The sequence below is a fragment of the Spermophilus citellus genome (genome assembly GCF_964194105.1).
Source record: "Spermophilus citellus genome assembly, chromosome: 4".
In the NCBI taxonomy this organism is placed as follows: domain Eukaryota; kingdom Metazoa; phylum Chordata; class Mammalia; order Rodentia; family Sciuridae; genus Spermophilus; species Spermophilus citellus.
In genome coordinates, this window is record NC_138185.1 from 49930491 (window position 1) to 50074669 (window position 144179).

The following is a 144179-nucleotide window of genomic DNA, read 5'->3' on the forward strand; positions in this document are numbered from 1 at the left end:
CAACCGATAATTGATAAAGGTTCTATAAGGGTTACCCTTGAGGCAGGGTACAAATAGAAATTAGTGCAAATTACAAAGAAAACATGAAGCATTAATTTATCCACAGTATTATATTAAGCCAGTGCATTTGTTGGTATTGAAAGATGATGTTGAGCAAGCCACAGATAGGGTCCCTCCCTAATAGAAATTAAACTAATAGGACAGATGACTTTAATCAGGTTATTCAAGTAAGTACAAAATTTTAAACATAGTAATTGTTTTAAAGGAGATGACTTTGATCTTGTGAAAGTATTTGACAGGTGAAGAGATTAAAAAATGAATAGAATTTGGAGGGAAAAACAGGGTGAGGGATTTTCAAACAGTGGGAACCAAGTCTTGTTAACAAGTGCACTAGGAACCCGTCTCTGGGAAAACATGTTCAAAATTAGGCGTAGAGTAACAAACATGAAACAAACATGACGTTTTCCTTTTCAGCACTAGGTGACACTAGAATTCCATGTGAATGTTCAGTATTCATTCAGAGTTAGAGCCAGCTTGTGGGAAGTGAAGAGTTCTTAACACAAATTCCATTTGGTAGAGATCCCAGACATTGGCAGCATTTTACTTCATTCCATGTCATCAAAAGCAGCCAGTAGAGTTAATATGTCAGGGATGGTGTTTTAACAAAGTGCTATATGATCTGATCCCTTCCTCCTGTTTAGATTATCCTTCCTGCCCTGCATTCCCTGGTGCACACACTCAGAATTCCCTGCCACTCTTCACTTACTATTTATTCTTCCTTGTCATACATATTTTTTCACCTCTCCAGGCTACCATTCTTATCATTCAGAGCCCACTTCACATATCATTGTTGAAGATGATCCTTACCTCAGTTTCCCAAGTAAACATCCTTTTTGTTTCCAAAGTACTTTGAACATGCCCTGACTATAGCCATAAGCCTACTGCATTGAAGTTATTTGTATTCCACACACAGTGGAATCAGTCCACTGACCATAAACAACCAGGAACACATCCACCAAAAAAATATGAATAATAAGTTGGGTTTATTGAAAATGCAGTGGCAAAAAAATGCATCAGAGGACTGGGGGGATTCTCAAAAGTGAGGTACTCATGGGGCTTCAGGGCTTGACTTAGTCATAGTCTTGTCAGCATTCATAAAGTAGGAGAGTGAATGGAGGAGCCAAAGGTCTTATCTCTGGAACACATGAGTCCATGTAGAGTTACTGGGAAATGAACTCATGGTCTTATCTCAGAGCACATGGCTCCTAATGACTTGGTTTTAAAATAATCTGAGATCATTTTTATGTTGAACAGCACACCTTAGTAGTTTCTCTGTTTTCAAGTCATACCAAAGTCCACTTTGCTTGTTGTATCTTGTTTCAGTTTTCAGTCCTCCTACCCTACCCTCCAGCCTAGTTGCCAACCAGATCAACTTTGCTTTCTCATCTTGCTAGTTATTGGCAGAGGGAAAGGACCATGATGAATGGTCACATCAAGTTTCTCAACTTAAGCACTATTAGCATTTTGAACTAGATAATCCTTTATTGGGGAGGTGGAAGGAGACCTGTCCTGTCTATTGTGGGATATTAACAGCATCCGTGGCCTCCACCCACTAGCATCCCACCTCATTGTGTGCTATTGTTTAGATCTAGAACCCCATAGATCTATATTTTAAAGGCTTGGTCCCCAGCTTGTATCAATATTGGGAGGCAGTGGAACGTTTAAAAGTTGGTTCCTAGTGAGAGGCCTTTAGATCACTGGGAGCAAGTCCTTGAAGGGGATAGCCCCAGCCTCTACTTCTTTCTCTTTTTGTATCCCTACCATGAGGCAAGTGGTTTGCTGATTTTCTCAAGCATTTGTTAGGATGACAGAAAGCTAGCTCAATAATCAAAAATGTCAGGGTTGGGTTTGTGGCTCAGTGGTAGAGTGCTCATCTAGCATGCAAGAGGCTAGCACGATCCTCAGTATCACATAAAAATAAAATAAAGATATTGTGTCCACTAAAACTAATAATTTTTTTAAAAAATTTAAATGCCAAATGTCCCCTAAGGGACAAAATAGCTTTTGGTTGAGAACCACTAGCTATTGGTTGAGCTGGGTGGTGTCAAGGGTGGTGGCACATGCTTGTAATTACAGCTCCTCTGGAGGCTGAGGATTACAAGTTCAAGGCCAACCTGGACTGAGCAACTTAGATCTTGTCTCAAAAAAATTAAAAAATAAAAAAGACTGGGATGTAGCTCAGTAGTAGAGCACCCCTGGATTTAATCCCTATTATCCCCCCAAAAGAGAAAATCAATAGGTTAGGCCATTCCACACCTGGACTCAACATGAGGCTCACTTCCATTGAAACGCTGGCCCACAGGACAGCATTTGTCTTAACAAAATAAGAACTTTGCCAGCAAGGAAGAAGGAGCACATGACACTGGGCAGGCAGCCAACAGTGTGCCTTGGAGCTAAAACTATAAATAAGCCTGACTTCTAGTCCAGCGCTTTTCCCCAATCCCATGCTGTTTCAATTCTTTGCACAGATATCTCCGGAAAGCCTGCCAAGTGCCAAGTGCTGTGACAAAGGGAACTAAGGTGACCCAACCTGCGTGGCCATTTTAATCTTGGAGGGTAGATAAAAAGCATAATAGCCCTTATAAAGCACTGCTACAGAACTACAGTGGGCCTCGAGGGAGAACAAGTGCCATTAGGTGGGAATGATTATAGAAAGCCTCTCGGAGGAAGTGACCTCTGCATCAAGTCTTGAATAAGTAATATTATAGTGAGCAGGTGTCAGGGGTTTAGGGAAGGACAAGAGACAGGCTAAGAAGGAAGAGTGGGAGTCTCAGAGTTGATAAACAAGGAGGTGATGATCAGGGGTAGACTTCAAGATTACTGAGATCAAGGAAGAATAGTCTTAAAGGGGCAAAGAAGGCAAGAAGTGGGCTGAGCCCTTCTCTCTACCCACAAGTTCAGGAAAGCAGGAAGAGGAACAGCTACCTTGAGAAAAGTTTTCAAGGCAAGTTGTGTCATCATAGGAAACTGGCTTCAAACTGGTTTTCAAGGTGGGAGACTAAAGACTGTGAAGTTAGAGAGCATAGAAGAGCTAATATACAGCAGAGAAAGCATCTTTGACATCATGTGGTTGCCAGATTCAGACACACACAAGAGCCAACTTACAACATGGTGGTGATCATCTATAGTCCTAGTCATTCAGAGGCTGAGGCAGGAGGATCACTTGAGCCCAGGAGTTTGAGACCACCTTGGGCAACATGGTGAGACCCTGTCTCAAAATAAAAAGGGTTGGAGTTATAGCTCAGTAATAGAACACCCCTGTATTAAATTCCCATATGCATTCAGATATATATATAGAGAGAGAGAGAGAATTTCTTGAAAGGATCTGGGATACCTCATAGAACAAGGAACAAAGTTACTCTCCTCACCACCACCTCCTGCCTCCAGTTGTCTTGCCTCTGCACCCTCTCCATGCTTCCTTGGCAAACCCTTCTGTTCGATTGACTCCCCTCCACTGTATAACTGGAAAAGACAGGTTGTCACTTTGCCATTTGATGAAGTAAGGTAGCCACAGGCAGGGTTCTGGCCATGCAATGAAAACAGCAATCTGCAAGTTCTTTTGACTTTTTCTGATACAAAAATCAAATGGAACGGACTCTTCCCCCTCCTTTGGGGCAGAAACACAGAGGAGAAAAGCCCAAGTCAGTGGGTGCTATAGACTCACTTCCAGCAACCACCTACCTATAGGCTACTTGTTCACTGAGGAAAACAGTCCCTGTACATCTCAAACCACTTTCAGTGGAGCAATTTGTGCTGCCCCTGAGTACATCCTGTCTGAATATTGGCATCCTCTGCTTGGAGATGTTAATGGCAAAGGAGTATGAACTCAAACTTAACTCTTCATTACTTCTCCTTTCCAGAATTCCACCCCTAATAACTACAGTCTCTTTGTCCAAATCCAGAGTCTAGGGAAGATCTGATACTCCCAGTAAGGTGCCCAAGCCTGGGCTGATGTTTTGTGTTAGAGAACAGGATCCTGTGGCCCAGCAGAAACCAACAGAGCTGACAATGATTTGCAGGCGTGGGCAGGGCAGAACTGGCACACTGAATATATGTATGTCTGCCCCCATGAGAAGCAGGTGGGTTAGAGGTAAGGATTAAAAAATAAGCTGACTGGGAAAATTACCTTAATTGCCCTATTAGGGAGGATTCAAAAGTCAACCCAGACTCAGTAGGAAGAGGTACTGAATAGGAAAGACATTTTAGCAGCCGGCGTCTACCAGGGTGTGGTATCCATATTTGTTATGTTTTGTAAAGTAAATTCACCATCCTCATTGTTCCCTCAATGCTGACTTCAAGATAGGCATAAGTCACTCATTAATCATGTCCTAGAAACAATTGCTTGAAAGCAACATACCATTTCCATTTTGATGATTACCGTTCTTTTTTTGTTTGGCTAAACAAACTTACACACACTTGTAAAAGTTCAATGTTTCTTGGACTCTCAATAATAAAGAGACATGTGATTCGGGTGATATAATGTCTTTTAGGATAGGAATTGACCCAAGCAGTGTTGGTTCATCCAGAAGGCTATGTGGAAGAAGTTTGTATCTACCGAAACAGATTAGGAAACCCAAGATTTCCCAATTGGTGACCATTATTAATAGGAAATTTCACCCTTTTGCAAGGGTGAAGTTGGTAATGATCATTATTTCAACAGGTTTTCTAAAATCCTTAAGTCCTTACTGATTTATTAATAGTGTGCTAAGACAGCCAACACCCAGCTCTCTTCCCTTCTCTACTTCTGGGCTGATTTAGAGTAGGATTCTTGCTTGGAGATGTCCATGGCAAACGAGCATGAACTCAAACTTAACTCTTCACTACTTCCCCTTTCTAGAATTCCACCCTCACTAACTACAGTCTCTTTGTCCAAGTCCAGAGTCCTAGGGAAGATCTGATACTCCCAGTAAGGTGCCCAAGCCTGGGCTTGTCACCTTTTTTATGTAAGTTGGCACCCTAAGATCAGGGTTCCAGGGGCACAAACCAATGCCTTCTCTAATCTGTGGAATAAAAACTGCTGTAGGTGGGAGATGCAACTCCTTGTTCAGCAGAAACCAAATGCAAACTTAGAGACTCACTCATGGCCATAGTGGAGGATGACCACATGCCTCTAATTGGGAAGTAAGGGAAGAAGTTTGGAGTATCCCTAAATTCTCTCCATATTCTTAAAAAGGGAGAACAGGAAGTAGTAAGACAGTTGAGCAAAATGGTTAACCTTCACACCCCACATGTAGAAATCAGGGATGTTTCTGTTTCCTCACCCATTGCCCTCCAGAAAGCAGCAATGGTAAAGACAAAATAATTCCCCCTTTGATATGTTCAAACCAAGGCAGCAGGCATGAGGGCTTTTATGCCAAGACTTAAGGGCTGTTAACCCATGTGAGACCTGAGGAAGGACTGTGAATGAAATGTCATTTGTTGGAGTCATTTGCAGTGTTTATCAGTGTGTGACTGCAAGCACAAGGCAAGCTCTGAACACTCTCACTTTCATTCTAACAGTGTTGCTGAGCTCCCAAATCCTTATAGGCTGCAAGTCTGGAGCACAAGGGACTCATAAAAGGAAGCCCTCCTAAACTCATTGACTGATTTTTAAGTTGTTGCATTTACCCAAGGACATAGTTTCTTGACCTACTCTTTATTTAACATTCAGACCCAGGAGAGACAGCACTAAATCAAAGAGCACTTTCTCCTTCCATTCCCCATGCCCCAGTTCTGCTTTTCTAGTTGGCTTCCTCTGGTGTCCCCTGTGCCAGGAGGGCCATCATTGTGTTTAGCCTATAAAAAGAGGGCTGACTGCAGCCTTCTCAGTGTCAGCTACTGGACTCCAAGGCACTACAGGAAAGGGAAAAGGAAATGAGTATGCCAGGTAGCAGTGGCCAATATTCTAGCTAGCAATTGTGAGCTGTGGCTGTGGTTGACTGTTTGACCCCAGAGTGCTGAACTTTAAGAGAATTGTGCTCGGGGCTGGGGATGTGGCTCAAGCGGTAGCGCGTTCGCCTGGCATGCGTGCGGCCCGGGTTCAATCCTCAGCACCACATACCAACAAAGATGTTGTGTCCGCCGAGAACTAAAAAATAAATATTAAAAATTCTCTCTCTCTCTCACTCTCTCTCCTCTCTCCTCTCTCACTCTCTCTTAAAAAAAAAAAAAGAGAGAGAGAATTGTGCTCAACTTTGGCTGTACTTTGGAATCATCTGAAAAGCCTGCAACCCACACAGTGTGGCTTGGCCACTGGGAGTTTTAAAAGTTCCCCCAGACACTTTTAAAGCCAAAGTGAGCATCACTGCTTAAAAGGAAAGTAAATAGTATATAGAGAAATATATGCACCATCCCACTGTAAGGGACCTGAGTCAAGTGTCCCTAAGATCAGAGACTCTGGAGAATAACCACCATCACTCTGCATTGGGGATCTAAGAGACTGCCTGACTACAGGAGACACCTGAGAAATTATTCAGGGCTAGCTGAACAGTTTATTAGCCCTCAGCTGATTTAGAACCAGTTGTGAGAGAAAATAGAATTCATTTTTACTAGTGTCTTAATTCTTGAAGTCAAGAAAGCAAAACTCTCTACCAGAAGTTTGGAAAATGTTCCAGAAAGAAAAAAAATGACTAGAAAAGTTATGATTTGAAAATTATTCTATTAGATTTTATTATTGGCTAATATCTATCTTTACAGGTGATAACAGATTTATAATACATTCTATTAGTAATTCTCTTATTAAGCTTCAAGGCCAAGATAATCTTGTACTAGGCTTTATTTTATTGCATTGCATTGTAATGGTCTTTGCTACATTTCTCACCTATACTGCCTAAGATTCTAGGTACTGTCTGTATTCTTAAGTTATTTCCACACATGTATTTGTAGCTTAACAGTCAAGTATATATTTTTATCCCATGGTGCAAAGTTATGCATGAATGTACATTTCAATAATTTTTTAAAGTGTAAACAAATTTGAATCAGTTTAAATGTCCATTGATGATGGTTAAATAAATGCTCAGATATATGATTGCCATATGCAGTCACTAAAAAGAATCGGAAGGGTCTAAGTATACTGGTAGAGATATCCATGTTATATTGGAGAAGAATAAATACTGTATGACATTTCCAAGTCCTCAATAACTTATGTGAAACACTTGTGTTTAAATGTACGTTGAAATACAGAATCTTGCACTCTAGGAACATTATCCAATGTTTTCTCTTTTTTGATTAGATAATTCACACTCCCAATGTTGACAGTGATGAGCAACATATTTAAAACATTTGCTTAAGGACATTTTGTAGCCCAAAAATGGTGAGGAATTACTGGACCAGGATCCAGGAACATGAACCCATTGTTTGGAGTCACTTTTTTTTTCCTGGGTACATTTGCAGATTCCAGAAGGAAAAGTTGACAGAGCAAGCCACATTTCCAATATCTAGTTCTGAGTTGAGTTAATTTGGGGGACATATTTGATAAAATCTTTCATGAGTCATGCAAGATTGAGCCATGGTGACTGGCTCAATACCCTGCCTGTATTGGTTTTTCCTCCTTCCCTTTTCCGTACCTCTCTCACCACCACAACCAACACCCATGCCTCCCACCCCAGTTTCCTCACACTTGTTCCTGGAATCACATTCTTAGGTAAATAACCTGCCTTCAAGCCTTTATGTTATGTTCTGCTTTCAGGACAATCCAGGCCAAGGCAGTGAGATAGAGAAAACACCATATGAGAAGTTCCAGTTTATGGGAATTTAGGGGCCTCAAAAAAGAAGAAAGAATAGACAAAAATAATATTCAAAGAGATAATGGTTAAGATATTTTCAAAACTGAATTAAATAGATGTCAAGCTACAGGCCCAAGAAGTCCAGATACCAAGCAGGATAAATAAAAACAAGTCAACAACAACAAAAAAATAAAACTGAGAAAAAGACAAAGAGAAATATGAAGATCAGACAAAAGTGGCATATTACCTTTAAATGATAATCATTTTATTAGCTGGCTTCTTAACAAATAAGGGAGAATAGATACCAATGAAATGACAGAAAATAATTTCCAGGCCAGAGTTATACCCAGATAGACATAAACTAAATGATTTTTTTTTTTTTACCAACAGAGATGCATTAAAGGAAACTATAAAGGGTGCTTTCAGGAAGAAACAGATGGAAACTTAGATATATGGAAAGGAGAGAAATGGACCAAAATGATAAATATATGGATGAATCTAAATATATAGTCTGTAGAAAAACAATGATGTATAAAACAGTTATGCCTTATATAATTAAATCTAGGGGAAATTAAAATATATGGTTTATAAATTCAGAGAGAGTTATGTTCTTAGATATCTGCATTGACTGTAAAGAGGGTAAAGCTACTAATTAATATGAGTTTTAATATGTCAAGGATGCAACATATAAGCTAGGGTATTGATTAAAAGAATAGTCAGAATTTATAATTTCAAGCTAATCAAGAGAGGGCAGGAAATAATGATAATAAATATCACTCCAAAGGAAGGAAAAATATAAAACTGAAGGGGCTGGGGATGTGGCTCAAGCGGTAGCGCGTTCGCCTGGCATGCATGCGGCCCGGGTTCGATCCTCAGCACCACATACCAACAAAGATGTTGTGTCCGCCGAGAACTAAAAAATAAATATTAAAAATTCTCTCTCTCTCTCTCTCTCCTCTCTCACTCTCTCTTAAAAAAATATATAAAACTGAATAGGCAAAACAGAAAGCACTGAGTTAGATGGTATATTTGAACCCAAATATATATTATATTAAATATAAATGAACTAAATATATCACTTAAATAACAAAGATTGTCACATCAGTTATAATACCCAAAGTGCATGCTGGGGGTGTTGATCAATACTTATTATTTGCATGAATTCAATTATTATTAGCCCTGAATTCAATCCCTAGCACCATTAAAAAACAAAAGTGCAACTATATACTACTTAAAAGAGACATATCAAAAATATAAGAATATAGAAATATCAAAATCAAATAGATGGAAAGTAATCCATGCAAACACCAACAAAAAGAAAGCAGATGTGGCTATACTAATATCAAACAAGATATATATTGTACTTTGGATGTAAACTGTTCCCCAAAGGCTCATATGTTAAAGGCTTTGTTCCCAACTAGTGGCACTATTGGGAGGTAGTAGAAACTTCAGGAGGTAGGGCTAGTTGGAGGAAGAAAGTCACAGGGGGTATGACCTTGAATCATTCATTGAAACCCCAGCCTCTTCTCTCTCCTTCTCTCACTACATTTCTCTCTCTCCTTCCTTGTTGCCATAAGGTGAATACTTTGTTCCACCATGTCCTTCTCAACATAGGCCCAGAATCAGTGGAGCCAAGTGACCATGGGTTGAAAATTCTGAAACTCTGAACCAAAATAAATATTCATCCTCAAAGTTGATTTTCTTAGGTATCTGGTCATGGTGACAGAAAGCTGACTAACAGAAAATTGGTACCAAGAAGTTTAGATATGCAGGCTAGAGAAGCCTCAGAATGAGAAGCAGAGCTTAATGGGCAATTCTGGTGGGGGTTCAAAAGAGCAGAATGCTGATAGGAAAATAGACAATAAAAACTCTGCTGCTGTGGTTTCATATGGAAACTAGGACTCTCTTAGGAGTTTAAATAACAAAAATTGTCACATTAGTTATAACACCCAAAGTGCTGCTGTGGGTGTTGATCCATACTTATTTTCATATGGAAACTAGGACTGGATTAGAGACAATTTGCCTTACATTCTGACAAAGAACCTGTTTACATTTTTTCCATGCCCTGAGGTTTGTGTGAGGCAGCTTAAAGGTGATGGACTAATTAATCTTACAGGAAGTTTCAAAGCAACACAGTATTCAGGCAGTAGCATGGGTATTGCTGACTGCATTTAACCAGATTTACATTGAGATCAGGAGCAAAAACAGAGTAAACTTGAAAATTTGACCAGAAAAGGAGTGCTATTAAAAATGGGGCCAAGGAGAATGTGGTTGCTGAAGAGATTAGCACCATTAAGAAGCCAAATACTTTATACAAAGAAAATAGGAAAGATGCCTTTCCCAGGCTGAGGGGTGTAAAAGTGTGAACCCTGCCCATCCTAGGCTAAGGGGTGTAAAAGTGTGAACTTGTTTGAAAGTCTTTGAGAAGAAAGTCCCTAGGTGCCTTGCTCCTATAGGCTCCAGCCTAGTAAGTTGTTACCCCAGGATCCAGAAAATTGGACACATGATGCTCAACTGTAGTCCTAGCTGCTCAGGATGCTAAGGCAAGAGGATCACTTAAGCCCAGAAATTAGGGGAAAACCTGGGCAACATAGTGAGACCCCCATCTCACTGAAACGTAAATAAATTGGTGGTAGGCTGAGCATGAAGCAAACCTCAACCAATTTCAGAAGGGCTAAAATCATAGCAGTATGTTCTCTGATCATCATGTCATCATGTGAATGAGCTAAGCACCAGTGGGAAAAAAAATACCCACATGATTGTATGTTTTCTCTCATATGTGGACACTAGATATTAAAAAAAGGAAAAGAAACATGGAGGAATCTCAAAAAAATTGAAAGGAGATATGTAGAGTAGAGGAAAGAGAGATGGAGAGGGAAAGGGAAAATACTGGGGAATGATATTGGCCAAATTATATTGTTATATTGTGTGCTTGTATGAATATGTACCAACAGATCCTACCATTGTGTACAACTATAATGTACCAGTAAAAAAAAAAAAAGTAAGTAAAAAAAAAAAGCAAAGGAAAAAACACCCAGGTGTTTTGTAATTTTAATGATATCTTTCTATTCAGTCCCTAGGAAATAAGATCATAATACCAAATCCAGAACTTTACTCCTTCCTGCAAGGTCAGGATACCTTTTGACCAAACCCTGCCACAGGATAGCTGGGGGAGACTGGATGCCCATCATCTGCTTTGCAGCAATTTCTTTGGATTAGCAAAGAGTATTACATAAATAACAGGTAAAGACAGAAAAGGAATCTTGGAAGCTGGAGAAAGAGGGAACCTTGCCCAGAAACCCCAGAGCAACTCTGTTTGTTAATTGTTTCTGTGGTTACCAAGGGAGCATTTTCACAAGCCCCAGAAGATAACTGTCAGCAATTGGGCAAGTAGCCTCATCATTTTTCAGTGTCTTCATCTGTAGTTTGAGGGGGGCAGCTTATCTCCAGAACTCTGTCAGTAGTATATCTGGCAGGATAGTCTAGAACCCACCCTCCACTCCCATTTTTTTCCCCAGGACACTGTGAAGTAGGAAAGATGTCTCACTTTGGGCAGCTATAACAAAATACCATAGTCTGGGTAACTTAAAAAAAGATTTATTTGTCAGTTCTAGAGCTGGAAGTTTAAAACCAGGCACTGGCAGATTTGACATCTGGTAAGAACCTATTTCCTGGCTTACAACTGGCTGTTGTCTCATATTCTCACATGGCAGAAAACAGAGGAAGCAGGCTTTTTGGTGTCTCTATTAGGGTACTAATCCCATGCAAAGGCTCAACTCCTAATACCATCACTTGGGAGGTTAGAGTTTCAACAAACGAAGTTCAGGGGGCAGAGAAAACAAACATTTGGAGCATAGAAAAACTCATTTCTTCCTCACTTTGATAGGATGGTTACGAGTGGTGACTGGGCGTGGTGGCATTTGCCTGTAATCCTAGAAATTCCAGAGACTCGGGCAGGAGGATTGCAAGTTCAAGGCCAGCCTCAGCAACTTAGCCAGACCCTGTCTGAAAAGGGCCTAGGGATGTAACTCAGTTTTAGAGCACCCCTGGGTTGAATCCCCAGTGCCAAAAAAAATAATAATAATAAATAAATAAACCAACCGGTGGGGTCTGAGCTGTAGCTCAGAAGTAGAGCACATGCTTATCATGCATGAGGCCCTGTGTTCAATCTCATTCACCAAAAACAAAAAAAGCAAAAGACAACAACAACAAAACCCAACTGGTATTTACAGCTCAGAAATTATATGTTTGTTTGGTTTAATCCTGTTATACAGCAGAATTCCCAAATAAAATGAAGTGAAAAAATTCTATAAGAGTAGAGATTATTAAATCTCAATTTGGCACACCTTCTACCAAATAAAAAACAAATCATCTTCAGGCAAGTACTCTCTTGATCTATATTTAAACTTCTTCTTTCCCCATCCAAGATAAGCATTTCAGTCTGGCATGATGGCAAATGCCTGTAATCACAGCAACTCTGGAGGTTGATGCAGGAGGATTATGAATTCTAGTCTAGCCTCAAACTTGGTGAGTCCCTGTCTCAAAAAGACAAACAAACAAAAAGAGTTGGGAATATAGCTCAGTGGTATAGTGCCCCTGAGTTCAATTTCCAGTGCTGAAAAAAAAAAAAAAGAAGAAGAAGAAAAGATAACCAATTCATAGAGTTCAACAGTTAAGATGCCTTAAAAAAATACAGAGATGTCAGTATCTTTCAAAAGCCCCCCAACCCCCAGGAAGGGGCCATACATGTTGAAAACAGGTATCAAGGGCACAGGCTGTGGGGCCAGATGTGCTATGTTGTGGTTTGGATCTGGAATGTCCCCCAAACACTTATATGTTGAAAGCATGGTCCCCAATGCAGCAAGCAAGTTTCAGAGGTGAGATCGTAGGCAATGATTGATTGGATCGTGGAGGCTCTGACCTCACCAGTGGATTAAACCATTTGATCAGTGGATTGATCCACTAGATGACTCCCCGAAACAGTGGAGCACTTCTCTCTGCCACGTCCTCCACCATGTAGTTTCTGCCTTGGAGCCAGTCAACAATGGACTGAATCCTCCGAAACCATGAACCAAAATAAATCTTTCCTCCTCTAAGTTGTGCTTGTAGGGTATTTTAGTCACAGCAGTGCAAAGCTGAATAACACATACTATATCCAAATCCAGCTCTTGCCAGGAAGTGGGGAGAAGAATGTCCACCTGAGGTAGAGGCAACATAAGGGTGAGACAGGGTCATGGGATCCACAACCTATCACAGGGCCTCCCTTGCACACTGTGCTCAATAAATTTAAAAGTTTCTGTCACTTTCCTGATGTGGGGTATTATGAGGGCGGGTGACGCAGCACAAGCAGATCAGCTCTCAGAGAACTCCCACACCTCAGGCTAACCTCTACTTGTCCCACAGCCAAATCTCCCCCTTCCAACAGGGGAAATTCATGGAACCTTTTCTTTACCATAAAATCAGATGTTGTGCATGAAACTGGGATGAATGCACAACTAACGTCATCTCATAATTTATCTTTAGATAAAATGTGGCAGTCAAATCATGAAATGTTGAACTGTTAGCCATGATTGTTTGTTATATTTTATTTAAAATTTAATAGGGACATACTTCCTTTAGGAACTAGTCATGCCAAAAAGCTGAATTTCCCTTTAAGCACAGCAACTTTTGCTTTAGCTAGTTCAAGTGGAAATTATCTTAGAAGGCACACACTGCTCCTTCCTAAATTTGTGATTTGCCTCCCTGGCTTGTGGTCATTACAAAAGTAATCTAGCATGCTGGCCTGAGGGGCACTTATTGTTCAGACTGACAGTCTTTGAAACCCAGTCTGATGTTCCTTTCTGTTTCTCCACTTCTTAGGTGCCCCATCTCTGCCATCACTGTAGCTGCCTAATCTCTCTGCATCTCAGTGTCACAAATTTTGGTGCTTGTCAGGACATTTCAGTGATGACAGAAAACCAAAAACAAGAAGGGAAGTCTGAGGGCAGGGTGAGTCCCAGCATTTTGATGGGGCCTGAGCTTATCCCTCAGGCTCCATTCCCCATGTGGCCTTTTTCTCCAATAGGCCCTATCTTTGGTGTCCACATCCTGCCTTATCCATCAGGGAGTGGGCAGTAGTCCCTTTACCCATGGTGTCCTTATGTTCCTCAGTGACCCCGACAGTATCACATGGCCAGGCCTGAACCTGTCACTTAGGCCAGGGACTGTGATACTAAAAATTATCCTCACAAACCCATCCTCGCAGTCAGAGTGGGGTCACTGAGAGCCGAGTGAGGATGGCTCCCCACAGAAAAATCAGGGACACTCTATCAGAATAGCCACATGAGGCCCTGCCTGGGGAAGGGTGTGTGGCTACACAACTCAAGAGCAAATCCTACTATTAGTTCCCACAGGATCCAAAGGTGCAAAAAACATGTCTTTTCCCAGTGAGTTGCTCTTCCATGCATTCACAGTCTGCCTCAGATGGGCACATAGGTGTCCTCCCAGCATCCGGGCACCCCATCTCTGTGCTCATCCAAACTCAGTGGCTCAAGAAAACATCCCTTGGGAATAGTCACTCCAGCTCTGACTTATGAGGCAGCAGGTGTCCAGGCTTTGCAGGAGATAGCTCAGTTGTGTTCTGATAAAAATCCTGCTCCTGCATTTGGGGCAGGATACAGAAATCCTCCCCTGCCACACCTAGAGTGGGGCTACCCTAGATGTGGGCTATCCTGCTCATGTTCGCCTTCTGGCTACCCAGGATCTTGCTTCCTTCCTCACTTCTGTTACCCTCCACACCAGCACCACACACTATACCTTTGTGTGGTGATGGGAATGTTTGTCTCCCTGTTGTCCCAGTGGACATGTTGCAGCTACTAAACATTTGAAATGAGGGTACAATAACTGAGGGACTAGATTTTTATTAGATTTCACTTAATTTATAACTAATTAGCCACAAACCGCTAGTGTGTTGGAAAGCACAGTAATTCAAAGCCAAGTAAATCTGTCAAATAACAAAGAGAGGTAAGCTGTTAGTGTATATTTACTCCCTATGAGAAAACAGACTGTTCATTTGTTTTTACACTCCTGGGGATCAAACTCAGAGCTTTACATATGCTAGGCAAGCATTCTACCACTGAGCTATACCCCAGCCTAGATATATTTTTAAGTGTTATCTTTTGAGTGAATAGGGCCCTAGGGGTACATTCAGCAACAAAGACTAGCCTTAACCAAAAACATCACCATAATGAGAGAATGGACAAAATAAAGCTTTATTTGAACACCTCTGCAGATCATCCTGAGAGTTTATATCAGCAACGTAGAAACATAAGCCATTTCATAAACAGTGTCATAACTATGGCTCACCAAGTCCAGTGCGTGGCTCTGTGTTGCTAATGGTAAAAGAAGCACCATTATTCAAAGTGTGCGTGCTATGGCCACTGCCACATCCTGGGATCATAGTATACTCGCCTGATCACTAAGAGGCCAGCACAGTAAGGGTCCATAGAAGGTGTTCAGTACCCCAGCACTCCCTGAACACCTACACAGCTACAAGGCACTGTAGGGCAGATAGGACAGCCTTTCCCTGCCCTTGAGGGCCCTGCTCCCTGATGACCTGCACCTGTGAGCAGACCCACACATGTTTTGTACACTGTCCATGAAATAAGCACTCAGTGGCCTCATGATTTACATCATTTTGCTAATGTTCGGAGGACTTAAGGCACATTGAAAAAGAGAGAGACTTGATTAGAAGCTCCAAGTCTCATCATTGGACCACAGTAGTTATTGCTGCAACCACAGAAAGAAGGGCAGAAAGAGTCAGGCAGCACTAGTGCTATAACAAGTCACCTGAGTTTTCACTGGCTTCTCTGAATGGCTGTACATATTTGGAGCATGTTCACCTCCTCCCAAGAGGCATCTGGGGGGAAGGAAACCTTTCCAGATCATATCTTGGAGAAAAATGCCCACAGGAGTAGCTTCAGAAATAAAGGTGAGCATGTTCACCCTGTTGCTTAGGAGTTAATTCTATTTATAACACAAACCAAGTACTGGAGAAATAGACACCAGGAAATGGACATCGAATTACAAGCTGGCAAGTTCTTAGGATAGCTATGCAAATATGTGAATCAGATTTCCAAAGACACTAAAAAACAAAAAGAGCATCCTCTGATTATCCCCATGTTTCTCACCAGTGGAGGCAAAAAGGGAGATCTTCATAACTGTTACAATGAGTGTATATAAGGAAATCGTCACAGTACTCTTGAGTGCTTGCACATTATTCTCCCCAAATATAAAAGTATAAAAAAATAAAATCTCTGCCTTTTGTATCTAAGAACATCAGCAGAAAACAATGATTGCTTCCAGCTCTTAAGTCCGGGGAGCTGGCTCCTCTACTGGGCTTCTCGCCTCCCTGTACTGTCTCAAATGGACACAGATGTGGATGACAATGATTTTAATTCTTGGAAACCAAAGCCAGGATAAGTGTAACAAGTGCTTCCCCCATCTGACAGTACCTCTTCACAGGTTATATAACTCTGGGGTTCCCCCAGAAGAAAGAAAGAGTCTTCAGCCCCACTTCACACTCTGGGCGATACATGTGGGCTATGTACTAGGACCGGAGTTAGCCTTAGGGTGACATTTGAGGAGAACGTGTAGAGCCTAGGTGCCGATCATAGTCCGAGTGTCCAGGTAGAAGTGTGCCTTCTCACTTGGCAGCAGCCTGCTTGTCTTTGTATTTCTGGAAGGTGCTCAGAATTTCAGTGATGACAGTAGGGTCCTCCAGAGTGGTGGTGTCCCCCAAGTCCTGGGCTCCACCAGTGATGATCTTCCTCAGGAGCCGCCGCATGACTTTCCCAGATCGAGTTTTAGGAAGACGCTTTACCACCTGGTAAGGACAGCAGAAGCATCAGAATTGGGTATATCTGGCTATACTGAGATAAGGACTCTGCTTGGGGGAATGATACTCCTCACTGGGGACTCGAAGTGGCTCACTGATATATGGGCCCACATCAAAGAAGGATGGGGTTCATAGTCTCTGGCTTTCTCTTCCTACAACCTGGATCTAATGCTGGAATTGACCCAAAGGACAGCATCAACCATGGGGGGCTTCGCTGAAGGCCACACCAGTCCAGGTCAGCTGAGGAATCACCTCTGTCCTAACAGCTATACCATGTGAGGCTCCCCAGGTAGCAGCAGATCCAAGCACAGGTACCTTATCTCCATCCCCAGACAGAGACTTAGTTGGTCTGTTTTACACAAGAGGTGAGAACCATTTAACAGAAAAATTTTGTCTTGAAGTCTGAAAATTTTAACATTTAGCATTTTCAAACAGCTATGTCCATCAATGCAAATGCCAATACATTAAGAGCAGTGTTTGGGATCTCCCCCACCTCCCTTTGGTGCTGGGGAGTGAACCCAGGGCTTCATAAATGTGACATCTTTTAACACCTTTAGCAACTCTGCCTTTGGAAACATTTCACTTCACCTAAAAACTCTAGTCATTAGGCCAGTATTGTGAATAATACCAAATGAAGCTAGGCCCCTTCTGCTCCAGAGGACAATCAGCAACTCAGGAATCGTAGTAGGGAAAAAGTTAATGAAGAAAGGAATGAGAAAAGCTAAAGGGATGAAAAGGTGGCCTGGTTCTGCCCCCTAGATCTTTCAGATGAGTGATCTCCCTCACTGGCACCTGGAGATGTGTTCAGAAAAACTACACAGGGCTGGAAAATTCTGGTATTTTCCACATGTCTCTTTATCTAATATCCCTTATTTGGCTGGGGTGTGGCTCAGTGGTAGAACACTTGCCTAGTTTGCACAAGGCCCTAAATTCAATATTGTTTTGATCTGCATCATAAACATCCCCTGAAGGCCATGTGTTGAAGACTTAGCCCCAAGCCTGTGGTGCTATTGGGAGAGGGTAGAACCTTTAAGAGGTGGGACCCAGTAGAAGGAACTCAGGTCACTGGTAGTGTGACCTAGAAGGAGATTTCAGAACCCTGGCCCCTCTCTCTCTCTCTGCTTCCCAGTTGCCATGACATGAGCAGCTTGGCCCCACCATGTGCTCCCTGCCCATGATGTACTATGCCACTACAGGCCCAACCAACCATGGGTGGAAATCTCTGAAACTGTGAACCAAAATAAACCTTTCATCCTTCTAAGTTGATTATCTCAGGTATTTTGTCACAGAAAAGGAAAGCTAACACAGATACCCAGATACTAGAAATATTATTTTATTTTTTGCAGAAAATAAAATAATATTTCTAGTATTCTTTACTACCTAGTACTGCAACTGTAACCAGCCTCTAAATGCCAAAGTACAAGAACATCTAATCTTGCCCAGAACTCTCCTAAACAGATAAGTGCCATAAGCTTTGGATGCTACAGATCCTCCCTGTCTCTTTTCGTTCTCATCTATCATCCAGGGAAAATACTACTAATGTCAGTTTTAACTGTAAAGAAGAAATACACTCACAAAAGCATCACTATTTGATCATTTGGGGAAGTAGGCTTAAAATGAGCAGTGCCATCCACTCACCAGAATCTGATCAGGCACGGCGTATTTGGCAATCTTGGTGGCCACCATAGACTTGAGTTCACTCACCACCATGTCCGCGTCACCCACATCATCTTTCAACACAATGAAAGCAAATGCAGCTGGAAGGAAAGCAAAGGTTTGAGGGTGTTGGACACTACAAGATACCTCACGAAGCAGAATGTTTTGTATAACCTACCATAAATCCAAAAGATCTTTAAACCCTACGTTGGTGACACTATGGCAGCTGGTTTCCTTGCAGCCCTAAAGATGTATGACCGTTGCATGGCAAAGTGGCAGTGATTACTTGATCACAAGCACCCTGGAAGGGCATTCATGTGGTTGACAGTTTGGCACGACATATACTGTCGTGTGAATTAGCTACTGTTGGCTCAGCTGTGCGAGAACCCGTGATGTGGGCTGATGGACACAGACAAGGTTGGTGGGCACCAGCCTCATGAGTATGTAGCCAATATAATATAGCAGCCTTGCCACAGTGGCTGTTTATTTTACATTAAATTAAATTACAAACGCATTCCTCAAATGCATGAACCACATTTTGAGTGCTAATAGATACCACATGTGACAGGGGCTGCTCTGCTGCACAGAGCAGATATAGATATGGAACAGTTTCATCATGACAAAAAACTCTGCTGGGCAGCCCTGGCCAACCCATATCTTAGTGCAAATGCTAGGTTTTGCTTCTCAATATCCTAGCAAGTTACAGAAAGGATGTACAGTGGATTCCACTATCACACAAGGATCTAATCCTATTGTTCTCCACATGAATAGTCACTTCTCCAACACCATTTGTGATACCCTGTCCCTTCCCACTGACTTGTAACATCCTTTCTCTCATACATTAAGTTTCTATATACATGTGTGTAGCTCTTTTTACGGTTCATTTGCCTGTTAATTCCTGCACTAATTCCCCTCATCTTAATTCATTCTTCTGCCAGCACATATCTCACCTAATACACTATGTAGTTTCCTCATTGACCATGTTTATTTTTTTCTCTCCCCTCTGCTGATGGTTCCCTAAATGTTAACACTCTATTTTATCCCTGCTGTGTCCCCAGCTCTGATACCATGCACTGAACACAACAGATGCTTAATAAATGCTTGTTAAATCCATCAGTAAATGATTATTTCCCAAACAAACTATAATCTGCAGGCAAGTATAGCTTTTGCCTATGCAAATCACCTGGCAAACTCCTATTCATCCCTCAAGACCCAGTTCAGCCCCTTTGTACTCTGTGATACTTTTCCTGACTCTGCCCGTAAAACTAGTTATGGTACTTGCTGTGTAAAGTTTGTTGTCAGTCCTACTACCCCCATCCATGAGGTTGTGAGATCTTTACTGGAAAGAACCCCATTTCTGTCATCCTATTAGTTGATATGGGATTGGAAGTGGGCCTGGACTATTGAGTTCTTATTTCCTCAATAGAGGAAACCACATGGAAGGAAGAAACAGTTAAGAGTTAGAAGGAAATGGATAAGGCCCAGGATATCAGAGGTCAGAGGCATGAGACCCTGGTCAGAGGCTCAAAGGGTCTGAGTCTTAATTAAACTAGTCTTAATTAAACTAAACTTAATTAAACTGGGGCTCCCCTCACTCAGACCAAGTGCAAAATAGAGGGTGTGTTGATGGATACATAACAGCATTGACAATCAGCTCTGGGGGCTAACCAAGAACTTAATGGGTTACTCATAGATTACAGATAAAGAGATGTTTAAATTTGTTAGAAACCAAGAAAATACGTATCATTACACCCATGAAATGTACATTTTATCCCAACAGCCTGGCAGGTATTGAAAGGCCAGGTAATAAAGACTTGCTTAGGATGAGCAAAAATGCTTAGAGCTGCTGATGGGTATGGAAAGAGCCCAAGAGCCCTGAAAGCACTGAGTCAGGTGCCCTGCAGCCAAGACTCTCTCCTCTGAAAGAGCCTCAGAGACACCTGCATCCTGGGCTATGCCACCCCAGGAGAGGACAACCCCAACATGATCTGCCAGACCTTAAGCTGCCCTGTGAAAGGTAGTGACTATCACATACCCCTACATTTTGTTCCAAGTTTGCTTTCCAATGTACCTTCCCTGACTTTGCACTTATTTTCTGGGGTTTTTCCAGGGGCTGATGAACCCCCAGGACAGGGCAGAAGGTACCTGGGATCACCAGCCCCTTTCAGCAATACCTTTGTCCTCTCAGGGCCCCAGACCCTGAGCAGGAAGCACTGCTCAGCCATGGGACTCAGACACACTCAGCTCCCACAGTTTCCAGACTCCAGAAATGTACCAGTTCTGAGGATCTCCAGAGGTGGGGTCTAGACTCCTGCCAGTGTGAGGTCCCTTTAGAAGTTACCCAAGTCATATGTGAAGAACTTTCCTATCTTCACTCTCTTCCCACCCTAATTATGTCCAGCCCACACCTCTGCTGGGCACTGCCACTCACAGCTCTCCCATTAACAATTCCAATCTCCTATTAACAATGCCACAGCAGCCTCATCAGCACATCAAGGCAACTGAAAATGCTGTTTTTAAAGCATTTAAATAAATTTTAAATTCTACAATGGGTCAATTTGAGGAAAGTACTTGAAGGATTGAGTTGTAGCTCAGTGGTAGAGCATATGCTTAGCATACATGAGGCCCTGGGTTCAGAGCCCGACACCAAAGCAAATAAAAATAAAATAAAGTAGTTGGAGTAAATAGTGGAACAGTGGAACACAAATGTGGCAGGGAGGCATGTGATATTTGGGACAAGTTGTGACACAGGATGTCCCCAAAAGAAGGAAGGTAAACACTCAATCCCAGGCTACTGGGTAGGGCAGAAGAGGTCTGCCTATCCAGCAGTGTCCTGGAATAGGATCAGCATATGTCTGGGTCACACTATACCAGGTCAGTGTGGCCACTGTTGACCTGGCTTTACAATACTCCAGCACTCCTGCCCTTCCCCAGACACAGCCACTTCGGAATCAGCAGGCTTTGGAACAAAGTGTGTCCTCAGTAGAGAATACCATTCCGATCACTCATTTTACCTCCCCCTGCATGTCAACATGCAATGGGAATCATGGGTCAGGTTTCTCCAGAGTCCCAGCACACTGCTCCTGTACTGTGACATACAGACATGGCAAAAGCAGAGCTGACACGAACATTGTGACCAAGCAGGTGAACAGGGGAGGACTAATATGGCCGGACATTTTCTTATGAACTCTCTGTAACAGGGCTTGAACAGTGCAGGAGGAAATTTCTCAAGACCAGCCAAGGGCCAAACAGGTCACAGCTTCTTGTGAAAGAGTGTCCTTAAAGGTCAGTGAAGCCTGGGTATTTCAGAATTCACTCTAGCCTAACACGCACAATGTCCAGATTCCTCAGCCAAAATCTCCACTTGAGAAGAAAAACAACAGCTTCACCCATAAAAAAAAAAAAAAAAAAAAAAAAACTTGTCCTGCCCTCCATGTCTACTCCTTTTTTTAAATTATTTTTTTATTTATATATGACAGCGGAATGCATTACAATTCTTATTACACATATAGAGCGCAATTTTTCATATCTCTGGTTGTATACAAAGTCTATTCACACCATTTGTGCCTTCATCCATGTACTCTGGATAATAATGTCCATCACACTCCACCATCATTTCTAACCCCATAGTGGGGTCGGGAGAGGGAACATGGGAGGAATAGATAAACTCTAGATAGGGCAGAGGGGTGGGAGGGGAAGGGAGCAGGTCTACTCCTTTTATTATGGTTCCTGTGATGGGCATGAGATCAGGAATCAAAGAAGAGTGTATCCTGCAGCCACTTACCTTCCCCTTTGATGTCATGGGGGTAGCCAATGACAGCAGTTTCCGGCACTGCAGGGTGGTCAGCCTGTGCATGACAGAGAAGAAAAGTACAAAACATGGTGACCCCAGGGTGCCGAAGGTAACTCAGGTTGCACATTCCCATCCCAACTCAGAGGTCAAGAGAGGCATCACAGAGGTGCAGGGGCAAAGGAGAAGGTCCAGGCCAAGCTCACCATCGCATCCTCGATCTCCGCGGTCCCCAAGCGGTGGCCACTGATGTTGATGACGTCATCCATGCGCCCTGTGATCTGGTAATAGCCACCCTCAGTTCTGTGAGCCCCATCTCCTGTGAAGTAATAGCCTGCACCACAGCAGGGGGAACAGCACCAAGAACTTGAAACCAGAACCCACAGAACTTCCAGCTTCCATGAGAAACAGAGGGACCCATGTTCCAACCTCACTCTACAGACCCAAACTGAAGTCCAGTGCATGGCTGAATTCCTGACCTCCTGGCCTTCCTGTCAACTCCTAATGCAGACATCTCTAAATAGTACCACTTGGCTGTGTTCTAGTGAAGGGGCAGGTGGCACTGAACAACAGAACATTGATCCTGTGAAGACTGCATAAGTCCAGGAAGCAGAACATAGACAAGTATTGCCTTCAAGAAGCTTCTCCCAAATGATGAGTCTCAGCTCCCTAAGCTTAAGATTTATTGAGAAAATTACTGGTTTCAAAAAGATAGGGAAGATGGTGTTCATATACACTTCTGATCCAATAACACAAAAGCAAACCAAGAAAAAAATAAAAGTAAACTGCACCTTAAATAGAGCATTAATCTACAGGATATATAAAGAATTCAAAAAACTTAACCTCCCAAAACAAGTAACCCAATCAATAAGTGGGCTAAGGAAATGAAAAGATACTTTACAGAAGAAGAAATTTGGTTGGTCAACAAATATATTAAAAAAATTTTCAACATCTATAGCAATTAGAGAAATGCAAATCAAAACTACTCAAAGATTTCATCTCACTCCAGTCAGAATGGCAGCTATTATGAAGACAAACAACGATAAGTGTTGGCAAGGATGTGGGGGAAAAGGTACACTCATAAATTGCTGGTGGGACTGCAAATTGGTGTAACCATTATGGAAAGCAGTATGGAGATTCCTCAGAAAACTTGGAATAGAACCACTATTTGACCCAGCTATCCCATTCCTTGGTTTATACCCAAAGGATCTTAAATCAGCATACTATAGTGAGGCAGCCACATCAATGCTTATAGCAGTTCAACTCACAATAGCTAAACTATGGAACCAACCTAGGTGTCCTTCAACAGATGAATGGATAGAGAAAATGTGGTATACATACACAATGAAATATTACTCAGACTTAAAGAATAATGAAATGATGACATTTGCAGGTAAATGAATGGAGCTGGAGACTATCATACTAAGCGAAATAAGGCCAATCCCCCAAATCCAAAGGCTGAATGTTTTCTCTGATATGTAGATGCTAATCCACAGTGTGCAGGAGAGGGGGGGGGTGTTGGGAAGAATAGAGTCACTTTGGATTAGGCAGAGGGGAGTGAAGGGAGGGGAGGGGGATAGAGAGTAGAAAGGATAATAGGATGAGTCTGACATTAATACCCTATGTGCATGTATGACTACATGACCGGTGTAATTCTACATCATGTACAACCAGAAGAATGAGAACTTATACTCCATTTATGTATGATGTGTCAAAGTGCATTCTACTATCATGTACAACTAATTAGAATAATATTTTTTTAAAAAAAGTAAACTGCAAGAAAACTCCCAGCCTTTATGACAGTTTTCCAAAATGGTTTCTTCATTCATCTTTCCTAATAGCTAACAGGATGCCCACTATGGGCCAGGTGCTGTGCTTACGGGATTCACACCCATGTCCACCAAGCCCCACACAGGCCCCTGAGGTGGGACTGACTTGCATGGTAGAGATAAGAAATGTCAGGGAGGTAAAGGGAAAGAAGGCTGGATTTAAATTCATGCCCCCAGAGGGCCTATTCTTAACCACTGCATTGCAATGCACTCAACTGCTATTAACTTAAAACATTTCAGTAATCCATGGAAATACGATTCCATGAATCTATGGGATAGGCATGAGAGTCCCTTCTTCAGCACACTCACCTGGATATGCCTTGAAGTAGGAATCTATGAATCTCTGGTGGTCGCCATAGATAGTCCGAGCCATTCCTGGCCAGGCCTGGGAGATGCACAGGGCCCCAGAGACATCACTGCCCTCTATGGCATTTCCCTACAGACCCAGGGAGACATGTGTGAGAGACTGGGTAGACTGATAATCAAGGAACTGAAAATCAGCTTGGCTTGAAGCAGAAAAATGACAAGCCAGGGTCCAAGTAGAACTGCCTCAAACTTTCCTCCAGAGGCACCTAAGGAAAGCCCTGGGCTCGCTCTATGCTGTGATGCCATCAAATGTCTCTCTGAGAGGGGACAGCATAAGGGCTGCATGGAGACTCTGGTCTGTGCTTTAGAGGCCAGACCCTGGGTGCACACAATGAGGGAAAGGAGAGTAGAACAGACAGGGGCAGCAGGAGGATGCCTGGTGATTGCAGTTAGGTGTGTGTGCAGAGGAACAACCTCTACAGGGCCCTCACACACCTTCTCATCCAGGAGAGCAGGGATGATGCCAAAAAAGGGCCTCATCGCCATGCCAGGGAGGATTTCTGCCCCTTCTTCTGAAGGCCGAGGTGCAATGCAGATGCCTCCTGTTTCTGCAAGGATAATGAGAAGAAAGGCCAGATTAGCTTGGGAGTCAGTGACAAGTTTGTCCAGACTATATTCCTCAAAGGACATGTGACACCTCCTCTGTGCTCTGCCAAAGTGGGAGGTGGATGGGACCATGCTTTCTGGAGCACAAAAACTTTTTTTTTTTTTTGTACCAGGGATTGAACTCAGGGCACTCAACCCCTGAGCCACATCCCCAGCCCTTTTTTGTATTTTATTTAGAGACAGGGTCTCACTGAGTTGCTTAGTGCCCTACTGTTGCTGAGACTGGCTTTGAACTCATGATCCTCCTGCCTCAGCCTCCCTAGCCGCTAGAATTACAGGTATGTACCACCGCGCCTGGCTGGGGCAAACTAGGCTTGGGTTTGGGTCCCTCCACAGGGACACAAGCAGAACCCTAATGCAGGGCTCAGTCCTGGAAACTCCACATTCTGCAGCTGGGGCAGAGGCCACCTTCCGCTCAGGGTCCCTTCTGTGTCAGACCCTGTGTGAAATAGGAGAGGGCAGAGTCCACTCACTTACATAGTAATATGAAGGAAAAAAACTGCTCTGGGTCAGTGCCCATTTGACCCAACAAATAAGAGAGGCCCATAAAGCCTGTCCTCGTGTCATCTCTCCCACTCGTCTCTATCTGCATGGAAATGCATCCCGAGACTGAGCTGTAAAAGAATCTCCATCTGTGACTTTCTGAATGAATAAGAAATGTGCTATTCAGAACATCTCACTTGCTGGCTACTTGAAGATCGAGACCTTGGAGAGTTGCATTATTTTATCAGCAGTGACCTCTTGCCCAAACATCCCAGTACGTCAGACATCCCAGAGAGGTGGGGACAGATCAAAACAAAATACCCACAGAAACACTTCCTTCTCCCACTGGAATTTAAACTTATGGTCTCTTGTAACACAGTGCCCTGTCCCCATCAGATGTACCAGTGTTCAGAAAAGGGCCCCTTGGGGCTGGGAATGTAGCTCAGTGATAGAGTGCTTGCCTAGCATGTGAGAGACCCTGGGTTGGATTTCTAGCAACAAGGAAGGAAGAAAGGGTGGAAGGGGAGGGAGGGAAGAAAGAGAAGGGGAGAAAGAGAGGAAGGAAGGAAAGGAGGGAAGGAAGGCTGGAAGGAGAGAGGGAAGGAAATAGGAAAGAAGAAGGGAGAAGGAGAAGGAAAGGAAAGTGAGGCGAGGCAAGGCAGGAAGGGGCCCCTAAAGAGAGAAGTGAATACTGAGCACTTACTACATGCCAGGCCTGGGCCACATACCTGAGTTGTGTCGTCTCACTTCATCCTCACCCAGAGCCTGTGAGGGAGTACTCACTTTACAAGTGAGGAAACTGAGGCTCAGAAGTCATTACACACAATCTTAACAGCTGTGAAACAGCAGCCATGTGTCGAAGAGACTCATGCACGTGGTACTCATCACACTTCCTTCTGACAGCTCAAACCTTGGTCTCAGCTTCACCAATAGACCCTCCAGAATCAAGGCTTATACTGAGACCAGCACCCCCAGACCATGTCTCCTTCTCCTCAGGGATATTCTCACCTGTCTGCCACCATGTGTCCACCAGCGTACATCTGCTGTCCCCCACCACCGTGTAGAGCCACTCCCAAGCCTCATGGTTGATAGGTTCTCCCACTAAATCCACACATGAAAGAAAAAAGAAATTAAAAGATCTCAAATAAACCTGAAACTAAAAGGAAGAGATTGTCAAGGGGGAAACAGCTCTGTAATTTTTCTAAAGGACATCTGGGGAGACCTGAAAAACAAGTTATCATGTTTGTGGTCATCAGAGAAATATAAAAGATACCAAGGTGTTTTCACTACTAGGAGGTCAAAAAGCAAAAAATCACCAAGAATGTGGGAGACACAAGTATCACATACACTATAGGAAAACAGTTTGGTACAGAATTTTTTTGAGGGGGAATTGAGACATATTTATTAATATTTAAGACTAACCATGCCTAATACAACTACTTTAGACAATCATTGAACCAAATATTTTAAAGCTAAATATAGAGCTGGGGATGTAGCTTTCTAGAATACATGAAGGCCTGGGATCCATGCTGAGTAACAAAAAATAAAAATAATAAATATACATTTACCCTATCACCCCAAAATTTGACTCTTGACACACTACACAAAAATGAGTGTAGAGCTGGGTTGGTGGCATATGATTGAGAGGCTGAGGCAGGAGGATCACAAGTTCAAAGACAGCTTCAGCAAAAGTGAGGTGCTAAGCAACTCAGTGAGACCCTGTCTCTAAATAAAATACAAAATAGGGTTGGGGTGTGGCTCAGTGGTCAAGTGCCCCTGAGTTCAACCACCAGTACCCCACCCAAAAAAAAAGAGTGTAAATACCCACCAAAAGTGGACACATACAATCATAGCATCTCTGTTCATAACAGAAACTATAAACTGCCCTCAAGAGTAGAATGGATAATAAATTATGGTATATCCATGCAATGGGATACCACAGAGCTGTGAAAATAAACAAACCTCTATGACTCACACAGCTCTTTGCCTATTTATACAAAATCCAAAACACACAAATTAACCAGGAACACTGACCCACACCTATAAACCCAGTGACTGGGGACACTAAGGTAGAAGGGTCGACAGTTCAAGGCCAGTCTCAGCAATTTGGTGAGCCCCAATCTCAAAATAAAAATAAAAAGGGCTAGGAATATAGCTCAGTGGTAAAGCTCCCCTGGGTTCAATCCCCAGTACAAAAGCCAAAAATCAAAACAAAACAAAAAAAATCCCACAAAAATTAACCCACTATAAGAGAGGCCAAATAGCAGTCATGGATAAGGGATACTATACAGAGCCTTCTGTATTCTATTCTATATTCTTCTATTTCTAGAGCTTGACTGGGGTGTTGGTCATCAATTTAAGTCTGTAAGTAAACATTCCTCAAGCTAAGCCCTTGACATTTGTACATTTTACCATGTCTTATACCTCAATGGGAAGGAAAAAAGAAGTGCCTCTGCCTTAAGATTCTAGTATCTGCCTTGATAAAATGCCTCCAAAGGGCTGGTATTCAGCCTATGCTTACCAGTTTAGACCCACTGTTGCTAAAATAGTGAAATACTCTCCTGTTGGCTGCCTCCTGCTCAGAAGCACCCCCTGCCCAGTCCAATGTCTCCTGGAAGAACAGCCCATGTTACCGCTAAGCCCATCCTGATTCTGACAGCCCACTCAGGCAGACCTTCTCCTGCCACAAGGTAAGCCACTCACCTGACCCCAGTGTCCGCAGGGAGGAGCGGTCATACTTCTTCACCCAAGTGTCGCCATATTTCAGCAATAGCCGGACAGCTGTTGGGGCGCCATAGAACTGATTGATCTTTAACCTCTGCACTGTCTCCCAATACCGACCTACAAAAGAGCCCAAACCCACAGTCAATAGGAGAATCTATCAAACACCATATATTTTAAACACATCTGGAGACAAGCCCAGTGTTACTGAGTGCTGGGTATAGGCAGACATCTATATGTAGTGTAGTCACAAAAAAAGAGACCCATACCTGTCTCTGACAGAAAGGGGTCCTAAAGGCAGCCTCCTCCCAGTACTCCCGAAATCCAAGGCAGCATGTTTGCACCTGGATTTGGATGATTACATCCACAATGTGTACCCCACATTAGCTAGACAGGAATTAGCTCAAAGGGATATCACTATGAATTTCAAAAATGACATCAAACTTTGACATAGTCACAAATTAAAGGGCCCCTAAAGGAGTTAGTGGTCTTACCCCTGGTAGCACAGTCTCTACTGTGTGTGCACAAAGCCATGTACCCAGTATGCCCAGCATGCACACACCTGACCCCTCCTCCCACCAAAACCAAACTCACACCATTCCCTAAAACAATGCAAGTAAGACCAAACCTGCCATAACTCTCCATCCCTAGCATTGCCCCTATACCCTCTTCCTTGGTTGTATCCAGCCCCATTTGGCAGCTAAGAGGATCCAGGGGAGGTAAGAAAGAAGTCCATGTACTGTAGAATGCTCGGGGCAAGAGTCCACAGGCAGAGTTGCTATGGTTCTATTACATTAAAACAAATTATTTGGGGACTGTATGTTATATGAGAGAAGATACCGCAGGCAGCAAGATGTGACCATGTTCTCAAAGTGATCTCAATTTAACAAAGGTGGCTCCAGGCCACACATGGCCTTAAAGGTCTAGCAGAAGGGCTAGGAAGGACAGGATAGGAGGGCAGCTGGCCTGGGCTTCAAGGAAAGGATGGATCTGGCCAGGTGAGGTGGCCCACAGAGGTAAGAGGGACAGTGCTGAGGTACTGGCCCAAGGCAAGCAGCTTAAGTTAGACAGACAGGAACACTGCAAGTGGGTGGTTTTGAGATGAAGTAGCTTCTGGCTCATAATCAGACTCCTTCATATTGAGCATCTAATCATCCTGAAGACACTCTGCTAGGTGCCAGTCCACTCAGCAGTGCTCAAGGCCAAGCTGCTCCAGTGTCCACTTTAGTGTCTTGTCAATCACAAGAACCACCCCTTTCCAGACCTCAGCCTATGCCTTAATGCAGGCCTTTTCCCTTCCCTACCAGTAGTGTCGGGAACCAAACAGGATCTTCAGTTCTTACCAGCATCAGGGTAAACAGGAGTGCTCTCAAAAAGGACACTGGTGGCTCCATTGCAGAGGGGTCCATACACCACGTAGCTGTGTCCTGTGATCCAGCCAATGTCCGCCACACAGCCAAAGACATCACCTGGCTGGTAGTCAAACACAAGCTGTGAAAGCAAAAGGGGGACCATTAGGAGCTTTTCCTTCCACCCCACCACATGCCCACACAATGTGTGCATTGGTCTGTAACTGAGATGCAGTCACCATGGCCACCAGTGGCAGGATGACAGAGTGCATTATGGAGGCTTCATATAGTGCACAGACAGGGAAATACAAAACTGCAGGTATAAGAAACAGTAGGTGTGAGCCTGTGGGAACTGTCTGGGAGAGCTGGCAATGTCCCTTTTCTTGAAATAGGTGTACACTCAGAGGCAAAACTTTACTACCTAGTTGTCTGTTTAAGATATGGGCACCTGGACTGAGGGCATAGCTCAGTGGTAGAGTCATACTGAGCATGAATAATCCCCAGCACATGCGCGCGCGCGCGCACACACACACACACACACACACACACACACACACAGGCACCTTCCTGTATTACTTTATGCTGCAATTTTTAAAATCCCTTAAAAGCTGCAAAACACAAAAGGCAAAAAGACCCAAAACTTAATTGAGTATCATTAGCTTCTAAGAGCTCAAGGAGAGATATTTGTATTTCCTTCATTCTGCCTGAGTGTCCAACCAGAGCCTAATCCTGTTTCAGGATCCAACTGCCCATCTGTAGGAAACACAGAGAACAGAGGGACACCAGGGACAAATGGCCAAGTGCTACAACAAAGTTTAAGAAAATGAAAGGGATAGAGGGGAACCCATCCCTTTCATTTAAAAAGACATCAAAAATATTGTGACAGGGGCCAGCCAAGCACAGTGGCACACACCTTTGATTACATTGACCTGGGAGGATGAGGCAGGAGGATCACAAGTTCAAGGCCCCCTCAGCAACTTAGTGAGAATCTGCCTCAAAATAGAAAATAAAAAGAATTGAAAATGTATCTCAGTAATAGAGCACCCCTGGGTTCAATCCCCAGTATCCAAAAAAATAATAATAATAATAACAGGCAAGAGTAGGCTCTAATGTCCAGGGAAGAACTTGTGGATAGGACAAAACTATAAAAAGAAAAACACAGAACAGTGGTTATTTGGAATATAGAAGAGGGGGCTACGGTCATAAAGGGGAGGTTGGTAACATTCCATTTCTTGACCAAAGTGGCATTTGCCTTATAACTCGTTAATTTGATTTGAATAGTTTTTTATCTATGTTCTAAAAAGATGTTTTTAAAACTCTGGTCAAGTTGGCCCCCAGGTCCTGCTCCTGAAGACTGCTGGTCAGTTTCTCCAGGGTTTGCAGATAGCTCAGTGGAGTTTACAAGTGGCCAGGTAAAGCTATTTTTCCAAACTAGGGAGCTATTTTTCCAGGCTCCACAAGAAAGAATGCATTTTCATTCTGTGGCCCTCATCACAAAATGTTCAAAAGTCAAAAGAATTATTAATACAACTTGAACCTAAATTGCCAAGTCTGTCATGAGACTGCAGAATTCTCCCCCTATAGTGCATGGAGGGAGATCAGTCTCTAAGGGCCTAGCAGCCAGGCAGAACCCCAACCCCACTATACACCCCAGACATCACTCGCACCTCCAACACCTCCAGAGTCAACCATTCTAAACCAGGCGAGCAGCACACCTGTAATCCCAGCAACTCAGGGAGCTGAGGCAGGAAGATACCAAGTTCAAGGCCAGTCTCAGCAATTTAGTGCCGTAAGCAACTTAGCAAGACCCTATCTCAAAATAAAAAACGAGTATGTAGATCAGTAGTAAAATACCCCCAGTTCATCTCCAATATCAAAAAAGAAAGGAAAAAAATCACAAAAACCAAAAACCCTTTTCCCTAAGAGCCTTAATTCTATAGTATAAGCATACATGCATGTGTATACACACAAACACATGTGCACATATACACAGGCAAGCATATGCACATATACATGTACCCACACACATCTATATGCATGCAAACATGCACTTACACACACACACTTGTGCAAGAGCCCACATACTAACATCCCAGTGATTATGATGAGGGCACCAACAACATATTGCGCCAATGGCTTGACACACCTAGTCACCTGAACACAGTTACCTGAACTGCAGGACATCCCCAGATGTGAGGACTCTTAATCCCACCTTACAGTAAAGGACACACAGACTTGGATTAACACGAGCTAATCCAGCCACTGCAGGGCATAGCTGGGACACATCTGGTTGGTAGTTCACAGTTACCTAAACAATCTTTTTCCTATGTGTTGCTACCACTGAGCAGAGAAAGTTGCATAGTTGCCTACTTTCTTGTGGATGCCTAGGTCTCCCTGCATCCGAAGTCCTGAGCACTGGCATGGGGCAGTCCCTAAATATCAAATGGATGAGAAGAAACACACTTCTCTTTCCATTATTTTTCATATTTAGTCTTATCTATAGAAGCCTTAAAAGTATTCCCTACACTTCAAAAAACCTCCACAAATTGAAAAGTCATTCAAAAGATGTCCCCCATGCCTATAACCCCACTTTTTTTGCTCATGCAAGCAGTGTCTGGGGAACCTTTGAAAACACAAATAGGCTGGGCATGGTGGCTATAATCCCAGTAAATAGGGAGGCTGAGACAAGAGGATCACAAGTTCAAGGCTAGGCTGGGCAATTTATCAAGAACCTCAATAACTATGCCAGATCCTAAGGCAAAATTTAAAAAATAAAAATAAAATAGTTGAAGATGTTGCTCAGTGATAGAGTGTCCTTGGTTTCAATTTCCAGTACAGAAAGTAAGAAAGAAAACACAAATAACAAAGAATCTCACCACATTTGCAGCTTCCCTAATGTATGTTTTATATAAATTGATAGAAACAGATCCACTTTGACTTTCCTGGCACTGGGTCTCAGTGATTATGTGTTCCAAAACATTTTTACTTACACAATCTGCCAAGCTTTGTAACATCCCTACTAGGAATTGAGGAGGAGTCGGGTTTCAGATGAGCAAACTGAGGTCAAGAAAGGTCCAGGGACTCATACAAAGTCAGCCAGCAGCTAGAGGTAAATATGTTAATATATATTCATGTTCAGCATGACATATGATCTGCTCAGCTGGTTCTGTACCACATCTGTCTTTCTGCCTCACTGTCAATGTGCGGGGCATAAGTTCTGTGCTCTAGCACTTCCTTCTCTTTCCCTCTGTAATTCCCTCTGGGAAACCTCCTCACCTCACTTTCATCTCCAGGAGGCACTTCCCCAAGAGACTCAGCCTGCCCAGTCAGAATTTTCCATCTTACCCTTACTGCTACCCATAGTGACCAAGTCAGAATTAACTCTGAACCCCAACCCAGCCAAGATATTTCTGAGACTGTTGAGGCTTTCTCTGGCTCCTGGGTCAGCCCGGCTGGGAAACTCACCTTCAATACAAGATTGCCAAGGCAGGGAAAGATGCCACCAGCCAAGTCAGCCTCCAAGCTCTGCTTATATGGGCCTAGACTTCCAGGTCATCTGAGCCAGTCAGTTCCCTTCACCACTGCCACCAGCAAGAGTTAAGTTGGCTTTTTACAACACAGTTTAGTCCACAGATGGTAGCTCAAAACTCAAGTCCACATGGGACATGTCAGCTACTCCCCAAGGTAACTACGAATACCCTACTAAATCACTATTCCCCACCCATCCACATTTAAACGAGTACTGTTTTGCAAATGCATTTATTGGAACAAAAAATATGCTCTATCATTGATTTATACTGCAAAAGTTGTGGCCCACTATAATGCAATTTCCACATAGTAATTTAAGTTTCCTTATAAATGTAATTTTTTTTTTAAATTTTACTTTTGAAATGAGCAGGAGATAGAACCCAGGGCCTGGCAGTACCCATCTTCAGCCCTCCTCCTCACACAGGCCTCTCTACCTTGTGAGTCAGGGCAGCATACAGCAGGTGTGGATGAGCCCCTTGGGGGTACCGGTGCTTCCCGAGGTTACAGCATATGCTAGGTAAGTGCTCTGCCACTGAGCTATACCCCTTGTCCTTTTTTAATATTTTGAGACAGGGTCTAAGTTGCTCAGGCCAGCCTTAAATTTATAATTTTTCTGCCTCAGCCTGGAATAGCTGGGATTGTTCAGTTCTGGGATGGAATCCAGGACCTCACACACACTAAGCATGTGCTCTACCACTAAGTCACACCCCCAGTCCTTGCAAATTTCTGTTGTTTAGACTCTTGTATTTCCCCAATAGAGTTGTAATATACAAGTTTTTACATTTCATATGGAGCAAGGGACTCATGAAGTCAGAAGTGCCTGGGCCCAGAGCATCAGAACACAGCCCTGCTGATGAGCAGCATCAGCCTAATGTCAGAGCCAGGGAGGCTCCATCCCACAGGCATCGAGCTGACTGAGGAGTGGGGGCAGGTTAGAGGACTGCAGGGCCACAGTCAGGCTTGGATGAAGGGCCCTGTCTTGTCTCACAAGCATACATCCCTGCTCCACTATCTCAATGGCATGACTCACAGTGGCCCTGCTTATGAGTACACCATAACAAAACACCATATCACATCAAGAGGCATCATCCCAACACAGGAGGAATTCCAGCCTTAACTGCATACCTCCCAACCCTGCCCAGAGCCTGCTGGTGGCATGGCAGTACCCATCCTCAGTCTACCCCCTCACACAGGCTCTACCTTGTGAGTCAGGGCAGCATACAGCAGGTAGCCTGCCTGGGTGTGGACGAGCCCCTTGGGGGAACCAGTGCTTCCTGAGGTGTATAGCATGAAGAGCATGTCCTCGCTGTCCATGCTCTCTGGGGTACACACAGGGGCCTCTTTGGCCATTTCCTAGAAGGGAGAAGAAACACACAGCAGATACAGGGCAGTTAGTCTCTCCCCTTCATTCAGCTTCCCTGAGAACACCATTTCCCCAGCTGCAGTGGGACTCGGCAGAACAGATTAAGAGCCCTTTCTCTGGTCTGCCCAGGTTCAATTCCAAATGCAGAGAAGACACAACATAAAAAGATGGTTCTGGACTGTACGTTTAGCTCAGAAATTGAGACATGCTTAGTATGCACAAGGATCTGGGTTCAATTCTCAGCATGAAAAAAAAGTGGCGGGGGGGGGGGGGTGGTGGTGGTGGTGAATACAACAAAGGAACCCTGATACCTGTAGGGAACCACGATTGAGAACTACAGCCCAACCCCAGACCCTGTTAACCAATTTCTTCTGGTAATTAACCCTGTTAATCTCAAACTACACAAAGTAAAGTAAACCCACCTGCTCGAGGGGAATGTCCAGATCCCCCATGTGGACCTTGTTGTCTGTCCTGTGAGCCACCAGGACATGCTGGACAGTTGGACAATTCTTCACAGCTTCATCCACTATTTTCTTCAGCTCCACCACACGCCCTCCCCGGAGTCCTTGGTTGAAAGTGATAACCACCTTGCATTTGGCTAACAGAGACAACATGGACATGTCTAATCAGTTTCCTCCCTGCTTCAACCCTCGTAGCCCAACTTGAAGCCACACATCCCAGGCCTAAGAGTGTCATAAAGTTTAATTTTGAGTAAAAGAATCAATCAAAAGAGTGGCTTTGCTATGCAGCAGCACCAGGTCTTTCCCAGCTCTGAAGGCGAACAAGAAGGAACTAGAAACAAATGACAATGAAGCTCAACTTCTCCTCCTTCATGTTGGCAGCATAAAGACAGTTTCCGAACAAACTTCCACCCTTCCTCTCATCTTCCCCAGGTGAGGGGTTGTCACACTACCCATGGCAATCATGGTGGCAGTGCAACACTGAGAGGTAAAGGCCAAGCCCACAATGTCCCAGTTCCAGGGGCATTTTTGAAAGCCAAGAACCTTCACTGTCCAGAGAATAGAGACCCCTCCACCCCTGGTGGCTTCCCAGGAGCTGTCCACTTACCCTCACCTTTAGATCAATGCTCCCCCTGGTTGCATTTGGTCTTCAATGACTGAACCTGGGTCAGCCAGGCCCAGGACTATACTGGGGAACCTGAGCTTCCTAAGACAATAAGGCAAGGCCCAGAGCAGGAAAAGAGAGACACACAAAGTTGGGCATGAGGATCATAGGCAAAGGAATTACCCTTTGCACTGTACTCTAATGTGGGATAACCCAGAGGGAACAAGACTGAGGTGGGTCATTATATAGTCATTCTAACGAAAAGTCTGGAAAAAATATCCATTGTAGCAATAGGCTGTACCGAGGGCCTATTGTAGAGCAAAGTGCAGAAGTTCTGAGGAATTACTCCCACCCCAGCTCTCCTCAATCAATGACTCTCAATAGAAGAATAAGTACTTCAACTCCCCTACCTGCATGAGGGGTCATCCTGATGCACATGAGCTATGCTATCACTCAGGCTTCCCTGAGGATGAAGTTCTGGCTGCCCAATGTAGACCCATCTTTCTGAACCCACTTCCCAATGCCTGAGGACCACCTCCCAGATAAACTGCCTACAGTGAGACTCTTGTCTCAGGATCTCTTCTATGAGAGCAATATGTCACCATATTCCTGAGCCATATTCCTGTCTGAAAATACTTTTGAGCTACATGCCCAGGATCTTTTTCCTCCTAAGAGCCCTAGAGATGTCATGAACTTGAGGGCTGTAAGAATTCTCCAGCACAGGACTTTGCAGCCACATGACCCCATAGGCCCATCTCTAGATTGGAGAGACTGGAGAGATACTCTAGACCTGCCCAGGAGTAGCCATACTTTCATGGGGCACTAGGACACCCACATGGGTCTGGCCACATATATTCTTTGCTCTTCAGACCTTAGCAATATGTCATCTAGAGAAACTGAGTCAGACATGAGGCCTATCAGAGACTCTACAACCCTATATCGCTGTAGGTGGGTGTGAGCTGAGTGAGTGCCCAATAGATGAAGAAGGAAGATGACCATCTCCCACCCATCTCCCATGAAGAAGTGGCAGCTCCTTCTCCAGCCTCCATGACTCATATGTCACTCCTGCATTCTCACTTGTCCAGGGCCCCACTGCCCAAGCTGTTCTCAAGGTCAGGACCCAGGGAGAGTACCTGGGAGGACAAGGTCATCTCACCCACTGGATCCCTCCACAGCAGACTAATGGGGACAGGGCTAGTGGGGCACAGACAGGAGCCATGTGACACTATCTGAGAGGCCTCAACTGTCCCTTCCTGGTTTGGAGCAGGTCTTGGAATCTGTGTTTGTTCTCAATCACTCCCATGGAAATGACCACAAACTTGGTGGCTGAGGACACCTTTTTTTAGTTCACTGTTTTACAGACAGGTAGGCTTGACAGGTGCTCTGGGCAGAGTCTTACAAGGCAAAAAGGAAGGTGTTGGCAGGCTGAGCTCCCATATGGAGGCTCTGGGGAAGAATCTGCTCCCTGGCCCAACTGGCTATTGGCAGAACTAAGTTCCATGAGACTTCAGGGCCAAGGTCTTCATTTTCTTGCTGACTGTCAGCCCTGAACCATTCTTAGCTTCTAGAACCACCCACATTCCCTGGCTCATAGTCCCCTTTATCTTCATACAGCAATAAGCAAGAGAGAAGATAAAAGAATAATGGTGACAGCCTGGAAGCCGGGGCAAGTGACTGGAACTCTAGAATCATGCATACCAATTAAGGTGGCTACCTGGCTCATGGCAAGACCCTGAGTGGTCACACTCAGAAAATACACCAACCCTCCTAGTGGTAGACTGAAGATAGCTACAGATTCTTTGACCTAGTCTTATGGAGAAAGATAATATAGGTCCTTTCCCCTTGTATCTGGACTGGCCAGTGAATGGTTTGACCAATGAAGTATAAAAAAAAAAAAAAAGGATGCTCTGTGTATTCTAGTCCTGACCATGAGGACAATCAGGCAGTTTCCACTTTCTTCCTCTAGGAACCATGTCATAAGTCTGACTGCCTGAGGTTCTCATGCTGTGAGGAAACCCAAGACAGCCACATGGAGAAGCCACACGAAAAGAAAGAGATGCCGGGTCAGCCCCCAACTATTCAAAGAGAAAGCAAAGAGAAGCCATTCCTACCAACTTATCTGATTCCTGCCCCAAAGTTTGTGAAATAAAACAAAATATATTATGTTCAGTTATTGTTTTAAGCACTGAGTTTTGGTGCAGTTTGTTATACAGGAAAAGAGAATCAAGAATGCCTCTTGTTGGCCCAAGAGGACCTAGACACTGTCTTAACAGAGTCTTGCCCCAAGAAACTTAATACCAGGAGAGCTGGACACAGAAACCAGAGGGTGTTGGGGCAAGTTTTTCTTAGTGGCAATGTTCTGAAAAAATGTTACAGGTCCCCTGATAAGGCCCTCAGAGATGGTGAGATCTCTGCTTTCCCAAGCTGGTAGTTGAAGAATCCTGAGATTCTGGGCACTATCCCAGCATCCAGATACTAAATCCCTAGTCTTCCAGAATTTTCCAGAGTCAACTGTTATTGCTTGTCTCAAAGCATCTTAACAAGCACACTTAATAACCATGGCCACACCAGCAAGAGAGGAAAGGAGCATCCCAGTGTAATGCTAAAAGAATAAACTCTGGTGGAAGAGCCTGACTCTGAATATGTCACTTAACGTCTCTGTGCCTCAGTTTCTTCAGCTTTAAAGAGAAAATAATAACCTCCCACCAAAGAAAAGACCAGGACCAGATAGTTTCACTGATAAATTAACCAATTTATAGAATAATTAACATCAATTCTTCCCAAGCTCTTCCAAAAACTGAAGAGGTGAGAATCCTCCAAAATCCATTTTACGAGGGCAGCATTACTTTATACCAAAGCCACTGTAAGAAAACTGTAGACCAATATCCCTTATGAAAAATGATGCAAAAACCCTCAACTCAATACTATTGACAGGATTATATCCCATGATCAGTGGGATTTACCCCAAGAAGAAAGGGTGGTCAACATGCACAAACCAATCAATGCAATATAACACACTGACAGAGGGAAGGAAAAGCCGAAATGTAGAAAAAGCATTTGAAAAAATTCAATACTCTTTCATGATTAAAAAAAAAAAAACACTTGTCAAACTAGGAGTCAGAAGGAACCTACTTAACCTGATAAAGAGCATCTATGAAAATCAATAGCTAACATCATACTCAACATCAGAGACCAAAGCATTCCCTCAGGATCAGAATGAGACTAGGATGCCTACTTTCCCCACTGTTATTCAACATTATAACAGAAGTCCTAACCAGAAATATAAATTAAAAACATCGAAAAAAGATGGCGGCGGGAAGTGAGTAAGCCGCTCCGTGCTCCGCACCGCCGCGTCTGAAAAGATGAGGTAAAGATCATTAAAGGAGATCTGTCGACAAAAACCCAACACCGTGTCAAGAAAGGGGCCTAGGTGGAGTGAATCCACCACGAATCCAGCCAAGGTGGAGGGAGTCCATCACGACTTCAGCGCGAGCAGTAAGGCTGCAGCCCCAGCTGCACGGCTCTATCGGCCCCATCTCCTTCTCCTCTCCGCCTCTCCGCCTTGCTTCTCCCCAGCTGTCTCTCCTACCAAGCTCAGTCTCTAAATCTAGATCTCAATTTCTTTCCCCCACCCCGCCTGCTCTCCCGCGTGTCCGGTACTCGGCCCGCACGGCCCCGAGGCGCCGCTTCCCCTCCCCCAACCCCCACCCCCTTCCCGGGGGTCCTGAAGGCCGCTACCACCGCCGCTGCCGCCGCCGCCTCCCGCGGAGCACCATAGAGCAGACTCTTCACCGCGCGAGTGAGCTGCCAAATTAAATGAAACAGCTGATAAGATGAGTGACAATTTAAAATCCAAGTGATCTGAGAACACGCACTGAGCCCTGATCGGCTGAATTCAAACTCCCGGTCACCTGCTTCCCGCAGACAAACAGCTATGACACAGCATTAATCCATCCGGTTGAAACAACTGGTCAGCCCTTCTCATCCTACGAAGGTAAATGCCTACCGAGCCTTCATAAGTAGTGGCCACAGGTTTGAAACGGGGCTTGGGAGAGAAGGACCCACCCGTTGCATTGGTCGCCCGGCAAAGGGAAACGACGTCATCAGACTGCTGCGGAGGAGATAACTTCATTGAAACCTGCAGCTACAGGTGTGTGATCCCCTAGCCTTCCCTCTCCACACATCGGGAAAACCTTAAGGGCCCCTCCCAGCTCTCCCATAAGGGCCCCTCCCAGCTCTCCCGTGAGTGCTACAGCCAGCCCAAGGGAATCAGAGGTTGTGCGGGACCCACGGCGCGGGACTACTGCTCCCACCAGGGCTGACTGCTGAGGTCTCTTGCACCAGCTATGGGGGAGTGGATACCGGAGGGCAAGTAAAATCCGCTGAGGATTCTCAGCCCCAAGCTCTACAAACTTAGGGTCTGAGGGAATGGCAAACTGGAAGAGTGTGCCCAGTCGTTCATGAAAACAGGGCTCCCGGGAGCAGCAGACCTGGCATGTAGCCAGTATTGTGGTGAGAGGGGCCTGGCTAGAGGAAAAGTGGGAAGTGACTAGACACAAGAGGAGGCCCTAGACACTCAGGATTGGAGACTCGCCCAGTCTGGGAGGAGCTGCTGCACAGTGATTGGTTCCCGCATATTGACAGGAGAAACTTGGCCTGGTGGGCACAGCGCCATCTACTGGAAGAGAAGTTAATCAAACTCTAAGACGGCATTTATTAGGTTTTATTTTTTTTTTCTTTTCTTTTTTCTTTTTCTTTTCTCTTTTTTTTTTTTGATTTGGGTTTTTCTGTCATTTTCATTTTTCTTTCTTGTTGTTTTATTAACTTTTTTTTTACAAAATATTTTTTTTAATTTTTTTCTACTAATTTTAATTTTAATTTTTTTAATTATTATTATTATTATTTTTTAATTTTTTTCTTTTTTTAGTTCCTATTTTTTTCTTCTTTAGTCTTTTCATTTTTCTTATCCCACTTTCCTTGAATTCTACCTGCCTACTCTCATTCTCATTAGTGACTTCTTCCCTTCCCTTCAAATACCTTTCCTCCCAAGCATCAAATTAATTTACAGGAGTAAACAGTAACTCAGCAGTCAAACAGAACAAGAAGTAACATGAACAGCTTCAAAAAGCAAGGAAGAAAAGGAGTACAAACAATGCAGGACAGCCTAAATATTCAGGAGGACCTAGAGTCATCAGAAAAACGGTCATATAAAGAACTCAAGGAACACCTTAGACAGATGGAATGGAACCTTAAAGAGGATACAAGACAGCAAATTCAAGCAGTGAAAGAACACATTGAGAATGAATTACATAAACAGATAAAAGAAGAAGTTAAGCATATTTATCAGGAGATAGAGATTATAAAAAATAATCAAACAATAATTCTAGAAATGAAGGAAACGATAAACCAAATTAAAAACTCAATTGAGAGTATCACTAACAGAGTGGAGCAAGTAGAAGCCAGAACATCAGATAATGAAGACAAAATATATCATCTTGAAAAGAGTCTAGCCATCTCAGAAAGGCTGGTAAAAATTCATGAGAAAAACATCCAAGAGTTATGGGATAACATAAAAAAACCAAACTTACGAGTCATCGGGATAGAAGAAGGTACAGAGATTTAAACCAAGGGAATGAGTAACCTGCTGAATGAAATAATTACAGAAAACTTTCCAGAAATAAAAAAGGAAACAGATATACAAATTGAAGATGCATACAGGACACGAAAACACACAAAATCACAGTAGACCAACGCCAAGACACTTTGTTATGAAGATATCCAATATACAGAACAAAGAGAAAATATTAAAAGCTACAAGAGAAAGGAGACAGATTACATTCAGGGGTAAACCAATAAGGTTAACAACAGATTTTTCATCACAGACACTGAAAGCAAGAAGGTCATGGAACAATGTATTTCAAACACTGAAAGACAATGGATGCCAACCAAGAATTCTGTATCCAGCAAAATTAAGCTTCAGGTATGACAACGAAATAAAAATCTTTCATGATAAACAAAAGTTAAAAGAATTTGCAGCCAGAAAACCAGCATTGCAAAGCATTTTGAGCAAAACACTACACGAGGAAGAAATGAAAAACAATAACCAAAACCATCAGTGGGAAGTGCCTCGGTGAAGACAGAGTGTGAGGGGAAAGACAATCATGGAGAAACAAACTAAAATTTTTTAAAAAAAGGATAAACAATCAAACATGGATGGAAGTTCAAACCATATATCAATAGTAACTCTGAATGTTAATGGCTTAAACTCTCCAATAAAGCGACATAGGCTGGTATCATGGATTAAAAAAACAAATCCAACAATATGCTGCCTCCAGGAGACACAGCTGATTGGAAAAGACATACACAGGCTGAAGGTGAAAGGTTGGGCAAAAAAAATACCACGCACACCGTCCTCGTAAGCAAGCAGGGGTGGCCATCCTCATATCGAATAAAATCGACTTCAAGACTAAGTTAATCAAAAGGGATAAAGAAGGTCATTATATACTGTTAAAAGGAACCATTCACCAACAAGACATAACAATTATCAATATTTATGCACCAAATAATGGTGCTGTGACATTCATAAAACAAATTCTCCTCAAGTTCAAGAATCAAATAGACCACAACACAATAATTATGGGAGACTTCAACACACCTCTCTCACCATTGGACAGATTCTCCAAACAAAAGTTGAATAAAGAAACTATAGAACTCAATACCATAATCAATAACCTAGACTTAACTGACTTATATAGAATATATCAACCATCATCAAATGGCTATACTTTTTTCTCAGCAGCACATGGATCCTTCTCAAAAATAGACCATATATTATGCCATAGGGCAACCCTCAGTAAATATAAAGGGGTGGAGATAATACCATGCATTTTATCTGATCATAATGGAATGAAACTGGAAATCAATGATAAAATAAGGAAGGAAAAATCGTACATCACATGGAAAATGAACAATATGTTACTGAATGATCAATGGGTTACAGAAGACATAAAGGAGGAAATCAAAAAATTCTTAGAGATAAACGAAAATACAGACACAACATATCAGAATCTATGGGACACAATGAAAGCAGTTTTAAGAGGAAAATTCATCGCCTGGTGGTCATTCCTCAAAAAAAGAAAAAACCAACAAATAAATGAGCTCACACTCCAACTCAAAGCCCTAGAAAAGGAAGAGCAAAACAACAGCAAATGTAGCAGAAGGCAAGAAATAATTAAAATCAGAGCGGAAATCAATGAAATTGAAACAAAAGAAACTATTGAAAAAATTAACAAAACTAAAAGTTGGTTCTTCGAAAAAATAAATAAGATCGACAGACCTTTAGCCATGCTAACGAAGAGAAGAAGAGAGAGAACTCAAATTACTAACATACGGGATGAAAAAGGCAATATCACAACAGATGCTACAGAAATACAGAAGACAATTAGAAATTATTTTGAAAACCTATATTCCAATAAAATAGAGGATAGTGAAGACATCGATAAATTTCTTAAGTCATATGATTTGCCCAGACTGAGTCAGGAGGATACACACAATTTGAACAGACCAATATCAATGGATGAAATTGAAGAAGCCATCAAAAGACTACCAACCAAGAAAAGCCCAGGACCGGATGGGTATACAGCGGAGTTTTACAAAACCTTTAAAGAAGAATTAATACCAATACTTTTCAAGTTATTTCAGGAAATAGAAAAAGAGGGAGCTCTTCCAAATTCATTCTATGAGGCCAACATCACCCTGATCCCAAAACCAGACAAAGACACCTCAAAGAAAGAAAACTACAGACCAATATCTCTAATGAACCTAGATGCAAAAATCCTCAATAAAATTCTGGCGAATCGAATACAAAAACACATCAAAAAAAATGTGCACCATGATCAAGTAGGATTCATCCCTGGAATGCAAGGATGGTTCAACATACGGAAATCAATAAATGTTATTCACCACATCAATAGACTTAAAGATAAGAACCATATGATCATCTCGATAGATGCAGAGAAAGCATTCGACAAAGTACAGCATCCCTTTATGTTCAAAACATTAGAAAAACTAGGGATAACAGGAACTTACCTCGACGTTGTAAAAGCTATCTATGCTAAGCCTCAGGCTAGCATCATTCTGAATGGACAAAAGTTGAAGGCATTCCCTCTATAATCCGGAACAAGACAGGGATGCCCTCTATCTCCACTTCTATTCAATATAGTTCTCGAAACACTGGCCAGAGCAATTAGACAGACGAAAGAAATTAAAGGCATAAAAATTGGAAAAGAAGAACTTAAATTATCACTATTTGCAGATGACCTGATTCTATACCTAGAAGACCCAAAAGGGTCTACAAAGAAACTACTAGAACTAATAAATGAATTCAGCAAAGTGGCAGGATATAAAATCAACACGCATAAATCAAAGGCATTTCTGTATATCAGCTACAAAACTTCTGAAATGGAAATGAGGAAAAACACTCCATTCACAATATCCTCAAAAAAAATAAAATACTTGGGAATCAACCTAACAAAAGAGGTGAAAGATTTATACAATGAAAACTACAGAACCCTAAAGAGAGAAGTAGAAGAAGAGCTTAGAAGATGGAAAAATATACCCTGTTCATGGATAGGCAGAACTAACATCATCAAAATGGCGATATTACCAAAAGTTCTCTATAGATTTAATGCAATGCCAATCAAAATCCCAACGGCATTTCTTGTAGAAATAGATAAAGCAATCATGAAATTCATATGGAAAAATAAAAGACCCAGAATAGCAAAAGCAATTCTAAGCAGAAAGTGTGAATCAGGCGGTATAGCGATACCAGTTTTCAAACTATATTACAGAGCAATAGTGACAAAAACAGCATGGTACTGGTACCAAAACAGGCGGGTGGACCAATGGTATAGAATAGAGGACACAGAGACTAATCCACAAAGTTACAACTATCTTATATTTGATAAAGGGGCTAAAAGCATGCAATGGAGGAAGGATAGCATCTTCAACAAATGGTGTTGGGAAAACTGGAAATTCATATGCAACAAAATGAAACTGAATCCCTTTCTCTCGCCATGCACAAAAGTTAACTCAAAATGGATCAAGGAGCTTGATATCAAATCAGAAACTCTGCGTCTGATAGAAGAAAAAGTTGGCTCCGATCTACATATTGTGGGGTCGGGCTCCAAATTCCTTAATAGGACACCCATAGCACAAGAGTTAACAACTAGAATCAACAAATGGGACTTAATTAAACTTAAAAGTTTTTTCTCAGCAAGAGAACAATAAGAGAGGTAAATAGGGAGCCTACATCCTGGGAACAAATTTTTACTCCTCACACTTCAGATAGAGCCCTAATATCCAGAGTATACAAAGAACTCAAAAAATTAGACAATAAGATAACAAATAACCCAATCAACAAATGGGCCAAGGACCTGAATAGACACTTCTCAGAGGAGGATATACAATCAATCAACAAGTACATGAAAAAATGCTCACCATCTCTAGCAGTCAGAGAAATGCAAATCAAAACCACCCTAAGATACCATCTCACTCCAGTAAGAATGGCAGCCACTATGAAGTCAAACAACAACAAGTGCTGGCGTGGATGTGGAGAAAAGGGTACACTTGTACATTGCTGGTGGGATTGCAAATTGGTGCGGCCAATTTGGAAAGCAGTTTGGAGATTCCTGGGAAAGCTGGGAATGGAACCACCATTTGACCTTGCTATTGCCCTTCTTGGACTATTCCCTGAAGACCTTAAAAGAGCATGCTACAGGGATACTGCCACATCGATGTTCATAGCAGCACAATTCACAATAGCTAGACTGTGGAACCAACCCAGATGCCCTTCAATAGATGAATGGATAAAAAAAAATGTGGCATCTATACACAATGGAGTACTATGCAGCAATAAAAAATGACAAAATCATAGAATTTGCAGGGAAATGGATGGCACTAGAGCAGATTATGCTTAGTGAAGCTAGCCAATCCCTAAGAAACAAATACCAAATGTCTTCTTTGATATAATGAGAGCAACTATGAACAGAGCAGGGAGGAAGAGCAGGAAGAAAAGATTAACATTAAACAGAGACATGTGATGGGAGGGAAAGGGAGAGAAAAGGGAAATTGCATGGAAATGAAGGGAAACCCTCATTGCTCTACAAAATTACTTATAAGAGGTTGTGCGGGGAATGGGAAAATAAATAAGGAGAGAAATGAATTACAGTAGATGGAGTAGAGAGAGAAGTTGGGAGGGGAGGGGAGGGGGGATAGTAGGGGATAGGAAAGGGCAGAATACAACAATTACTAGTAGGGCATTATGTAAAATTGTGGATGTGTAACCGACGTGATTTTGCAATCTGCATTTGGGGTAAAATAGGGGGTTCATAACCCACTTGAATCTAATGTATGAAATATGATATGTCAAGAGCTTTGTAATGTTGTGAACAACCAATAAAAAAAATTAATTAAAAACATCCAAACTGGAAAGGAAGAAGTAAAACTATCTCTATTCACAGATGACATGATCCTATAGGTGGAAAATCCTAAGAAATACACAAACACACACACACACACACACACACCACTGAAATTAATAAATAAATCAGCAACTTTGTAGGGTAAAAAATCAAAATATGCAAAAATAATTTCTGTCTCTATACACAAGCAAAAGATATTAAGAAAACAATTCAATTTACAAAAACTTTAGGCTGGGTGTGGTGGCACACGCCTGTAATCCCAGCAGCTTGGGAGGCTGAGGCAGGAGGATCGTGAGTTCAAAGCTAACCTCAGCAATGGCAAGGTGCTAAGCAACTCATTGAGACCCTATCACTAAATAAAATACAAAATAGGGCTGGGGGTGTTGCTCAGTGATCACATGCCTCTGAGTTCAATCCCTGGTACCAAAAAATAAATAAAAATTCAGAAATAATAAAATACTTAGGAAAATGTAAACAAGGAGGGGCCAGACATATACACTAAACACTACAAAACATTGCTAGAAGAAAAAAAATTTTTTCAGTACTATAGATTGAATCCAGAGGTACTCTACCACTGAGTTATAACCCCAGTCCTTTTTATTTTTATTTTGAGACAGAGTCTCATTAAGTTGTGAAGGCTGGCCTTGAACTAGCATCACTCCTGCTACAGCCTCTCCAGTAGCTGGAATTATAGGTATACACTATTGTACCCAGCTTGTAGAAGAAATTTTTTAAAGGCTTAAATATAAAGAAATCCATGATCTGGGATTATATTGTTATGACAGTGCTTGCCAATTTTTCAACAAATTCAATGAAATTCACATCAAAATCCAACAGCCTTTTACATGGAAATGGAAAAGCTGACCCTAAAGTTCATGTAAATGCAAGAGACCAAGAATAGCCAAAACAATCTTAAAAAAAAAAAAGTACAAAGTTGGAAGACTCATACCTTCTGATTTCAAAACTTTCTGTAAAGCTATGCTATCAAAACAGTTTGAGATAAGAATAGACAGGCACAATATAGAATACAGAGCCCAAAAGAAGCCCATATGGTCAAATTGTTTTCAAGCGCAGGCTAAGGTTGTACCTCAGTGGTAAAGCACTTGCCCAGCATGCACAAGACCCTGGTTTTCATCCCCAACCCTACAAAGGGTGCCATTCAACAAGGGAAATAATGGTTTGTTTGACAACTGGTGCCAGAACCACTAGATATCCATAGGGCAGAGAATAAAATTGGACCCTGACCTTATACACTATACAATAAATAACTTAAAATGACTGGTACACAGCTTTGTGGTCGAGCACCTGCTAAGCACATGTGGACCTCTGGGTTTGATATACAGTGGGGAGCAAAAACAAAAAACAAACAAACAAAAACCCTCAAAGACCTAAATGTAAAAACCAAAACTACAAAACCCTTAGAAGAAAATACAGGAGCAAATCAATATGATACCATCTGCAATGGTTTTTTAAAATAATACAGCATAAGAAAAGCAACTAAAGAAAAAATAAACTACTTTATCAAAATTAAGAACTTTTGTGCACCAAAGAAAATTATTGAGAAAGTAAAAAGACAACCTGTAAATCATAAAGAGTATCTGATAAAAGTCCACCATCCAGCCAGGCACAATGATGCATGCCTATAATTCCAGCAACTCAGGAGGCTGAAGCAGAAGAATCGCAAATTAAAGGCCAGCCTGGGAAACTTAGCAAGACCTTGTCTCAAAAAATAAAAAGGGCTGGGCATATAGCTCAGTGGTAGAGCATCCCTGGGTTCAATCCCTAACACAAAATTAAATATATGTATATATCCTTTTCAGCATCCAGAATATAATAAGGAACTCTTAAAACTCAATAACAGGGCTGGGATTATAGCTCAGTGGTGGGGCACTTGCCTCACACATGTGAGGCATTGGGTTTGATCCTCAGCACACATAAAAGTAAATAAATAAAATAAAAGTATTGAATCCATCTACAACTAAAAATATTTTTTTAAAAAAAACTCAACAACACATGGACAAATGACCAATTAAAAAACAGGCAAAGTGTTTAAGCAGACATTTCCTCTGAAGAAGACATATAAATATGTGTTGGTCAGCTTTGCATTACTGTGACCAAAATACCTGATAAGACCAACTTAGAAAAGCTTATTTGGTCTTATGGTTTCAGAGGTTTAGTCCATGGTGGGTCAACTCCATCACTGTGGGCCCATGGGAAGGCAGAACATCATGGCAGAAGGGCGTGGTCAAGGAGCATTGATTACTCACTGATTATTCATAAAGCCATGGAAAAGGGGAAGGGGCCACAGAGGAGAAGAACCCTTCCAGGGTATACCCACAATGACCCACCTCCTCCATCCATGCCCCACCTGCCTACAGACACCACCCTGTTAGTCCATTCAAACTAGGATGGAATGATTATCTTACAGCTCTCATAATCCAATTATTTTACCTTTGAATATCCCTGCATTAACAAGGAGCTTTTGGAGGGACATCTTATATCCAAACCATAGCAATGGCCAAAAAGCACAGAAAAAGATGCTCAACAGTATTAGTCATCAGGGAAATACAAATCAAAACCACAGTGAGATACTGCTTTATTCTCACTCTGACAGTATAATTTTTTAATGGAAATTAACCGGAGCTGATGAGGATGCAGTTTCTGGAACCCTCATATGTTACAGGTGGGAATGTAAAATAGTGTAGCCCTTTTGGGAAACAATTTTGCTATTTTTCAAAGAGTTAAACATAGAATTACCATATGAACCAGAAATTCTACTCCTAAGTCTATACTCTCAAAATTGAAAGCAGGTGTTCTTGCATATGAACATTCATAGCCAATCCATTCTCGCGTCCAAAAAGTGGAAACACCTCAACTGTCCCTCAACTGCTAAATGGATTAACAAAATATGATATATCCACACAGTGGAACATTAATCAGCTACAATAGGAAGTAAAGTACTGATACATATTACAGCATGGCTGAACTTTGAAAAACTCAGGCTTAGTGGGAAAAAAAAAAAGTCAAACACAAAAGATCATGTATTGTACAATTTCCTTTATTTGAAATATCCAGAATTGGCAAATCAAAAAATAAGTGGTTGCCAGAGACTAGACAGGGGGAAAGGGGCATAACTTTTTTTTTTCTTTTTCTTTTTTTTTTTTTTTTTTGGCAGGGAGCAATACTAAAGAGTAAACCCGGGACACTACCACTGAGTTACATTCCTAGCCCTCTTCACTCTTTATTTTGAGACAAGTTCTCACTAAATTTCCCGGCTTGCAATCCTCCTATCTCAGTCTCCAAAATTGCAGAGATTACAGGAGTGTGCCACACCTCCAGATGAGGAATGCCTTCTTGACAGGTATAACATGTCTGGTTGGGGCCATAAGAAAGTTCTGGAACTGGATAGTGATGCTGATTGTACACCACTGCAAATGTACTTAACTGCCACTGAGTTTTACTCTTTGAAATGGTCACAGTGAAAATTTTAAAGGAGAAAAACAAAGTAAGAGTACAATTTTATACAAATGCATGAGGACTAAGTTAGTAAAATTAAAGAAGATAATCTTTGCAAAGCGCTTTGAACAGTGTCTGGCACAGATTGGGTGCTGTAAAGTTCTAGAGAGAGGAAAAGCAGAAGAGATGGCAGCACCATTCCTTGAAAGTGGATGAGAAACCCTAAAAGGGAGTTGAAGGGCTTCCCGGACATTTTTAAAAAGGCTGATCAGCAGGTTCTAAAAACTCAGTCCTTTAACTCTGCTCAATTCACAGGCAAGTCTTCAGTGAGACAGAAGAACTCTAAATGGTTCCCGGAAACTGGCACCTTCTTTAGAAAGCCAGCTCAGAGGACTCGTAAGAAGAGCAAGAATAAGACTGCACAGACACTGGGCCACCAGCCACATACTGGGCAATGATCCAGACACTCAGCCCTTTGACAATAGCAAGAGCGGGGAGATGCTATTGTTCTGCTCTGTCCAGGAGTCTAACCTGCAGTCAGAAACCCTTAAGGATATATCTATCGCATGCCCCCTCACCTGACTCCAGATCTCTGGAGATGATTCACCCCTTTGTTCTGCACAACAGAAAGCTATCAACCTGCAGTACCTCCTCATGCACAGCCTCACCTCAATTTCCCTACTTTTCCCTCCTATGCTACAACCAGGCCAGCTTCCTCCAGGCCTCACACACACTAAACTCTTGCCACCATCAGCCTATTTTCTCTACCTGGAACTCTCTCCTCCCTTCTTCTCCTGGCTAAATCCAACATGCTCAGATCTCAGCTCACAGAACAAATGCTTGGTCACCCATGTAGTCACCCTGGTAGCATTGTCATTTGGCTGTGTAACTTTTCATTTATTTCTAGCCCTACTTCTAGTCTCCTCCTTGGTAACCAGGCCCCACAGGAACAAGGACCAGGGGATTCCTGGGTTCCTCCTTTCCCCAGTCCATGTGCTCACCATCGTTGATCCTCCCAGCCAAGGACTCTGCACTGAATCCAGCAAAGACAACTGTGTGGACAGCTCCGATTCTGGCACAGGCCAGCATTGCTGCCACACTCAGTGGAGACACAGGCATATAGATGGCCACACGGTCCCCTCGGTGTACTCCATGCCTCTTCAGCGTGTTGGCCAGGCGGCAGGTGGTCTCCAGCAGTTCTCTGTAGTACAGGGAAGAGAAAGCCATCAGAGATAGGAAAGAGCCAAGACACAGACTAGTTTGGGCTGGAACAATTCATAAGTGGCAAGTATCGTACATCCAGCCCAGTGCACAAAATTTAGCAGGTACCAGAATACTTGTTGCATAGCAAGTTCATTTCCAGAAAGAAATAATTTTAACATTTGTACATTCACTGAGACATTGCTAAGCTGATAAGTCTATCTTTGCCACCACATGTATCTGAAGCACAGATTATATATCAGGGACGTCTGAAAATATTCTCCTCCAAAAGAAAGACCCATCTCATTAGTTAGATCTTCAGTAAGGAAACAGGAGACCCCAGTTTTCTGAACAACACAGGCCAGTGGCCAAGAAACCCTCTTGCCAGTCAGGGTCACAGGCCGAAATAGAAGAGTCCTCAATTCTGTGAAGTCAGAATCTGGAGGGAAGGTAGGATGGGATTTGCAACCCTGCTGGAAGCCCAGAAGCAGAGATGGCAGGCACTAAATAAGCACCGGAGCACAGATGGGTGGTTCCCCTTGGTTTAAGCGGTATCAGTGCCCAACCCCTCCCGGACCTACCACAAACTTGAGTTCACCAGCCAATCAGAACTCAATGAACCCTGAACCTAGATGACTAGGTTAGAAGTGACACGTGATCCATTCCAGCCCATCAGAATCCAAAACGCTTATCTCCAAGTACTTGAGAGCTGCCTCCTTGTACTGTGCGGAGCAGAAAATGAAGAAAAACAAGGGCAATTGCGGAAGCAAGCTGAGACCTATTGTCCATATCCTTCAGTTCCCTTTAACTGTGTTCCAGCCTTCTATCTCACTGAACTTGAACTTAGCAATTGCAGTAACCAGTCATTCCCCTATTTTTGCTGTTTAATTTTACCCAATTTTTTTTTTTAAATAAAAAGAACTAGCACAGATGGATAGGATGAGAAGAAACCCCTTCTCTCTGGACTTGGGCTCTCTACCACTCGTCACATTCCGGTTCTCTGCGTTGCTGAAAAGGGCCCCTGAGCCTGGCAGCACAGAACTCTGCAGATGCATTAGAGGCAAGACCCTCCCTCCTTTGAGCTCTGCAAGACCTAATAAGTTTAGTTCCCCTTTGTTCAAAGAGCTGTCAAAGATGAAGCTCATTAAGAGGCTGCTGGGAAACCACAGTGAAATGAAAATGAAGGGTCCCCATCTTAAGCAGGGACCTCAAGGAGAGCTTTGTTTCCTGCCAATGCCATCCTGCAAAGGAGACCAGATGAGAACCAAATCCCAAGTCCAGCCTGCACTTCTCCCAGGCTGGGGAGCTCCCGCCCAGCCTGGATCCAGCCCCTCTTGAGGAATTTCATCTTTTCTTTTTAAAGCTTTCAAAGGAGGACAAAGGCACCATTGAGTGGCGCTCCACCCACCGCTTGCCTAAGTTCCAAGGAAAGAGCACCCCCCTGACCAAAATCACAGACTCCAAGGCCCAGAAACACTCTTAAAGGAGGCTGTGAGGGCCTCCTACAGTGCTAAAGAAGCAACTTTGGTCAACACAAAAGAGCAACTCTGAGCCTTCAATGGGGGATCCATTTCCATAGCTCTGAGGGTTTAAGCCTCTGGGCAGTGTAGAGGGAGATGGAGGTTTGACTGCCATCAATCAATGGTGTTGAAATTCAGCTTTTATTCTACAGATCTAAAGCAGCAGTTTGAAGAAAAGGAAGGACTGTGCACTGGCAGGGGAGCTTGTACTTCTCAGTTGCCACATAATTGTGAGAAAAAGTAAGCACCATCTATCTCATTTAACTGATGCAAGTATTTTTTTTATTGGTTGTTCACAACATTACAAAGCTCTTGACATATCATATTTCATACATTAGATTCAAGTGGGTTATGAACCCCCAATTTTACCCCAAATGCAGATTGCAGAATCACGTCAGTTACACATCCACAATTGTACATAATGCCCTATTAGTAATTGTTGTATTCTGCTACCTTTCCTATCCCCTACTATCCCCCCTCCCCTCCCCTCCCAACTTCTCTCTCTACCCCATCTACTGTAATTCATTTCTCTCCTTGTTTATTTTCCCATTCCCCTCATAACCTCTTATATGTAATTTTGTAGAGCAATGAGGGTCTCCCTTCATTTCCATGCAATTTCCCTTTTCTCTCCCTTTCCCTCCCATCTCATGCCTCTGTTTAATGTTAATCTTTTCTTCCTGCTCTTCCTCCCTGCTCTGTTCATAGTTGCTCTCATTATATCAAAGAAGACATTTGGTATTTGTTTTTTAGGGATTGGCTAGCTTCACTAAGCATAATCTGCTCTAGTGCCATCCATTTCCCTGCAAATTCTATGATTTTGTCATTTTTTATTGCTGCATAGTACTCCATTGTGTATAGATGCCACATTTTTTTTTATCCATTCATCTATTGAAGGGCATCTGGGTTGGTTCCACAGTCTAGCTATTGTGAATTGTGCTGCTATGAACATCGATGTGGCAGTATCCCTGTAGCATGCTCTTTTAAGGTCTTCAGGGAATAGTCCGAGAAGGGCAATAGCAGGGTCAAATGGTGGTTCCATTCCCATCTTTCTCAGGAATCTCCAAACTGCTTTCCAAATTGGCCGCACCAATTTGCAGTCCCACCAGCAATGTACAAGTGTACCCTTTTCTCCACATCCACGCCAGCACTTGTTGTTGTTTGACTTCATAGTGGCTGCCAATCTTACTGGAGTGAGATGGTATCTTAGGGTGGTTTTGATTTGCATTTCTCTGACTGCTAGAGATGGTGAGCATTTTTTCATGTACTTGTTGATTGATTGTATATCCTCCTCTGAGAAGTGTCTGTTCAGGTCCTTGGCCCATTTGTTGATTGGGTTATTTGTTATCTTATTGTCTAATTTTTTGAGTTCTTTGTATACTCTGGATATTAGGGCTCTATCTGAAGTGTGAGGAGTAAAAATTTGTTCCCAGGATGTAGGCTCCCTATTTACCTCTCTTATTGTTTCTGTTGCTGAGAAAAAACTTTTTAGTTTGAGTAAGTCCCATTTGTTGATTCTTGTTATTAACTCTTGTGCTATGGGTGTCCTATTAAGGAATTTGGAGCCCGACCCCACAATATGTAGATCGGAGCCAACTTTTTCTTCTATCACACGCAGAGTCTCTGATTTGACATCAAGCTCCTTGATCCATTTTGAGTTAACTTTTGTGCATGGCGAGAGAAAGGGATTCAGTTTCATTTTGTTGCATATGGATTTCCAGTTTTTCCAACACCATTTGTTGAAGATGCTATCCTTCCTCCATTGCATGCTTTTAGCCCCTTTATCAAATATAAGATAGTTTTAACTTTGTGGATTAGTCTCTGTGTCCTCTATTCTATACCATTGGTCCACCCACCTGTTTTGGTACCTGTACCATGCTGTTTTTGTCACTATTGCTCTGTAATATAGTTTGAAATCTGGTATCGCTATACCGCCTGATTCACACTTCCTGCTTAGAATTGCTTTTGCATCAGCGACAAAACTTCTGAAACGGAAATGAGGAAAAACACTCCATTCACAATATCCTCAAAAAAAATAAAATACTTGGGAATCAACCTAACAAAAGAGGTGAAAGATTTATATAATGAAAACTACAGAACCCTAAAGAGAGAAGTAGAAGAAGAGCTTAGAAGATGGAAAAATATACCCTGTTCATGGATAGGAAGAACTAACATCATCAAAATGGCAATATTACCAAAAGTTCTCTATAGGTTTAATGCAATGCCAATCAAAATCCCAACGGCATTTCTTGTAGAAATAGATAAAGCAATCATGAAATTCATATGATGCAAGTATTAATGAGAAAAAGGAGCCACCCAGGACCCTGCTGAATATTCAGTAGGTATTCTCTTTCCCAACAGATGGGAATTCCCAGAAATCTTTGAAATCTTTCCTAACGTGACTAAAATCAACTAACTTACTTGATGATTAAAAAAATCTCATTTAAAGCACCTAGAATCCCATTCAGGGCATCTTCACAGGGAGATGTGCAAGGATTTTGGCACTGGACAAAGAAAATGAGAGGGATAATATCCTGGAGATCAGTCACTGGGGGCAGCACAGCAAGCTTTCAGGACAGAAGATTGAGCCAGAAAGGAATGAGTGGGTTTTCCCTAGGAGGGCAGAAGTTGCCCAGCCACTGAAACTTGGCATCTAACTACAGTCCAAAGGAGGCTCTACAGGCCAGGTTGAGGCTGACCACGTGTTCCCTGGAGAACTAAAGGCTTCAACATGCACCAAGGATCTGGAGCCTCCATGTGTTCCTTGGGAGACTGAGGGCCTCCATATGCACCTAGTGGCCTGGTGCAAATCTAGGTCTTGAAATCATTGAAAAATAAATTCTGTTCAAATAGTTCTGTCCAAGTACTCTGAAACTGTTCAAAATCATGTTTTTGAATATTTGTGACTTCTCAAACTCTTCCACAAACCAAAATGCTACTGCTTCCACATCAAAAAAATAACATTTGACTGGGAGGTATAGCTCAGAGTGCAGCACTTGCCTGGCATGTGCAAAGACCTGGGCTCTATCCCCAGCACCACAAAAAAAGAAAAAAAAAAAAACAGCCACTCAGAAGAGCTTTTGGGCCTTAGCTTCCGGAAACCTCAGCTTCCTCTTTGTTACAGGATATTCGATCTTGCACCTAGTGCACTTTCCAAGGTTCAGCAACAGGCAGCTTTCTTAGAAATGATACCAGTAAAATGAGTTAGAGCTTTAAGTTCAAGGAGTAATATAACACTTGGTCAGGTACTGAGCAGGACATTAAAGTTTGTCTGCAATGTAGACTACTCAAGGCCCAGCTTTTAGTGTAGACCTACACAAATGATGTGCACAAATGTACAAATTTGGCCTTGCACTCCTGGTGCTTAACACCACAAACATTTTTCTGGCTGGCCTTCAGGGGCTGACTGGCCTTTCTATACGCAACTCATAACATCGACTGGGAATAATTTGTGTTCAGTATTAAAGATACAATATCTGACTGCAAGAATCTGTCACCAACATGACACCTGCATGAACTCAGACTATAATGCACCCCCTGCACCCCAGCCTCAGGATCTAATATTAGCCCAAAGGAAACAGCTGGAAACAGAGTTCAGAGAAAAGAGAAGGAAGAAATGCACTGGTATTTGCTTTCATACATCTTCCAATCAAAGCTGTTTCTTCATGGTTAATATTTGAAAGTATCTTTCTCTCCTAGCCATTTCCTGATACCAGCCCAGGGAATTAAGATAAATTGTTTCTATGCTGTGTTTAAGGAATAAATTGAGAGCCAGGTTTGTTGGCACATTCCTGTAATTCCAGCAGCTCAGGAGACTGAGGTAGGAGGATCATGAGTTCAAGGCCAGCGTCAGCAATTTAGCAAGGCCTTAAGCAACTTCGTGAAACCTTGTCTCAAAGTGAAAAACAAAGGACTGGGCCTGTAACTCAATGATAAAGTATCCCTGGGTTCAATCCCCAGTGAGAGAGAGAGAGAGAGAGAGAGAGAGAGAGAGATTGAGGTTGCATAATTTGTTCATTTCCTACAGTATCTCTTGTTCTCAGTAATCATGAAATAAACACTCGCTGACAGATTTATCTTCTTTATGATCCATCTGTCCCTCTAGAGTACAAGGTCTACTTGAGCAAAGATTTCATTTTCATTTATTGCTGTCTTCCCAGCATCTAGAACTAAGCCTAGTTCATAAAAGATTCTCGATAAATATTTGTTGAACAAATGAGCATGAAACAAGAGTCCAAACCCACCCTGCATTCTCCTGTACCTGTGACAGACACAAAGTGTTTCACAGGCACAGTCACCTCTGTCCTCTCTACTCTTGTGCTGAGGCAAAGGTGTCAATTTCATGTTTAGATGCATATGCTGTCTCTAGAACTTAATATTTTCTTCAGCATACTGTTTCTGCAAAATAGAGGTGGTGAGAAAAAAAAAGAATGGATTTTAGGAAAGAGGAACATAGCAAGACAGACTTCTTCACTCTGGGTAGAGGTGGCTCACAACTCCTGGAATCAGGCCTAAGGCACAGACTCATCTGACTGTGAAATTCCATAGCCACTAAATTTGAATTAATGGTAATGACATTGGCTCACTCTGCTAATTACTACCAATAAAAGTATAGAAGCCCTGGAAATCAGTTAACCAGGCTCTTAAACCAAGTATGAAGCTCCTTATACATTATTTGTTTTTGTGACCCTGACCTTTTAGTAAAGAGAAACTTCTATGAAAATATAGAGCAGAAACCACATTTAAACACAAAAAAAAATGTCTCCAAGCTTCTATCTGCCAAGCAAGGCCCAAGATACATTGGGGTTCCCAGGAAATAAAAGCCCAGTTGCCAGGGGTCAACCAGTCCCTCAAGCAGTATGTTTTCTAAATTCCTTGCAGAAAACATTTTTCTTTTGTTTGGTTCTTTTGTTTATTCGTCTGTTCCTTTGTTTTTGCTTTGTTTTTGAGACAGGGTTCTCAATCTGTTGCCCAGGCTGGTCTCCAACTCCTGGGTTCAAGTGATTCTCCTACCTCAACCTCAAGAAGCTGGGACTGTACCAGTGCACGCCATCATACCCAGCATTTTCCTTAAGGTTTTGGTGTACTCTATGGAAAATACTGAACTCCGAGAGTTTCCCAGAGATGGCCCCTCCAGCTCTCTATACCCCTGAGATGGCCTGATAACAGGGCCTACCACTAATAATGCTTGTGAAGCACAAATATGAAGTCCTGGGCACCTTTGATTTTTTTTTTAAGTTTTTTTGTTTGTTTGTTTTTTACCATGCTGGGAATTGAACTCAGGGCCTTGAGCACACTAGGCAATTGCTCTACTGCTGAGCAAAATACCTTCAGCCACATCCCAGGGGCTTTTAAAGATGCCCTATATACAGCAATTATAATCACTGCAGAAAATGACAGACTATGAAATGGGGAAAAAAAAAAAGGTAGTTAGCACTTCCCTAACAGAGCTGGGTACCTCAAGGAGAGGAAGGAGAACAATTTGCTTGGCACAATCCACGTCCCTTGCTCAGAGTCAAGTATGTGCAGGTGCCTTGCAGCCCAGCTGCTCTATGCCCTGGTGGCAGATACTAACAGTAGGAATGGTTCTGAGGAGCAGAGTCACCCACTGTCGGAGCTGCTGCCAGTTCTGGGGTCCAGATTCTCAGCTGGGGCTTGTGACTCCGAGAGGTCAGAAGGCAGGCAGGCCCACTGTGCACTTTCTGAGCAACCCATCCATCACCAACTGTGCATCATCCCACCGTCTCCAGTCATACTTACCTCCCACTGTGAGCACAGGCCACCTCTTCCCCAGGCCACCTCCTACTTCCTCAATCTTTAAGAGACAGGTCCCCCCCAATTCCCTCTTCTGGCCTTCCTTCACCTCCACCTCAATTCTCACTTCCTTCCCTTGAAATGACAATAGTAAAGGCTGTTCCAAATAGTTTACACAAAAGCATTCATTTGCATCAGCCTTTCATCACCATGACAAAATACCTAAAATAATCAATAAAGTAAAAGGTTTATTTGGTTCACAATTTCAAAGATTTTTGTCCATGGTCACTTGTCCTTGTTGTTTGGGCCTGTGGCAGCACAGTACATAAGGCATAATATATTCCTCATGGTGACCAGGAAGCAAAAGAGAGAGAGGAAGGGGCTGGAACCCCATTGTTCCCTTCAAGGGCATGCCCACAGTGACCTAGCTTCCTTCCAACGGGCACCACTTTCTAAAGGTTCCACCACCTCTCAACAGTCCCTACTCGTTGGTAACCAAGCCTTTAACACATGGGCCTTTGGGAGACATTTAAGATCCAAACAATAGTGCCATTCAACTCCAGCCTAGGGGCTCAGAGGCTTCATTCCCCTCCACTTTCCAGATGAGGAAACACACAGAGAAGTTAAGCCACTTTCTCAAGGCTGCCCATTGGATGAGTCAGAGTAGAATTTGATTCTAGGCCTAGTCTCCCCGGGAGTCCCAGCTCATACCCAGTTCTTTTCATGAGCTTCAACATCAGAACACTTGTGGTTATTTTTTTTGTTTTGTTTTGTTTGTTTGTTTTCCTGTCATAAAACTTCCCAAGCTTCATGGTTTTTACCAATTGCCAATGCTCTTGCTATTTAATGCACCATTTTTCCTTGGGTTAATTTACTTTTTTAATATAAATGTATTTTAAGAATGAGCCGGGTTGGAGGTAGAGCTCAGTGGTAAAGTATGTGCTTAGAATGTGCACACAAGGCCCTGGATTCGGTTCCCAACTCCAACCCAAGTGAACCAAGGGCTCTAAACCTAAGACTGATTCTTGTTCAAGAAGGAAATTACCGCTGGGTGCAGTGGCACACGCCTGTGATCCCAGAGGCTCAGGAGGTGGAGACAGAAGGATCATGAGTTCAAAGCCAGTCTCAACACTTTAGCGAGACCCTAAGCAACTCAGTGAGACCCTGTCTGTAAATAAAATACAAAAAGGGCTGGGGATGTGGATCAGTGGTTAAGTGCTCCTGGGTTCAATTCCTGGTACCACAAAAAGAAAAAAAAAGAAGAAGGAGAGGAAATTACCAAGAGAAGTGCTAAAAACCTGCCCTTATCTGTGAGTAATAAATTGAGACTTCCTCCCAACATCAGGAATGCAAAACAGGGGGAGAGTATAGGGGTGGTTCCATATTCAAGACCCCCTATTTCAGGGTGTCTCGCCAGACACATCCAGGTCAAATCTCACATCCTGGCCAGAGTCAGTATGCAGTTGACCCGTTAAAGGACACCCTTGTCAAATAGAAGTAACCAGGCAGACCTCATGAATGCCTGATTTCCTCTTGGACCTCCCAGCAGTTGTCCTTGGCCGGAATCTTGTTTCCCCGAAAAGAAGTTCTTTCCCTTCTAGCCACAAAGCACAGCTCACATTACTGAGGAAACCAGGTGTCAACACATTAAGAACTCCCTCCTTCCCCAGGCTCCTGCGGGCTGGTGGCTCTGGACAAGCACACCCTCCAAGTGGACTCCAAGCCTGGAAGACAGCCCTGAAAACAGCTAGGTCCTGGCAGAACATTCATCTACTGGCAGGACAGACTTGTTTACCTCCCAATCCACATAATTAAGTCCTTTCCCTGGTGGGGTTTGGAAGAGGATGTAGGTTTTAACTTCCTAAAAGCATTCACTATTCCCTTGGTTTAAAAAAAAAAAAAAGCCACAGGATGTTGTTTTTTTTCAGGTCCCACTTCAAGTTTACATGTTCCCTGTGCCATCTGTCTCTCAAGATTGCCCTGTGCAATTTCATTTTTCTGCAGCAGCAAAGGCAAAACACAGAGAAGCTGAGTTCACATAGAAAGTTCCAGACCGAGTGCAAATTAGGAGTCATTCTACTTCTAGGCTTTTCTGTGGGTCCACAGAACACTACAAATTAATACCTGGAGGAAAGTCAGCAGGAACGTGGCACAGTCACCAGGTCACATTCAGAGGGCACCAAGTCTGGCATAACTGCCTGAGACCTGAGTTGGTAGCAGGTTGCAGAACTTAACAATTAAAAAGAAAAGCCCTGCTTTGTAAAATTTGCTGTTTATACCAGTGTCAATATTTCTACCCACTGCTAATTTTAAACTATAAATGTGACTCAAGTGAATGAAGTGTTGAAACACTATATACACAATCATTCTGAGGAGTACTTGATGCCACCAACCCCATCTTGGGAATCACTAACTAACCTTGCCTTGCTCCAGGGGCAGCCTTCTCGTCTCTCCTAGCAATCATATCTCAAAAACTGCCTTCCCCACTCCTTAAGAATGCCCTTAAAGTTCACATATTTTTTTTCCTTCATGAAACAATAATTGCTAGTCATTTATTTATTTCATTCATCTTATTATTCATTCAATAATAAGTAATTGTTAACAAAAGCTCAAATTGTAAGTTTGGGAAAAAGCGAAGAGCAAATGCTTGCCTCTGTTTTTATTCCAAGCCACATAACCTCCCTATTGAGGCCACAGTCTCTCTGACCTTGAGTTTCAGATGGAGTTAAGTTCTGTATAAGCTCAGAGGCTGGACTCCCAGACTCCACTTCATTCCTGATCATGGGATCAAGAGCAGAGAACATGCTCATATATTCTCCCTCGGCAGCCTTCAACACCAAGCCACTGCACAAGTTCATGCATCTCATCTCTGCTGTAACCCACTAGAGGCCATGTACCACTTCAGAAGAAGTATGTGAACCTCTGCAATTTCACAAAAGCATTCCTATTTGCACCAGTGGAAACATGCCGAAAAACATCACACAAATTCTGAGGCTAGAAAACAATCACAATTTAGTTTTAACAACCAGAAAACTAATGGGTTTAAAATGTCAAAATAGAAGACTGTTATTTTGAAAAAGCTTTGGCCTACCAGGAATCCACACCCAGATAAGTCTACCCTAGGTGGAATTAATAAGTTAGGGGTCAAGATCAAAGCCTGTCAATTCACAATAGTTAAAGTGTAGAACTAATCTAGATGCCCTTCAATAGATGAATGGATAAAGAAATTGTGGTATATATACACAATGGGATATTACTCAGCCTTAAAGAAGAATGAAGTTATGACATTGGCAGGTAAATGGATGGAGTTGGAGAATATCATGCTAAGCAAAATAAGCTAATCCCCCAAAACCAAAGGCCAAATGTTTTCTCTGATATGTAGATGCTGATCCATAATGGGGAGGCAGGAAAAAAGGGAAGAATGGAGGAATTTTGGATAGTGAAGAGGGGAGTGAGATGAGGGGAGCAGGTATGGGGGTAGAAAAGATGGTGAAATGATACAGACATTATCACCCTATGTACACGTATGATTACATGAATAGTGTGACTCTACATCATGTATAATGAAATGAAAAGTTGTGCTCTATTTGTGTACAATAAGTAGAAATGCATTCTACTATCATGTAAAACTAATTAGAACAACAACAACAGCAAAAAAAAAAAAAAAAATCATAGCCTGTTAGTTATAGCAGACCTTGAGCAGTGGTGGCAACCAAAGGCCTTGGCACAACAGGAATACCTGAGAGTTTGTTCAACTGCAAGAAGTGGAGGGATCAGCAAGGCCTTGCTTGTGGCCTGGGATCTGGGAAGTGCCATGTCTGCTCCTCATCTTATAACAATTAACCCCCACCCCCAGGCATCAACATCTCTCAGCCATGTGGCATGTGGGTCTCCAATAGGGCAGCACAGCCAATATCAGGTATCAGAAGGTTGAAACCTTTTACCCTTCTACACTTCTTTGAAATGTGACTTGCCCTGGCTCAACTCCCTATTCTTTCCCCCACAGGGCTGTACCTGACTTGTCTTCACCGGTTTCTACATAACATCCACTCCAGCCTCCCCAGGGAGCATATTTCCCTTGAGATGCCTTTGCACCTGGCACCTTTGTAGGTAAACAAGAACTGCACATGCGAGAGGCTGCAAGGCACTCCTTTGTTTTGCTAGGTTTTTCTGGAGCAGTCCCCCTACCTTTGAGGGTGCCAAGAGTCTGCTGAACACCTGATTCCTTGGGGATTGTGCCTCCAGGCTGACTTTTCACCCTGGACCGGGTCCTCCCTCTTCAGTGATTTGATGAGCACCCTGTGGAAACTCCCTTTGGCTTAAAAGAGCCACAGAGAATCCGCTTTCTGCATCTGTATCCTAACAAATACACTTCCCTTGGGGTCATTGCAACTGCATTAACAGGTTCATTTTCAAATGCATATTCCCAAATCTCCTTCTGCCAGCAAGGTCTGTAACAACCTTCTGACGAGGTTTGTATAGCCACAGAGAATCAAAGAAAGATATGAAGGTGATACAGTGCCAGGCTTGTGGCCACTGTTCTGAGAAGCAGCCAACACCCAAGCTGTCTCCCTCCCTAGCACCCTGTGCTCTCTGCTCCTTACCGCCCAGCAAGCAGCACAGCCAGCACCCAGCACACAGTGGGTGCAGAGACATCCTGGCTCATCTCCCTGTCCACTCCTCCAGGGGCTGAATCTCTATTGCTTTGCCCTTGTCCCCCCTTCATTTCCTCCTCCTATGATCATAGGAGGAGGTCACAACATCCATGTGCAGCCCAGTCCAGCCTTTAGGACTCACAGCCATCATCGCCACTTTTTCCTACTTCCTACAAGCTCTGTCCAGACCTTCATGATGGTCCTGAAACTTTCTGGCACTGATGAGCCCCTTCCCAAGTGGTATCCATGCTTTATGAGTGTGTGCTTGTCCTCCATGGCTCCAGCCATCTGGAAGACAATCATCCTATCAGTAAGAAAGTACATTGTCTGCACACAGCCTCTGCACACACCACCAAGAACCATGCTTATTAAAAAGTTTGTGAGAAATATCAACAAAGGGAAAATAAACTATTAGCCTGGATGTTCACTTGAGTAAAAGATGTTTGTACACAGTGCCACTGTTAAAAACTTTTTATCTCTTGGTTGGTTTGCATCTTTTTCCATATTATTAATTTTATACCAAAATGGTTAAAAGCTCATATTATGAGTTTTATTTTGTATAGCAAAATAATTACTGGGTTTTTTAAAAACCTAATACTTCCAATAAATAACTTAAAAATTGTCAGTAAAAAGAAGGAGGAGGAAGAGGAAGAGGAAGAGGAGGAGGAAGAGGAAGAAGAGGAGAAAGAGGAAGAGGAAGAGGAAGAGGAGGAGGAGAAGGAAGAGGAGGAGGGGCAGTAGCACAAACCTATAATTCCAGTGATTGGGGAGGCTAAAGCAGGAGGATTGCAAGTTCCTGGCAGCCTCGGCAAAATAAAAAGGACTGAGAATGTAGCTCAGTGGTAAAACACCCCACCTTTACCTCTTCCAAGCACAGGACTTGAGCCTCAGATTCCTCAGTGGATGGCCCCAGCCAAAACTGAGCTCAAATCCTAATTCTGGTTTTTCCAGCTATGTAAATGTCCCAGTTCCTGAGGATTTCTGGGAGTTAGGGACAGGAATAGGAACTAGGGTTATCCATTTCAGCATTTGCCCCATAAGGGGGAGAAGGGCAGCACCATAAGGCAGCAGGGGGAGGGTAGATGTCTTCCAGAGGAATAAGCAGGGGCCCCCACAGTCCATCCCCATCCTCCCCAGGGCTGGGCTCCAGCTGCAGGGGCACTGCTGTGCTCCCCCTACCATGGGAGGAGAAAATGGAGGGGGATGAGAAGGCAAAAGAATGAAGATTCGAACTCTGGGGGAGGAAATAGGGAGATGGGCCAGGGCAATACACATTTCAAGGCAGTATAGAAGGGTAAAAGGTGTCAACCTCCCGGTACCTAATACTGGCTGTGCTGCCCTGTTGGAGACCCCACCCACATGGCCGAGGGACACCAAAGTGCAGCCTACAACAAAGCTGTGAGTCAGACTAACCCCTCAGTCAAGAACCTGCAAAAACAGGAGGAAAAACACAAACTGGGAATAACAAAACCCTGGCTGCCTACTCACAGATTCCACAAGCCCCAAGCATTGAGCATCAACGCTCCCCTTGCCAGAGCCCTGCCCCCTCTCCAGGAGCCAGCGCCCCTCCACTTCCCACAACTTGGTCACTCCCTGCAAACTCCTGCATGCAGAAAGGGGATTCACAAAAGTGGGCCACCAGCTCTCAGGGAAGCATGTGTGTGTCCTGGAATTAAACCTCTGCCAGGCTTTACTCTCAAAGAATTCTCAGAAATTTCCCCATCAAGGTTTCTGGAGACATCCAGATGTGAGGTCATTGCTGCTGCAGTCTGAAGATGCAGCTATTCTAAAATATGAAATTCTGAAAACCTTAACAGTGCCCTGAAACAGTGGTCATATGTAGAAAGAATAGAACCATTTCCCAGCTTGAACATCTGGAGCCAAAATCTTAAGGCAATATAGGTGCTGGCTTAACTTGTGCATATCAAGTAATACCAAGTTTCAATTAGATTCCCACTGCCAGCATGCAGATTCCAGACCAACCTTCTCAAATGGAGTTACTCAGATGACCACCCAGAGTGCCACCTCCTCTCAGGTGGGGAAGCCAGGCCTGAACATCACCTGTGGCCCAGGAGCCTCTGACCTCTCTCTCTGACTCTGGGGTCCCCTGAACACACCAACTGCAGAGAGGGTTGTTTCGCCCATCCCATCCCACTGCATCCATCAACCTCAGTCAGTTAATGAGCCTCCCTCAACTGCCTCAATGTTTTAATAAAGGAGCTTGTTCTCTAAAGCAAGTAATGTGAGGTGCTAAGGAAGAAGTGCAGGCATGGGGAGGGATGGGGCTGCCTTTTGCTAATGCACTTAAGGTGGAATCCCACTCACCCACCCACTCCTGAGCCCAGCAGACACAGACATCCCCAGCCCTGTGCTTCTGAAATACTCTGCTGACCTTAACGCCAAATATGCAGCAAACGAACCTCAATATGCAGCAAATATAGACCATTCCTCTCCAAACACAGGTCTGGGCTTTCATCCTATGTGTCCCAAGCAACACTCAGCAGACCAGGGGAGGAAAACCATGATTCTATTGTACAGATAAGAAAACTGAGGGTCAGAGAGGTGATTTTCTGTGAGTTACACATAGCCAGGGGACAAAGCAGGCATCTGGCAGCTTGGTGAAGATACACTTAAGGGAAAGCGAGGAATGAGAGATGAATAATCTAGAAATGAAAAGACAGAGACCAGGCAGAGATATACACAAGAATTTATTTGTCAGAGCTGACAAATAAAGGCCATCTCTCTATAGGAGCGAGAGGCAAAATGGGCTTGAGTTCTGGGACTTTTATGGGAGAGGCTCAGGAATCAGAGCCGGGTGGGTCCTAATGCAAGCAGTTAAGGGTTGGGTTGGTATGAGGGAGAGGTGAGCCTTTCTCAGAAATGCCTCTGGGAGGGAAAGCGAAACTTTTCCCTTAAAATGACAGTTGTCACTTAAGATGGCCATCCAGATGCTAAGCAAGGACCTTATACACGCCCTACAACATGCATACCTCCCATGGTTCCTCCTGCCTTCATCCTCATGCTTCCTTCCTCTGCCTCTCAAAACTCAACCCTCCCTGAAGCCTTCTCCAACTGGGTGTTGTGTACAGTGAGACTTCCTGCTTCCTACCACTTGAATCCACTGACACTAGCCACTTCTGTGACCTTCCTAAGTGACCATGCTGAAGACACCCTAGGCAGAGACAAGCCGGTTAGGAAGGCAGCTCCAACATGAAAATCCCCCACCCCATCCCCAGCTGGCTGCAGCATGTGGTGTATAGCAGTTCCCTCTTCCCCAGATAAAAGGGCACCTACAAGACAGGCCCCATCTTGCGCTTCCCTGTGGGCCCTCCACGATTAGGCACTGGCTATGTGAATTCTCGATGATGCCCAACGTTCACCCAGCCCTCCCAAAGATAAAACCACTGCCCTCCATGCCCACTGAGGGGTTTGTGGCAGGAAGAGCCAGGGAGGCCTGACATCCCCTCTGCTCCTCTGGGCGGGGCTTTCTCTCTGCACCCAACTCCCACCCAAGAGAAAGGCCCAGAATGAAATCCCAGAAAATCAGCCCTGTGGAAATCATTCAGCCACAGATGCTGAATGATTCAGGCACATGATACTGTCCTTCCCAGCACACTCAGGGGACCCACAATGCTCCACCATGTTTCGCAATGCTGATTAGGACCCGCCTTCCTGGCTCAAGTCCGTCAGTGATGGACAGTGCCCAAGGTTTTCTAATTTCTGCTTTTGCAGATGAGGATGCTGAGGCCCAGAGGGATGGCCCCAAAGTCACAAGGATGGTCAGAGATAAAACCTGGATTTTTATGGTTTAATTTAAAAAACTCTCATTTGGCCTCAAGTTTAAATTAAAATTCCCTACGGAGAGCCTCAGATTAAAGAACCCTGGTTCTGGCTTGGTAAACACTCACTCTGGCTCTCACAACTTGCCCTCTCCTATTTCAGGTCACACCCCACAGGTTGAACAGATGTGAGACCAGCTGCAAGGCCTCTGACAGCTCTGAAGGGCCTGTGTCCACCCCTAGCTTGGAAATCCCTGGCCTAGACCCCAGGATTGGCAGGGAGATTACATACTACCCAGGCAGGTAGCAGAGCTGAAGCCTCATCAGTCTCCCCAACATTGACATCATCTTGCCGAAGGAAAAGCACTTGAGTTTTTCTGTGTGTCTACTCCCAAGAGTCTCTACAATCTGTGCATCTGAACTAAGATGAGAAGAACCATCTTCTAAAAGAGGCACATGCGTAGGGTAAGAAGAAGCAGCTGCCTAGAGTGTTCTCTTGCCACCTTGCTTCAGGGAGCATGCAAATTATCTATGCCTGGCCAGTGGCCTCCAGGGGCCCTGCTCCAAGGGGCCTGCTAGGTCCCCTGGGGAGATGGCTCTGGGCAAAGAAAAGCTAAAAGGGGGGTTCAGGTCACATATGAGGAAGTGGGCACAGATCAGTCCCATGCTGAGTCCCAGCCTCAGTGCCCTCTGGCAGGATGTGTCCAAGAATTGGCTCCTGCTGCTGCTACTCACAGCTCTAGTTTTGAAGCCACAGGGAGAAGGCATTGATGATGTGAACAGAGTGGGAACCAGGTGAGGATACTGGCATCCGCCCCCCCAAGTTCTTAAAGTGAATCCCCCCAGGCCTCCCTACCACTTGGCCAGGAAAGGTCCATGGCCAAGTGAGGTAGAGTTTAGATGCTAATATACAAAATAGCACACACCTGAAGGCCACAAGAGTGTCCACCCAGAGGCATTGATTAAGTAACTTAGGGCATATCTATCAAGAGGTGACATAACCATCACAGAACATGAAGCAGAGCTTTGCCAGTGCTGTGGAAACAAGTTTAAAAGCTGTGAATGTAGCCAGGCATGGTGGTTCACACCTGTAATCCCAGCAACTTGGGAGGCTGGGGCAGGAGGATTGCAAGTTCAAGGCCAGCCTCAGTAACTTATCCAGACCCTATCTTAAAAAAATAAAAAGGGCCAGCGATGCAGTTTGGTGGAACAGCACCTCGGGTTCAACCTCCGGTAACAAAAAATTTTAAAAAGGTTTATGTGTGTAGGTGTGTGTGTGTGTGTGTGTGTCTATGTGTCTGCCTGCGATACAGCAATGGTGGAGATTTTCATGAATTCTCAGCATGAAGGTGTTCTTAAGGGCTGAGCCCCATAGATTGTGGGGAATGAGCTGTTGATTCATGACACAAAGAAGCATGACAGTGATTCTTCAGAAATGAGCCTGTCTAAGGAATTAGCAGACCCAGGAGTGAGAGGTTCTGGGAACCTGAGGAAGAAAACACATTAGTGACCATCCCCCATAAGCTGAGTCCCAGAAAAAGGATTCTGACGTAGCCCATTTTGAAGGGCTTCGTCCTAGGACGCATCAGGTCCCAGTGAAGTCGTTGACATAGCCTATGGCATGTGATGTGGGTTCTTGGCTCTGAACTTGCTGACATGGAATCAAGCCATGGCTTCCCCCACCAGACAGTTGCTCCTAAACAATTTCACCTAAGTCTGTCTCCTTTTCTGAAAGGTTGGCTTAAAAAAGATAACCATTCAGAAAAAAAATCAGACCGGAAGTTGATTGTTGGGGGAGGGGTGGTGATTAACTAAGAAGGGACACAAGAACTTTCTGAAGCAATGATTGTTCTGTTTCTTAAAATACGAATTTGAGTTCCACAGGGGTATGCATGGGTCAAAATCCAGCAAATGTAAACTTGTGCATTCCATTGCAGGTAAATTTCACATCAAAAGAGAAAAATAAAAACATAACGTCCTCTAGTTAATCATGTGCATGATGGAGACTTGTGAAAAGTATACTGATGTCTGAGAACATACTTAGAGGGATAATGGATGAACCACACATGGCAAAACAAATCTAGGTGGTGGGCAGATGGTATGTGCACTGTCTCAATTTTTTCATGATAAAACATTGGAAGTAGTAATAATAATAATTAGCAGTATTATTCTTTTCCAATCAAATTGTGGTCTTTAAAATAATGCAGTCATGGTGTTTAAAATAGAACTCAAACTTAGTAAGTACTCAATAAATAGTGGCTACTATCATAATCATCATTCTTTTTTACTGGATAATTGTTTGTTGTTTTTAATTGGTTTGTTTTGTTTGGAGGAGGGGTTGGTACTAGAGATTGAACCATGGGGCAGTCTACCACTGAGCTACAATACCACCCTTTTGTATTTTTTATTTTGAGACATGTAGGGGTGTGTGTATGGTGTGTGTGTGTGTGTGTGTGTGTGTGTGTGTGTGTGTGTGTGTGTTCTTAAGGGCTAAGCCCCGTACTTTATGGGGAGTGAGCTGTTGATATGGTCTCCCTAAGTTACTGAAGCTGGCCTCCAACTTGCAATCCTCCTATCTCATCTCCCTAGTAGCTGGGATTATGGGCATGCACCACCACACTCAGATAGTATTTACACTTCAATGCATTCCACCATCTCCTTGTGCTAACACTGTAGAGTCATTTGGTTATAATTATTGCCTCCATTTTATAGATGGAAAAATTGTTCCTGGAGAGACTACGTGACTTCACAATTCATCAAACCAAGAGAGGATGATCCTAAACCAGAATTTGACTTTTTCTGCTGACCCCAAGTCCTATGATAACCAGAGAAAAATCAGGCTGCAAATTCCTCCAGAGCAAAGTCCACTGTGCCAATCCCAGGGTGAGTCTGCAGGTACTGACAACTGCCTGCTGTGCCTGAGGTCAAAGTAAGGGGTAAAAGTCAAGAAATTTCTTTCTCCTTGGTCACTGTCCCAGGGGCATGTTAGCATGCAGAATTTCCAGCCACTTGTAAGCTTGCATCAACACCCCAACCTATGGAAAGTACAGTTCTATGGGGTTGTTTTAAAGGGCCTGCAGGCTGGGGCTCTAGCTCCACTGGTGGCACAAGTCTTACCCAGTAAGTATGAGGTCCTGAGTTCCATCCCCAGCACCACAAGAGGAAAGAAGGGAGGAAGGGAGGAAGGAAGGAAAAAAGGAAGGAAGGAAGAGACTATGAGTTTAGAAGTTAATCTTTGAACCCAGAAAGGCTGTGGCTATTCTGAAGCTCCTGTGGTACCGCTGCATGAGACATCAGGGACATCAGGGCAGGAAAGCACTTCATTTCAATGATTAAGTTGTCCTTGGTTTTAACACTGGGTTGTGTGCTTGAGTGTGTGTGTGTGTGTGTGTGTGTGTGTGTGTGTGCTCATGTGCACCCTCCAGCATGCTGGTAGACAGCCAGCAGTAAGTGTGGAAGGACAGGAAGAAAATCTCATATCAAACTCCTAAAATGACCAGGAAGATGATTAACCAGGGTCCTTCAAGGACTTGCTGCAATTACAGATAACCTGTATGTACACTTTTCATTCAAAAAGCAAATAGAAATAGCTACCTGGTTTTAAGCCTGGCTAAGATCAGCAAAACCATTTTGGACTAAGTCTGCTCATTCTTAGAATAATAAATACCTTACCTGTATTCATAAATTTGTCTGTGACCCAAGGCTACTTCTTTGCTATGGAACTAAAGTCGCCCTTGTGCAGGACTGGCCGCAGTCCTGAACATTCCACATGGTTTATGTTTAACCAGACATTTCAGGGGGCCGTGAAGCCTAGTTCACACCCTGCTGAAGACTGCAGCATACAGAGAGGCTGGGAGTGGGTGTAACCCATGGTCCACCTGCCTCCAGGGTCCAGGCACACGCTGGACACAGAGGGAAGGAGTTTAGTCCTCCAGGGAGTGCCAGGACTGGACTGCTCACAGCTGGTATCCAGTTAGCACCTCTGGCCTCACAGATGTTTCTCATCTTTTATTGAAGGATGACTCCCAAGGCAACTGCCTTAAGGCCCTTTTCAGAAGAAAAGTCTGTTTACAGACAAATGGAGCTGGGTCAAAATCATTAAAGTGTCACAGCACCCTATTTATTTGACCAGCACCCCTCATAATCCCCTGTGCACAGGAGGACTGCATGGGGATTTACTCGGTGGGTCCAGTGGACCCAAGGCTCTCAGAAGCAAGATGGGGATAGGGAACAGAAATAAGAAGCAAACACAAGCCCAGAGTTCAGCCCTGTAAGGGAAAGAAGCTGAGGATCCACAGCTGTGAAGTCTCTGCTGGGCCTGAGGGATAGGGTGAGGGTGGGGGACAAGCAGGCCAGTTCCACTGGGAGCTGCAGCAAATTAACCAACGTCACCACTGCTGCATGCAAAAGTTAATTTGAGCACAGTTTTACCAGGCTTGGTGAATTTGGTCTGGGATAAAACTGAAATTTGAGAAACAAATAAAAAGCAATGGTGGGGGCCCATTTACCCTCAGGTCACTCAAATGGCCAGAGAGTAACTCATTCTCAGATCTTCAGGTTGTATCCATTTCTCTGAATACTCCTCCAGTGTCCCCCTCTCTCCCAGGTCCCAGCTACTTGTACTTTATTTCTGTTCCCGGGGCAAATTATTCCCCTTGACATTGGACTTCAGCTTGAATGACTTCCATGGTGAGCTTTCTACCTCCTTTTCAGGGAGAACCTCCTTGACTATTCAGTCAAATGTGACCACTCTACCGGGAATTTGAGGATTGATTGTTATTACACATAACCTATCCTGTCCTGCTGGACACAAAGGCACCCAATGAAGACTTGCTAGATGATTAGACCAGGGAAGTCTGAAGCCACCTCTAGGATAGTGATCGTAGCAGAAGACCTGAAGAGGTGAGGGGTGGAAAGATATGTGAACAAAGGACACACAATTTAGGCAGCTTGTTGTAAAGGAAAATTATGGCAAATTGTGCCTTAAGGTTTGGGTTTTTTGGTTTTGATTTTTTTTTTTTTGTTTTGTTTTTTGGGTTTTTTTTTTTTTTTTTCAGTGCTAGGGATGAAACCCAGGGCCTGGTACGTCCTACACAACTGCTCTACCTCTGAACTATATCCCCAGGCTCAGGCCAAGAAGGCGTTAATGCCAAACCTATATTCCACACTGGCTGATCACAAAGAATTTGAGCCCCTACAGGAAACCTTAGGAAGGCCCATTACTCATGAGCTCAGCTAACCCGCCCAATACACATGTGCTTGGCCCAGGATATAGCAAAGAATCTGCTTAAGAAATCCAAGAATAAAATCACCATATTTTACCACATAATTGTTGCAGATCTTGTGCCAATTTTTTGTTTTATTCGCAAAAAAGTGGGGTGCAATCATTATGTGAAGCAATTTTTTAAAAATTATACCAGTATTACTTTAAAATCATTTATGACTAAATTATGTTTGATACAAAATGAGGATGCATGGAATGCTCATAAATGTATATGAATGTGGTAATGATGATTATGGGGCAAAATATGGTATCAAGTTTGTTAAAAAAAAAAACTCCAAGGCTATTTTTATGTATTGTCCCACACTCACAAGTGAGAATAAAAGGTTAAGTGACCGGCTTTTATGACTCCAGTGTGTATTTTATTCAGTTTGTTCCCATGCTTCCTTTTTCTGAAATGAAAGGACATTTCCAAAGCTGAATTGTGTTCTCTGATATTCAGCCACCCACTCCCCCAGATCCAGACACCAACAGCAGGACCAGGCCAAATGCCTCCCCTGTACCTTGAACATTTGCCATCTCTGCTTGTTTCAGAAAACTCAGTTGCATTTATAGGAATCTAAAGATATTAAATTGCCAAAGTGAACAAGGAGGTTAGGGCTCCTGCCAAGCTAGAGAACCCTTTGCTGTTAAATGGAACAGCATGGGTGTTTGGTGCTGGCAGTCATGACTGTCATTGATCCATGCCAACAGACAGGGAAACTCCGGTCACCCTGCTGGGTGTGGAGGCCTGAGAAGGGATAGACAGTACCTGTAGGTGATCCTCACTTCAGTTCCAGGCTCATCTCGCTCCCAGATCAAAGCCACACTCTCGGGGGACTTCTGAACATGCTGATCCAAGCAGTTGACTGTACAAAAACAGGTTGTACAGACATTAATTCTTCATGTTTTTAGAGAGAAGAGGGGGGCAGGGATCTACTTTGCTGTGGCTTGCTCTACTTGTGCAGAGAGACCCTGCCCTCATCTATGGTGAGCTTTCTACCTCCCTGCAAGGAAAGGGTGATTGTCAGAGCTGCAAAATGGAGGTACCACCCTGTAAACATTATCCCAAAGGTGAAAGGTGACCTCCTACAAATATTCCTTATTCTCAAACTATTACTGGGACCACAAACACCAGTGGTTCCCAACCCTGGCTACCAGTTGCCATCACCTGGACCTTCCCTGGTCTCCCTACCCAGTGAGGCTCCAGGCTGGACCTCATGGTTTTCAAAGCTCCCTGGATGGTTTTAGGTGTAGCCTGCACTGGGCACTGCAGCGTGAGCTGCAGGAAAGAATACACAGCTCGTGGAGCAAGCTTCCTTGTACAAGGTAGAGGTACCAGCCAGCGCAGGGATCCAAATCTTCTCTCCACCTGACACCGTATAAACCAGCCTCTGTTCCAAAAAGTGACTCAATGATGGGAAAATCCCATCTGGTTTTCCAGAAAGTTCTGCTCCCTTCCCCCTCTATTATCAAAGCTCAGATCACATGACTTGCCTGTAAAAAAAAAAATGGAAGGTCAGTGCTACTGGTTTACTGTAAACCTGAGGATTAGTATGATCTGTTCATTTGCTGACATCCTGTTTACTGTTCATTTGATTTCAAAGGTGACCTTAACTTAGACCAATTACTTAAACAGACCCTTGCAACCAACCCTCAAAGCTAATTCCTCCTTACTTACTTTCCTAACAAAGGTACCCAAGTAATTGGAGGAAATGAGTACTCTGAATAGATTTTGGGGGAGGAGGAGATCAGTGGTCAGTGGTTGCAAGTCCACCTGGTCTTTCAGGGTCACCTCAGTGTCCCATATGTAATTTGTACCTCAAAAATTTTAATAAATGTAGATACAGGGGGGAAATTAATAGTACTACTAATTGATACAGGAAATTTCTTTAAAGTACTAGAAAAAAGAAGAGAAGATATGCCCAAAAACTAAAAGAGAGGTAAAGCAAGAGGTTGAACTAAGAAGGGGTTTAGTGAAGCCAGGTGCAGTGACTCACACTTGGAATCCCAATTAGTTGGAAGGCTAAGGCAGGAGAATCACAAGTTCAAGGCCAGCCTCAGCAACTTAGCAAAACCCTATTTCAAAATTAAAAATAAAAAGGGCTTGAGATATAGTTCAATGGTTGAGCACCTCTGGATTCAATTCCCATGATGTAAAAAAAAAAAAAAAAAAAAAAGAGTGGGAGGGTGGGTAGGTAGAGAGAGGGAGACAAAAAGGGCAAATCTGGAGTTGTACAATCAATAGATATAGTGTGTGTGTGTACACGTTTCTTCAGATGCCATGTGTACACAGCAAAGCCAGGCTACACTCTGTTTAGTAAAGTTATCAACACATACACACACATACACACACACACACACACACACACACACATACCATCATCAAGAGTTTCTTTATTTATTTGTTAGTTTTTTTGTTTTTACAGTACTGGAGACTAAACCCAGGGTGCTTTATCACTGAGCTACATCCCCCGCCCTTTTTATTTTTTATTTTGAGACAGAGCCTCACTGAATTGCAGAGACTGACTTCAAACTTATGATCCTCCTGCTTCAGCCTCCCGAGTAGCTGGAATTATAGGTGTGTACCACTGTGCCTGGGAAACTATCACAAAGCTTTCCGACGTTATTTTCAGCTTTAGCCCTGGAGCACCCAGACCCAGAGACCACAGATAACATCAAGAAGACCACAGGGTGTCTGTGTTTCAGCATGACAGGGTATGCAATTTTTAAAACACTAGATTCCTATTCCACTCATTGTAAGCCACTTTCCCCAAGTGTTTTTCTGGATGGGGGGTCTTTTAGGAGCACAGAAGGGAGAGGTACATAAAGCCTGAGGTGGTTTAATTCAACCAGCGTCCTGGCCACCAATTCTGATCAAGACACAATGCTGAGTACAGAAGGGAATGCAAGGACAGATATTCAACCCCACGGGTGCAGGTTAACAGTTACAAACATAAGAAAACACACAAGTAACCAAAACACAAGGCAGGCTATGGCAGGTATGGTAACATTCGTCCAAACAGAACAACAGAGCTGAATTTACCCAAACGAGGCAAACCCATGGAAGTTAAGAGCAACCCCAGACTGAAAGAGTAATAGCAACAGCCTCCACATGAACAGCGCCCTCCGTAGGCCAGGAGTGAGAACTAGCATTGTCCCATTACAAATGGGAAAGGAAGCAGGTAGAGAAGTTAAGTCGGCCAAGGTCACACAGTAGGAGAACTGGCTTTAATGCAGACAGATTAGCTTCAGAGTCTATCTTGCTACCGTGCTCTCTACAGTCACCCTGTGATGGCCCCAACAGGGAGCCAAGAACAGCTGCTTTATGCAACAGAGAGAAAGGTGAGCCCTGTCTGTGGTGTAGGAAAGAAGAGATGTGAACAGGGTGTGATTTTAACAGACAGGTGAGGCTTAGAATAGTCTAGAAAAGTAAAGGCTAGTTCTGGTAGGTGTGAGAAAAACAAGGCTGTTAGGGAAAAAATGAACAAACTGGTTTGGCAAATATTGGCCAACTATGTCCAGCTTACAAATGTGCTGTTTCTCTGAACAGTGGCGGGGGGGCGGGGAATATAGTCAATAAATCGAGACTTTTCACACTAAAACTATGGATTTCTGGCTTCTGAGCTATCAGAAGAGAGGCCATCCTTTGGCACAAGACCTTTTCCCCAACTACCTGGCCCTGGATGTAACTCTGGGCAGGTCATGACAAGCTAGGAAGGCTCAGCTCAGGATTGGTGCTGCAGAAAGTTCTGGAGGAGAATCAGAATTGGACTGGATGAAAGCTATGTGCCCAAAAGGCAGGTTGGCAGGGAGCAGGCTACTCACATTAGACCTGGGCTCTCTTTAGCCCTGGACCTCTCCAGCCATCACCTGGGTGTTGGTGATATATGCAAATCCTTCAACCACTCAGATCTGCTGAGAAGTTCTCAGGAGCTGTGTGTCCAGGTTCTCATCTGAGAAGTTCTAGTCAGACAAACTTTGACCCTTTATAACCCTGAAGATGCCACCTAGCCAGATGCAGATCAAGAAACAGCCTCAGAGACTTCCTTGTAGTCCAGTGACCTGCCTAAGCTCCCAGCCAGAAAGCTGCAGGAAGGGCTCAAACCACACTTTACACTTCACCGGGGTTCATCTCACCACATCCCATCCTCTCATGACAGCCACAATGTTGGCACATTGTCCTTCCCCAGAGAGTGATCACACCTGTTTTATGCCAAACAGGAAGTCAGAACTAAGAAAGGTGGAGGAGGAAAGCCTGTCACCAATAGAAAGCACTAGAGTACATCCAGGTGGCCACTGAGATCAGCTGCATGTCCATCTCTTCCCAGGGACTGGTTAGATGGCAGAAATCCAGGCAGATCAGAATGAATCCCCAAGTGCAGTGTTCCCTAGGTGCCTCCTCCACAACACAGAGGGCACTTGACTGGTGGCTACAGAGGCTTAGAAAGATGTTTCCTTGCTGGCCGTGCAGAGTTTAGGGAACTCCTCCTGCCCCAGGGTCCTGGTATGTCCCCTGCCTGATGCTGCCCCATACCTTCCAACTCATGCTTCCTGTCTCAGCTTACACTTCTCCTTCTCTTTGCACATCTTTCTGCCCTTGGACCCATACCTTCCTCTAATTGCTTGAGATGTTTACTCCTTGCTGTGCCACTTTGGGCAGGGGCCAGATGTCCTGTCCATTTTGTATATGGACAGCCTAGCCCAGAGCATAGAGCTAAGCATACACCAAAACTCTGGATGATGATCACATGGACCATTCAAGTCCTTGAGCTAGAAGAGGGCACTGGGGTCTAGCTGGCACCAGAAGAGGAAACAGAGTTCTTATCTTTGTGGCTTTGACCCTCAAATAGAAGATCTTATTTTTAGCCAAAATTGGTGCTACTCAACCTTGAGTGGTGTCAGAATCCCCTAGTGGGATTGTAAGCACACAAGTAGCTGAGCCTCATTCTAGCCCCTATTTCCATTTTAACTAGATGATTCTCATGCTGCCCCCTTTGTCTCAGCGCCACACAACGACAGATGTTCATGTGTCTACATCCACATCTATCTTTTTTATGTAAAATTTTTTTATTTATATATGAAAGCACATCTATCTTATATGTAGATTTTTAGATTCCATGGGTTGGGGGGAGGTTTTGTTGTTGTTTTGTTTTGTTTCTTTTCCTTTTGGAAGGAGAGTATTAATCATACCTGTCTTGTATGGCATCAGGCCATGCCCAGCTGGCAGTCTGATGCCATAGCTAAAAATTCTTGGTCTCAAGTCCAAGCCCTGGCCAAATGCTCACTAACCACTAACAATGTTCTTGTTATTTAAGCTAAATCTCAGTTTTCTGATCCATGTGGTGGTTTAATGACTCTGGGTGGAACTATAGGAATTAGGCGTCATTTGAGAGTTTTCTGTTATGGGGCCAGAGGTAGTCAGAGTGTTCTCACGAGAAACAAACAGAATAACTCATCTTTGCTCACAGCCACCACAGTGTGTTACCTGGGGGACAGGGGCCCTAAAATGCTATGGGCACGTTGGCTTTTACTTATGGTTTCTGCTAGTGCCTCAAATCCAGGAGGAAAAAAAAGGAAGGTGGGGAGACAGAAGGAAAAAAAGGAAAGAGAAGAGAGGAGAGAAGAAAAAAGGAGGGAGGCAAAAGGGAAAGAGGGAAGGAAGAAAGGAAATATGGAGGGAAGGAAATTGCGAAGGGAGGATGAAAATCCTACATTTAAATAAACACACACACACACACACACACACACACACACCAGTTTAAAAAAAAAAACTCAATTCAAAGAACTGGGCAATGGGACAAAAAAAAATCCATTTCCAAGTGTTTCCAAGAAGAGTGGGGAAAGGCCTAGTGCAATCTAAGGCACAGCCCCACCTACTTCAAGCCTTTTCCAAATTTCTCAACACACAAAAGTCTTTCCTTCCAGCAGAAAACTGGCCACAACACTTATTAATTCCTCATTCTGTTCAGTGGTCTCCATTCTGGGACACAATGCTGAACCAGACTCCCATAGGAATCAAAAAGTCTCTGAGGACAGGAACCCTCAGATTCCTTTATCATGAGCACCATTCTTCCTCTAACAACTGCAAAAAAGAAAGAAAGAAAGAAAGAAAAATAAATAAATAAAACCCCCTGAGCAAATTACCACAGTATGGACTTGTTCGTTTACCATGTTGAATAAAAATGACAGAAGGCCGTTGTTTTGGATTAAGTTCCTACGTAGATCAGGCTAAAAATTAAAATGGAGTCACTCCTGTTAAAGTTCAAGGTCACAAAGGTAGCAGAATACAACAATAACTAATAGGGCATTATGTAAAATTGTGGATGTGTAACCGACGTGATTCTGCAATCTGCATTTGGGGTAAAATTGGGGGTTCATAACCCACTTCAATCTAATGTATGAAATATGATATGTCAAGAGCTTTGTAATGTTGTGAACAACCAATAAAAAAAAAAATAAAAATAAATAAAAAAAAAGAAAAGAAAAGGACTGTAAAGGCTTAAAGAAAAAAAAAAGTTCAAGGTCACCAAGCTGAAACTAGGTTGCTTATCTGCCTTTAAGAAAAATTAGGACTAGTGGGGTAACAGCCAAACTTCCCCAATAGGCCTGTTTCCATTGGCATGGTAATAAAGTTCCCTCTGCCTTAATCCCAGTGTAACCTGAAACAAACTGATGTAAACCTATCAGTTATTTTTCTATTGTTCTGTCTCCCTGCTCTTGCCTTACAAAAGGAAAATAACTTTGAAATGTCCAAAATAGTTTTTGTTCTTTGTTTCTACTTTTTTCAACCCTTCACTATCTATAAAACCAACCTCTTCTAAGCTTGGCCCATTGGAACACTGGATCTGTTTTACAAAATAGAAGTGTTGCCCAATTCTAGGATCAGGAAAAAAAAAACACAAAGACAAAAGCAAAAAAAAAAAAAAATCAGGATCGTTAAACTAAATTGTTGATTTTGTCTTTTGACAACTGATTTATGATCCATCTCTTGATTAGAATTCAGGTCTGTGGGATGGGGTATTTTCTAAATTACTCGACTACTGTATAAATTGGAGCCTTTTTGCCACACCTGGATAATGGGACCACCAACCACTTCATGTGGATGTCCTGAGGAGGAGATGAAGCCCCTGGAAACAGAGTGCAGGCTCAAGTTCACTGGGGCACAGGCCCAACCCCAGGCCCAACACAGCCTCCCAGCAGTTAAGCTAATACCTGTTTGTGGGTCATGGGTTTTTAGTTTCACTAACCAAAAAGAATTATAAGAGTGTTATCATTTCCAGTATGAAAATGAAACATACTAACATAGGAATTTTCAAGAACTCTATTTTTTTCCTTGTAGTGCTGAGGACCAAACCCAGAGCCTCTCACATATGCTAGGTAAGCACTCTAACACTGACCTACACCCTCAGCCCAAAAACTCTGGTTAGTTATTTAAATATATCCCTTGCACATACACACCCCAATTTGAAGTTGACCCAGCACACAAAAAAATAATTTTAAGCACGCACAGTGGTGTACTCCTGTAATCCCAGCTACTCAGGAGGCTGAAGCAGGAGGATGGCAAGTTTGAAGTCAGCCTCAGAAATTAGCAAGACCCTGTCTCAAAATAAAAAATATAAATAAAAAGGGCTGCAAGGACTGTGGTTGTGGCTCAGCAGTAGAATGTTCACCTAGCACATGTGAGGCGCTGGATTCAATCCTCAGCACCATGTAAAAATAAATAAATAAAATAAAAAGATATTGTGTCCAACTACAACTAAAAAAAATATTTTAAAAATAAAAAATAAATAAAATAAAAAGGGCTGGGGAATCTAGCTCAGTAGTAGAACACCCCTCAGTTAGTCTTTAGTACCACACACACACACAAAAAAAAAAAAGTTAATTTTAATCAAAAGAAACTAGAGAGTTAAAATTCACAAAAGGATTCACAATGGTTTTCTTTAAATAGCAAACCTCCTTGGCACATATTGGGGTATTACGTCAGTCACAAAAATTGTATTTGCCAACTTTCCATGAGCATCTGCTATTTAAAGTAAGTCATGCCTCTGACAACTGGGAAGAATTCAGATTCTTCCAGAGGATACGCCTCCTAAAATTGGAGTTACATTTTCATTTAGAGTTTAAAAAAAAAAAACTTACACAAGTTATTTTAATCACTGAGAGAAAAATGAAGCACAACTGTGTAACTGTGTAGTATCTTGCCATCATCAATGTATCTGTCTTCTGGATTATTGAAGGAGGTATGTAATAGAAGAGAAAGTGGCAGTAAAATGATTTCTGTTCCTAAAATTCATGTTCCAAAAATCATCCAAGAGGACTCGGGATATAGCTCAGTGGTACAGCACTTGCCCAACATGTGAGGTCCTGGGTTTCATCCATAGCATCATACACATATTAAAAAAAGAAAAGAAAAAAAAATCTCTCACTGTTTGGGGATGGGGCTCAGTAGTAGAGCATTGGCCTGACACCTGTGAAACCCTAGGTTTGATCCCAGCAACACAGGGGGGTATCGGGGAGATCAATGCTTGGTTAAAAATAGTTTATTTACATTCTTGCTTAAGTACAAATACACCCATTTTTTAAAATAAATCAGACTCAAATTTTAGGGTTTAGAAATTAAAGCCCAGTTGTGTGTTTTGAAAGCCACACACACATCATTATGCTGCAGCTCTTCATTTGCAACTTCCTGACTTCTTCAGTTTACATGCCACAGAGCAAAAACACCTGTGCACCCTATAAAAAACAGAACCAAATTTCAAAGGTGGGAAAGAATCCCTTTATAGAATTTATTTTTCCAAAGAACCTTCTGCAAAGCAGACCTACATAAAGGCAAAGGAGATAAGTCACTGAAGGGAGTGGAGAATCTACCTAGCTGCTCTGGGGGCAGTGACATCCTCATCCCACCTGGCTATCAAAGCATTGAATGGGCAGGGTACTGAGATGCTTTGGGAGCAATTTGGGTGCCTGTGTGTTTTCCAAAGTCAGCTTCTCACCCATCCTGGGATGATCAGATACAAACACACATGGTCCAGTGCAGATGGAACACAGTTCTTAGCAGCTGCTGAAGGCCAAATTCAAGGACACAGTCTCCCCAAATGTTTCATTAATAATTAACACTGGTCAGTAATTGGGGCTGTAATACATTAAAAACAGTGCTGAGTGCTTTATAAGTCTTATCTAATCCTAACAAGAGCCCTAGGAGGTGAGTGCTGATAAACCTCATCAATAAGGAAACTTGGGCAAACAGGTAACCCTCCCAGGTCAAATAGGCTTATCAGCCTAACAATTTTTGCATTGATCTCTTGGACCTGGGCCTAGACATCAGGCTGTGAGAAATTCTGTGCAATTTTTGGGTATGAGAAGCTGTGTGTAGTTTACCAGTGGAGCCCAACCTGTGATTCAAGTCATTTAAACTGTGTTAGTACATTTTCTGTGACTATAATGAAATATCACAGCAGAATAATTTAACAAAGAAGAGGTTTATTCAGTTCACAATTCTAGAGGTTAAAGAGCTTGCCTTGAAGAACATCTGGTAATGTCCTTCTTGTTGACAGAGTCCCAAGGTGGTACAAAGGTGTCACATGGCAGGATACAGGGACTTTGTCTGTGTGTCTTCTGTATCTCTGTCCTCTTCTTATAAAGTGACCAGGATTTAATCATGAAGGCTCCACCCTGATGACCTTATCTAATTCTAATCACATTCCAAAATCCCATCTCTGAAAACTACAGTTAGATTTTTTTCCATCTTAACCTCACAGTGGGGAGTTTTGAGGGGACAGACCATATTCTCACAATAGTACCAACCAGCCTCACACTCAGGAGTGAGAAGCAAGCAGATTCTCCCCCAAGTATGAGAGAGAAGCAAGTCATCCTCACAGGCTGTGTCTAGAATTCTGACCCACAGGACATGTGAGCATAATAAAAAGGTAGTTGCCACTAAATGTGGGGGAGGCTTGGTATGCAAAAATGGTAACTGAAATAGAATCCACTTACAATCAATCCTTATTTTATAGATGAGGAAAAAAGCAAAGTATAGTAAAGAGAACCCAAAGATTCCAACCTAGGTGTGACTCAAAAGACCCACCTGGAACCTCTAAAGTGTACTGTAACACCCACATGCCATTGTTTGTTTGTTTGTTTAGTAGGGTTATTTCCAGCATGTGTATCCCAATTCTGCCTATTTTAGAAGGCCTTTCATCTTCCTCTGTTTGGAGAATATATGTCAGTGATTCTTAGACCTGGGTGCACATCCTTATGCATGGAAGGTTTGTTAATTCTAGATGAAAGGTCCCTATTCCTAGAGTTCATGATTCTGGAAGTCTAGGATGGGCCCCAGAATTTGCATGTCCAAAAAGTTCCCAGGTAAGGAAATACTGCCAGTTGGGACCATGCTTTGAGAACTGCTGGTCTAGATCTAGATATTTCTGAAGGAGTAACACAAGTTTCAAGAGGGATGATTTTGGTAAACAAGTCATCCTGCTGGTTTTAACACACACACACACACACACACACACACACACACACACACACAGAGAGAGAGAGAGAGAGAGAGAGAGAGAGAGAGAGAGAGAGAGAGATACTAGGTCGAAGCATCCCTTCCACAAATTTCTAGGTAGCTCCTAGTGAAGCCACAGCCTGGCTTGTTCTTTTTCTTATTCTTACCACTCTGGTCCACAGACACTGGTCTGCAATGAACAAGGATATGGCTGACTGATGAGTGGCTAGGAATGCCCATTTGAGATGAGAAAGCTACAGAATAGATGCTTTTCTACAAGACAGTTTTCTGAAGGTCAATGTCTGGGGCTGAGACTCCACAGGCAGTGTCTGAAGCCAGACTTGTGGATTCCTGGCTTGAAGCTGGCCAGGAGGGGGTTGCAGTCCCTGGGACCCGGAGGGATGTGGGACCGGGGTGACATGGCTTAGAGTTGAATGAGTGGAGCAGAATATGAGCTATCAAGCCTTTATTCAGAAGAAATAAATGAAAGAAAAAGGATTCAGAATTTCTTGCTGACTACCCCTGACCCTAGCTCATAGAATCCTTGGTCAGCCCAATGAGGTCTATCCGCTGTCTTACCAGTTGCAACTGTGCAGGAGCCAACCATAGATGTTCCCAGTAGCCTTGGCCTCCAGAGTCCAGAGGCAGTCTATAAAGGAACTGCATACTTTCTGCCCTCTTGCTTCTGCATGTTGCTTTATCAACTCTTCAAGGGCACATTCCATCAACTCTGCAAACCTAAGGATTTCTCACCACCACCACCACCACCACCCCCACACACACACCTCCATTAGTTCAAGGACATTTGCTGCTGAGTCAGTTTTAAAGAAAACACTTATCTAGTAAGTGACTCATTTTGATTAAGCCTGTAGCACAACATGAAATGTGGGGGGAAATGCTAGCCCAAAGTTCTTTTTTGTTTGCTTGAAAAATAAACACTACCTATAATTTCATGCTATATTGAAATTGCTACTGCTCATGGATCACCAATAAGCAAAGAGCCTGTTCCATACCTGTGAGCATTCTGTCCTCACAGCCAGCCTAAAAAGTGAGCATTATTTTTACAAATGAGGAGACAGAGACTTGCATAATGGTCCACACCTGTAATCCCAGTGACTTGGGATCCTGAGGCAGGAAGATTGCAAATTTGAAGTCAGCCTCAGCAACTTAGTGAAATTCTGTTTTGGGGAAAAAAAATATTTTTGTTTTTAAATGCACTGGGGATGTAGCTCAGTTGTAAAGCACTCCTGGATCCAATCCCCAGTTCCAAGGAAAAAAGAAAAGAGAGAAAGAAAGAATACAAAACACCAACAACCAAATGAGAGACTGAAGCTCAGAGGAGTAGAATAACTGGGATGATGAAGCTGAAGAGACAGGATCCACCTCCAAGTTGGGCCTTGACCAGGGCATGATCTGTTGTCCTTTTCTTAAACATCTGGCAGGCCCACCACACCCATTATCCCCATCCTGCAGGACAGCAGCCCTTCCTCTGAGGCCCACCCTATGTGTCCAGCCAGGCCTACAGTTCCAGGACCTTCTCTTTCTACCTCCTCAGTGTCTTATACTGGGGTGAGAGTGCCACATATACCTCCCCCACCCCCAAACCTTAGCAGAACAGTTGGATTCCAGCTCAGCAGAAATCAGAGGATTAGCAGTCTGCTGGAGCTAGTTTCTGGGATCGGAGTCCCACCGGTTCCAAAGCTGGGTTTGTGCCTTTGAGGTGCAGGTCTTGGGGAGAGGGGAGGGGTGAGAGAGAATTTCCCGCCCACAAACCCCTGAGTAAGGAGATAACGGATTCCAGACGCTGAGTGGGGGTTGTAAGGGTGTCAGTGTTTCACTTCCCCAGGCCATTCGACACGACTGTTTACACCGCAGGGTCTGTCCCCAGGCACGGCAGTCGTAGGTGACAAGCACTACACGCTTTCCATTTTCCCCTCCCGCCCAGGTACAGGAGCCGGGAAGTCCCGGTTCCTTGAGCAGGGCACTCTGCACCCAAGCCTGGCCCAGTTTGGTGTCCGATGCTCCCCACAGCTTGCGCTCTGAGACACTGTGGAACTCGGCAATTAAACTTAGGAGATGGTCGGTTGAGAAGCTTCCCTGGGAGAAGGCCAAGCTGAAGTGGGGCCGAGACTCCATAGGCAGTGCCTGGAGCCGAACTTGTGGATTCCCGGCTTGCAGCTGGCCAGGAGGGGGTTGCATTCCCTAGGACCTGGAGGGATGTGGGACCGGGGTGACATGCCTTAGGGTTGAATGAGTGGAGCGTAATACTAGAGAAGGAGATTGCTCTAAGGCAGCCGAGACGCCAGCTGCGATTCGCCTGGCCCAGGAACAGCTGCTGCCTTCTGAGGTTCCTGGAGTATCCCCGGGACTCGTGAGTCGCGGGCGTCCAGAGTCCCCCGTAGGCCACTCACCAGATACATTTAACTGGCCTCCCAGGAACCAGCCGATCTTGCCACTGCTGAAGTCGCAGTCCCAGACTGTGTGGTAGGGGGTGTCCCACACCAGCGTATCTCGCGCCAGCGACCCCCAAAAGGCAGCCGGCTCCTGGGCAGCCTGAGCGCTCAGAGCGAGATACGAACCCGGCTGCGCTGCGGCTACGGCGGGGGCGCTCCCCGAGAGGTGGGAAGTTGCCCCGCCCTGAGCGCTCAGCCCGCGCAGGGGCCGCACCGGCAGCCCCGGACGCCTGCAAAGGCTGCCCAGCAGCCGCCCGACGCCGCGGCCCACACTGCGCGTCGCCATCTCGCCCGACGCCCCGAGGCGGGTGAGAAGAGTCGGGGCTCCACTTGGAGTTTCCGCGAGCTCCGCCCCTGCTCCGCCCTCCGGCCCCCACCCACTCCTCGCCCGTCAGAAGCTGTTAGCTTGAGCCCGCCGGGGTCGCCACCCGTTTTCTCCCGCTCTGAAAAGGAAGAGGGGAGCAGCCTGAGCAAGGGGCACTAGAAGGGAGTGCGGAGCCCAGCTGGCTCCGGGACCCAAATGAGTTAGTTCTGCGCCCAACTGGTCTGCCCTCCCTCCCCAAGGCTTCTGGGCGTCCGGCTGTTTTGGTTTCTGTTTAAGCCTAGACAGCTTCTCCAAGCAGGCAATAGTAGCGGGGGCAAGTGCCACGGGAGAGCAGGCTCAGGGACTGGGGCGCAGGGAGCCTTCTGGGGTGGGAATGAGCCGGCATGGAATGTAAGAGACTGGTGAATGGAGCGATCGAACCGCACAGGTGAGTCTAAGGACCAAAGTTTGATCCGTTCAGCATCTCTGGAAGCTGAAGCCAAAGTTTCAATCGCTCTATGCGCCCCTGAAAGTGAACACAACCAGGCGGTGCTGGCTTGTACCCCTCGCTACCCCATGCACACTTAAGCGCCCTGGGGTAATGAGCTGAATGAGTTGGCAGGAACCCTCAAGGCAGAGAGAGAATGCCTGGGTCCGTGGTCTGAGGGCCCAAAGTTCAAGTCACTATCTGCCGGCATCAGTTCTGATAGGGTCACTTCCTGCCCAGGGGAAAAGTGTAACTGAGAAACAAGTGCCTGCCTCTGAATTCTCTAGCATCTGTGGCCTGGGTTGAAACCCTGTCATTTTTAGTTCTGTGACCTTGGGCAAGTTCCTTAACTTCTCTGCTTCATTTTCCTTTTCTGGAAAACTGGAGTAATGCCTCTTTCCCGGAGGTTGTGGTAAAGAATAAACTAAATAATGTCTGTTAAATGTCTAGCAGTGGTCAGCATGACGCAAAGTAAGCTCAATAGAGCAGTGGTGTTTTTGTTGTGTAGGAACGAGGAACAAAGAATGATAGAAAGGAATTTCTCTCTACACGGTCCTTACATATTTCAACATTCAAGAAGTAAACACATAATAAAGAAGGTAAACATGGAGAAACGGGATTTTTGAAACCGGTTTGTTGAGTTCTTTGGGCTGGAAAGAATTTCTTCTGGTTAGTTGTGGTAGCTTCGGACGAAGAGAGTCTGCCTTCAGAGGGTCTTCTTCCAGCTCAGGCACCAACCCTGTGCAGAATGTTGCTTCCTGCCAGAGAATAGAGATTTATAAGGCAGTTACAGTAGCTAGCACAACATGTGCCCTGCACTGTGCCAAGCACTTGACCTGCATTTTCTACTTAGTTTAAGAGTTATCTAAGGCGGGTTCTGTGTCCCACGCTAGTAATACCAGCTACTCTAGCTACTCTGGAGGCTGTGGTGAGAGGATCAGTTCATTCCAGACAAGTCTAGACAACATAGGGAGACCCTGTCTCAAACAAACAGACAACAAAAGTAAACAAAAAAAAACGTGGCCAGAAACTGCAAGCCTTAAGACAACAAAAAACAAAACAAAAACATGCAGAAAAATTTTAAAGTTATCTAGTGCTACCATTCCCCTCTGATTGTTAGTCCTGTAGTGGACCACATAAGGAAACAGCCCAAACAAATAAAAGGATTTACTAAAAAAGCATATGGTTGAGCCAAGTGCTGTGATGCATGCCTGTAATCCCAGCAACTCAGTAGGTTGAGAGAGGAGGATCACCACTTTGAGGCCATCCTCAGCAACTTAGCAAGACTGTCTCAAAATAAAAAGTTAAAAAGGGCAAACGGCTGGGGGTGTAGTTTAGTGGTAGAGCAGCCCAGGGTTCAACCCCCAATAACACACACACACACAAAGCATATGGTTGACTAGTGGAAGAATAAAATTAACTACCAGCATCTCCAGTTATACCACTTGTCCTAAATTATTGGTTTTAATCAAATATATAAAATTATGAATAGAGGAAATATAACATAGCATGTGGTCTTTCTTTCCCTTGTGTGCACAGGATAATTTGCTGCTCCATCAAATCAAGGAGCTTGGGGTGGGGTGTAACTCAGTTGTAGAGAAAAAGCACATGCTTAGCATGTGAGAGGCCCTGGGTTTGATCCCCAGTAGCCCCCCCAAAAAAATGTAGCCTGGTTTCTTGCCCTGAGTCTGGGCTAGCCTCAATGCTTTGACCAATAGGACCTGGCAGACAGAAGTGATTCTCTGACAGTTCTGGGCTTAGGTCCTGAGAGGCCCAGCAGCCCCAGCTGCTGTCACCCAGTTACTATGCAGTGGGGAAGGTGATCTCATCTTCTGGAGGCAGAGACTTCACAGAGAGAATAGAGCTGCCTTAGCCCACAACCAGGACCACTAATTTTCCAGACACAAACGAATCCACCTTGGATACTGTAGCATCAGTGTGGTAAAAACGAACCTCCCAGTCAATTCATAGTATGAGAAGTAGTAAAATATTGTTTAGGCCACTAAATGGCAATAGTGGGGCTCAGTCACGGATAGCTAATACTACTGGGACCAAAAATTCAGGGGTACCGACGTGACTCTGCAATCTGCATTTGGGGTAAAATTGGGGGTTCATAACCCACTTCAATCTAATGTATGAAATATGATATGTCAAGAGCTTTGAAATGTTGTGAACAACCAATAAAAAAAAAATTCAGGGGTTTTCTCAGTTCCCTTTATTGGTTACTTTTCATCTCCTTGACCTCGAAGCGTTGGGTTGTTCCTGGGCTTCCTCTTCAAAACCCCTCCCCCCACTTCATGATCACCCCTTAGGAGACAGCAGCCAGCTCTGTGTTCATTGACTTTCAAGTTGATAGCTAGGATCTTTCCTCCAAATGTCAGAGCCATATCCAAATGTTCAATTAATATTTGAGGATTCTTCCTTCAAATACTTTATCTTCCAAGTCAGAGAATGGAAAACATATTTTTCTTATTGTTCAGAGTACACCTTGGTCACCCTAGATTCCTCCCTCTCACACACCATTCACAATCGGTCAGCAAATCCTTGTGATCACCTACAAAATATCTGCAGCATCTGGCCCCTCTCCCCATCACCCTTCCCCTCTCCTATCCAAACCACACACACTGCTGTGCTCTTCCCTGCACCTCCCTGCACCCCAATTTTTAAGGGGGCTTCTAATGGCTTCTACCCTTGCTCTCTAGAGCCTAACCAACAGTCAGTGCAATTGCTTGAAAACAAAGGTCAAGTTCTGGGGATGTAGCTCAGAAGCAGAGCACTTGCCTAGCATACACTGGACCCTGGGTTTCATTGCCAACAAAACACACACACACACAGGTCAGATGAAATTGCTTTGCAGCTCAGAACAATAATTTAAAGACTTCTAAGTTCCCTCAGAGGAAAGGTCACATCCTTATCCTGGCACACAAAGCTGCATCCTCACTACACAGCACAGAGTGGCCCACAGGAGCATAAGAATTACCTGGCCACATTTTAGAAATGCAGACTGCCATACTCCAGTACAGACTTGCATCACAACCTGCATTTTAATATATTCCCAGGAGATCTGTGTGCACATTCAAGTTGGAAACTGCTGTCCTATCAGATCCAGCCTCATCCCCTTCAGGATTCTCTTTCTTCTCTCTCCTGGCTTAGTTGAATTACAGCTACATTGGCCTCCTTCTGTCCTCCAACCACAAGCCATGCTCCCACCTTGGGACCTTTGCATGTGCTCTCCCTTCTGCCTAGAATGCTCGGCCCTAGATGTCTACAAAGACCATTCTCCCAAGTTCCTTCAGGTTTCCTCAAACATTTCTTATCCAGGAAATCTTCTCTTTCTTCTTCATGGAATCACATCTTCAACCCTTCATGCCTGAGTCCTAACTACTGACTTTATTTTTTTTTCTGTAGTGTGTGTGTGTGTGTGTGTGTGTGTGTGTGTGTGTGTGTTCTTTGTTTATTTTTCTCTTCTCTTAGTAGAAGGGAACTCTTGGGGAAAAGAAATACCAGTCATCTTGCTATGTTTCCAGAACTTAAAATCGCCCTGTCATGTAGTAAAATCTCAGTAGATTGTTGTTGAATAAATTAGAAAGATGAAACAGAAAACACTTTATCATAGCCATGGGGGTGCATGAGTGATAACTCCCTCTGTCACCTTCACTTTCTAACTTTCTATACTTCTACAGGGATAAAGTACATCAAATGAACTGCCCCCACCCCTAGACCCCAGTGCTGGGAATGGAACACAGGACCTCGCACAGGCTAAGCACGTGCTTCACCACTGAGCTATAGCCCCAGCTGCTAACTCCTTTTTAAAATAAATATGGCTGGTTGTGGTAGCACACACCTGTAATCCCAGGTACCCTGGAGACTGAGACAGGAGAATCTCAAATGCAACACCAGCTTCGGCCTCTTGGTGAGACTCCTGCAACTTAGCAAGATTCTGTTTCAAATTGAAAAATAAAAAGGACTGGGGTATGTAGCTTAGTGGTAGAGCACCCCTGGGTTCAATCCCCAGACCAAAACCAAAACAGAATAAAGAAACATGTAGTTTCTGTTTCCTATTCAGGTTGGATAAAGAGAAGTGATTATGTGTACATAAAGTATTTCAGAAGTAACCAGATGGTGCAAAATTGCACTTCCCTGCTGTCCAATTCACACCAGTGGCCATGTGGGGAACTTCCTTATGACTGTCACAGTCTAAGGCCAAGGTCACCCCTGCTGCCTCACAGATGGCAGCTAATAACCAACTCTCTGAGAACTAGAAGAAGGGTGAGCCCCATCAGATCTTGTGTCTGCACAGCTGGCTTCCTGGGGCCCTCAACAGTGGCCTGGCATTGTCACATGCCTGTAATCCCAGCAGCTCCAGAGGCCAAGGCAGAAAGATTGCAAGTTCAAGGCAAGCCTCAGCAACTTAGCAAGACCCTGACTCAACATAAAAAATGAAATGAGAAAAAAAAAAGAAATGAGGGCTGGGTCAGTGATAGGTCGCTTGCCTAGCACATGTGAGGCACTGGGTTTGATCCTCAGCACTACATATAAATAAATAAAATAAAGGTATTGAATCTACTTACAACTAAAAAATAAAATAAAATAAAATGGGTTGGAGATGTGATTCAGTGGTGAAGTACCCCTGGGTTCAATCTCCAGTAGTGGAAATAAAAATAGGAAGGAAGGATGGGAGAGTAGCAGGCCATCCAGGCAGCACAGGTGACATTTTTCTCCTCCAAGAAACTCCTAGATTTAACTTTAGTGGGATACCTGTATACCGCCAGGACCTTGTGGACAGCCAAAAGCACAGGCTGCAGAAGTAGCATGAGCTTGGGGAGGTTTCTATGGGAATCTGGGGCTTGTCTTCTACCTCAGGACTGATTTTAAAAAAATTATATATATATATATATATATATATATATTGTAGATAGACATGATATCTTTATTTCATTTGTTTTTATGTGGTGCCAGGGATCGAACCCAGTGCATTATACATGCTCTACCACTAAGCCACAACCCCAGCCCCCTTAGTACTGATTTTTAAGTCAGAGACGATTCCTGACCCTCACAACCCCAGAGATGGATGCTGTGGTCCTCATTCTACTGGTGAAACAATGAGCTCAGAGAGGATAGAAGTGCACTGAGATCAGGCAGCTGGTTAGCGAAGGAGTCATAGCTCTCAGCCACCAGAGCTTACTGGTTGAACAGCTTTGGTGTACCATCAACCAAGACCCCTTTGCTATTTGCCCTGATAGCTCTTACCACTCATAATACTGGGCAAGTTGGAGCACTCAATGCTCCCAGGTGTCAAATGACAAAATTACAGCAACTTAAAAATCTCAATTGACATGAAGAGAGAGCCTACAGAATGGAAGAAAATCTTTGCCACCTGCACCTCAAATAGAGAATTAATCTCCAGGATATATAAAGAACTTAAAAAAATTAACACCAAAAAAAAAAACCCCAAATAATCCAATCAATAAATGGACAAAGGAACTAAACAGACACTTCCTGGAAGAAGAAATACAGCTGGTCAACAAATATATGAAAAAATATTCAACATCTCTAGCAATTAAAGAAATGCAAATCAAAACTACACTGAGATTTCATCTCACTCCAGTCAGAGTGGCAATTATCAAGAATACAAGTAACAATGTTGGCAAGGATGTGGGGGAAAAGTTATGCTCATACATTGCTGGTAGGACTGCATATTGGTGCAACCACTCTGGAAAGCACCGTGGATATTCCTCAGAAAACTTGGATTGGAACCAACATTTAACCCAGTTATCCCACTCCTCAGCATATATCCAAATTTAAAATTAGTGTACTATAGTGACACAGCCACATTAATGTTTATAGCAGCTCAACATTCAAAATAGCTGAACTATGGAACCAACCTAGGTGCCCTTCACCTAGGTGCAGATGAATGGATAAAGAAAATGTTGTGCCTATATACATGGAATATTACTCAGCCATAAAGAAGAATGAAATGATGGCGTTTGCAAGTAAATGGATAGAACTGGAGACTCATGCTATGTAAAATAAGCCACTCCCCCAAAAAAACAAAGTTTGGATGTTCTCTGTGATATATGGGTGCTGACTCACAATAGGTAGGGGGGCAGTTTTTACTGATTGGACAGGGGGAAGTAGGGGGAAGGGAGTGGGGATGGGAATGGGAAAGACAGTAGAATGAATCAGACGTAACTTTCCTATGTTCATATATGAATACATGACCAGTGTAACTCCACATCATGTACAAAGACAACAATGGGAAGTTATATTCCATGTGTATATGATATGTCAAAATACATTCTACTGTCATGTATAACTAAAAAAACAATAAAAAATTTAAAAATCTACATTGGCTTTATTTTCAATTCTAGAATTAGGTAATAGTACATCCCATAACATAGATTAAGTATTCTAATGGATGGAGCAGAGGAGTTTGGTTTTATAGACAGAAAAAGGCCAAAGAGAATGAAAACAAAGAACAACAACAAACAAACAAACAAAAGTTTGGTTATTTCAAAGTTATTTTCCTTGAAAGGTGAGGATAGGGAGACCGAACAATAGAGAAATAACTGGTTCACATTAGGATGCTCATTGCGGACTTTAAGATTAAGGTGGAGAGAAATTCATTATCAGGCCAACTGAGACTGTCCTGTTTTGGGGAGATTTGGCTATTATTTCTTTAATGTTGATTTCTTGAAAGGTCAGATAAAGAGCTTAGTTTCAGTTTGGTGTCTCAAATATTAGCCTGAGTGATTCCATTTTTACTTTGAGTCTAGACCACTGGGACCCAGTGGCAGGGAGCCCAGTCCAAAACCTTGGCCTCCTGAAATTTTCTTTAACCTAAGAAACAGCCTTGGTTGAGGAGATCCCCTGGAGATTCCAGCAAGGCCTGGGGTGGAGCCACCAAATCCAGTCACTGTGAGGTCAGTGGCCTCCAAAGGAACTGAAAAGCTCCATCCCCACTCTTCTTTCCCACATCTCCTCCAGTCCTTTTCATCCCTCACTTCCTCCATGCTGCACATTTCTTTCCAATGACACAGGATATCTGAGAGGCCACCCAGTGCACACCACCCAGAGCTGAGGTCCTTCAGTGGAGCAAGGATGGACTGGCTCCAATCCCTGCACTGAACCATGTCACAATCTGTAGGAAGTTTGGGGTGAGGGTAGAGCAGACACCAGTTCAAATAACTGGAATGCAAGGCAAAACCATGAAAGGTGGGGAATCTGCATGAACATCCACTTCAATGGTCAGGGCCCAGCACAGCTGCAACATGCCCAGGGTCTCACCGTACAACGCTATACTCCTATCCCTGTGGGTGAGCAGAAGTCACCCTCTACTCTGCAGTCAAGCCTCAGCCATACACAGGACAGAGAGGTTTACCATTAAGACTAGGAAGAGACAGGAAGTGAAAACCAGGACCAACTCTAGTAACCACCAAGTATCTTTCCTGAAGCTATGGGATACCTGTCATGCAGTTTTACTCTGTGATATCCTGAGGGCACTGCAGGATGCAGAGCAGTCAGACTCCATGGTGGAGTCAGCTCTAAAAATATGCTAACTAAATTCCATCAACACCAAACCCTGGTACTTTTTTTGTAGGTCTAGGGATTGAATCTAGGGCATTGCCCATGCTTAGCATGCATTCTACCACTGAACTATACCCCAGACCCTTGGTTACTCTTACTAACCCACTCCAGCTCTCCATAAGTGTTAAAATAAATAAATAAAAGAAGCTGCACCCTTACCCTGGACACTTGAGCTGCCTCTCTGAGTGAATCCTTCACTGTGGTAGCAACACAACCTGCTCTCAATTAAGGCCCTTGTGATTTTGTACCATGGGTGCATTGTCCAGCAGCCGGTACCAGCCCATTCACTCTAAGAAAGGTCCTGTGCTCACTGATACCCCACCTTGTTGCTCAGGTGGTCTTGGAGCCAGACAAACTGTTTTAACCTTCAAGCAGATATGGCTTGGAGGCTTGTTTTGCAATAATCACCCTGGTTTCTTGGCTCCTCTACAATAAGACGCACAAGAGCAATCGGGTGTGGTGTAGCATGCCTGAAATCCCAGCAATTCAGGAGGGGATAGAGACAGGAGGATCTCAAGTTCCAGGCCAGCCTGGGCAATTTAAAGTCACCCTGAGCACCTTGGTGAGACCCTGTCTCAAAATAACAAAAGAACTGGGATAAAGCTCAGCAGTAAAACACCCCTGGGTTCAATCCCCAGAGGCAAAGGCAACTGAAACTGCCATCACCATCTCTTCCTGTGGCCTCAGGAACTTCCGTGTGGGCCTCCCAGGCTCTCAGCTCAAACCCAAGGATTTGAGGGTTTATGATACACATTTGAGTCAGAAACCACTAATGAAGCAAGCATGTGCTGATCACCTGGGCTGGACATTGCTTTCTAGGACCAATCCCTGTGGCTCTCAAAGAGAGAATAAACATGCCCCTACTTTGAAGACACCAGCTCGGGACCCAGGAGGGTGTTTATTTATTGATCAGGAGTTAATATCATCAACCAAATTCCTTGCAGTAATTTTAAGAAAATGTTAAATTAGCCAACACTTCCACCTGGTGGTGAAGTTCTGTATTTGTCATCAAAGCTACTTTTTATTTATTTATTTTTAAATGATACTGGAGGTTGAACCCAGGGCTTTCTGAATGCTAGGCAAGCACTTTACCTCTGAGCTACATCCCCAACCCCAAAGCTAGTCTGTGTCTTCTTAAATCTTATTTTTGCTCCATATTTTTAAAATTGGCACATTACACTTGTGCATACTGTTGGAATTTATTGTTACATATTCTTACATGCACACAATACATAATATGACATAATTTGGCCATTATCACTCCCCAGCACTTCCTCCCTCCATCCCATCTCCCACCCCTTGGGCTCTTTCCTCTCTGATCTCCCTTTGATTTTTCATTACATCTGCCCCCAACTTTCGTTTTCTTTTTCCTCTGTAGTGTCTACCTATGACAGAAAGCATACAACTCTTAACTTTCTGAGTTTGACTTATTTCACTTAACATAATGGTCTCTAGTTCCATTCATTTTCCTGCAAGTGACATAATTTCATTTTTATTTATGGCTGAAAAAAATTCTGTTGTGTATATATACCACATTTTCTTTATCCATTCATCTGTTGATGGACATCTAGGCTGGTTCCATAGTTTGGCTACTGTGAATTGTGCTGCTTATAAACATGTATATGTATGTATCATTATAGTATGATGACTTTAATTTTTTAGGATAAATATTGAGAGGTAGTATAGCTGGGACATATGGCTATTTCATGCCTAGCCTTTCAAGGAACCTCCACACTGATTTCCATAGCGATTGTACTAATTTACAGTTTCACCAACAGTGTAAAAATTTTCCTTTTTCTCCATATCCTCTTTAGCATGTTTTTTCTCTTTTTGGGTACCAGGGGATTGAACTCAGGGGTACTCCACCTCTAAGCGACAACCTCAGTCCTATTTTGTACTTTATTTAGAGACAGAGTCTCAATAAATTGCTTAGTGTCTCCCCATTGCTGAGGCTGGCTTTGAACTAGCGATCCACCTGCCTCAGCTTCCTGAGCTGCTGGGATTATAGGCATGCACCACCACTCCTGGTTCTTCAGCATTTCTTATTATTTGTATTCTTGATGAATGCCATTCTCACTGGTATATGACAAAATCTCAGTACAGTTTTTTTGTTTTAAAGAGAGAGTGAGAGATGAGAGAGAGAGAGAGAGAGAGAGAGAGAGAGAGAGAGAGAGAGAGAATTTTTAATGTTTATTTTTTTAGTTCTCGGCGGACACAACATCTTTGTTGGTATGTGGTGCTGAGGATCGAACCCGGGCTGCACGCATGCCAGGCGAGCGCGCTACCGCTTGAGCCACATCCCCAGCCCCTCAGTACAGTTTTGATTTGCATTTCCCCAATTGCTAATGATGTTGAACAGTTTTCATATGTTTGTTGGCCATTTATGTTTCTTCTTTTGAAAATTGTCTGCTTAATTCATTTGCCCATTTATTAATTGGGCTATTTGATTTTCGATGTAATCTTTTGAGTTATTTATATATTCTAGATATTAATCTGTCAGAAGAGTAGTTAGCAAAGATTTTCTCCCATTCTGTAGGTTATCTCTTCACATTGTTAATTGTTTTCTTTGCTGTGCAGAAGCTTTTTAATTTGATGCCATCCCACTTAATAACTCTTGGCATTAATTCCTGAGCTTTAGGGGTCCTTTTGAGAAAATCGTTGCCTGTGCACATACACTGGAATTTTGACCTACGTTTTCCTCTAGGAGTTGCATCCAAAGCTACTTTTTTGTCTGGGAGAACCACAGATAGAGGAAAACTATGCAAAATCTCTTTCCTGGATGGAAGAATGATGTAAATGCTGTGTAACTCTAGGTGTTGGTAGAATCATATGATTAAGTATGTAGTTTAAAATTTATGCACAATTCTTAGGAAACTAAAAAGACGGGCTGGGGATGTGGCTCAAGCGGTAGCGTGCTCACTTGGCATGCGTGCGGCCAGGGCTCGAGCCTCAGCACCACATAGAAACAAAGATGTTGTGTCCGCCGAAAACTATAAAATAAATATTAAATATTAAAAAAAAACCTACCTCTCTCTCTCTCTCTCTCTCTTTCTCTCTCTCTCTCTCTTTACAAAAAAGTGTGTGTGTGTGTGTGTGTGTGTGTGTGTGTGTGTGTATCAAACTATTGGTGAAAGAAATAGAACAAAAGTTGGTCAAATAAAAAGGGAAAAAGAGGGGCTGGGGATGTGGCTCAAGTGGTAGTGCGCTCGCCTAGCATGTGAGTCACTGGGTTCGATTCTCAGCACCACATAAAAATAAAATAAAGATATTGTGTCCACCTAAAACTAAAAAATAAATATTTTTTTGAAAAAAAGGGGAAAAGGAGGCTGATTCAGGAGGATCACGAGTTCAAAGCCAGCCTCAGCAACTTAAGGCTCTAAGCAACTTAGCAAAACCCTGAAAACCCTGTTTCTAAAAAAAAAAAAAAAAGTGGGGGGGAGGGAATAAAAAGACCTAGTCATTTACTCAGGAGACTGATGCAGGAGGCTCAATTGAGCCCAGGAGTTCAAGGCCAGGCTGGACCAAATAGTAAGACCCTATCTCAAAAAAAAAAAAAAAAAAAAAAAAAAAGAAGAAGAAGAAGAAGAAATACTAGGGAATGATACTAGCCAAATTATATATTTTATTGTATTGTGCACATGTATGAATATGCAACAACAAATCCCACCATTCTATAAAACTATAATGCACCAATAGAAAAAAATACAGGAAAAATACATCTGGATACTTTCAGGAACATTGGTCCTGCTTGGATTTTGGTGTTTAGTCTCTTGGTAATGACTTTCATTTATAAATAAATAAATATAAAAGGAGAAAAATAAAAGGAGAAGAGGGTGGGGTGAAGAAGGAATAAATAAGAATGATAAGTTGGAAAATATAAGATCATGGGATATGTCTCTACTTTGCCTTATTTAATAACTATGAATAAATTCTCCATTAATAGAAAATATGGCACAGAGTCAAAAGGATAGAAAATTTGGAAAAGAGGATGTAAGACTCACACATATGCATATTTGAAACATAAGGAGGAAAGACTACAGAGAGGCAATACTCAATGAGTTAAAAGTTGCAAATTTAATTAATAAGATTAATTAAATCTAGAATTTTGACCTACATTTTCCTCTAGGAGTTGCATCCAAAGCTACTTTCAAACTCAGAAAGTACACAAATTCTAAGCAAGTTAAATAAAAGTGAAATTATCTCCTATACACATCCTAGTGAATCTGTTAAAAACTGAACATGAGCTATAGGTCTTAAAAACAGAAAGAGAAGACAGATTACATACCCAAGAATAGGGATTAGACTAACAGCTGACAGATGAGACACAACTTCAAAGTTTTCCAGGAAAATAATTTTCAATCTTGAGAAGTGTATTTAATAAAATCATCTCCCCTAGTACAAGTACAAAATACATTTTTCAGACAAAAATTTAGGAGAGTTCCTGAATCTGGACCTTCACTGAAGAATTATTTCATCTGTGAATGGTGCCACAAGCCTGTAGTTCCTGCAACTCGGGAGACTGAGGCAGCAGGATCACAAATTCAAGGCCAGCCTCAGCAACTTAGCAAGATTCTCAGCAACTTAGCAAGACCCTGCCTCAAAATAAAAAATATAAAGGACTGGGATGTAGCTCAGTGGTAGAGCACCCCTATATGGTGCTCTATACAGTACAGTCCCCAGTACTGAAAAAAAAAATTACTTCAGAAGGAAGAGAAATGATCACCAAATGAAGATGTGAAATGAAAGAAGGACAATGAGCAAGGAAATTATTATGTTGGGTGAATGTAAACAAACACTAATAGGAGAAAATTATAGCAAAATGAATGCTTGTATCATGGGGTTAAGAGAAACAAGATATAGGCAAAATCCCAAATAAGAGCATAGATAATGAGAGAACCAAAAGAAGTGTCCTATAATATTGTTAATATTTAGGATAGTTTTTAAATTAATATTTTTTCCAGTGCTGGGGATTCAACCCAGGGGCACTCTATTGAGCTACATCCCCACCCCTTTTTATTTTTATTTTTATTTTGAGACAGGGTCTTGCTAAATTGCCCAGGATAGCCTCCAACTTGTGATTCTCTGGCCTCTGCCTTCTGAGTAATTGTAATTACAGGCAAATACCACCATACCTCACAAAATTTTAAAATTAGTATGCATGTTAAATTTTCTAGGTTAAAAACTTGCAAGCAGAATATATAACTTCTAATCTAGTAGAGTAGGAAATGAAACGAAAAAAAATCTGAAAGATGGATAAAATGGAAATTGCAAAAGAAAAAAGGGAGAAAAAACTAAAAATGTACAAAAATAAATTTATGAAAGCAAATTTTCAAATATCAACAATTAAAATTGCTGTAAATAGAACAGCTTCTCTAGTCAAAGGAAAAGGTTGTTGGAAAGGATTTTTAAAAGTCCCAACTACTTCTCAATATACTTCTTTTTTTTTCTCTTTTTTTTTCTTTTTTTTTTTTATTGGTTGTGCAAAACATTACAAAGCTCTTGACATATCATATTTCATACATTAGATTCAAGTGGGTTAGGAACTCCCATTTTTACCCCAAATACAGATTGCAGAATCACATCGGTTACACATCCACATTTTTACATAATGCCCTATTAGTAATTGTTGTATTCTGCTACCTTTCCTATCCCCTACTATCCCCCCTCCCCTCCCCTCCCATCTTCTCTCTCTACCCCATCTACTGTAATTCATTTCTCTCCTTGTTTATTTTCCCATTCCCCTAACAAACTCTTATATGTAATTTTGTATAACAATGAGGGTCTCCCTCCATTTCCATGCAATTTCCCTTTTCTCTCCCTTTCCCTCCCACCTCTCATCCCTGTTTAATGTTAATATTTTCTTCCTGCTCTTCCTCCCTGCTCTGTTCTTAGTTGCTCTCATTATATCAAAGAAGACATTTGGTATTTGTTTTTTAGGGATTGGCTAGCTTCACTAAGCATAATCTGCTCTAGTGCCATACATTTCCCTGCAAATTCCATGATTTTGTCATTTTTTAGTGCTGCGTAATACTCCATGGTGTATAAATGCCACATTTTTTTTATTCATTCATCTATTGAAGGGCATCTGGGTTGGTTCCACAGTCTACCTATTGTGAATTGTGCTGCTATGAACATTGATGTGGCAGTATCCCTGTAGTACGCTCTTTTAAGGTCTTCAGGGAATAGTCCAAGAAGGGCAATAGCTGGGTCAAATGGTGGTTCCATTCCCAGCTTTCCCAGGAATCTCCATACTGCTTTCCAAATTGGCTGCACCAATTTGCAGTCCCACCAGCAATGTACAAGTGTACCCTTTTCCTCACATCCTCACCAGCACTTGTTGTTGTTTGACTTTGTAATGGCTGCCAATCTTACTGGAGTGAGATGGTATCTTAGGGTGGTTTTGATTTGCATTTCTCTGACTGCTAGAGACGGTGAGTATTTTTTCATGTACTTCTTGATTGATTGTATGTCCTCCTCTGGGAAGTGTCTGTTCAGGTCCTTGGCCCATTTGTTGATTGGGTTATTTGTTATCTTATTGTCTAATGTTTTGAGTTCTTTGTATTCTCTGGATATTAGGGCTCTATCTGAAGTGTGAGGAGTAAAAATTTGTTCCCAGGATGTAGACTCCCTATTTACCTCTCTTATTGTTTCTCTTGCTGAGAAAAAACTTTTTAGTTTAAGTAAGTCCCATTTGTTGATTCTTGTTATTAACTCTTGTGCTATGGGTGTCCTATTAAGGAATTTGGAGCCCGACCCCACAATATGTAGATCGGAGCCAACTTTTTCTTCTATCAGGCGCAGAGTCTCTGATTTGATATCAAGCCCCTTGATCCATTTTGAGTTAACTTTTGTGCATGGCGAGAGAAAGGGATTCAGTTTCATTTTGTTGCATATGGATTTCCAGTTTTCCCAACACCATTTGTTGAAGATGCTATCCTTCTTCCATTGCATGCTTTTAGCCCCTTTATCAAATATAAAATAGTTGCAACTTTGTGGATGAGTCTCTGTGTCCTCTATTCTATACCATTGGTCCACCCACCTGTTTTGGTACCAGTACCATGCTGTTTTTGTCACTATTGCTCTGTAATATAGTTTGAAATCTGGTATCGCTATACCGCCTGATTCACACTTCCTGTTTAGAATTGCTTTTGCTATTCTGGGTCTTTTATTTTTCCATATGAATTTCATGATTGCTTTATCTATTTCTACAAGAAATGCTATTGGGATTTTGATTGGCATTGCATTAAACCTATAGAGAACTTTTGGTAATATCGCCATTTTGATGATGTTAGTTCTGCCTATCCATGAACAGGGTATATTTTTCCATCTTCTAAGATCTTCTTCTACTTCTCTCTTTAGGGTTCTGTAGTTTTCATTGTATAAATCTTTCACCTCTTTTGTTAGGTTGATTCCCAAGTATTTTATTTTTTTTTTGAGGATATTGTGAATGGAGTGTTTTTCCTCATTTCCGTTTCAGAAGTTTTGTCGCTGATATACAGAAATGCCTTTGATTTATGCGTGTTGATTTTATATCCTGCCACTTTGCTGAATTCATTTATTAGTTCTAGTAGTTTCTTTGTAGACCCTTTTGGGTCTTCTAGGTATAGAATCATGTCATCTGCAAATAGTGATAATTTAAGTTCTTCTTTTCCAATTTTTTATGCCTTTAATTTCTTTCGTCTGTCTAATTGCTCTGGCTAGTATTTCAAGGACTAAATTAAATAGAAGTGGTGAGAGAGGGCATCCCTGTCTTGTTCCAGATTTTAGAGGGAATGCCTTTAACTTTTGTCCATTCAGAATGATGCTGGCCTGAGGCTTAGCATAGATAGCTTTTACAATGTCAAAGTAAGTTCCTGTTATCCCTAGTTTTTCTAATGTTTTGAACATAAAGGGATGCTGTACTTTGTCGAATGCTTTCTCTGCATCTATCGAGATGATCATATGGTTCTTATCTTTAAGTCTATTGATGTGGTGAATAACATTTATTGATTTCCGTATGTTGAACCATCCTTGCATCCCAGGGATGAATCCTACTTGATCATGGTGCACTATTTTTTTGATGTGTTTTTGTATTCAATTCGCCAGAATTTTATTGAGGATTTTTGCGTCTAGGTTCATTAGAGATATTGGTCTGTAGTTTTCTTTCTTTGAGGTGTCTTTGTCTGGTTTCGGAATCAGGGTGATGTTGGCCTCATAGAATGAATTTGGAAGAGCTCCTTCTTTTTCTATTTCCTGAAATAACTTGAAAAGTATTGGTATTAATTCTTCTTTAAAGGTTTTGTAAAACTCCGCTGTATACCCATCTGGTCCTGGGCTTTTCTTGGTTGGTAGTCTTTTGATGGCTTCTTCAATTTCATCCATTGATATTGGTCTGTTCAAATTGTGTGTATCCTCCTGACTCAGTCTGGGCAAATCATATGACTTAAGAAATTTATCGATGTCTTCACTATCTTCTATTTTATTGGAATATAGGTTTTCAAAATAATTTCTAATTGTCTTCTGTATTTCTGTAGCATCTGTTGTGATATTGCCTTTTTCATCCCGTATGTTAGTAATTTGAGTTCTCTCTCTTCTTCTCTTCGTTAGCATGGCTAAAGGTCTGTTGATCTTATTTATTTTTTCGAAGAACCAACTTTTAGTTTTGTTAATTTTTTCAATAGTTTCTTTTGTTTCAATTTCACTGATTTCCACTCTGATTTTAATTATTTCTTGCCTTCTGCTACATTTGCTGTTGTTTTGCTCTTCCTTTTCTAGGGCTTTGAGATGAAGTGTGAGCTCATTTATTTGTTGGTTTTTTCTTTTTTTGAGGAATGACCACCAGGCGATGAATTTTCCTCTTAAAACTGCTTTCATTGTGTCCCATAGATTCCGATATATTGTGTCTGTATTTTCGTTTATCTCTAAGAATTTTTTGATTTCCTCCTTTATGTCTTCTGTAACCCATTGATCATTCAGTAACATATTGTTCATTTTCCATGTGATGTACGATTTTTCCTTCCTTATTTTATCATTGATTTCCAGTTTCATTCCATTATGATCAGATAAAATGCATGGTATTATCTCCACCCCTTTATATTTACTGAGGGTTGCCCTATGGCATAATATATGGTCTATTTTTGAGAAGGATCCATGTGCTGCTGAGAAAAAAGTATAGCCATTTGATGATGGTTGATATATTCTATATAAGTCAGTTAAGTCTAGGTTATTGATTATGGTATTGAGTTCTATAGTTTCTTTATTCAACTTTTGTTTGGAGAATCTGTCCAATGGTGAGAGAGGTGTGTTGAAGTCTCCCATAATTATTGTGTTGTGGTCTATTTGATTCTTGAACTTGAGGAGAATTTGTTTTATGAATGTCACAGCACCATTATTTGGTGCATAAATATTGATAATTGTTATGTCTTGTTGGTGAATGGTTCCTTTTAACAGTATATAATGACCTTCTTTATCCCTTTTGATTAACTTAGTCTTGAAGTCGATTTTATTCGATATGAGGATGGCCACCCCTGCTTGCTTACGAGGACGGTGTGCGTGGTATTTTTTTTGCCCAACCTTTCACCTTCAGCCTGTGTATGTCTTTTCCAATCAGCTGTGTCTCCTGGAGGCAGCATATTGTTGGATTTGTTTTTTTAATCCATGATACCAGCCTATGTCGCTTTATTGGAGAGTTTAAGCCATTAACATTCAGAGTTACTATTGATATATGGTTTGAACTTCCATCCATGTTTGATTGTTTATCCTTTTTTTAAAAAATTTTAGTTTGTTTCTCCATGATTGTCTTTCCCCTCACACTCTGTCTTCACCGAGGCACTTCCCACTGATGGTTTTGGTTATTGTTTTTCATTTCTTCCTCGTGTAGTGTTTTGCTCAAAATGCTTTGCAATGCTGGTTTTCTGGCTGCAAATTCTTTTAACTTTTGTTTATCATGAAAGATTTTTATTTCGTTGTCATACCTGAAGCTTAATTTTGCTGGATACAGAATTCTTGGTTGGCATCCATTGTCTTTCAGTGTTTGAAATACATTGTTCCATGACCTTCTTGCTTTCAGTGTCTGTGATGAAAAATCTGTTGTTAACCTTATTGGTTTACCCCTGAATCTAATCTGTCTCCTTTCTCTTGTAGCTTTTAATATTTTCTCTTTGTTCTGTATATTGGATATCTTCATAACAAAGTGTCTTGACGTTGGTCTACTGTGATTTTGTGTGTTCGGTGTCCTGTATGCATCTTCAATTTGTATATCTGTTTCCTTTTTTATTTCTGGAAAGTTTTCTGTAATTATTTCATTCAGCAGGTTACTCATTCCCTTGGTTTGAATCTCTGTACCTTCTTCTATCCCGATGACTCGTAAGTTTGGTTTTTTATGTTATCCCATAACTCTTGGATGTTTTTCTCGTGATTTTTTACCAGCCTTTCTGAGATGGCTAGACTCTTTTCAAGATGATATATTTTGTCTTCATTATATGACGTTCTGGCTTCTACTTGCTCCACTCTGTTAGTGATACTCTCAATTGAGTTTTTAATTTGGTTTATCGTTTCCTTCATTCCTAGAATTATTGTTTGATTATTTTTTATAATCTCTATCTCCTGATAAAGATGCTTAACTTCTTCTTTTATCTGTTTATGTAATTCATTCTCAATGTGTTCTTTCACTGCTTGAATTTGCTGTCTTGTATCCTCTTTAAGGTTCCATTCCATCTGTCTAAGGTGTTCCTTGAGTTCTTTATATGACCATTTTTCTGATGACTCTAGGTCCTCCTGAATATTTAGGCTGTCCTGCATTGTTTGTACTCCTTTTCTTCCTTGCTTTTTGAAGCTGCTCATGTTACTTCTTGTTCTGTTTGACTGATGAGTTACTGTTTACTCCTATAAATTTATTAGATGCTTGGGAGGAAAGGTATTAGAAGGGAAGGGAAGAAGTCACTAAAGAGAATGAGAGTAAGCAGGTAGAATTCAAGGAAGGGGGGATAAGATAATTGAAAAGAAATGAAAAGACAAAAGAAGAAAAAAAATAGGAAATAAAAAAAGAAAAAAATTTAAAAAAATAATTTAAAAAAATTAAAATTAAAGTTAGAAGAAAAAAAATTTTTAAAAATTATAAAAAAAAAATTTAAAAAACAACAAGAAAGAAAAATGAAAATGAAAGAAAAACCCAAATCAAAAACAAAAAGAGATAGAAAAGAAAAAAATAAAAAAAAAAAAACTAATAAATGCAGTCTTAGAGTTTGATTAACTTCTCTTCCAGTAGGTGGAGCTGTGCCCACCAGGCCACGTTTCTCCTGTCAATACACGGGAACCAATCACTGTGCAGCAGCTCCTCCCAGACTGGGCGAGTCTCCAATCCTGAGTGCCTAGGGCCTCCTCTTGTGTCTAGTCACTTCCCACTTTTCCTCTAGCCAGGCCCCTCTCACGGGTGCCGCTCACCACAATACTGGCTACACGCCAGGTCTGCTGCTCCTGGGAGCCCTGTTTTCATGAACGACTGGGCACACTCTTCCAGTTTGCCATTCCCTCAGACCCTAAGTTTGTAGAGCTTGGGGCTGAGAATCCTCAGCAAATTTTACTTGCCCTCCGGTAGCCATGCCCCCGGTAGCTGGTGCAAGAGACCTCAGCTGTCAGCACTGGTGGGAGCGGTAGTTCCGCGCCACGGGTCCCGCGCCACCTCTGATTCCCTTGGTCTGGCTATCGTGCTCACGGGAAAGCTGGGAGGGGCCCTTAAGGTTTCCCTGATGTGTGGAGAGGGAAGGCTAGGGAATTACACACCTGTAGCCGCAGGTTTCAGTGAGGTTATCTCCTCCGCCGCAGTCTGATGATGTCAGTTCTCTGCCATGGTGGTATCTCTTGTAAATGGCGACAGTTCGTTTCCCTTTGCTGGGCAACCAATGCAACGGGTGGGTCCTTACTGTCTCTCCCAAGCCCCGTTTCAAACCTGTGGCCACTACCTATGAAGGCTCGGTAGGCATTTACCTCCGTAGGAGGAGAAGGGCTGACCAGTTGTTTCAGCCGGATGGATTAGTGCTGAGTCACAGCTGTTTGTCTGCGGGAAGCAGGCAAACGGGAGCTTGAATTCAGCCGATCCGGGCTCAGTGTGTGTTCTGAGAGGCCCAGACTGTTCTCCCCAGATCCACATCAGCTCAGCATTGCCTAGTGATCCTGAGCAAACAGATTTAGGTTGTTTACGACTCCCTATGCCTGCACAGCTGAAGAGGTCAGAGACTTGATCTCTCTGCACCCGCCGCCATGTTGGAATCCATTTTTATTTTTTTTAAAGAGAGAGTGAGAGAGGAGAGAGAGAGAGAGAGAGAGAGAATTTTTAATATTTTTTTTTTAGTTCTCAGCGGACACAACATCTTTGTTGGTATGTGGTGCTGAGGATCGAACCCGGGCCACACGCATGCCAGGCAAGCGCGCTACTGCTTGAGCCACATCCCCAGCCCCCCCAAAGCTTTTATTTTTATTTTTATATCCCCAAACTGGAAATTATTCAAAAGTTCACCAACAGATGAATGGTACATCCATACAGTGGAATACTACTTGGTAATAAGATGGAATGACCTATTGATATATTCAACAATGTGGATAAATCTCAAGTCTTGTTAAAGAACCCAGACACCTCCCTTTTAAAAAGAACATGATTATTATGATCCCTTTTATATAAATTTTCAGGAACTACTAATTAATCTATAATGAAAGAAAGTCATTGGTTGTCTGGGGACTGTTGTAGAAGGAGATAATGTAGGAAAGGATGGATTTAAAAAGGAATGAGGAAATTTGGGGAGAGGTTTAAAATGTCCATTATTTTTATTGTAGCAAGTGTATATATATATATATATATATATATATATATATATATATATATATACATATATATATATATATATGTTAAAAGTTATTAAATTATTCACTTTATAGTTGATTGATGCTAATTATATTTCAATAAAATTGTTAAAAGTATAGATATGCCTATATAAACATTGGGAAATACTGGTAATTCCAAGAAGGAAGAAAAAAACTTTTTATGTAACTCTTATCATAAAAAGTGATTTCTACAAAGTCATTGTGATTTAAAAATGGTTTTCATTGTAACGTTCTGAATCTCCCTGTGGTCAATATTTTATCTCACTAGAATGAAATGAGTAAGACTGTAAAACGAATACTAAAGCATAATGTCTTTAACATCATGGATCTCTGTGTCATTTTTTTTTTTAAATTAGATTGTTAATGTTCTCACACATAAAAAAAGATTAAGTAAGAGAGGTGATGCATATGTTAATTAGTTTCATTTAGTCGTTCCAGAATGTATACATATATTAAAACTTCACATTGTACACCATAAATATAAACATTTTGTGAATTAAAATTGTAATTAATTTTTAATTTTTATTTCATTTATTATTATATTTTTTTTGCACTAGGGACAGAAACCAGGGTTACTTTGCCATTGAGCTACATCCCCAGTCCTTTTTATTTTTTATTTGTGACAAGATATCACTAAGTTGCTGAGGCTGACCTCAAACGTGTGGTCCTCCTGCTTCAGCTTCCCAAGTAGCTGAGATTACAAGCATGTGCCACAGTTCCCAGCAATTAATTTGTTTTTAAAAGGAAATAAAAAGAAAAGATGAAGTGTAGGTGATCCTTGGTGGAAGGGAGTGAAAGGAGAGTCCTAAAATGTCAATGATACAGAACACTGCAAAGCCTGGAAAGATGGAAAACCAGATAATTATGTGACTAAAGACATCAAGCTCTGGGTTAAGATCAGGGCTCAGAGAGGAAAAGACCATGGCTGGTGATTTTGAGAGAGAGTTAGAAGACTTAGCTTAGAAAAGCATAGAAATTCCTCTAAGGACAATGATTTGTATAAATTTAAATGGATACTAAGCAGTGTCAAGGTAAACGTACATTAACCATTCTTGCCAGCAGGTGGCGCCAATTATCATGAATAGCACCACAGGCTGGTGACCAGTGCCTTTGGGGACACTCAGATCCAAAAATAATAGTAATCATGCAGTAACAGGATGTGGTGGAGTTTATGTGCACTCTGATAAAATCAATATTCAGTCAAAAATTGGTCCTGTAAATACAATCCTCAATGAAGTTTGAATTAGAAACTAGATAGAGTATTTCATAGAAGCTCTTGGAGAGGCAGGTCTCCCGTAAAACAAGAGGGAAATTGCTATATACTTAGGACAAAGTTTTGCTCCCATCTTCAGGACTGTGTAAACCTTTTTGGCCCCTGAGAATCCTACTCAGCTAGCAAAGTGAGGTCCCAAGAATTTCAACAGCAGTAGCCACAGTGGCTTGGGAAGGTCTGGACATGCTTGGCATAAGCTCAGAAATAGGGAACACAGAGCAGAAAGAAGACTAGGATTCTGGTCCTGCAAAGCACATAAAATTTGGACTCTGGAGCTAGGGATGTAGTTCAGTGGTAGAGCACTTTTCTAGCATGTGTGAGGCCCTGGGTTCAATCCATAGCACTTTAAAAGAAAAAAATTGAATTTTTAGGACAGCATGTCATTAAATGCCTGAGTATTTGCTGTCCTAGACAGAAATGATTCGTTCCTAAACCATTCATAGCATTTCTAAATTCCTGGCCCACTCAATGGAGTTCAAAAACAATTGGCATGCCTGCTTACTTCCAAAATACATGCCAATTAATTCCCTTCATTTTAAAAAAAGACTGTATCAAATCATATGCAATCCTCCTGCCTCAGCCTTGTGAGTAGCTGGGATTAAGGAATGCACCTCCATGCCTGGCCATCAATCTTTGTTTTACTTTATTTATTCTGCAGTGCTGGGGATGGAAGTTAGGGCCTTATACATTTAAGGCAAGCTCTCTACCACTGAGCTACCACTCAGTCCAGAGTCAACCTTTTTAAACTCACTTCAGTAGCATTCTTGCCAAAAATGTACAAATGTGAAGAAACATTAGACAGTCCTAAAATGAAGGGACATTCTATGAAATGAGTGATCTGCATCCTTCAAAACTTCAGTGCTAGCCAGGTGCAGTGGCACACACCTGGAATACCAGTGACTTGGAAGGCTGAAGCAGGAAGTTCACAAATTCAAGGCCAGCCTCAGCAACTTAGCAAGACCCTGTCACAAAACTAAAAAAAAAAATAAAAAGGGCTGGGGATGCAGCTTACTGGTAAGGTACACCTGGTTCAATCCCTGGTGCCAAAAATAAAAATTGAAAATTAAAAAATAAATTTAAAAAATTACATTTGTGGGGCTGGGGTTGTGGCTCAGCAGTAGAGTACTTGCCTAGCACCTAAGAGGCACTGGGTTCAATTCTCTGCACCACATTAAAGAAGAAGAAGAAGAAGAAGAAGAAGAAGAAGAAGAAGAAGAAGAAGAAGAAGAAGAAGAAGAAGAAGAAGAAGAAGAAAAAGGTAGTGTGTCTATACACAATTAAAATTGTTTAAAAAAATTACACTTGGATTTTAAATGCCAAATTCTATTTAGGTTCAGAATATCGTATTCAGTGTGGCATAGTGATGCACACCTGTAATCCCTTCTTCATGAAGCTCCACACTGTCCCCATTAGAAGGAACCTCTCTCGGGGGTCTGAACTCCAAAAGGTGAATGAATTAGACATGGCTATTGCCCCACAGTAGTTTACAAAGCAACCCAGAGTAAGTTCTGCAGTCTAAAGGATAAAATGCTTTGGTTGTTAAGAGATTGAAAAGGGACAAGTGGAGAGAAACAGCACATCCAGGGATCAGCAATAGTGGAGATATGCACATGTGTAATGGAAGGAGGACCTCCAGAAACAAACACACCACACAATGTTTATTTTAAAATAATAAATAAGTAGGCAAAGGAAATACAGGAAAGGAAATGTTCATGAAAACCAAGTCACTAAAGTGCTTTCAAACATAAATTTAAGAAGATCAAGAAGCCTGGTCTGAACTTTGAAAACTGTTTCCAGATCTCAACAGTTGTTTAAATATGGTCCCAGCTACTTCAGAAGGTGAAGGGGAGAATGGCTTTCTTTGTTGTTTATGACTTCCAATGTGTATAGCCTACCAAATGACACTTGGAACACAAAATTATTGCCTAATATGAAAAATAAAATGTCCAACACCAAGTTGAAGGAAGATACTATGTAATTCACTCATATATTTTTCTGGAGTCTTCATTATAAAGATGTCTGATTCTTCTGGAAGTTAAAAATAATTTATTCTCTAATTTAGAGTGAGGACCTATCCTATTTATCTACATAGTATCCTGAACCACATCTCAAATGATGTGCAGCAAGCAGTAAATCGTCTTTTGAACTTTCAGTCCTGCCTGCCCAAGTTCCACAAAACAGAATCAAACTTTTACACCAAATGAACTGGTTCCCAGTATCTTTAAGAAATGGTTTCCATCCTAGAACAAAAAGGAATTGTCCCTAAATCATCCATTTGTCCTCTTAAAACAAGTGGTCCTGCATTTTATCCTGACACCATTAAGAGAAAATTGAACTGCAGGTATTTGTCTTAGACCACTGTTGTCTTTTGAAAAATGCCAGTGAGAAATAAGCACACTTTCAGCCTTTGTGGGTGGGGCCTGTGGATCTCATAGGTCACCAACCTTCCCTGGCTGGAGCCCCTCTACCCCAGTGGAGTCAGAGGATCCTTGAGCACTGGCCGCCTGGTGTGTTTTCTTGGTCTCCTGCCTGGCAGAGCTGGAAAGATCAATGGCCACATCCTCCAAGCCATTCTCAGGGCTGGCTTTGTCTGAGCCTCTCTGATGTCCTGCCTGACTATCACTAGAACCTTCCTTGAGGTGGTCAGAGCCCCAGAGTCCTGGCAATTTGTCTTCACTTCCTGGTTTCCTTATCATTCCTGTGGATTTTTTATGCATCCCTGGCAAAATAAAAAAAATTTTTTTAAAAGTTAGTACTAAAATATTTTTAAAATTCAGTGATTAGGTACACTTCCTATCATTGTTTCATAAATTCCATTAGAATTATGCTGTTAGTAGCTCTCTGTGGGGCCAACAGGAGAGTCAAGTAGGTAATTCACTCATATTGACTCTCACCATTAGGGGCTGAAAACTGGTGTCTGCCAATTGTAACATCTGCAAAGGTGCTTTGTTTGGATGACACAGTGACTTTGCCTTTGCTTGTATAACATGGTGACTGGGCACTGAACCCCTTTTCTTGTACTGAGGATGCCAGCAAGCACCCTCCCCTGCCTGCATGTGTGATTTCATATGACTGGACTTGGCTCCCTGCCCACCAAATTCTCTCTCTAGTTTCTCTAGCCCTGAGGGCAAAATCAAGATTATATTAATCTTTGGTTCTTCAGGTAGAACCTGGCAAATGGGTGTTCAGAAAGTGTTTGCTGAACAAAGAAAACAACTCTTTCACAACCTACAATACCACCATAATCCCCCTAACTAATCTGACCCCAGTTGCTCATCTTGTGATTCATTCTTCCAATCTGCTATCCGTGCCTGTTCCTTTCTGGCCACGGCAGAATACCACCCAGCCTCAAAGTTTGAACCGCTCCAGCAGAGACTATTTTAGTATGGAAAATCTAAGGAACAGAAAAGCTACATGGTAGGTTGTTAATGGCAGAAGCAGGAATAGGGACCCGAACTCCTGACTTCACTGTTGATTGTCTCTAGCTTTTCATTGCTCTGAACCCTCCCATTTCCAATTACCATGTGCCCTAAACTGTGAAAAACAAGGCAATAGTTTAGGATTGGAATTAAGTAGAAATCAGATGCAAGATTCTGACTTTTAATCTGATTGCATGTATGCTGCTTCCTTTCACAAATGTCTGTCTGACTTCATGGAAACCCCCGCCCAGCATCTCTGCGCCTCCTGCTTACCTAGGAGCCAGGGCGCACAGGCGCCGCGAAGGCCGCCTTCGGTGGAGTTGAGCACTGAGTCCGGCAGCGGGATGCAGTGTCTCACCATCGCGCCGTACAGCCCATACTCCGCCATCACACTGCTGCCGCCCCAGCGCTTCTCCCGCTTGCGCCACTTGGCCCTCCGGTTTTGAAACCAGACCTGGTTGGAGAAAGGAAAGGAGACGGAAGGGCATACAAGAAGAGACAGCGTGAAGAGGGGCACTTGGAGAAACTGAAGCGTATCCCTGAACTAAAAAGAGCCAACTCTCCACCGTAAAGCAACGCTCCTGGAACTTCTCAGGACTATGTCCACGTTCCCTCCAACCCCACAGAGATTCAGCACCATGGGGATAACGCGTAACGCTCTCACTCGGGTTTTCCAATGAGTCAGGAAGGATAAAAACAAAAGCGAAGTACTTTTTCCCACATTGTGGAAGGTTGACTACAGCATCTTCTAAATTGTTATGATTAATTGGAAAGAGTCCACTGGGTCAATGACCCAATCTAATCTTAGGTTGTTGTATTGCTACTGATATTTCTAATGAAAAATATTTTGTTAATAACTGGATGCTCTGGAAGTTTAACTCTTTAAAAAACTAGTGGCAAATCTGACAAGACAAAGAATAAAATTCTCTGTGTGAGTGCACATATGTGTGCACATATATGTACATACACATGAATATTCATATATATATATATATATATATATATATATATATATATATATATGACATGAGACAGCACAAGGTATAGAACAGTCACATGGGGTTACACATGATTTCTTTGAGGATATAAGGTGGAGAGTGTTTAGCCATATACCTTCAGGTAGTTTCTAGGTGCAGCACACATATTTTTGAGAATGATCTAACAATAAATAAAAATAATAAGAGAAAAGGCATGAGGGTCAGAGGGAAGCTTATTGTGCCTTTAGCTAAGTGACCCTCAGGGTTGGAGCCAAGGGGACTGAGTTGGGCTATTTAGAAGTGGCTATGGGTTGGCTCACTGTGTGCAGGAGTGACATATTCTCTAGATGTCTTTGGGAAGCAGAAGGGGGAACCCCAGATACCTGAATTCGGTCTTCAGGGAGTTCAGTTTTTACAGCCAGCATTTCCCGAGCGTACACATCAGGGTAGTGGGCCTCACTGAATGCCTTCTCCAGCTCTTCCAGCTGGTGAGCGGTGAAAACTGTCCTGTGGATAAACCCAAAATATGTGTGCGGGCACATATCCACAGGGGAAACTATGTTTTTCTGCCTTAACCCTTCCAGTCCTCACCCCAAAAGCTATCTCATACTGGGTAGTGGTGGAGCATACTTGTAATTCCAGGGACTCTGGAGGCTGAGGCAGGAGGATCACAAGTTTGAGGCCAGCCTCTGCAACTTAGTGAGACCCCAAGCAACTTAATGGAAACCTTGACTCAAAAAATAAAAAGGGCTGGGAATGTAGCTTAATAATAGTTTGCCCCTGGGTTCAATCCCCAGTATCCCTCCTCACTCCTCCCCCCAAAAACTTCCCCTTTATGATAACTGGACATTCCACAGCTGAATGATTAGTCTCTGGAAAATCTTTGTTCAAAGCAGATTCTTCAGGTGTTTCTCTTTTTCTTGATTTTTTTTTTTGTGTGTGTGTGTGTGTGTGTGTGTGTGTGCTGGTGTTTGAACCAAAGGCCTTGTGGAATTCCCCCCCCCCCCAGTACCAGGATTGAACCTAGAGGAGCTACACCCATTCCTTTTTTTTATTTATTTTTTTAACAGCTCTTGATAAGTTTGAGTTAGCCTCAAACTTGGGATCCTCTTGCCTCAGCCACCTGGGATTACAGGCATGTACCATTGCATCTGATTTTTAAACTCTTTCTTAATGAATTCCATCAACTCTTCTGACAAGACCTATTTTACAGACCCACAAAATCATGTCTTTAAAATGATGCAAAGTGGTCCTTTGTGGCCCTCTAGGAACTGCAGAATTATCTGCAAATGGTTGCTGTGCCCTTTTTACTGCCAACCAGGAGGCCCCTGGGCCTGCTATAAATCAGAGCAATAAATTTTCAGATGCTGGTCCCATAGATGTTAGGGGAAAGTGGTCAGAAAGGACAACCTGTCCCTATACCTGTGCCGCCGCTTCTTCCTCTTGCCTAGGGTGGGAGATGCCTTCAGATCACTCCTGTCTTCAGGTGGACTTTCCTCATCTGCTGGCACAATGAGAAGAGGACTCAAAAGCTTATCACATTTTTTACTTTATTTCCTAGATTTTCATGTGAGAGTTAACATATTTGTTAGGAATGTATTTAACAATATGAGCTAGAATTTTACCAATTCCCAGACTCCAGTCACTGTCACTATCCATACATTATCGAAAATATTCTTCATAAGTAGCTACTATTATGATCCTATTTTTACATATGAAGAAACAAAGGCAAAGAGATGTTAGATAATTTGCTCAAGATCACATAAAAAGTAAATGGTTTGAGATTCAAATCCCAAATTGTGTGGCAGTCAAAGCTAATCAGCCACTAATTGCATATTCTATCTCCCATATCCCCTAAATTCATCCACCTCCCTCTGCCTCCCACCTTTTCATGTTTGCTTTTACAGCAAGATTTCTCATAAGGAGGATTGAGGTTGTGTGACATAAGAATCCCTGTGGATTCTGCGCCCTTACCCTGATGTACCAATTCATAATCTCTAAAGTTGGAATCCAGGAAACTCATTCTTAACAAGTATGCCCAAATGATTTGTAGATGAACTTGAAATCTCAAGAATCACTTTATTATGCCTTATCTTTTTATATCCATTGTATTAAAAAATCTATCTGGAAAGGAAAGTTGTCAGATTCATCCTGAGAAAGCATTATTATTCAAAAATGAATAAAGTAAAAAATAATACTAGTTTTGATCCTACATCAATTAGGTCATCAGAAAATTTTATGTTTTGGTTACAGAATTTAGGTTGTGCTGTCTCATCTGGTCATCATCAGACACAGAAGTTTATTGACCACATGAAATGCAGTTAGTTATATTTAGACCTGCCGTAAATATAAAATACTCAGTGATTTAGAAGATTTAGTGCCCCCCAAATAAAATAGTTTTATATTGATTATACTGCAATGATGATATTTGCATATATTGGATTAAAATACAGTATTTAAATTAAGTTCACCTGTTTTTTCCTTTTAAGGTGATAGAATTTTTTATTGAATATGTGATCACATACTATTTCCATTGGACAGTTCTGCTCTAGATCTTCCTGAAATGCTTGCACAGGATAGGATGCATTTTGCCTTTTGTTTTTATCAGTGCCCATAGAAGAAAGAATCCATCCTAGATTTTTTTTTTTAAGAGGGTACTAGAAATCAAACCTGGGGATGCTTTATCACCAAGCTATGTCACTATTCCCTCCCCACCCCCTTTTAATTTTAAGCAGTGTTCCTAAATTGCACAGTCTAGGCTGGCTGTCCTGCTTCAGCCTCCTTGGTAACTGAGATTACAGTTGTGTGTCACCACATCTGGCTGGCCTTTGAATTTTTAATGGAACAACCAATAGAGGGCTTCATTTTTATTTTACAGAGATTCTTGAAATAAAGCCCTTTTAGGGCTCAGTGCTCACCTGCTCGATGATCTGGCATGCCTCCTTTCGTTATCTGTGAGACACAAAGTACTCTTTTTGACTTGGCTGCCTGGATGCTCTGCTCTAGATTCTCCAAATAGTTTCCTCTAAGCTTACATTTTCGTACATAATTATCTTTTTCCTTCCCCCATAACCTAATTCCCTGCTCTCGTTGTTTATGGAATTTCACTGATTCCTTCTCTTTCCCCCTAAATGCACCTCTACTTCTTTGAGAAAGCGGGTGGGCTCCGAACAAAGCACAAGTACCGTGAAATCAGCGAGATTGTTTTCTTTCTTACTGGAATTGGGAGCAGAGCTGCAGGAGTGCCAGGACTCCCATTTTCAGCACCTCGTAAAGGCGGACAGTTCCAGGGCTCTAGCCCAACTCGCTTCAAGCACCCGTAACTAGTTTCAATCAGTTCAACAAATGGTTGCTTACCCTCAGGATACCAGGTTCTGTACTGCTGGTGAACAAGTCATGCCCGGGCCTACCCGACTCACGCCCGTCCCAGCCAGCCGCCAAGTAAAAAGCCGTCGGAAGACGGCTTCTGAGGCGCCAAGATCCATTTTGTTTCATTATAGTGTTCAATCTGGCACCCGTGGTAGCCGTCCCTGCAGCAATTCAGGGATCAGATTTCGGAGCAGAGGCAGGGATTTGGGGTCCAGCAAAGGGCAGCTGCAGCTACGCGAATACGCCTCTCCCAGCTGGGCTTCCCTCTGGGATCCCAAATTCCCTGAGATCTAGGGCTGCAGTCGGGCAAGGGTGTGTTACCCTTGCGCGGCTCTAAGTCACCCGGGTCCGGGGCAGGGGCGGGAAGCGCGGGCCTGATTACCGGACGTCGAGACACTCTCGCAGCGCTTCTGGCGGCCAAGAGCGGGTGGCGGGCGGCCGGGGACCTGCGGGGCAGCAGGCTCTGGTCCCCCGGGTGGCAGGAACGGCATGTCGGCTAGGAGCAGGCAGGGCGCCCGAGCAGCAGCGGGTGGTTGTGCGCTGAAGCCACAGAGGAGGCCCAGCCCCAGCGGGAGAGCCCCGCGCGCTATGCAGGAGCCACCGAGTCCCAGGCCGGGGCACGGAGTAGTCACTGGGCCCTCGCATCCTGATCCTGGCCCGGGACCGGCGGGTGCCGGCAGGTCGGCCTCCAAGCCCAGCAGGTCGGTGATGGCGAAACCCCGGGAACGCGATCCGGTGGAGGAACCGCCCGGTACCAGCGCCCTACTCCCGGTGCGCCCATCCGAATGCGCGTCCCGTCCGGTCATAGCCTCTTAGCCTGCGAGGCGAGATCCTCTGTGGTTCACCCTTGCAGACGAGGCTCAGCTCAGAAGACGCTTTTTATACCTGGGCTGCCCGTCGGGCACGAAGGCCTGGAGGGCTCCAATCAGCGTCACCGTTTGGATCCTGCGAAGTGGGGACGCCTCCAGGTCCCCTCCCCTTCGTCGCCGCCCTCCCAGCCTCCCTACAGCAATCCCCTAACCCACCCCATCCCCAATCCCGGGAGGAGGGAAAGGGAAAGAACAACTACTCTGTAGTGTCTGCCTATCCCTCTAAAAGCCTCAAGCTCCACATCCTAGAGTGGTCTTCTGCTTCTTTCCAGACTCTTCGGGGAAGAGGCTCCACTCCTGGCCGCCATGAACCCTCCCCGACAGGACCAAATCGCACTTAGAGATCTAGGGTCCCATTCCCAACCACACCCCCACCGCTAAAACGACCCCTTCCAGCCCTCCAACTCCACTGCCTGAGCACAGAAAACCTTCCCTGAAAATACCCAAGAGGAAAAGAGTGGGAAACCTTTATCTAATCCTTTGGCACTCTACTTCCTGTCAAATTCTTACCCCACCCCTGCCTACTCTAATTAGGCTGTAGGGGGTCGCAAACTTACTGGATCTGGGGACAAGAAGTAGAGGCCTGAATGGACTGAAGCGGGCTAAAATGATGTAGCATGTACTGCGTTTAACAAATAAAAATATTTGAGTCCCAGTGAAATTTGAATTTCAGTTAAGTAGTGAATATTGTTTTGGTAGTGTACCAGTATTTTATCAAACGGCCCTAAATTGGGGGGGGGGTTGCAATAAAATAGAGTGCACACACTGGGACACACTCCTTCATGGAAACTAACAAATTATTATCTGATTATATGATTCTTCAAAGTCACCATGATTTTCATGTTAAACTACTATATTGTTAAAATTGGCGCCAAAGCACGTGGGCAAGCCACTTTTGGCTCAGCTTTAGGCCCACACAACACTCATCTTTGGGAGCCCTGAGTTTACCCTTCTCCCAATCATAGAATCCAGAAACCTCAATGTCACTCGTGAAGGGCCAGACGGTCGAGGTCATTCAGCTAGTAAGGAGGAACTCCCAGAGCCCTGTGAGGATGCTACGCTGCTCGCTGCGTGCACGCGGGAGCCCACGCTCAGCAAGTGGGTCTCCCGCTCCTTGAGCGTTTGAGTGAGGCCTCTGCTAAACATACAGATTAAACTAGGGGCTTCCGATAAAGATAATTACAAGAGGCTGCGCATTAACTTTCCATTATTAAAGGAAGACCCAAATCTCCCCTTGCAAGCTGTTCCCGGGATTAGCAAAACAATAACTTTCGTTTGGGATAATTGTCTTTTGAATCGCTCCGGGTCGGGGGCGGCTTTGGGGGCGGCTTTAGATGCGGGCGTCCTTTTCGGCTCCACCAGGAATTTTCCCCCAATTTTATCTCTGGATTTAGGGGAAGGCGTTGAAGATACAGAACACTGCCAAGTGCTCCTGCTCTTCGACCAGCAACGTGGTCATTTGTAAATGTGAATTTAAGGGTCGCAGTTAGGAAAGAAACCTACCATTCCATGGATTAAGTAGCCCTTCACCATGACGGGCAGGCAGGACAGTGAAAGATGGTTCAACTAGGGTCACCGACAGGGGAGAGTCTAAGAGGCTCCAGCTGATGCGCACACCTGCAATTCGAGGTGCAAACAGCACAACTTCACCTGGTCCACAGACTTGGGGCCTTCCTCTCCTAGCTTCTGCCTAGGGAGGCAGGAAGTCTCCAAGACGACAGACCCCAAGTATACGGTAAGGTATCCAGAAGTACCAAAAGGCGGGAGATGGGAGGGAGACCGAATCTTAGCCACTCCACATGGTGACTTCGACACAGTGCTCCAAACAGACCCTTTTCCAACCCTTTGTGAAAGATCTTACTAAACCCATTTTACAGATGAAAGAAAGTGACGTTTCTATTAACCTGGCAACATTGGACTCAGAGAAAGAAATGGGGAAGGGGAAGTAGAGCAAAGAGACCCAAGAAAAAAGAGGCCTACTTGGGGCTCTAAGGGAACTCGGAGACCATGAAGAGGCGTGTCTCCAGGGGATATCCAGCAATTTCAGACAGTCGCATCCCCATGGTAGAAACCACCACAGAAGCTCGTTGGACCCTGGGGCACTTTCTTTTCCCAACCTAGAGGCCACGGAATATCACACCAAAAAAACACTTTCAGGACCTGCTCTCCACTGAGAAACGCCTCCCTTGCCCCGTCACTCTAACCTGCACCCCACCCTCAGCAGCCGCAGAGGATCGCGCCCTGTGACGGGAAAATCAGTTCTGTGTCAAGGGACCGGGTCGCAGCAGCAAGAAGGGGCGAAGTGTTTCGCTCCGCGTCCATCAAGATGGAGGAAGAGCTTATCTTGGCTTAGGAGTAGTGGACAAGGGAAAGCTGGCTGGTCCCCGAACCCACTCACTCTCCTCTCGTCCATCCTGGCGCCGGGGCAGACGCGGAGTCTTTGTGGCCGCCGGCCTTTGAAAGAGGGCTCCAAGCCCTGGCAGGCTGGAGTGTGGGCTTCTCCCACCGCATGCAAATCTGCAGCCGGAGGCGTGGCCCTCGCGAGTGTCCTCGCCCCATCCCCGCCCCGGGATACCCCCGAGTCATTTTGGAACCTTAAATCCGTTAAGGGGTCCGGATCTGCCTTCATCAGCCAGTATTATCCGGGATTTAACTAATCAGTAAAGATTTCTCCTCTCATTATTTTTCAGGGAAGCTTTCCAGCCCCTCTCTGCTTCATTTCACTTCCCAGACCACGCGATCTTCAGCTTGCCCAACCTGGACGACCACAGTGACTTGGCTCTTCACTGTGCCAAGCTGAGACTGGAGCAACAGATACCTCTCTTGGGCCTTTCAGAGCCACTGCTATACGCGAATACAATAGAAGTGGGATGCACAGCATGGATACGCTTGTCACAAATCATTCCCATGGCTCTGGCTCTGTTCTTAGATTTCCTCCCACTTTCTCCCTCCCCCTCACCACATCACCACCGGGAATTAAATCCAGGGGAACCTCATCACTGAGCTACTTCCCCAGAACACTCCCCTCCCTTTTAAAAATTTAAGACAGGGTCTCCCTAAATTGCCCAGGCTGGTCTCAAACCTGTCATCCTCCTGCCTCAGTCTCTGGAGCAGCTGGGATTTCAGGTGAATGACACCCTCCTCCCACCTCTTTGGCTGTTCCTTCTTGGTTGTTTCTGTGCCCCACCTTAAAGGGGACCCTGTTTTGACCTATCCACATCTCCTGCCCTGACCACCCTGCCAGAACAGCTACCCAGCCTCCAGCACCCACACTTGCACATTTTTCTTTGGGGTTTTTCTCTGCTCTGAGTCAATTTTGCCCACTAGCCAAAGGTGCCAAGAACTAATATGTCCTGAAAAGTTCTAGACCACAAATGAACAGGAGTTGAATTATAAATACCCTGCCCCTCCCTAGTCTGGGATGCATTCTACTCCGTCTCCCAGCAATCCCCAGCAGGACTAAACCCTGTCTCCCTGCTAATGATCACATTCCACATTGCTTCCTTCTTTACTGCTGTTGGTGCCCCACCTAGACCCCTTTCCTGGACTCTTGCACCTACCCCTATCAGCTGAGTACAGGCTGCTAACAGGTCACCAAGCTCCCTCTTCAGGAGAATCCCCTGCTGCACAAAGGTCCCTTACCCCAGAACACACACCTGAACAGCCAGCATGACTGTACAGTCATTTCTGCTCCAAAACCCTCCCCACTGTGGATCAGGTCAGTTGCATGCTTTCTGAGCTCCTTTCCCTCCCTCCCTCCCTGGGTTCCTCCACTTCTGAGAGTGCTCCTAAAGACATTTTCTCCAGCTTTCCTTCTAGGGACTCCAACCTCAGATGCTTTCCTTTTCCATCTTGCTTCCTCACTGAAAGAAACCTTCAGATACCTGATCTCTTTTATAATGCATGGCTCAGAGTCTACCTGGGCACTTCTCTCCCTTACGATTAAGCACCCATAGCACAATCACTGGTCTCCCTGCCAAGAATTTTTAAATCTGTCTTCAGCCTGGGACTTGCTCCTGAAGCCAGGCCCCATTTCACAAGGCCCCAGAATTTCCTGGGAGCACAGAAACACAACCCACCCAGAGCTGAAGTCAGCATTTTCCTTTGCAGCCTGTACCTCCTCAAGTCTTCTTCACCTCTCTACCCAGGGGCCCAGACAAACCCTGAGCATAGTCCTCGATTCCCCACTATCCCCATCTTGCGCACCTCCAATTTTGGATGGTAATGAGGATAACTAACCCCTCTTGGCTTCTTACAATGGGCATTTTTTATTGATTTTTTTAAAAAATAAATGACAGAGGACTGCATTACAATTCTTATTACATGTATTCAGCACAATTTTTTCATGTCACAATGGGCATTTATTATAAATACCTTGTCAGGATAATCATATTTTATCCTGTTCACAACTCATTGGGTAGATAATATCATTGTCCACATTTTTCACATGAGGAAACAAAGATTTCTATTAGTCAAATAATTATTGAAATTACCCGAGGTCACTGCAAGCCAAGATTTGAACCCAAACAGTGTGAATTGACAGCTTGACTCTGAGATAGCCTGTGTTCCTTAATTATCTTCTCTCCTTGCCCATTGCCACACCTTGGATCAAGCCAATCTCTTACTTGTGGAGTGGAATTTTTGTATGTGTGTTTGGTGCCGGGGACTAAACCCAGCTAAGCGCACAATCTACCACTGAAATCCCGCCACCAAATAAATTTCTTTCCTTTTCTTTCAGTGCTAGGAGGGATTGAGTCCAGGGCCTCATGTATGTTAGATACACCCCCAGGCCACAATTCAAAGTTCTTACATGGGACCTTGACCCAGGGACTGAAGGAGAGGGAATATTTTCCACAGCAGCTTCAGGGGACTGTCCAATGACTCCTTTTCACACCACACTGTTCCCTGGCATGATTTGACCTTATACACAGTTGCCCAGCCTGATGCAGCTCTGCACCTTTTCTCCAACCTTCCATCAACCTGGAAAAGTTGTCATTCAGTAATCTTCTTTTCTGCATAAATTTGCTAGCCTTTCTCCCTGTGGTTTGTGTCCAAGAAACCTCTCTACTGTCTACAGATCAGGCTCCATCCTCTATTGTCTCCTCCCACCTTTTCCAAGCCTTTCCTTGCAGTCCCAATCTCTGTTCCACCACCTGTGATCTTTGTGAGAGCATGCCCTATTATTGCTCTTAACTTCAAATTCCTCACCATCTCCCCATCGTCACCCACACAGTACTAATTTCTAACCCTTTTCTTCCAGTGACTGAAGAGGCAATTGCTTCACAGGCTTGGCTCATCAAGTGGGCAATCAAGAGTCCACAAACCAGTATGTCATAAAACTCACCCCAAACTGCAGTCGGTGCTGGGATCAGGGATCATGAATCTATTTATCATGGCCACAAGAGCAACAGTCTCTGAACCCTTCCTTGACTGAATATTCTGACTACTATTTCAACTTAGCAAATTATCCCAAAACTTATCCACTATCATGGTCAAGGCACTGGCTTTGATCTCCAGCACCACAAAATACAAAAACAAAAACAACAATCTTAGCCACTGAAAATAAACCATTTTTATTTTAGTCATGGTTTGGGGGCCAGAAATTTGGGGATTATAAATATATTCTCACTTGAAATTCCACACATGGTTGCCTTTGGGACTGCAATCACCCAAGAGTTCAACCAGACTGAACGCCAAGGTGGCTTGATTACTGGCTATAGCTGATGGGTCTCGTGGAGTCTCAAGGGAAATGGGAGCCTCCTAAGAGAGCCAGGTCTATGATGCATGGGCTTAGCAGGCTCACTCAGGAGCCAGAGCATCATTTCCAACATACTCAATAGGTAGAACCAACTTTTGGGAGCGTCTTAGGTATATTCACCTTCATGAGTCCCTTCTTCCATAAAATATATTAACTTATATTGTAAGACTATGTTGGTAAAATGCAAAATATAATCAAGTCCAGATTGATAACTATATGTTCAATATTGTCAATTCGTCTTTCCTTTTGACTTTAAGAAATTAAAATATATTCATTGGCCTTAAAAATATGGTCCCTGTGCACTGTGCTTACTGGATAAGTTGACCTTGTTGACTGATCTAAGCAGCCACAAACCCACCCAGATACAAGGACAAGACATAAATCCCACCTCTTCACAACAGAAGTATATACTTCAAGGCCACCACACAATATCTGTAGGGCCAGTAGCTGAGCAGAAATTCTCCCTGCCACACAGATCCATTTCAAATGGCTCCTCAACATGAGTCCCTCTCAGATTTTCCTGCCTGGATAGAAAGACACTTTTCCGAACTCCTGTAGCTCTTAATATTCCCTATGCCATCTCATATTGCACTCATCACCCAGGTGACTTCAGTTGCCCTGAAAAAAAGTCTTCCTCATTATCACATCCCTCTTCCAAAGCAGTGGTTCTCCAAGTGTGGTTCCTGGCTACATCAGCATCACCTGGGAACTGGCTGGAAAAACAAACCATGGACCCTCCAAAATTAGAGATCCTGGGGGTGAGCTGGGTATCAGCATGTTTACAAGACCCCAGGGACTCTAATGCCCACCCAAGTTCAAAAACCAAGGTTTTCTATTAATGCTACATGAACCGTGTGTACTCATTTGTTTAACAAATATGTCCTGGCACAGAAACATCTGGTTGTTCCCAAATGCTCTGAGGAACTATGAAGACCATTTAAGTGCAGTGTTAGGACAACAGTTATCAACCAGACAGGAGCTTAGAGAACTAGCAAATCAGGGCATCAAAAAATAATGGAAAAAAAATAATATTATCTTCCAAAACATATAACATTGATAAAATTAATACCTACCAGTGGAGCACTCACTCACTCACTCTGTGCCAGGCCCTGTGCTACATAATTTATAGGCATCAATTTGTTTACTACTGACAACCCTAATGAGATTCTATTATTATTGCTGTTGTTTTCATTATTATTATCTGGTACTGGGTATTAAACCCAGGGGTTCTTTATCACTAAGCTACACTCCCAATCCTTTCTCTTCTGGTTTTTTTTTTTTTTTTTTTTTTTTTTTTTAGACAGAGTCTCATTAAGTTGCTGAGGCTGGCTTTGCATTTACAATCCTCCTGCCTCAGCCTCCCCGGTGTTTGGGATTACAGGCATGTGCCACCACACCAAGCTCACATGAGGTTCTATTATTATCCTCATTTTGTGGATGAGAAAACTGAAGTGTGGAGCTATAATTAGCTCAGCAGTAAGTGAAGAGATCAGGGTTCCAACCTGACCATCAGGAATGAAAATGCTGGGGAGTTCCTTGTACTTAGTATTATTTTTATTCTTTATTTATTTAGGCTCTGGGGATCAAACCCAGAAGCACTTTACCATTGAACTACATCCCCCATCCTATTTATTTTTTACTTTGAAACAAGTTCTTGTGTAAATTGCTGAGGCTGGCCTCTAACTTGAAATTCTCCTGCCTCAGCCTCCTGGAGTCTCTGGGATCACAGGCATGTGCCATCACACCTGTATTCTTATTATTTAAACGGGTGGGGTCTTTAAAAGTCTTACTTTTTTGCACTACTACAATTGCTGTCAACTGATGGCATTATGGGCTGTGGGCAGATTTCTAGGAGAGACTCATGAGTTCTGTGACTGATCTTTTTTTTTTTTTAGGCCCTGAGATAACAGGGAAGGTCTAGGTAGGAATCTAGGAAACACACTGATTTCCTCCCTTCTTCTCCTGGTACCTGTCTTCTCCTTCCTCACCCCTGCCCTCCTCTTCTTCAGCTCCTCCCTCACCTCTATAAAGAGCTCATGGCCACCCTCTTTGTTAAGTCCCACCTGTGAATCTAAGGAACCCCAGGACCAAGCCAAACTAGGAAGAGGACACAATGAGCAGAACTTGCCCTAGGACCTCCAGGGCACAGAATATCATGAGCACAGACCACAAAAAGGTCTGCAAATGTCAGGCATGGTGAGACATGCCTGGAATACCTGCTACTCCATAGGCTGAAGCAGGAGAATCACATATTTGAGACCAGCCTGGGCAAATTAACAAGAACCTGCCTCAAAATAAAATAAAATAAAAAGGTAGGGATTTAGCTCAGTGATAAAGTGTTTTGCCTGGCATGTGCGAATGCCCGGGTTTGATCCCAGCACTGCTGTGATCAGTGAAGGAGTAGGAAAGGAGAAGTCAGAGAAGGAAAGGATTTGACAGTGAAGATACACCCACTGCAGACGCTGGCTGCCGTGTGCCTCTAAGCCATCCTTTCTGAGCATGGTAGAGATGCTTCTACTCAAAGTTTAGCTACATAGAGAGAGGAAATGGCAAATGCTGAGACATTTTATTCCTTCAAATACAATTCTAGTTGAGTCTTTCATCTGCCCCAAGGAGTGGTTTATGTTCTTGATTAAGTGCTTAAGGAAACTTTCATCACATACTCCTTGGATTTCTGGAACTCCTCTTTCATTTGTTCTAAGAAATTATCAGATTTTTTTGGGGGGGGGATATTGCTGCTCCCCCTTTTCTTCTATTCTCTCCTTATTGTACTTGTTATTTTTAGATTAGACTTTCTTATCCCATTCTACATGCTCTTAAACCTTTTTCATATATTTTTTTAAAATCTCTTTATGAGGATTGGGGTTGTAGCTCAGTGGTAGAGCACTCACCTAGCATGTGTGAGGCACTTGGTTCGATTCTCAGCACCACATAAAAATAAAATAAAGGTCCATCAAAAAAAAAATCTCTGTGTGAAAAAAGAAATCTCTTTGTGCAGCAAGTCTAATGTGACTTCCCCAATTCTCTCTTAAATAGTGCCTAATCTGCTTTCAAAACTATCTATGGTGTTTTTAAATTCAGTGGCCATATTTTTCATTTCTGTCTGATTTAAAAACACCCATTTTAGGATAGACATCAAACAATTTTTGCTATCAGAATTTGATGTGGAGGTCAAATGTGCTGTTTAGGTCTCTGCTGATTCCTGCTCACAGTAGTTCTTCCTGGGCTCTGTAACAATCAAGGATTGCCTCATGTTCCATCAGACTTTATCTGTGGTCATGTTATATAGGTTCTTCTGAGCTCTGATCCTATATTTGTGTTTACTTCAAGATCCTCCATTTATGTTTATCAGTCAGAAACCACTTTTTTTTCTTTTTTCTTTTTGTTTTTGGAGGATGGAATGGGGTGGGGGTTGGGGAGGAGTCAAAACCCAGGATTAGGAATCATGAACACAGACCACAAAATGATCTGCAAATGTCAGGCATGGTGAGATATGCCTGTAATACCTGCTACTCAATAGGCTAATTTTTGACATGGGGTTCCTATGCCAATCCATTGGTATAAACTAGAACCCTAGGCTCACATGTTGGCAGGCTTGTCACTTCTGAATTTTGAGGTCTTATTGTGCTCAGGTTGCCCTTAGACTGGGTAATTTATAATTAATATAAATTTATTTCTCATAGTTCTGGAGTCTGGGAAGTCTGACATCAAGATCCAAGATCAGATTCAGTGTCTGGTGAAATCTTGCTCTCTGCTTCATGAATGTCACTCTGGTTGCATCCTCACATGGCAAAAGGAACAAGGCAGCTCTCTTCAGTCTTTTTCTCTCTCACTTTTTTCTTTCTCCCCCCCTCCCTCCTTTTTTTTTCTTTCTCTCTTTCTTTCTTCTTGGTGCTAGGGATTGAATCCAGGGCCTCGTGCATGCTAAATGCACACTGTACCACTGAGCCACACCCCCAGCCTTTCAATCTCTTTTATAAAGGAACTAATTCCATTTATGAAGGTAAAACTGTCATGGCTTAATCACTTTCCCAAGGACCCTACTTCTTAATACTATTACATTGGATATTAGGTTCCAACATGTGTTTCGAGGGAACATCAACATTCAGACCATAGACTTAAAGAAGGCTGTTTCAATCTAGAGCCAAGTCCAAGATAAATAATCCCTCTGTGGCCTCCATGGTCTTTCTCATAGGGTGGGATTTTCAAGAGGATCAACATTGTGAGTGTGGGCGGGGTGCTGGGAATTGAACCCAAGGGCACTCTATTGCTGAGCTTCATCCCCCTTTTAGTTTTGAGACAGGGTCTCATTCAGTTGCCAAGGCTGGCCTTGAATTTGCGATTTTCCTGCCTGAACCTCTTGAATAGCTGGAATTTCAGGTGTGTGCCACAGCACCCAGCTAAGGGTATCAACTTCTAATAGAGGACTTAGTTCTAAATATCTGCTTTTGGAGAAATAAAAATACTGCCAACAGAGGTATTTCCCCATATCAACACAGAAAAAAAGGTAGTTAATTATTTAGTGAGCATAACAGAGCACATGAATATAGATAGTTCATAAAAGATGATCAAGTCATAGTAAAATTCCACACAGTTTGTACAACAAAGAAGGAAAAAAAGTTTACTTAGGAATGAGGTAGCTACTTGTGTAGCTAATTCACCTCCTCCAAAAGAATAACAAAATTTCTCTCCTGAAGGACAAATGCTTATACCTTGATCTAGGCTGCTAGGTTAACTCCACATTTCAAGGGTCTTATAGACCTCTGTTCCAGGAGAAATCGCTGCATTGTAAGACTGAGAATAAGGATTTTTTCTAGTTCCTGGAGAGATTTATCTACCTTCCAAAGGTTAGGAAAAAAGACTCAGATCCACTTTGCTTCCCAAATAGATACTCTAAGAAAGGAAAGTAAAGGAGGTGGCTCCTTTCCCATTTATTCACTTCTGTTTATCTTTATGTAACAAAGGACTTGAATACTTCACTTTTGCCTGCAGCTGTCCAATTGGTGGCTAAAAGCAGGGTTAAAGACTTGGTATCTTTGCTTCCATTTTGTATCTGTCTCCTTTGCTCTAAGTCACCTTGAAGTCCAGGAATAAGGATGGATAAACACCTTGTGACCGAGTCTAGGCTACCCAAAAGGCAATAGCAGCTTTTTTATCCAGAACAAGACTCCACTTAACCAATCTTGAGATCATGATGGAGCAGACCACACCTGATCAAGATCACCTGCTTTGTAAGCTGTGAAAAGCCTCAAGCTAAGCAAACCCCTGACCCTTGCCCTCATTCCCCTTTTTATAAAATCTCAAAGTCATTGTCAATCCCTTGAACACAAGGCTAATCACATGGGTCCCCGTGTCTGCTCAGTGCAGCTGCATTGCTTAAAGTTCCTTTCATGCTTTCACCATTACCTTTTTCTGTTTGATTTTTGCTGGTGAGAATTCAAAATGATACAACTGCTTTGGAAGACAGTGTGGCAGTTTATTAGAAAGTTAAACGTAATATTCCCGTGTGATCCAACAATCACACTTCTTGGTATTTAGTCAATTGAGTTGATAATTTATTACCTCACAAAACTTGCATATGAATGTTTATAATAGTTTTTTTATAATAGCTAAATGTTGGAAGAAATCAAGATGGTCCTTCCATTGGTGAACATTCAAATAAACTGTGGTACATCCAGATAATAAGATATTTTTCAGTGATAAAAAGAAATTAGCTATCAAGCCATAAAAATACACGGAGGAAACTTAAATGCATATTACTAAGTGAAAGAAGTCAATCTGAAAGGTCTACATACCATTTAATAAAAGTCTATGACAGTGTGAAAAAGGCAAAACTACAGAGACAGTAAAAAGGACCAGTGATTGCCAGGGACTAGGGGGATGGGAAAGATAAGTAGGCAGAGCACAGAGGATTTGGGGTCACAGTGAAACTATTCTGTAAGATACCATAATGGTTGATACATAACATTATATATTTGTCCAAACCCATAGCATGTACAATACAATGAATCCCAATGTAAACTGTGGACTTCAGTTAATAACAGGTTTACCAATATTGGTTCATCAATTATAACAAATTTGCCACATTCATGAAAGACCTTAACATTAGGGTAAATTATGGAGGAGGAGGGCTGTCTATTGGAACTCTCTGTACTTTCTGCTCAGTTTTTTTTTAAGACAAATTTTGGTTCCTAAAGCTGACAGGAACCACAAAGAAGAGCCTGCTCTCAGTTCCTCTCACCACCCTGGTTTTCACCTTCATTTTTAGCTCCTGAAAATTCCCTTTGCAAGTTAAACTCTGACTTTATAAAGGACTTGTGTTATTTTTTTATTCAGCATTTCTAGGTTTTCTGTTTATTCAGTTCACAATGATTGCTAACAATGGAAATAAAATACTCTCCAGGTAAAATTTTCAACATGGGTCTGGCTATGAGTGACAAAACCAACCTGAACCAACTTAGGCAGAGAGAATTTATTAGCTTAAGGAACAGGAAAACAAATGGGTACAGCTAGACCCACAGAAACAGCTGCCAGGATCCCTCCCCCTCTGACTCTCACCCCTGGGCACCTCTGCCCTATCCTTACCACTGGAGCTGCACACATGCCAGGCCACCCACCTTCCTCTGAAGTAAGAGAACATTTGGAGGAACACATGCCATTGCAGGCACAGAATGTATTGTATACTCGTTTCTTAAGCTTTTCCTTGCCTCCTGTCTGTTGAAGGATGGGATGAAATTGTCTCAGGGGAGAGAGGCAAAAGAGGAAGATTTCATTAGCATTCTTTAGTGGTCTGTCAAAAGCCCAACTACTGCAAGCAGAACATTAAAAAGGAAGGCAGGGAAGAATACAAGAGGCAGAATGGAAGGAAGGGTGGGTGCTCCACCTGCAAAAGGAAAAGCACTGAGATCACTCTGAGTGCAGAGCCTAACAGCGGGCTCTGCAAGACAAGTTCTGTTGACTACCTATGCCTTAGATCTCCTCTCAAAGGCATGGGACATCTTGGTCAGCAGCTCTACCAAGAAACCTGGGAAGCAAGGCGTATCACAAAGGCAAACAGAGGCAGACCCAAAAGAAGGGGAAAGGATTGCTGGACTGGCAAAGATGGTAGGCAGGAGTCTTAGAAGGATAAAGACCCTTGCAAGTGTCAAGGGTTAGGCAAAAGAAGGACTATTCCCCCTCATATAAAGCTAGATACTGCTGTCCTCACATCATGTGTTGATATGTGTACCCTTCTTAGAAAACCCAGCAAGGATGTAAACTGAAGCTGTCCTAGAGGGACAATGAAACTAAATGAGGATTACACCTCCCCACTCCAGTCATAAACCAGAGCCCACCTCTTCCTTCCCTAATGAGGACCACTGTCCACCTCCTTCTTCTCCAGTAATGGCACTCTCCCCACAGAACAGACCCCATCTCCTTCACCTTCTCCAATCATGAATTCAATGTATTGCATTGAGCCATTCACCTCAGAGTCAAGAGAACCTGATTAAATAAAATATTCTTTGCACCCAGTTGGTGTTGGAGGTTGGAAAAACCCTGGAAGGAGAAACTAAGGCAGATGGGAGTTTCCAAGCTGGTGGATACTGAGCTAGGGGCTTAAGAGACTGCAAGAACAGGGTAGAAGTGGAGAGAGAAGCACTTATTTTGGACTCCTCTGTCCTTTCTACCACAAGCTGCTGGCCTGAAGCACTTTTGACTTGTGGGTGAAGTGTTTCATACTCCTCATGGGACACAGGGCAGGAGAACGCTTGGGGAGCACCTGCATGAGGGTTGGGTTTAGGCACAAATGAGGTCAGAAAGACATTGGAGCCGGTGCGGTGCACACGCCTGTAATCCCAGAGGCTCAGGAGGCTAAGACAGGAGGATCTCGAGTTCAAGGCCAACCTCAGCAACAGCCAGGCCCTAAGCAACTCAGTGAGACCCTGTCTCTAAATAAAATACAAAAATAGGCCTGGGGATGTGGCTCAGTGGTTGAGTGGTCCTGAGTTCACTCCCTGGTGCCAAAAAAAAAAAGACATTAGCCTTCCCCAGTTCCTGGGAGTCAGCCCGAGACCCACTTGCAGAGAATCTCACCAGGCTGAACACTAAAAGCCTTCTCTTTTAGGGTCAGCAGACCTGATGCTCCCCATTACAAAATTGCTGCTGTTACCCTGTTACCCTGAGAGCACACACAAGGGAAGATTCTGGGAGGGAGGAAACAGGGTCTGCAGAAAACCCATCACCTGGTTTTATGGGTCCCACCTTCACACCACTGGCAGAGGGGCTGCACCTGGTCTCCTGGGCTTCCCACAAACACTTTTTTTTTTTGTGGGGTGGGGGGTAAACAGTGATTGAACCCAGAGGTGCTTAACCACTGAGCCACATCCCCAGCTGTTTTTTTTTTTTTTTTTTTTATGTTTTTAGAGAAATGTCTAGCTGAGTTTCTGAGGCTGGCTTTGAACTCACGATCCTCCTGCCTCAGCCTCCTGTGCCACTGGGATTAAAGGCAACTTCAACCGTGCCCTGCTCCCAGTATACTCTTTCTTTTTTTAAATTAATTAACTAATTTGTTATACATGACAGCAGAATCATTTCAATTCATAGTACACGTATGGAGCACAATTTTTCATTATTCTGGCTGTACACAAAGTAGAGTCATATCATTGTGTCTTCATACATGTACCTAGGGTAATGATGTCCATCTCATTCCACCATCTTTCCTACCCCCAAGCCCCTTCCATTCCCCTCCCTCCCCTTTGTCCTATCTAAAGTTCCTCCATTCTTCCCATGATATCCCCCACCCCTATTGTGGATGAGCATCCACTTATCAGAGAAAACATTCGGTCTTTGGTTTTTTGGGATTGGCTTACTTCACTTAGCATGATATTCTCCAACTCAATCCATTTATCTGAAAATGCCATGATTTTATTCTCTTTTAAGGCTGAGTAATATTCCATTGTGTATATAAATCACAGTTTCTTTATCCATTCATCTATTGAAGGGCATCTAGGTTGGTTCCACAATTTAGCTATTGTGAAATGTGCTGTTATAAACATTGATGTGGCAGCATCATTATAGTATGCTGTTTTTAATTCCTTAGGATATAAACCGAGCAGGATCACATGGTGGTTCCATTCCAAGTTTTCTAAGGAATCTCCATACTGCTTTCCAGATTGGTTGCATCAATTTGCAGTCCCACCAAATGTAAGAGTGTGCCTTTTCCCCCACATCCTTGCCAACACTTATTGTTACTTACTTGACACCAAAAAATAATAATAATAACCCAATCAATAAACGGGCTAAGTAACTGAACAAACACTTCTCAGAAGAAGATATACAATAACCGTTTCCAACAAACTCTTGATCACTGCCCTGCTCTGACTGGAAAGGTGCATGGCTACAGTTCATGCCCACTGCTGTCTGCAGCCTCATCACAGGTGATTGCTTTCTAGTGGGTATAACAGAGCCTCCCAGAGGCTCCAGAATTCCTGAAGTCACTAGGTGAGTGAAGCCTGGCCCTGGGGCTGAACCAGATGTCCCCCTCCTGAGGCTATGTTCTCTCCATAACACTGGGGCTGCTGCTATCTACCCATCTGAGGATCAGTGCACAATAGGGCTGCATCAGATTTCTCCCCAAGTTCTCACAGAATTTGTATTTTCAACCCAGTTCTCTCATAGAATTTAATTCAATGTTATATGTTTTGTGCTTGAAGATTTTTCATTGAGTATTGTCTCCTCTCCGGAACAAAATTCTATCACTTTTATTCTAAGTTTTAAAAATTTCCTGCAACCATATGATTCTAAGTTTTTGAAAAGGTCATCTGGGTTGAATTATAATATTAGTGCACAATTAAATAATACGTCATAAATATACTTACTATTTATAGAATCATTAAAAAAAACTTGTATTCTACTGAGAAAATTTATCTTTTATTGAAACAGAACTCTTCCAGAGCTGGTTCACGCATGCCTGGGTCAACACTGCATACTATTGGGCAGCATCCATTTAATCGCATTTCTCATTTTTTTTACATTTGGGACATTGAGATCTCCTGTTCACAAAAGAAGTAGATGGAACTTGAAGCAGTTTTATTATGGCAGCATCACTTAAATATTTGAGTCCTCTCTTGATTACATGTCCCAAATTCAAGTTTTGATCGGTTATCCATCAGCTAACAACCTAATGATCAGATAGCCATTCAATTTGCTAGGCTAAAGAGTAAGATAACACCTGATATCCTGCTTTCAGAACCTACCACTTGCTCCTTTTGGGGAAAGTTTAAGCAAAAGGCTTTATTTAAATCTATTAAGTGACTGCTAATTGTACCAATTTTTCTTTAACTTAGAGGCACCTTATTTATCACCATATCTGAGATGTTAAAGGTACCTTGTTTAAGGAACAAAACTATGGAACTAAGGATAAGGTAACATCTGAAACTATACATTTTAGAAATGTTCCTGGCAGTTCTGAGCAAAAATTAATGTATTCAATTTATTTCCATTTTATATGCCATCTTAAAATGCCTGAGAAATTAAATGCATAGCAGATGGACAGAGAGACAAATACACCTATATATGCATGTACATATGAACTGTCTCTCTAGTTATGTTTCTGACAGATTTAGCACAACCTCTCCACATCTGAAAGGGGGGGATTAATCCTACTAAATGAAGCCGGTTTTCTCAAATTCAGGGAATTGATTCCTAGATTATGTTTTAGGAAGATGTTTATCCTGCGCATGTATCCATATATGTTTTGCTAGTAGGAGTGCACTTTAATCTGGGATTACAGAATGGATGTTAATGATTGCTATTAAACGAGTTATTCACAGTACATTCTACCACACATATCTCTGTGAAAGAGCAGAAAAAAATAGCTCATGAGTAACAACAGGATGCTTGCACCCAAGTTTAAATTTTTTATGTGTTTATTTTTTATTTGGGGGGGGATTATTTAAGGAATTGAACTCATGGTCTCTGGCAGAATAAGCATATTTTCTACCACTGAGCAATGCCATCACCTTCACCCCAATTTTTTCTTTGGTATTTTATATTCTATGTATTTCCAGTGCCATTTTTGGAAAGGTCAAGGAAAGTATTTCTCCTATAAGTCTTAAAGGTTGTTTAAAAACATATAAGACAGGGCTGGAGGTGTGGTTCAGTAGTAGAGTGCATGCTTAACATGCACAAAGCCCTGGATTCAATCCCCAGCATTGGGATAGATGGAAGATAGATAAATAGTCATCTGATAGATCTTAATAAAATATTTTGGTATATTTTCTCAAAAAATGCATAAGTAGAAAAAATTCATAAGTAGTAGCCTATATACATATGACAGGAACTTATTTCCTACATTGATATTCTTTTCATGTACACATATATAATGCTTCTCAGTCAAAAATAAAGGAAAATTTTCACCTCCTTTGCCTTGAAGCCAAAATATACAGCAGAGACCCAGGCTGTGCCCTGGGTGAGCTTTTTCTCACTGCCAGAAGTTCAAGAGGCAGTGCTGGCACCCTAGCAGGTTGCCTGGCATTTCCCAGGATGCCTTTTGTGAGTATCAAATATTCTAGCTCTCAGAAAGTGTAGCTGTAGAATTGGTGCTACTCAGATGTCTTTTCCTGGCTGATGCTGCCATCCACCTGCTGCTGTGGGAGTTGGCAGCCACAGGCTCTTGGGCATCTTTCCCTAGAGAACAGCCTGAACCTGACACAGACACCTGGCTCCAGAGTGCCTGGAGGTCCCAGCATCACTCAACTGGATGACTGAAGGAGCCTTCAGCTGTGCCCTTCCTTGCTGTGGTGCAAGTAGCCTACGTCCTTGCTTGGCTCCTTGCCCTTGCCCAATCAAGCTTGACTCACTCCCACTTCCACAAAAACCACAGACACTAAATTCTTGCCTTAGACTCTGCTTCCAACAAACCATCTAAGCCAAGTGGCTTTGGATGAATGAACCTCTAAGATTGGTGGCTACTAGATTATAACTTAAAGAACTATCCATTAAAAAGAACACATTTTACTGGTTTTAATTATACCTCAAAATTTTCCCTTAAAAAGAAGATGATGGGCTCAGAGTATAACTCAATATCAGAGTACTTGCTTAGCATGTGTGATGCCCTGGGTTCCATCCCTAACACTGAAAAAGAAAAAAAGAAGAAGAGAACCACCTATGGGAAATAGTACCTGCTATTACTAAGAGAAAAGGTCTCTATTTATAACATGTTAATCAAGGAAAAACTTCAGAAGCCAAACACATCAACTTCTTTATGTGTATGTGTATGAAGGTGATTGAACCAAGGGCCTCACACATGCTAAGCATGCACTCTAAGCATGTGTGAGCTACACCCTAAGTGTAAAAAGCATTTAAAATATTCTCATGATTGATAGGATCAGGCCTTCAGCAGCCCATACGTGCAGAGACTCAGCTAAGGGGTGTCCCAGATGGATTGAAGGGTGAATAGTGATTAAAGTCTCATCAGGAGAAGAAGGGGGCTGGGGTTGTGGCTCAGCAGTACAGTGCTTGCCTGGCATATGTGAGGCACTGGTTTCGATCCTCAGCACCAAATAAAAGTCATCTACTGGGAGGAAGAAATAGTTTAAGAAGGAGAAGAAGAGGAAGAAAGTGATAGAGAAGAGCAGAGAGAGAAGGGCCTTGTTGGACCAGGGTTATGGTCTCTGCTATGGCTTTCAAAAAAGTGTGGTTCAGATCCCTGAAGCTATCCTCTCCTCTGCCTGATTCTCCTGTGTTCAGAGAGCCAACGTGTGATTATTTGGGATCTAGCTTAGGTTTTCTCTTGTTTGTTTTATTCTTCACTTACCAGCTGCGTGTTAATAGAAAGTCCCCTTCACTGAAGGATTTGCCTGGGATTTCTGTAATAAAATAGAAGGATTTGCAACAAATGCTGGAAGAACCCTCTGCAAAAGTGGTATTTTTCAAGTGATTATGAGGCCCAGAACATATTGTCATCCTGGGGCTGCAAGCCTGGCCTCCTCACTGAGAGGTGGTAACAGATGTCCCCTGTTAATGTCCAGTGATTAAATGTCACTGCAGAGGCCCCTCCTTGTTCACACAACCTGTTTCTTTCTGCAGGCACAGTGTCATTACTGGCCACAAAACCCCACATTTCCTGCAAGTTGTGGGCCTTCTCCAGAGGTAAGCCCCATGCCAACCACAGCCTTCCCATGCCCCATCCTTGGCCCCATCCCAAAGGACGTTTGGGGACAACTAATACTATGCTGCCAATTGAAAATAAAAGCTGTCATGGGTAGCTTCTCAGGCCAGGACAGCCACAAGTAAAGAAAGAAAAAAAGAAAACAAAGATGTCAGAATAATAACCCCCTCCTGGCCATTTTTTACCAAGGAAACAATTTCACAGACATAAAAATAATTATTTATTTGCTTGTTTATTTATTCAGCAGTATTGAGGATTGAATCCAGGAGTACTCTATCACTAAGCTACATTTCCAACCCCTTTTTAAATCTTATTTTGAGATAGGGTCTCACTAGTTACCCAGGCTGGTTTTGAACTTGTGATCTTCCTACCTTAGCCCCAGTCACTGAGCTTACAGGCCTGTGCCAAAATGCCTGGCTGAAAAGTTCAATTTAGGTGGAGGTCCATTGAAACATTTGGTGTAATTAAAAAAAAAAACTGAAAATAATTTGAAAATCCTTTTATAGGTAGATATAATATATAATAACAAATGCATTTGACTGGTTATGATGGAACACTTGGTTAAATGTGGCCAAAGGAACAGCCAATTTTATGTTCCTTGTTTCCTCAAATCCTGCCAAATTAAAAGTTAAAGGAAGGGCTGGGGATGTGGCTCAAGCGGTAGCACGCTCGCCTGGCATGTGTGCGGCCCGGGTTCGATCCTCAGCACCACATACAAAACAAAGATGTTGTGTCCGCTGAGAACTAAAATAAATAAATAAATATTTTTTAAAATTCTCTCTCTCTCTCTCTCTCTCTCTCTCTCTCTCTCTCTCTCTCTCTCTTTAAAAAAAAAAGTCTCTGTCTTTAAAGAAAAAAAGTTAAAGGGAAAAATCCGTACAGAGAAAGAAAATGAGAAAGGAAAAAAGGCAGCAAACACAATAGACATGGAAGGTCAACAGAAATTTAAAGAGAAGCAGTATTCAGGGGACAGGCATTCTGGGGCAAAGCAGGAAGGACCAAGGGCCTGTGAAGGGGACCTTGATGACATGTGGGCTGTGTCTCCCATGAGGACCCAGGAAAGCCAGGCATTAGACACCCCACATTCCTCGGAAGACAAGATAGAATCTGGGGCTAAAAGAGGAGAATTCAGTATGGGGAGCAAGTAGAGCCAGGACCCTCCACATTCTTGATGGAACCACTCCTCTCCCAGCCCTCTGAAAGCTGGACTTTTTCTTTGAGAGGGGTCTGGTGACCTGTAGGGAAAAAATCCACAAGTACCCCCAAGTACTCTGACCACACTCACATTCACAACTCTCACATACACTCATATACTCTTACATACTCACCCACAGGACTTCACCTGCTTGCTTTTTGTTTGTTTGTTTCTTTTTTTTTTTTTTTTTCCTCTTGGCAGTACTGGGAATGGAACCCAGAGCTTCATTCATACTAGGTAAGACTGTACCACTAACCTAGATCCCCAGCCCTGTTTTCTCATTTTTAAATATAAAAATATAACAAATATAAAATATAACTTGCCTTTAATGGTCAAGACAGAGACTACAAAAGAAAAGCCAAAACTAGGAAAGAGTATATTCAGTCTCGGAAACACAAGGGAAACAGTATGGAAGAGAAGAAATTGTAAGAGAATTATAACTAATATCCTTCAAGAGATGAGAGATGTTGTCTCTATGAAACTAAAACTCAGCACTGTTGGAGAAAAAAGGAAAAGAAAGAAAGTAAGAATGACCAAATATTTCCTTGGAAATTCAAAACATAATAGCCAAAACAAAGTCATCAGTAGTAGGAGTTTACGACAAAATTGAAGGCATCTGTCAGAGACAGGGAGAGGCAAGAAGATGGGCAAAAAGACAAAAGAAGTACAAAAACTAAAGAATCACTACAGAGGAACAATACGCAGCAGATGAGGGTTCTAGAAAGAGAGTCAGAAAACACAGGGATCATGCAAAAAAAAAAAATGTTGCAGAAGTGAACTTGTCCCTCATTCAAAAGGCCCAACAGACACTAGAAACACACATGATTAAAGGTCAACATGAAGAATTAGAGAACACTGGGGAACAACGAAAAGATTCCAAATGTTTTCAGAGAGGAAAACAGGTCAAATGATGAGAGTGAGGAATCGGAACAGCCTTTCCAGCACAGCATTGGCATCTAAAAACGGAGCTTTCACAACTCGAAGGGGAGAGCATATTCAGTCTAGAATTATATCCAGTTCAAACTGTCAATCAATTGTAAGATGATGTGGAATGTGAACACAAGGATATTTCCACACTTGTAAGGTCATAAAACAATTATCTTGAATCATCATCCCGGAGGAAGTTACTAGATAGAAAATTATAACAGAACGAAGGCCACAAACTAAGAAAGAAGAATTCGTGGGATCCAGAAGACAGGGGTTCCACAGGAGAGATGCTAAAGGAATTGCTAGAATGTTCAAGGGGAAGACTCAAGATAATGTTTGTGCAGAGTTGAAGAAGAGATTGGAGGGATTCTGGGAGATATGAGAAAATAGATCAAAAATCACTTAGGAAGATCATCTGATATATTTGGCAGTATAAAAAGACTGTCATAACCAAATAACAAACTGTCAAAAGGGGAGGGAAGAACTAGTGAGAGATTCTCAAAAGAAAAAGGCAAGAAAAAGGAGGTAATGATAACTCAAAAAAAAAAAACAAAAAATTCTACAAGACCTGGAATATAATTACTATATTATCATCATAATGTAAATATTATCTGTTCAACAAAAACTATAAGGAGGATGTGAAAAAGAGAACCTAGGGGAGAAGACAGTAAAATCCTCAAATATCATAATTTCTAAAATGGTTAAATCAAGAAATGGCTACATTTAAATATTAAATATTATTAATATTATTAATATTAAATATTCTTTAATAATAAGGAAATATCTTAGAAATAGCTAGAAGGATTAAAAATGGTTATCTCTGAACAGTAGAAAATAGTGAGCTTTCTTATACTATATTTTCCCCCCACCTGCCCAAACAGCTCCTGCCCCAAACATTTCATACAAATTCATATGCGAGATGATTCCAGGAAACACTGGAAGGCAAAGGGGGAAGTGGGCAGGGAAGGGAAAGAAACCAATGTAGGATGAGTTGGATGATTAGGTTGCCACTGTGGGCAACTGGGGCTCAATCTTACTAGAAATCTCTGGAAGACAGTGCAGACCAAATTGCCCACTCAAAATTGTCACAGCTCTCAGGCTTACTCACTGAGGCACAAAGTCCCTGGAACTTTGTGCCTGCTCCATGCAGGAGTTGAATCCACTCCTACGGCCAGATAATATCCTAAAGCAGAAATATGCAGATGCTCTAGGTAAGAAGTCATCAGCTTGGATGTGATTCATCCACTGAGACTTCCTACAACCTCTGATGGGGAAAGTGGGTAGTGATGAGGAACCAACTGTTGCTACATGGACTAAGGGATTGTTATGCATTATAAACTACTAGGAGTCTTTGAGTTTTTGAACTACAATGAATGTTCCCAAAGATGACTTTTAGGAAACCAATAGGTTCTTTTAGTCCCTCTATAAGAGCTATGCCTATTGCCCAATGTATATTCATCAGTACTCTCACAACTGGCTTTATAGTTGCAGTTCCTACCAATTAAGCATCATGCTTCCCAACTGTTAGTAGGGATTGTTACCTGCCTTTTGTACTTGTTAGCATTATTCAAATTAGTTAAATCATCTGAAAACCAAAGAGATAAAAATGCAAAAATAAGATTACTTTTATATTAGATGTTGACAAAACACCTTTAAAAGATTAGGGGTAAATTAAAAAATCTGAAAGAGCTCTCTTGATTTTTGTTTCTGGCAGTATGGTAAGTTTTCTAGGGAAAAAAAAAAAACCCTACCCCCACCCATTCTCTGTCCAGCTCTGGATGGCAAAACCTCTCTTGACAATTGAACATTCAGATAGTGTTCTTACACTACCCTCACCATGAGGGTATGCTAGCAAAGCCCCCCAAAAAATGGGTAGTGGAAAAAGTTATAAATATTAGCTATGACCATATAACTAGTTACAAAAACAAGGACTGTGAGTATTGTCATGAGTATTTCATCCTTATTTTGTAATGAATATGTCTATAGCAGATTTGGGGGGATCCTCTTTTCTCCCCTTATTATGTAATATAAATGTAATAACTATATCATAGCATTGAAGTATTGATGTTTTTTATATCTGTCTTGGTAATTTGGGGCTCTTATATCAAATTTTATCATAGACTGAACAGATAAACAACAAAGGTTCATTTGTCACAGTTCTGAAGACTGGGAAGTCAAAGATCAAGGTACCAGTAGATCTGGTGGCTAATGAGGGCTTGCTTTCTGGTTCGTAAATAGCCATCTTCTCATATCTTCACATGGCAGTAGAGACGGAAAGCAAGTTTTCTCACGGCTGTTCTTTAAAGGAATCCCAACCCTATTTAAGAGGATCCCACTCTTATCATACCAAAAAGAAATTCTAGAGCCAAAACTACAATAACTGAAATAAAAAATTTATTAGAGAGATTCAAAGACTGATTTGAGCAGGCAGAACAAGGAATCAGTGAACTAGAACAATGAAAGTATCAAATATGAGAAACAGAACTAAAAAAATATTATGAGGTAAACAAAGCCCAACAGACCTGTGGGACACCATCAAGCCTACCAACATACGTGTTGTAGAAGACACAGAAGGAGGAGAAAGAGAAAGGGGAAGAGAGACTATTTGAAGACATAATGACAGGAACCTTCCAAATTTGGTGAAACACATGGATATGAACATTCAAAAGGCTCCACAAACTCCAAGTAAGATGAATTCAAGGAGACCCACGCCAAGACATTACCAAAGGGTTGGGGTTGTGGCTTACTGGTAGAGCACTTGCCTAGCATATGTGAAGTCCTGGGTTTGACTCTCAGCACCACGTATAAATAAATAAAATAAAGGTCCATTGACAACTAATAAAATATATTTAAAAAGACATTATCAAAAATTTAAAAGACAGGGCTGGGGATGTGGCTCAAGCAGTAGCGCGCCCATCTAGCATGTGCGCGGCCCGGGTTCGATCCTCAGCACTACATACAAACAAACATGTTGTGTCTGCCGAAAACTAAGAAATAAAATGTTAAAATTCTCTCTCTCTCTCTCTCTCTCTCTCTCTCTCTCTCTCTCTCTCTCTCTCTCTCTCCTCACTCTCTCTTTAAAAAAAAATTTAAAAGACAAATAGAGGACTTGAAAGCAGCAAAAGAGAAGCAAGTTTTCACACACAGGGGATCCTCAATAAGACCTTGAGCAGATTTCTTATCAGAAACTTTGGAGGCCAGAAGAGAGTGGGCCATTGTATTCAAAATGCTAAAAGAAGAAAACTGTCAACCAAGAATCTTTTACCTGACTGTTATGGTTTAGAAATGACGTGTTCCCACAAAAGTTCATGTAAGACAATGCAAGAAAGTTTGCAGGTGAAATTATTGAATTATGAGAGCCTTAACCTAATCAGTGAATTAACCCAGTGATATTGACTAACTGGCTGCAACTGTGGGCAGGTGGAGAGTGGCTGGAAGAGGTGAGTCACTGGGGGAGTACCTTTGGGGTTTATATGTTGTCCCTGGTGATGGGAGCTCTCTCTGAATCCTGGTTGCCATCTCCTAAGCTGCTTTTCTCCTTCACACCCTCCCAACTTGATGTTCTACCCCACTGTATGTAGGATTAGAACTATTTAGTTGCTCTCTATGGACTGAGACCTCTGAAACCATAAATGCCAAGTAACTTTTCGTCCTCTAAAATTGTTATTGCCAAGCCTTTTGGTTACAGTGATGAAAAAGCTAACTGAAACACTAACAAAACTGTCTTTCAAAAGTGAAAGACAAGGCTGGAGTTGGGGCTCAGCGGTAGCACACTTGCCTGGCATGTGTGAACCACTGGGTTCGATTCTCAGCACCACATATAAATAAATAAAATAAACGTCAATGAACAACTAAAAAAAATATTTTTTTAAAAAAGTGAAGGACAAATTAAAACATTCCTAGATAGAAAAATGCTGATAGATTCATTTACACTAGACCTGCTCTGCAAGAAACATTCATAGGAGTCTTATAGGATCAGATGAAAAGACATTAGATATAATTCAAATCATATGAAGAAATATATATATCTCAATAGACCTACATAAATATAATAAAAAATTATTTGTCTAAATTACATATAAGAGGTTGTGAGGGGAATGGGAAAATAAACAAAGAGAGAAATGAATTACAGTAGATGGGGTAGAGAGAGAAGATGGGAGGGGAGGGGAGGGGGGATAGTAGGGGATAGGAAAGGTAGCAGAATACAACAGTCACTAATATGGCATTATGTAAAATTGTGGATGTGTAACTGACGTGATTCTGCAATCTGCATTTGGGGTAAAATTGGGAGTTCATAACCCATGTCAATCCAATGTATGAAATATAATATGTCAAGAGCTTTGTAATGTTGTGAACAACCAATAAAAAAAATGTAAAAAAAAAAAAAATAAAAAAAAAAAAAATAAAAATAAAAACTAATAATATTATAACATTTTGCTTTCTACATAGTTTAAGAATGTAAAACATCTAAAAGAATTATTAACTAATTTTGGGGGGCAGACAATGTTTAAAGATGTAATTTGGGGGCACTAGCAAAGGGGACAAAGCTATTAAAGAAGCAGCATTTTATATGATAGTAAAGTTAAGCTGGCATAAATTCAAAGGAGAATGTTATAACCTTAGGATGTTTAATGTAATCCCTATGGCAACTAAAAATAAAATAGCTATATAAAAACAAAACTATCATATCATCCTATAACCCTACTTCTGGTTTTGTATCCAAAGGGAGTGAAATTAGTATCTAAAGAGCTTTATTCATTACATTATTCACAATAGGCATTCAAGAAGAAACTAAATGTCCATGAACAGATAAATGGATACAGAAAACATAGTATACACACATATAATGATTTCTAAACTAATGACAGGCTACATATATCAAGAGGTCCCATAATACTTTCACTAGTGACATCATAGCCATCTCCATTTGTGTAAGTACACTCCATAGTATTTGTGCAGTAATGAAATAACCTAATAACTCCCCTGGATCATTCTTGATCCTGGACATAAAAAATTGTTCTCTCTACCCTGGCAGAAGACTGATGGAAATGAGACAAAGGTCCATAATTTCTGGGAGAACCAAGGGTCTAGACACCCTAGGTGTCTTCCCATTGGTAGCCAGACCATATTCCCAGAGTTAAGAAATTAAAAAAGGTTTCTTTGAGATTCTGACTAACTCAAAAAGAAAGACTTGAAGATATTGACTTCAAGGTTTCTCCAATATATGTTCTATGGAATCATATTACATTAAAATTCAAACTTCATGAGTTTGCACTCACTCTTGGGTTTCAAATCGGATTTTTAATCCCTCCTCTCTAAATCATGAACCAAATATGGCTGAAAATATGAGACACCTCTAGCCTGCAAGATGCAGATTAAAAGGTAAATGTTACCTGGATGAAACAGATACCAGATGGAGGAGGAGAGAAGAATGCATCCATGAAACAAGAACACGGTACTACAAAAAGGAACTCTTGGCATCTGAAAACTTGGTGGTAGAAATTTAAAATGCAATATTAGGGTTGGAAAGATAAAAATGAAGAAACATCATTTCATAAAGTAGACTAAAAAGAATTATAAAATAGGAGCAAAACAATAGGAAAATTGGAGGATCAGACCAAAAAGTTTCACCATTCAATACTAGGAATTCTGGAAAGAGAATAGGGAAATCAGACAAAAAAAAAAAAAAAAAAGGAAATCAGCCCATTCACTTGAAAGACTTCTCAATATTAAACATATTAAGTGAACTGCCTTAGAAATAGCACAGATAAGATCAAGATGAATGTCAGTGGAGTTATCTATATATGAAAAGAGGTTTACAATTTCAAAAGCATAAACATCACAGACAACAAAATGAAATGCCACAATCTTTGATGAAATCCTTGATTATAAAAAGAACAAATAAATCATTACCAGAGGCATTATTGTCACAAAGGAGGAAGTCTGAACTTATAGTAATAATATAATCTGAATACTAGATATTATTATTATCATCAGTGTGGCAATGGTATTGAGGTTCTCTAGAATGTTCTCTTCCTTGTGAACATTGAGTGAGATGTCAAAATGTCTACAAATATTTACTTGGGGGGGGGGGACTCCCAAGCACACATATGTGACAAAAATGTGATTGGGGTGAATACTTATGATTGTTTATACAAGTGTTTGATGCAGAACTGTCAAGTTTTGTCTAAGTTCAAAATTTTTAAAAAAGTGACAGAGAAAATAAAGGATCCCTTTCTCTCAGCTTTCAGAAACGAGTATAGGTTATTACCTTATTTTGAGCCTTTGTATAGCAACCTAGATTTGTAGGCTGTGTTTATATCTCAAAGTAGATCCTGAGAAGGAGTTTGTGGTATAAGAAGTTTATTGAGATATGCTGCCTATAAAAGGAAATGGAGGCAGTAGGATTGAGCAGGGGGCGGGGGGAGAAATTAATTTTGATGATGCTTCAACCAGCCCAGTTCAGAGCTCTGGAGCAAAGATAGTTCATGAGTATCCCCACTGGGTGCAAATAGCTGGGTTGAATCAGTTGGTCATTGGATACTAGCTTCCTGGGAAGAGCAAGGTGGCAATTTTGTGGCCAAGGTAGACAAAGCCCCAGGTCCTGTTGGCCACTCTCCCACATCTGGACAGTAAGTCCCTCTCACGGGGATCTAGGTGTTACACCCCCTGCCACATCAAAGAAGATTGCCAGGATTTTCTCTTTTGACATAGGAAGTTCCACATCTGTGAAGTTACTATTTTCTAAGTCTCAATTCAGTTGTCCCTCAGTGTATGAAGGGATTGGTTCCAAGACCCCTGTGGATTAGGTAATCCATGGATGCTTGAGTCCCTTATACAAAATGGCATAGTATTTGCTTATGCCTTATACACAGCATCTCCAGATTACTTATACCACCTAATACAATGTCAATGTTACATACATAGTTAAAAACAAGTTCCTGTTAATTATTGATTTTTCTCCAGAGAATACGTGTTAGGAAAGAATTAATGTCATTGTTTTAGAACAAATACTGCCCAAATACTGTCTTTAGTAGGATTGTAATCAGCTTTACCCACTTTTCATCTAATCTGATTGAAACAGATTTTCTACAAAATCTTTTTTTATTCTGTTGCTATTAAAAGATCACCTATTTGGATCTGCCTCGAACTCTAAGTTCCTGGGATCAATTCATAATTATAAGTTCACTGATGACCTAACCAGGAACTAAATTGCTCTACTTTTAATTAAAATAGAAAAAGAGAAAAGAGGGAGGGAAAGAAAGAGAAGGGAAGGGGAGAGAAAGAGGTGATTTTCATATATGGTGGAATTTACGAGGGAAATGTTAGGTACTGCATTATTGAATGTACTTTAGCCTATTTTTCCCAGCTCTCTGTGTTATAAGTCTGTTCATCATAATGCCTTTTGACCCTCTGCACTTACTCCATCATAATTATCCTTTAATACTCTTATAAATGAACTTTTAGCTTATCTTCCATTAATTCTCCAGAACAAGCAAAGCCATCTACATAAAGTGTTTAACCCTTTCATGGCATTCCCTTTCACAGGAGTAAGGTGGAAA

General features: G+C 42.5%; 2 protein-coding genes across 2 annotated transcripts; both read right to left on the reverse strand.

Moving 5' to 3' along the window:
• Positions 1-14994: 14994 nt before the first annotated feature.
• Positions 14995-84785, reverse strand: ACSS1 (acyl-CoA synthetase short chain family member 1). Its single transcript, XM_081291698.1, has 14 exons — positions 84406-84785; positions 72269-72365; positions 50333-50532; positions 34752-34927; positions 34167-34319; positions 29433-29580; positions 28072-28209; positions 26377-26469; positions 24715-24827; positions 24223-24349; positions 22291-22418; positions 22079-22142; positions 18277-18395; positions 14995-16626 (listed from the first exon to the last, which is right to left on the reverse strand). Exons 1-14 carry the CDS (start codon positions 84731-84733, stop codon positions 16447-16449), a joined length of 2064 nt encoding a protein of 687 aa, XP_081147824.1. The 5' UTR covers positions 84734-84785; the 3' UTR covers positions 14995-16446.
• Positions 84786-109382: 24597 nt separating this feature from the next.
• VSX1 (visual system homeobox 1) lies at positions 109383-115524 on the reverse strand (the record flags this gene model as incomplete). The annotated part of the gene is made up of 5 exons (XM_081293250.1): positions 109383-109672; positions 110646-110826; positions 111733-111856; positions 112772-112850; positions 115101-115524. 5 exons carry the CDS (start codon positions 115522-115524, stop codon positions 109383-109385), a joined length of 1098 nt encoding a protein of 365 aa, XP_081149376.1.
• Positions 115525-144179: the final 28655 nt, after the last annotated feature.

What these genes read in the sequence shown, in the direction of transcription:
- ACSS1 (XM_081291698.1), bottom strand. Translation starts at nt 84,733, where the DNA reads ATGGCGACGCGCAGTGTGGGCCGCGGCGTCGGGCGGCTGCTGGGCAGC. An exon ending in AGGCCAGTTAAATGTATCTG is followed by an intron (nt 72,366 to 84,405) that starts GTGAGTGGCCTA and finishes GTTTTTGTACAG; the next exon opens with TCAACTGCTTGGATCAGCAT. An exon ending in CGGAGATCGAGGATGCGATG is followed by an intron (nt 22,143 to 22,290) that starts GTGAGCTTGGCC and finishes TGTCATGCACAG; the next exon opens with GCTGACCACCCTGCAGTGCC.